Here is a 144179-nt window from a genome sequence, read left to right on the forward strand (position 1 = left end):
CCTCGGGCCTGCACTGCTTAACACCTTCATCAGCGACTTGGACGAGGGGGTGAAAAGCACCTTGTTCAAATTCGTGAATGACACTAAGATGTGGGGAGAGCTGGGTGCGCTAGAAGGGAGGGACAGGCTACAACTAGATCTGGACAGGTTACAGAGGTGGGCGGATGAGAATAGGATGGGATTCAATACTGACAAGTGCCAGGTATTGCACCTAGGGAGAAAGAACCAGCAGCATACCTATAGGCTGGGGAACTCCCTTCTTGTCAGCACAGAGGCAGAAAAGGATCTTGGAGTCATTATCGATTCCAAGATGAACATGGGCCGCCAATGTGAGGACACGGTCAATAAGGGTAACTGCACCCTGTCATGCATCCACAGATGCATCACAAGCAGGTCCAAGGAGGTGATCCTCCCCCTCTATGCAACACAGGTCAGGCCGCAGTTGGAGTACTGTGTCCAGTTCTGGGTGCCGCACTTCAGGAGGGATTCAGCATTGAGAGGGTCCAAAGGACAGCATCGAAAGGGTCCAGAGGAGGGCCACTCGCATGGCCAGGTGTCAGCAGGGCATGCCCTATGAGGAGAGGCTATGGGACCGGAACCTGTTCAGCCTCCACAAGAGAAGGCTGGGAGGGGATCTGGTGGCCATCTATAAAATTACCAAGGGGGACCACCGAGGAACGGGAGAGTCCCTGTTCCCCTGAGCACTACCAGGAGTAACTAGGAATAACAGCCACAAGTTGACTGAGAGTAGGTTCAGTCTAGACATCAGGAAGCATTACTTCACAGTCAGGGTGGCTAGGATCTGGAACTAGCTTCCAAGGGAAGTGGTGCTCACTCCTACCTTGGGGGTCTTCAAAAGGAGGCTAGATAATCACCTAGCCAGGGTCATTTGACCCCCGCATTCTTTCCTGCCCATGGCAGAGGGTCAGACTTGATGATCTGCTCAGGTACCTTCCTACCCTACCTACCAACTACCAACTATGAAAGTGTTTCACAATAGATTGCTTGAGGATGAGCTCCGTGATCTTTCCAGGTATCAGAGTCAGACTGATTGGTCAGTCTGTGATTTCATGGAACTTCCTTCTTCCCTTTCTTAATGATGTGGCTTGCAGGGCTAAAATATTGAGCACTCTACTTTAATTAATTCCTTCAGTACCTTAGGGTGCATCCAATCTGGCCCTGCTGAATTGAAAACATCTAGCCTCTTTAAGTAAACCCTAACCTGTTCTTCCACTGCTCTAAGCTGCTTCTTTCCTTCTCTATATCTGCTGCCAACTGCATCTATGATCTGGTTACTCCAGCCTTCTCTGTATAACTATACTGCCTTCTGCAATTAATATAGGCCCTATACTTTCTTTGGTCTTTCTCTTATTTCTGACATACCATATTTTTTTTGCAGATATCACATCCCCAGTTAAAACATTCACCCTATTTTAGCAAGGATCTAAGAAGAAAAAAAAAATCCTACCACGGAGTATGGGTAAGTACCAGTGGTCTGGGAACTCCAGGGTTTGGGGCCACATGCTAGGGCTGGAAGATAAGAGCTGTTCCTCAGGGCTTGGGCCTGGTGGGGCAGGGCCTGTGCACCAGGTCTGGAGGCTAGGAAGCCAGGGACCTCGAAACTGAGAGCTGTGTGAAAGGCTGGGGGCCATGCACTGGGGCTGGTGACTTGGGAGCTAGAGGCCTGGGAACTAGGGGCCATATGCTGGGGGCCACACACTGGCCATGATCCCATGTGCTGGCTTGATTCAGCCACAAAGGCACTCAGGATCCACAGCAGAGCCCAGCCCAATCTGACCATGGGAGCACTGGGGCCATACATCAGGAGCCAACTATGGTGGTGCTGGGTCCATGTGGTGGAGCCAACCCTGTGTGCTGGCTTGAGAGCCATGTACTGGGTCCGACTCATTACACAGTGTGTCACTCTGGAGCCAGCATGTGGGGTGTGGCTGCAGGCCAACCCCCCACCCCCCAGGCAGCCTGATCTGGCACTTTGTTGGGGAGGGAACCTTCCCATAGATGTGGACATTTGGCACCTGGGGTAGGGGGACAAAATAGTGACCATCACTACTTCTCCCCAGCCCCTACTACCAAATGTCCATACCCATGGGGAGTTTTTTTCCTCTCACATAATGCATACCCCAAATTTCCCAAGCTTGTTTGATAAAAATGATGAAGATTAGATGTCAGGAAACACAGTACTTGTAGAATCCCTTTTTATTGCCTTTTATGGCACTTCCCAGTTGTATCTCAAACCATGCTTTGGCCTTTGTACTTTTTTTCCCTGCATGCCCATACGATACTGTTTTACCCTTGCCTAGTAATATGAGCAAGTTTCTGTTTATTTTGGTATATCAGAATAGGTTACTCCTGCACTTTTAATACACTCCCCATAAAATACATCCATCTCTCTTGGGCTCCTTTTCCCTCAGACCTGCCCACCAGTTTCTCGAGGTTGTTAAAGTATGCTTTTTGAAATCTGGTTCCTTTATTCTGCTGCTATTCTTCCTCCTTATGACCTTGAATTCTATCATTTTATGGTCACTGTCACACAAGTTACTTCCCAACTTCACATTCTCAACCAATTCCTCCCTGTTTGTGAGCAGCAAGTTGAAAAGATCTTCCCCCATAGTTGGCCTCTCCACCACCTGTACCAAAAAGTTATTCTCAACACAAAGAAGTTGCTGAACTGCCTACACTGCTGTGTTTCCTGCCCAGCAGTTGACATGGAAATTGAAGAACCAGGTCCTTGAGAACCAGGTCCTGTGATTTGGAAACTTCCAGTTCTTTAAATAAGGCTTTGTCTACCTCTTCCTCCAACTTCGGTGGCCTGTAGCAGATGCCCGCTGAAATATCCTCCATACTGCTTTCCCCTCTGACTTTTACCAAGAGGTTTTCAACAAGCCTACCTCCCATTTCGTACTGTGCCTCAGAACACACATGCATCTTTATATGTAGGGCAACACCTCCACATCTTTTCCTCTTTATTCATGGTGAGTACTACCTGACTCTGTGTATAAACCCACTGATGGGTTGGATTGAAGACTGGCTGTGCCTGACTACAAATTGAGATGCTGCCTGTGTAGTAGCTCATTTACTACTGTACAGTAGCGTCACGTGGCATGAATCGTGATGTGATGCTACTGTGCAGCAGTAATGAACTACTGCACAGGCAGCATCACCTAAAAACCATTCAGTGATGCTACTGGGCAGTAACAACTGCAGTCAGCTTCTTGTGTAGACATAGCCAGCGGGTGCATCTATACATGCTATTAATGTCCAGCAATAAACTCTGGAGCAATTTAAGCCAGAGTCAACGGCTCCCAGGTGCAGCATCTACATGTGCACCTGGGACCATAGCAATTTGAGCTGGGGCAGAGCAGCCGTGGGCCAGCAGGGGTTACCAGTTTTTATCCCCAGGCTCCAGCCAGCAGAAGGGCTGGCAGGACCTGGGAGTCTGGCCCCCGGAGGCAGGGCTGACTGGGTGTAATTTGTGCCCAGCAGTCACCATCTACATAAGTGTTTGCTTACACTTAATGACTCTGCCATAAGATAGTACTGTCCCTGACAGTACTACCTTGCAGCAGATTTATTTAGTTTATTGCACCCTAATACCTGTGCATGTGTAGATGGTGACACTTTACTCCAGAGCTAATTAATCAACTGTAGTAAAGCGCATGTGTAGATGCACCCAATGTGAGTAAAGTGTATAGAATCCATCCCTTAATGATTATAATACACTTTAAACATACAATATTCTTTTGATTTAATTCTGGAGTTGGTTTTCCACTCAAAAGCTAGTTGTTTTATGTTAAAAATTATTTTTTTCTCCCTGATCTGACCATTTGCCTTCTAGTTCCAGTCGACATTATCAAGCATATCCTGAAAAGAAATGTTACTTTTTATGTGAGGTCATCCTAATCAGCCAACAGTAGGAGGATTAGTTGATTTTGTTAAGGGAGAAGCATTTTTGTCTGTCGCCTCTCATATTCAACAAGAAAACCAAAGCTTTTATGGTGAATAATTAAAACAAAAATCAGTTCTGCAGTTTCCCCAGAAAGATGGTATCTCCATATTAAGGTCTGGAATTATACATGCAGCGTAGTTAAGTAAGATCTCAATTGTGATCTTACTTCCTCCTTAAATCCTTCCTCCTATTGTGCTGGAAGGAGCTACACCTTTGCCATGTGCTCATGGTACAGGCATGCCAATTGGCAGACCATTCAAAGAGCCAAATGTACTGCCTTGTTAAAGAACAACACCTGAACTATCACATGGTGACCACTGTCTACAGGCAGCTGACACAAAATGTACTGCACATGTTGCAAAAATGTTAGCTGTTATAAGATGTTACTCCTATGGAAATTCAAGCAGTAGCATGAATGAATAGTAGTTGAATGAAATTCAACCCTAGCACACACAAACCTGATCATTTAGGTATTTAGGCTACTCTTGGAGGTGGTGTTTCGGTGTCAGGGTGTCCCACTAGACCAGTGATTCTCAATCAGGGTGGCAAAGCACCTCGGAGATCCTTTCAAGGATGCCATGTTAGTACTGTTAGATGTGCAAACATAAGTCTCAGAAGTTTCAAATATGAATCCATAGTGTTAAACCAATGTAATCTGTTGTAATCCCCTTGGAGGGAATGTCCATTGCTGGCACCACCTGCTGTGAGGGACAAGATACTGAGCTGGATGGACCTACAGTCTGAACATTTACTAGGAGAAATAGCAGTTCTTATGTTTTTATGTAATTATTGTCTTAAGAGTCATGCCATTACAGCAGCACAGGCAGGCCTAGTATTCTTAGCTAAGAGATGGGACCCACATATGTCTTTTGTCTCTGCTATGTCTCCTTATGCTTCTGACTCTTGCTTGGGGCTCTGCCACATGTTCAGATTAAAGCTGGATAGAAACTAATTAGTTAGAATCATAGAATCATATAAAATTATGGTTGGAAGGGACCTCAAGAGGTCATCTTGTCCAACCCCCTGCTCAAAGCAGGACCATCCCCAGCTAGATCAGTCCAACCTTGGCTTTGTTGAGCCTGGCCTTAAAAACCTCCAAAGATTCCACCACCTCTCTAGATAACCTGTTGCAGTGCTTCACCACCCTCCTAATAACAGAGTTTTTCCTTATAGCCAACCTAAACCTCCCATGCTACAACTTGAAACATTGCTCCTTGATCTGCCATTTGTCACCACTGAGGACAGCCTCACTCCATGTCCTTTAGTACCACCCTTCACGATGGTGCTACAAATTTTTTCAAGCACTAACCTCGTAGCTGGTTGGTATTCTCTATAGCTGGATAGTCACTTTTATCATGTGATAATTACTCTGCATGTTTGACTGGTCTAAATTTATTGCATGATTAACCAGTTAATTGTGTAATATGTAATATGTAGCAGGAGCCTTAGTCACAGCTAAGACAGTCAATCTATGCAACAAGCAGAAGAAGTAGGTACCTTCTTTAGGAGTGGTATACAGGCTGGTTGAAAGTTATCCTAAGGTATTCCATCTCCCTACACAGTTCTGGGAGTTTACTAGTGGTACCCAACTTGTCTGTTTTTAAGCAGACATGAAAAAATATTAATGACTGCTTTAGGTCAGCCACAAAGCCACATCCCTGCTGTGGTCTATCCAGCTGTTATTCCTAAAGCTGACTGTGAAGATGACAGACAGGATCCACTGAAAATGTACACAATGCACATCAGTGTTTGGCTCCTTCACTTGCCCTCATTTAATGGCATGGTACTTACTGTTCTATTTCATTCCACATTGCATATTTTCCTGTCTGTGTTACTTCTGGTACATAATTTCAGGCCTGGGGTTGCTTTAGCTCCTGTACCTGTTAGAACCTGTGTCTTGCACATGTACCTCAGGAAAACATACCATGCCTCTTTCAACCTTACAGATATTTCCCTCCTATCTTAAGTAACTTGCCATCTGCGCACAGCAGCTGTGATTACAGTTTACTAAGGTTGGGTTTGGTTTCCTTGACCTTGATGAACTTCCACATCATAACATGCTCTACAGCAGTCAGGAAAACATGGCTTATGTGGCTGAATTCACTCTCATTCACAATAGGGAACATGTTCAAACTTTTCACTTGCAGGGGCATGTCTGTGGGCTGGAAACAAAGGCATCACCTGCAGGGTGCAAATGACAGCTTCAAATGGATCAGATTCCAGACTGCATGGCACGCCTTCCAAACTATGAGGCAGCAAGGAGTCTTCCTAGAATTTCTATATCTCTCAGATAGCTGCTTTTCATCTTATGCTCCTTTATCCAGAAGTGCACAGTGATGATAGTTCAAGACAGCCAGGAACTTTACACACCACCCTAGTACACTTTCCGTGGGCTTCGTGCTCCCCTTATTTTAAGTTTTCGTAGCACTTTTAACTCGGAAGAATCCTAAAGCACTATACAGACATGAGGCCAATGTTTGCCCTCAAAATCCACACTTGCACAACCCCATAGGGTTTCATAGAACTGAACATTGGGGCAGAATTTGTCCCAGTAGTTTAGACTGTGATTTCCATCTGCAGTGTAACCACCCCTGTGACAGCTGTCTGTTAAATGCACTCCACTGTTTCTTTGCATTGGCTATGGTATTCAACAGGGCTTGGGTTTTTTTTTTAGCAGAAGTAAATAATTTGTCTCACGAAATGAAAGTACCCAGGCTACAATAATGAGAAAACCCATCTGAATGGGTCCATGAAAGTAGATACCCAGTGACTTACTTCAGCAGTGCAGTATATAATATTTGTAAGGGGTGCTACAAAGCTGAAATTTCCCACTAGTGGCTAATTGATGTCTTAATATAACTGTAACACATGGGCAAGGAAAAGAGAATTTCAGAATATGCAGTGACAGACTTTCCTCCTTTTCACATAAAAGTTCTTACATAGGAGAATGAACATCTTCAAGGGTGTTTCACCCCTGCCCCGAAACACATGGAATGGCTGAGAGGTAAAGCTAACTGTGTTCTTTGCAAAGTACCAAACATGAAGCACAGGCATGCTGAGCCAGCCACAGAAGCTCAGGGTTGCAAGTTCATTCATGGCCTTTCCAATCTCTGTTCAAGTGCGCTGTCAGATTTTTCAGAAGCATCTAAGTGAATAAGGGTTACAGATCCCACACAGATACTCTGAGAAGCCAATCCTAGCTATGTGCCTATATAATTCAGAATTAAAGGTTAAATGTGCTTGTCCATCTGTTTGTACAGTGCTGCCATATGCAGAGGTATTGTGCTCTTATTTAATTTGTGTCCATATGCTAAATTTGATAAGTCTCCTCTCATGGTTCTTCAGAGGCATGGCCACCTATATTAACAGAGTTGCTTCTGAGGAGTAGAAAAGAGTGTAATGTGTGTTGTACTGAGATCCCAAGAGAAGATCTGAAAGATAGAAAAACAAATGTAGATTAGAAGGAAGGAGCTGGACACCAGTCTAAACACAGTGGGTAGCCATAGCTATTGTGCATACTCCCTTCACAGCTGAACTTCAGCTACCTCTTATTCTTTATCCATTAAAGCTGGATAGAAACAATGGCAGAGCAAGTACTACTAAAAATGGCTCTGTGCGTATTGCCACTCTTTCTCAATCCACAGAGCCAGTCATCTCATCATAGAAGGCAATCAGGTTGATCACGTCATGCCTGACCGACCTGATTGCCTTTTATGATGCAATGACTGGCTGGCTGTGTATGCAAGGAGATCAGTGGATATGATATACCTTGACTTTAGCAAGGCATTTGATACCATCTCCCACAGCATTTTTGCAAGCAAGCTAAGGAAGTACAGGTTGGATGAATGGACTGCAAGTGGCTAGAAAACTTGCTGGATCATCAGGCTCAGAGTGTAGTATCCAGTGACATGTCTAGTTGGCAGTTGGTATCAAGTGGAGGGCCCCAGGGTTCAGTCTTGGGGACAGTTTTGTTCAATATCTTCAGCAATGATCTAGAAGATGGCATAGAGTACATTCTCAGCAAGCTTGTGGATGACACCAAGCTGGGGGGAGTAGTAGATATGCTGGAGGGTAGGGCTAGGATTCGGAGAGACCTAGATGAATTGGAGGATTGGACCAAAAGAAATCTCAGTAAGTTAAATAAGTACAAGTGTGAAGTCCTGTATTTAGAACAAAATAATCCCATGCACCGGGTACAGTCTGAGGGCTGACTGGCTGGGTAGCAGCTCTACGGAAAAGGACTTGGGGGTTACAGTGAACAGTAATCTGAACATAAGCCAACAGTGTGTTATTTTTGCCAAGAAGGCTAGCAGCATACTGGGCTGCATTAGCAGGAGAGTTGCCAGCAGATCAAGGGAAGTAATTATTCCCCTCTATTCAGTACTGGTGAGGACACATCTGGAGTACTGTGTCCAGTTTTGTCCCCTCCCACCCCTTTTGCCCCCCTCCACACACACATAAAAAGAAAAGGATGTTGACAAATTGGAGAGAGTCCAGTAGAGGACAGTGAAAATGGTTAGGGGGCTGGGGCACATGATTTATGAGGAGAGGCTGAGGGAACTGGGTTTATTTAGTCTGAAGAAGAGAAGACTGAAAAGGGATTTAATAGCAGCTGCCAACTACCTGAAGGGGGTTCCAAAGAGGATGGAGCTAAACTGTTCTCAGTGGTGGCAGATGACCAAACAAGGAGCAGTGGTGTTAAGTTGCAACAAGGGAAGTTTAAGTTGGATATGTAGCAGGCTCACCTTTCAGAGCTTGGGTTGAGTCCCAGGCTTGAGATCCTGCTGTTTGGATTGGTGGAGTCCATCCATTGATCAGATGGCAGCAAAAGAAATAAAGTCATGCCCCTTTCCTGAGGGGAGGGGGAGAAGAGCTCTCCTGGACCTGATTGAAGGCTGTAAACTGTCAGGTCCGGAAGACTTCAGGGGCGGACCCCTGGAGCGTATAAAAGGAGCTGCGTGCCCAGCACGAGGGACAGATGCGTCGAGGGACTCTAGAAGAGTGGAACCAAGAAAGGCAGGGGAGCTCTTCCTCAGTGGGCAATAGGCCCAAGGCTCCTGAAGCTGCCACTGGAGGAGCAGCCTTGGGAGTAGTGTGAGACCGCTGGGGCTACTGATGGTGTACAGGAATGATGCAAGGAGACCCAGCCCTGGGAGTAGTATGAGACTGCTCAGGCCCATCATGGTGTGCGGTTCAGTGCATGGAGCCCAGGCTTTGGGAGCTGCAAGTGGCGGCTCGAGCCTGCAACCCTGGAGGGCCAGCAGGCCACATGGTGTGTGGGGTGGTGCATGGGCCTGAGCCTTGGAAGCTGTGGCAGGGCAGCTCAGGCATCATTGTGAGCAACCCCAGCAGGCAGCCAGGCAGGGAGCTGCACAAGAGGCACACAAAGGAGCAGAGCCAGGGAGCAGCGGAGGCTGTTTGGGTTAGCCACCCAGTGTAAGGATGGATGGCCAGAGCCTGAAGGGCCCAGCCTGTGCTAAAAGAGCCCTCAGTGCTGAGCCAGGGCACTGGGAAATAGTAGTGCTCCAGCGTGAGGCCCAGCACCCAGGAGGCAGCAGCAGTGATGCAGCAGCTGAGAGGAGCTGAGTCCTCTGTGCCCAGAGAGGGGCCCAAGGTGGGGAGGAGCCCAGCAGTGCAGGAGAGGTCTGGAGAGGTGCTCCAGTAGAGGAGACCCCATCGAGCAGTGCCCTGACTACTGTTACCTGAGGAAACGTGAGTCATTGGGCCCTTGGCTCCCACAGGGGAAAGACATTTGGGGTGGGCAAACCCAGAGAAGGGGCTAGGTAAGCAGGCCCCCTGCCTAGTCAAGACCCTTAGGGGAGGGGCCCCTGGTGCTTCCTGGACACCCCCCAAGGGACCCCACTGGAAGGAGGTCTATCTCGTGCCATGGGTCAGGGACTATATTAAGGAATAGGTGTTATTAAGATAGTTCCTGTGTGTGCCTTATATTTTGTAATTGAAACACTGTATTGTGATGCTGTATTGTGTTGATGCTGCTGAAATTGTTTTATTATGATAGGTAAATAGTGTTATTTAGGGTTTGAACTTGGTTATCAGTTAATGTTCACTGTAAATATATGTATATGATATTTATTTTTATGATTATGTATATTATAACTCAATAAGTTGTATATAGGTAAGAACTTTGGGCTTGGGGTAACTCTTTGGAGGAAAGAGGGATCTGCTCAAAATGTTGGCATCCCTTTCACAGCACCCCCTCCTGCCTACCTATCCCATCCAATTGAGAATAGGGCACACCCTTGGATGTACCTGGGTTACAGACATTAGGAAGAATTTTCTCACTAGGAGGGTAGTAAAACACTGGAAGAGGCTACCCAGAAAGGCTATGTGTAGGCAAGAGTGTCCTAGGTACATCTTGCTTGCTCGCTTGCCCCATGTCAGAGCCTCCCTTGCTACTCACTTGCCATGCCTAGATGTTCAAAAAGTTAGAAAAGAGAAAAGGGAGGTGAGATGTTATCCACAATCAGTGGTATGACATGAGGGCAATGCTTTTCTTTGTAGGCTTCTCCTCCCTTACACCCTGCACTTTTCCACTCCCAGATGGGTCTTGGTTATGTTCTCAACAGTAGCACCCATGCTCCCCACTCTGGGCTCATCTTTTCTTTCCCCAGAAGGGAGATTATCATTGGGTACCCTTGTCTCTCCCCACACTCAGGTTGAGGCCCCTTGTTTCTTTACGTTTTAATTTTCCTTGGTTTGTTGTCCGTAACGGGCATGCTTCTCTAGGAACCTTTAAAATTACTCACCATTGGGGCACTGGCCTGTTTAACTCACTTGGCACAATCCCCTAACCCTGGAGTTTGGTAGTCACTTCAAACAGCCTAATTCTCCTCTCCTCTACAGTGAGATAAATCAACCACTGGTGTAAATGGTCCAAACTCTGCTGGCTAAATGGACACATAATAGATAGCAGTATCTACATGAGTGCATGCATAACCTACATCACCATAGTATCTGAGCTTTTCTCAGTCTTTTATGCACTTTACCTTTGTAGCAGTGCCTTAAGATAGGGAAGTGTTCACTCTGTTTTATAGATAGGGAAGCTGAGGTACAGGATACTTTCAGTGACCACCCTAAAACTATGCAGGAAGGTTGTGGCTAAGTTGAGAACTGATCTTGCATCTCCTAAATTTCAGCCTTCTGAATTTTTGACTGGACTACCATTTCTCACCAAAATGCAATGGAGGTTCCACCCATTTACACCAGGAAAGAATTTGGCCTGAATTCATGGGGAAAATATCAAAGAAACAGACAATCTATTCTACAGGTTTATTCTTTTGTTTAATAAGAGTCTTTTCAATCAACATATAGCTTTGTGATAGAGAAGAATTCAGTTCAATAAGGTTTAACTTTTTATTAATACCTTCTAGCACAGGTTTTCTATTGTGAGCATAAGGTGCAGCCCCTGGATGCTCTACAGCATTCTGAAACCCTTCATGTTGTGAAGAGCTGGACTGGTACTTCCTATTGGCCTCTGCAAATTGAATTGTGCCTGAAAATAGAGACCATACCAGCATCGAGCTTTTCTGGTGTACCTTCTTCTAGACACTAGGGGGTGCATACACAAGTAATGTGGAGACCTTAAAATGAGACATGTCAGAGCATACACATGTACAGCTCCTTGACATTGTGGCAGCCATGTTGGGTACAGACAGAAGTGCAATTCCCAGCTGTAACTCTGAACAATTTCTGCAAAGCATTGTGAGTTACAGCATTACTCCAGACCAAACAGAAGTTCACTGTTTGGTTCGGGGGGAGGGAGGGGGGGCAGGAATCTAGCTGCAGCTGAGAGCCTGCAGCCAGGTTCCCACTGGCCATGGCTCTCTGGCAGTGCTTGTAGTTCTCAGAATGGTATGGGGGAAAGGCAGTAGAGGGAGCTTGTTCTTGGGGCTCCCCAGCCCGTGCTGAAGGATGGGGTAGGTGAATTGGAGCTCCACCACCTCAGGGGCAGAGGGCTTCAATACACCTGCCCCACCCTCTGTGGGGGCTGGAAAACCTCCAGACTGAACTTCCTGTGATCCCTTTCCCTTCTCCCATTCTGAAAACAGCAACAGGCTGGGAGCTCTGTCGACACAAGTTACAAAAGATGCTACATTTTGAAATGTCTTTATCTGATACTTCATGAAATGAGGGGTCATATTTTCACCCACTTGGCCATTTTTGAAGCTGTCTGTAGCCATTCACTTTTGTTTGGTCACAGTTATAGACTGCTTTCTGTGGCCAGATTGGGCAGAAAGTATCACTTCTGTTGGCACCCCTTGTGAGCTAAGTCAACTTAACGAATGCGAGTCAAGATAATACACCTCACAGCTGTATTATCTTGCACCACATTTAAGTAGACTCTGCTCCACATATGTGTGTATGCTCTGACAGTTAAGTCAACTAACTGTCAGAAAATTAATACATGTGTATGCACTCTAGGTTATTCAGAAGCAAAGGAGTCATCAGTTTCACTTTAAAACTAGCCCATCAGTTTAATTACTAATTTAATTACCGGAATTTAATTAGCCATTCTAATTAAAATGCCTGCAGCATCTCACATATTCAGCATTCCATGTTTCGAAAGACTGTCAGCGATGCTTTAACTAAAGCTTGTTTGAGCTGTAGTTAAAGCACCCCCGTCACCATTTTGAAATGTGGGGACACTGAATACAGGAGATTCTGCAACATACTGGTACAGAACGCTCCAGCAAACTCAATAGAACAGGTCAAGGCAGACTCAGTTAAATTGGATTGTGTCACAGCATGTGTTCAAGAAAGGTGTACCAGACTGATCTGAAATTAGGATTAGGTGTCTGAGTCACGTGATCATTTGATGAGCATTATAAAAAAAGTGTTCTTACGGAAAGAGGGCTATAGAGTTGGGGGGAGGGAGTGTTATAAAGTGTCTTTTGTGGGAGAACAGGATGGTTGTGGGTGAGGGAAGCAACAGGGAGGAGGGTTATGACTACCCTGCCCCAAGAGCAGAAAGAGATTGAATGCCATTGTAACCAGGGTGGTACCCAGTAATGTATTCCCCTCTCCAAATGAAGGGAATGTTAGCAGGACAGGTGTGCTGAGGGGTGAAACTGCCTGCGGCACAGTTTCCCTCCTTTCCCTATAGAGCAAGGCCAGGACACATGTTAGGCTTAACTATGTACAAGTTTAATAAGATATAGAAGTTATAGGGTTAACATATTTACACATAAGATATAGGAGGTAAAACAGCGTATATACAGATCAATGCAAATACTATATACAGATGAGGAATCAAAAAGGGGATCAAAGCAAGAGTCTCATTAGAAGTCATGCAAATCTTATATTCTAATAGAACGCCAATTTACAAAGCGTGAGGCACAGGATTCACAAAATATGAGGTGCAGGACCCAGGGGGCAATAAAGAAGAAAAAAAAAGCTGTATTAAAACAATAGCAATGCTCTAGGAGGAGTGGTACTAGATGAGAAGGGGGGGTGTGGGGAGCCCCCAGATAGTCCAACTGATCCTTTAACCAACTAAATACTCCAACTGCTCATTATGGCGGGGGTAGACCCTCCTCCCCCGTGGGAATCCTCTTCTCAGGAATCACGACTCCTCCGAGGGCCCAGTGAGGCTGTCTTCATCTTCCAAGGTGAGGTGTCTCTTCCTTCGGCAGGGGGCTCTCAGCTGCTTTGGGGCTCTCCCAACCTCTGGCCCTCTCAGGTCCCTGTGAACCACGCCATGCACTGTTGGCCCTGCCTTGTGCCAGGGGTTGGAGACCTGAGCCGCCTTATGCAGCTCTGGGGTCTCGGTCCACTCCCAGACCCTCTGTGCACCAGCTGTGCACTTCATGCCTTATCTCATGCTGGGGTTGGGGACTCAAGCCACTACATGCAGTTCTGGGGCCTTGGTCCACTCCTGGACCCTCTGTGCACTGGCTATGCACCACTCACCCTGCCTCATGCAGGAGGTTGGAGACCCTAGCTGCCTCATGCAGCTCCCAGGGTCTCAGTCCCTTCTAGACCCTCCATTCATTGGCTGAGCATAGACACCACACCTCCTCACGGCAGGGCTCAGGAACACGGCTGCTTGCCGCTCCCATCCAATAATCTGTCTTCGGGCTCTTCTCGGGCTATTGCTCCACCCCACTGGCTAGCACTTCCAGCTCTTCTTCTGCCCTCTTCCTCGTCCCTCGAAGCAGTCACCTATGTGCTGGGCACGCTACCTTTTCCTGTTGGAAGCTCTGCCCCCAGATTGCAAAGAGACCAATCAGAGAGAGACTGGGTTAATCCCCTCTCAGGTCCAGCTCTTCACCTCACCCCTGGGTATGGGTGGGGCAAGCCTCTCCCTTGCCATCACTTGATTGGTGGGAACACCCTACCAATTGCTCAGAGCCCTTCCAAGCCAGCAAACTGGGCTGCTGCTAGCAAGCCCGCCACACCAGGAAGATGATTAGGAAGAGACCTGGTGGAGTGTATTGTTGCGTGGCCTGGCACAGTTGACCTGCATAGAGGAGACTGAGGAGGTTGGGGGGCAGAGGGGGAATGTATGAGCAGGAAGGATCTCTGTGCATGTTGGGAGGACTTGATAAGTTGGACACCAAGGGTACATTTCAGCCAGTGGAATTATTGTTCCACCAGTTGAAATGCTCTGTGAACAAGCATTCAGAACACTTCAACCAGTTAAATGGCTGACGCAGTGGAAATCTCAACCACAGTGGACAAAGTTAAAATTTCCAATCAACTGGGGTTCAAGCATTTGCATGAATACTTGTACACCACCCAAGAGAGGAAATATTATTATACTGCTTCTGGCTGTGAGTGAATTAGTGAAGAAACAAGAAGAGAGCTCGGTTGAGTTTAGTGCCGTGCTGTGAGGCAGCATACTCTGGGGCTGCACCCTGAGATTTCTCTACTGTGAGTGAACTAGTGTCATTTCACAAACATTCTCAGCTACCACCTCAGGATGACTTGTTTGGAAGTGGTTAGTGGAGGGGTGGGAAAAAATATTCCCAGGGATGAGCATGAGGGAATGCATGGCTACCTGGGCAAAGCATCCTGGTTAAAAATGGTTGCAGCTGCAAATAGCTTGATCCCATGGGTGGATCTAGAATTTTGAAAAGGGGGTGCAGCTGGTGAAGTGTATCATCACATATAAAACAATGTATATTTTCTCTAGTTAAAAATGAAGAAAAAGCTTTAATAAATATGCTAGGACTGTATTACTCCATTTAAGATGGTAGCAAAAACAAGTATAACTTCAAAAAACAATCTGCAGAGCTGTGAAATAGCTGTTTCTGGTAAAGAAGCTCCTAACAGACAACAGAATTGCAGAACAAAGGATAGCTTGATTGGTGGAACATCAAGACCATTAAAAAGAAGAGAGGGCTATTAACACCCATGAAATGAGGAGTTTAGAAGGGATAAGGCAGATTTATAATAAGCCATGAATTCAATTGACTTCCTTAGTGATGCCTGACTAGAAATTCTGCCACTGACAGGCAGTCAGTTTTAAACTTTGGGTGGACCCAGGAGTCAAAGCGGGCTGTAAGTGCACCCAGTGCACCCCTTTCTCCTTCCCCCAACCTTGGATCTGCTCCTTCTTGATCTTGTCAATACATTCAGTGCCACTAACTTGGCATGCATCTACTTTTGTATTTGATCTTGAAGCACATGTATCTAGCTTCTCTCTTCTGTTTCCTTCAGCCAGGTAAGTGAAGTTATTTTTGACAGAAGACTGGCATAGAGATGATCCATTACATTGCCAGTTTGCTGTCCTGGAGCTGTTATTAAACTCCATGCTTATCTAACTTTCTCTTAGCCACATAGCCAGACTGGGCCTGAGACTTAAAAGAATGTGTGGAGGCTTGTATTCAACCAAAGGGACTCTTGAGAGTCTGGTGACTACATATCCTCTAAAAATCTGGCTTTTGTTCCAGGGAACACTGAGACTGCTCCTCATCTATTCATCTGGAATATTTTATGGGAAGGAGGGAGTCATGCATGTAGGTTAATACTAAAACTTAGATTTGCTATGCAGCTAAATTTAAATATGCTGCATGAAGACTTGATCCTTCTCACTCCACTCCCCACCACACCACTGCTTCTCTCCCCACCTCCTCCATAGCAACGTAACATGTAGCTAGTGACTTTGTGAACTGGACATGTTCTCACAGCGCTTAACTCTCTGATGCTAACTTGCACCTTATATTAATAGAAGAATGATCTGGAATAACTTAGTTCCCTACTTCTCACCTTGGATTCCCCTTCAAAGAATAGCAGTCAAAGAGCAGGAAACGTATGTAGTGTATGCAGAAAGGGATAAGAAGCCATTCAGGAAAGAAGCAAGGATTTGCTATAACCTTTCTTTGGGCCTTGTTACACAATAATTGTAAGTGGCTCCTGGAGGTCTTAACCCCTGGATTGTCTACACATTAACTTTTGAAGTCCTTTTAAGCAGTTGTCATGTAGCTCTAAGTTATGCCACTCCAAGGCAGGATTATCTCTGATCCACACTACTCAGTTCCTGTTCCATTAAGGTGTCACCACTTTCCACAGATATGCTGCCCAAGTTGAAATCCTTCAGTATCCCAGGATCTCACACACTCCACCCATACAGAAGGGATAGAAACCTGTCCTGGTTCACCAGCCCTCTAGTGGTAACTCGCAGCTACAGCTCGTAGTCCTGCCCTTGCTCACCAGGCCTCTAGGGGAAAGTCACAGCTAAGCAGGTGGGAGACAATCAGAGAAGGTTTCTAGGCTAAGGATGTGACTGCTCTAAACTCCAAGCTAGCACTAACAGCGATGAACAGATGTGCAGCTAAAGTTGTAACAAGGCCCTTTTGTTAATTACAAATAAAATTCTGGACATGCATACTTTGTAGTTCTGTGCTCTTAAAGGTCTCTTTCCACCCCGCCCCCCTCCCAAATCTCTGGTCATGCATGTTCCTGAGCTCCAGTATTGTTCCACTAACCAAAGGTGTTCATATTTCTCATCTCTAAAATAGAAATCAGAACTAGGCCACAGCAAGGGAGTGGTGCAACAGTAGAAACAAATACAAATAAGTCCGAGACAAGTTAAGCAAGCCAATATTTAAACTTATCTACCCAGTCCATTAGGAAATGGGGAACAAATTTAATTATAAAACTTTGTCTAATTGAGATAGGTTTGCATCTATTTAAATAATTTGAATGGAAAAAAATGGAATTTGAAAAATATTATAGTATATTTTAAGGTGATTTCTATGAGTGTCTTTCTTAATGGGCACTTAAATTGATGGTCCTGAAACTCAACTGACATCTGCTAGTTCAGGGGTGGGCAAAATTCAGCCCGTGGGCCAGATTTAGCTTGCCAGGCCATTCTACCTGGTCCACAGGGCCCTAAAAATTTTAGAAAATTAATATTTATCTGCTCCTGGATGCCTGTCAAAAACAACAGGGACCAGGGGCAGTAGGACCCAGGGGAAGACAGAAGGATCCAGTAGCCAAGCCCACCTGCCTGGCCCTGCCCCACCCCCAGCCTCCTACCCCCCACACACCTGGAAGCCTCTGCCTAGCAGAACAATCTGGCCTGGGAGCTTGGGGCTTTTCCTGCCTCCCTGTGCCAGAGGGAAATTCAAGTAAGGGTCAGGGCAGGGGGAGGCAGGGGAGGGCCATGGGGATCACCCCAGTCCTTGGGGCCAGGCCAGGCCAGGCAAGTTCCTGCTGAGTCCCAGTCTCGCCATGCAGCCAGGAGCTTCATGGTGCTGGAGCAGCCAGCGGGCGGGCAGGGAAGTAGTTAAAGTGGCTGCAGGTGGGAAGCAGTGGCAGTGAGCAGGTGCACAGAGCACAGTGACAGTTGGGCAGGAGCGTGGGGCCTGTGCTAGTGTCCTGGGGCCAGAGCTGGCAGGGCAGCAGGAGTGTGGGATTGAGCTGGCAGGGGCTCTGGAGCTGGGATGGCTCCCTGCTGTCCCTGCTGGTGCAGCCCAGCCTGGATCCATAGACCCCAGCCCAGGCCCCACGCTTCTGCTGCCCTGCTCTGTGCCCTGCTGGCGCTGGCCCTGGGACACTGGAGCAGGCCCTGTGCTCCTGCCCAACTGTCACTGAGCTCCACACACCCACTCACTGCCACTGTCCCCACCCCCATAGACACTTTCACTGCTTCCCTGCTCACCCACCTGCCATTCCTGCACCACGTGGCTCCCAGCTGCATGGCCAGACCATGGGAGCACAGGGCCTGTGCCAGTACCCCGGGGAGCGGATAGTGGGCTGCGTGTGTGCATCCATGCAATGAGGGAGGGAGGGACAGAGTATGTGTGTGTGTGTGTGTACAATGAGGGAGGGAGGGACAGTGTGTGTGTGTGTGTGTTCATAAGGCAACTCCCACATGCACACCTCACCATATACATGTACCTACACACCCCTCACACTGCCATACACACAGACCCCCACACCCATACCCCCTCACAAACCTAGCCACCCTCCCCCCCACACAGCTCCCCATACTCATCACACCCTACATATCCACACACACACCCACATGCTCCCTCACCCAACACCCTTATCCACTCCCCACAGACCCCACATACCCATACACCCACAGCCCCCCACAAACCTATACCAACCTGCCACAACATACAGGAGTAAGACTTCATTTTAAGCTATTGTGCAATCACCTCTATGTACACTACACAAACACATGTAAATCAGGACAAAAATATTTTTTTAAATCAAATTAATGAATATTGTAGATGTTCAATTTTTAGAATATAATTTGGTATTTTTCTGGTTCTGAGACAGCAAAACCCCTTGCTGAAAGGAATACATCTGAGGGCAAGGTCAGGGGTTAGAGGGCGGGACTTCTAGTCACAAGATGGCAACCGGGGGGAGGGGCACCTATCAAGGGGCAGGGCTACCTATGCGGCCCTTGACAGCTTGCCAAAACTTGGTAAGTGGCCCTCCGCCCAAAATGATTTACTGCCCCTGTGCTAGTCTGAACTAGTCCATCTTCACTTCCTTTCCTTTCTCATGTCCTTGTGACAAGGTATTTAGCAAAATTCTCAGATTTTGTTGGACTCTGACATTTCATGCCAGGAGTGCTTCTACTAGGGCCTCAAAGTTGTGACCTCCAGGCTGTCAACTGTGTGCCTAAGTGCTTTCCCACCCAAGCCCCCATTCACTGACATCAGTTTATCTATGCGGATCTATGCAAGCTGAGGCTCCAACATTGGCATTTAAAAATATTAAAGAACAGCACTGGCTTTGGACTGGGTGAGAGTCCATTAGAAATAAAGAAATGCACTCTCAAGTCAAAATAGAGACACATGTCATGCTTTTCCACTCTACAAGCACATCTGTGTGTCAACTCTCAGGCTTTGCAGACAATCAAAAAGCTGATCTGTAATGTGCTCAGACCAAGTTGCTGGATCTGGAAACATGAGTAGTTTGACTCATGAATCACATTTTAGGTCTCAGGGCTTCAGGGCTCATTGGTAGCCATGAGGTGAAAAAATTGTGATGTAAATTTAAGGATCCTGACTGCACAATCTAAACAGTAGCAAAACTGAAGCAATTTCTCAACAGCATAGATTACATAGTTATGACCCAGATGAAAGCAGTATACCTGTCTACCCATGATTGTTTCTTTCAACACACCCAGCATTGTGTGCAAATGCAAACTTCTCACTGATTTCAGTTCTCGGCAAACTGTACAACTCTGGGAAATATTAAGTGTGCCTCTTCTGTAGATGCAGAGTATATAGAGTTTAACGTGTGAGTGTTGGGGGGGAATAGTCACTGATAACAGTGAAGAAGTACATGGGCTTAGTTCTAAATATACATTGTGGGTGTGTGGGCACATGTACACATGTCCATTTAATGCGCATTAGCCCGATTTAAAGTGCATTAAGGAAGTGTGTCTACACTTAATGCACCTTAAAAATACATGCACTTAATGCACCTTAAATGGTGATTTAAGGCTATTCAAAGCAGGTATCAAATTTATGCACAAATAGCTAAATTGCATTAGCGAACATGTAGCTACATACAAGAAAACCTCATTAAATACGCTGTCATTCGTTACAGAGCACATGCTGCTTTTTGGGCAGCAGTTTAAGGATAACCAACTATGAAGTTGATTAAATGCAGCCAACATTGACCATAACTATAAAGCACATAATCCATATCAGGCAAACACACTGAATCTTTTTTAAAAATCTTCTTTTCTGTGGCCCCTAATAAAAATTTTAAAAGGGCAGTTGCTCCCTGAGGAGGGAACAGGGGAACAGCCCCTGGGCCTGGAGTTACTACAATACTAGGCGAAAACTCAGAGAGGCTCTGACAAGCTCCAACACCTTCTCCTAGGATCAAAAATGCTGGTGGAAACTTTTTTTAATTAATTTATTTTTTGGTGTGCCCCCCTCCCCTTTTTTTTTAAAGGACAGTTGCTCCCTCAAGAGGAAACAGGCACTAGACATGGAGATACTGCAACCACAGGCTGGTAACCTCCCTTGGGTGCTGATAGAAACTCCTTTTAAAGTTTCATAGTTTTAAAGTTTCATAGTTGGTAGGGCTGGAAGGGACCTGAGATCATCTAGTCCGACCCCCTGCTGTGGCAGGAAAGAATACTGGGGTCAAATGACCCCAGCCAGATGTTTGTCCAGCCTCCTTTTAAAGACCCCCAGGGTAGGAGCCAGCACCACTTCTTTTGGAAGTTGGTTCCAGATCCTAGCCACCCTGACAGTGAAATAGCACCTCCTGATGTCTAGTCTGAAACTACCCTCTGCTAGCCTGTGTCCGTTGTTTCTTGTAACTCCCGGGATTGCTCGGGGGAACAGGGACTCTCCCAATGCCTGCTGGTCCCCCTTGACTAATTTGTAGACTGCCACTAGATCCCCCCTCAGCCTTCTCTTTTGGAGGCTGAACAGGTTCAGGTCTCTCAGCCTCTCCTCATAGGACCTGCCCTGCTGACCCCTGATCACGTGGGTGACCATCCTTTGGACCCTCTCCATATTGGCCACATCCCTCCTGAAGTGCGGCACCCAGAACTGGACACAGTACTCCAGCTGTGGCCTGACCAGTGTTGCGTAGAGGGGAAGGATCACCTCCTTGGACCTGCTTGAGATGCATCTGTGGATGCACGACAAGGTATGGTTGGCCTTCCTGACTGCATCCCCACACTGTCGACCCATGTTCATTGTGGCATCAATGATGACTCCAAGATCCTTTTCTGTCTCAACACTGGCAAGAAGGGAGTTCCCCAGTCTGCAGGTGTGCCGCTGGTTCTTCCTTCCTAGGTGCATTACCCTGCACTTGTCAGTGTTGAACCCCATCCTGTTCTCATCGGCCCACCCCTGTAACCTGTCTAGATCTGCTTGCAGCCTGTTCCTTCCTACTAGCGTACCCACTTCACCCCACATCTTAGTGTCATCTATGAACTTGAACAGGGTGCTTTCTACCCCCTCGCCCAAGTCACTGATGAAGATGTTGAATAGTGCAGGCCCGAGGACCGAGCCCTGGGGGACTCCACTGCCCACATCCCTCCAGGTCGAATAAGACCCGTCCACCACCACCCTCTGGGTGCAGCCCTCCAGCCACTTAGTGATCCATCTGACCGTGTAGGCATCAACACCACTGTCTCCCAGTTTCTTACTGAGAACGGGGTGAGAGACCGTGTCGAAACCCTTCCTGAAGTCCAGAAAGACTATATCCACTGCAACACCTGCATCCAAGGACTTGGCGACCTGGTCGTAGAAGGCCACCAGGTTGGTTTGACAAGACCTGCCCCTAATGAACCCATGCTGGTTGCCCCTGAGCATAACCTCCCCTGCTGGCCCTTCCTGGACATGTGCCAGGATAATTCTTTTGAAAAGCTTCCCCAGGACTGAGGTAAGACTCACAGGCCTATAGTTTCGTGGGTCCTCCTCCCTCCCTTTTTTGAAGATGGGGACCACAAATGCTCGTAGAGCTGTACCAGAGGTCCTGCAATGACACCTGCTAGTTCCTTCAGCACTCTGGGGTGGAGATCATCAGGACCTGTGGATTTAAATACATCTAGTCCCTCCAGAAGTTCCCTGACAAGGTCCTCATTAACCCTAGGCCTGGGTGTGCCACCCACAGGGCCCTCGGGGGGGGGGGGGGGCATTGGGGGAGATATCCAGGTCCCTCCTCAGAAATACAGAGGCAAAGAAATTGTTGAATATGTCAGCTTTACGTCAGGTGAGATGACCAGATTTCCTAGCGTGTCCTGCAGAGGCCCCGCGTTACTAGGCACCTCCTTTTGCCCTGCTATGTATTTGAAAAAGGACTTCTTGCTGTCCTTGATCTGGGTTGCTAGTCCCAGCTCCATTTCCGCCTTGGCCTTCCTGACCGCCCCCCCTACATTCCCAAGCTACCGAGGTATAGTCCTCTCTTGCGATGGGCCCTCCCTTCCAACGGGTGTATGCCTCCTTTTTTGTTTGGAGATGTTCCCGGATGCTTTTGGTGAGCCATGGGGGCTTTTGCGCCCTCTTGCCCCCTTTGATTCGTCTAGGGATTACTTCCCTTTGAGCTTGGAGGATCGTCTCCTTAAGGAGCGACCACTCCTCCTGGACACTCAACTCACTCCAGCTCTGGGACCTCAGTGCTTCCCCCACTAGTCTTCTTACCTCATTAAAGTCCACCCTCCTGAAGTCGAGGGCTGCTGCCTTGCTGGAGGCTTTCGCCACCTTGCACTGGATGGTGAATTCAAGCAGACGATGATAGCTATCACCCAGGTGGTTAAGCACCCACAGACCCTGTACCAGGTCATTGCCTGTGGCCAGGACCAAATCCAACAAGGCATCTCCCCTGGTGGGGCTGTGCACCTCCTGGGTTAGATGGAGGACCTGTATGTCAGTTAAGAACCTGCGTGAGTGGTCAGACCTGGCTGTCTGCTCCTCCCAGCAGATGTCTGGCAAGTTTAGGTCACCCATGACGACCACATCCTTGGACCTAACTATCTCCGTGAGCTGACGTAAGAATTCCTGGTCTCAATCTTCTCCTTGGTTGTGTGGTCTGTAGTAGACCCCCACCGTTAAGTCCCTTTCTCCCCGACCCCCTTGTACTCTAACCCAGAGCGCTTCCATTTGCTCCTCCTCTGACCCAGTGATACACATTGTGGATGTGTGTTGCTCCTTGACATAGAGCACCACACCCCCACCCTTCCTACCTGTCCTATCTTTCCTGTAGAGCCTGTAGCCTTTGATATTCACTGCCCAGTCATGTGTTGGGTCCTACCACGTTTTGGTGAGCCCTGCTATGTCTGGGTTGGTGCTGGCTGGCAGGAGGACTAGTTCCTCCTGCTTGTTCCCCTGTGGACATTAGTATAGAGGCATTTGAGGCCTCCTGAGGGTGAATGGACCGCCCCCCTAATCCCAGCGGTACTCAGGCCCACGTCACTTACCTGATTACCTGCTTCTCTTGTCATCGGTTTAGGCTGGGCTGCTCCTGCAGGTGATGCTTGGCTTGCTTGTCTGAGGCTTCCTCCACCCACGTCTTCCCCTTCCCCCAACGAGCCTAGTTTAAAGGCTGCTGGAGGAGATCCGCCAACCTAGAAGAGAAAACACGTTTACCAATTTTGTTTGTTTCATTTTTGTTTCGGCCCTTAAAAAAATGGGTGAGTGTTCTCTCCATGGGAGATTGGCATTGGCTGGGCCTTGTGATACTGCAATACCAGGCCAGCACCCTCCCGTTGGTGCCAAAATGCTACATTTGATATGCTGATGGAAGCTTTTCTTTTCTTTTTTTAACGAATTGTATTAAAACACACACTTATCACACTTATCATTTATTAAAACACACGCAACAATCACCATCCCTCCATCCAACTTTTTCTAGAATACTCCAACACCAACATCTCCTTTTTAGACATGATGATCAGTATCCAGAATGATAAAATACAGACCACGTTATATAAGAAACTCACAGACCAACAGACATATATGCACAGAACCAGCAATCACCCTAAACACACCGAAAAAGCTGTGATATAGAGCCAAGCTCTCAGATACCACCAAATCTGCACTGAAGAGAACACCCAGGATTGCCACCTCACCAATCTTAAAAAAGCTTTCACCCAACAAGGACACTCCTCCGGAGAGATGGATCGCACGTTTGAAAGAGCCACCCGGATACCATGTGAAGAACTGCTGCAGTACAGAAGAAAACCCCCCACAAATTGCACACCGCTGGTTATGACATATCATCCCTCCCTTGAACCTGTACGGAAAATCCTCAAACAATTGCAACCCATACTAGAAAGAGACCCTATTCTTAAAGAGATCTTCTCAGAGCTTACCATCCTGGACTTCAAACAAGCACCGTACTTTGCTAACCTCATCACCAGAAGCACACTTCCTCAACCCCAGAACGCACCAAAATGATCCAGACCGTGCCATGACAAGAAATTCAAAACCTGCCAACACATCTCCATCACCCCCACAATCACTACACCCCTCACCAGAGCCATCAGCATTCCCGGATCTTACAGCTGCACCTCCAGAAATATAATATATCTCATCCAGTGCACCAAATGCCCTGATGGAAAATATGTAGGAGAGACCAAATAACAACTGTGCACCAGAATGAACGCACACCAGAAATCTATCAAAGACAGAAATACCCAATTACCTGTGGGGGCACATTTCTCACGAGAAAACCACTCTCTCTCCAATCTCTCAGTCCTGATCCTCAAAGGAAACTTACAAAACACTTCCCAGAGACAAGCCTATGAACTCCACTTCATCAACCTCCTGGATACTAAAAATCATGGACTAAATATAGACATTGGATTTATGACACATTATAACCTGCCTGACATCTGACTCCCCAGGTACCGCTCCACTATTCATCCCCCTTCTCTCCCCGCCCCCCCAACCCAGCCTGTCTCTCACCCATTGACTCCTCAATCTACATTTTTACTGACTGCCTGTCTTGTATGCATACCAGCCCAGCCTCTGGCTTCTTTACTTTTCATTCCATCCAGTAAGAGCACACACCAACTGCTGAAACTTCCTTAGCCTAACGAAGGGTTTTTGAACCCAAAAGCTTGCTTAATAATTGTTTTCCAACTATTTAAGTTGGTCTAATAAAAGATATCAGATTGACCCAAAGAACCTTGTCTGCCTATGTCCTTAGACCAACACGGCTACAACCTACAACACGGCTACACCCCTGTAACACTTATCACCCTACACTTACAAAACTGCACGTATGGCACATCCTTGTTTTACCAAGACTTCATAGCACAGAAACAAGTATGTATCAGAAACATACAACTACATATATTAAACCCTTAAATAACGTACATCAAGTGCCCACAAAAAACAAACCCTTACAGAAATCTTTTTCTTCATACAGAACCCCATGAAAAACTGTTACCTCAATAACCACCTGAAATTCTCCACTCCTCTCATCAGGCCTCTTGTTGGTTTAGTGAAACAGGTGCATCCAATCCTTTTTCTTCCTTTTCATTTCTACCTCTTCTTCTCCCATCTCTTCTTGATCCTAATTGATGTAGTATTTCAGTTCATGCAGCTCCAGCTTTAGGCACTCTTTCAGTGAAAGCCAACCCCTTAAACACCCACAGGTTTCTTACTTACCATAAACTAGTTTTAACACATGCTAATAAAGTCCTTAATAATGTTCCCCCTGCCCCCTTTGGTAAGAGTCTTTATAGTACCATCTTTCATGCTAACAACAGGTTTATTTTGGTGATGCTCAAAAAGCAGAAGACCCTTTCATGCACCTCCTTTGCATATGTACACTCCCAAAACACATGTCCCACTGTTTCTTCTTCCCCAAAGCTCTCCCTTGCGCACCTTGATGAGCTTGTCAAGCCCCATTCGCAATGCACTTCTCTCACTAGCAAAGTATTTCTTACAACCATCCATGCTAGGTCAGTATGCGCACCTTTTAGTTGTTTACCTTCCACCTCTTTCCACACCTTCTTCATTTGTCCTTCTGTGAAGTTTTTCCACTGATGCCATCCTGTCTCTCTCCCTTACCCCTTTCATCAATTTCTTATGATCTTTTAGGCCCTCCAACCCTACCTTCCCTATTTCATACCTCTGTTCTACATGAATCCTTCCATCCTGATGTAATGAAGTGGTGGTTACCACACCCATGAACTTTTCTAAAAGGTCTTAAATACTCCCCATTTCCTCAAAATTGCAGCTGCTTGACATTGGGTGATAGGTGCCGCTTTCCCCTCTCCCTCCATTACTGCCTTGCATATCACACTTACGTCTTTCAAATAGATGAACAATCCCACGTCTGGCAACCCCCACCCCCATCTCTTTTGCTTTGTACAGTTCAACTGTAGCCACGCTTTTTCTTTTGGCATTTCAAAAGAACACACACATTTCCTTCTACTTTTACTATCTGCTGCCACATCAGTGGGAATGCAATTCCAGTATACAGAATAATCTGCAGTAGCACAGCCTTAAATGCTGCCACTTTTCCAGCAAAGGACAGTGTCCTTCCGAACCATAACCAAACTATTTGCTGCTACCTTTTCCCATGCTGTATTACCTTTCCCCTCGGTGTCCATTGGGATCCCTAGCACTCTGATTTCTCTCTCTCTTATTTGATCTCCAAGTCCCTCGACTTCTCCCTCCAGTTCCCCACTCCCATTATGGTGCTTTTTGATCTATTAAGTTTAGCTCCCTGTGACAGGGGTCCATCCCCGAGCCTGTCTAACGTAGGCCTGACCCTCTGTCTCTGGGGTACCCACCCACCTATCTCACCTGACATGCCTTGATGGAACAATAACTATGATGTTACTTAGGTGGGAGGCTCCCCATTTACTACCCCGACGCTAGTGGTCGGTATCCACCACTCCAAACCTCCCCTACATGGTGGCCCATGCCTTGCAGATGGTATATAAATGTTGACCTGTGCCCTAGGGCATGGGGGGACTCACTCCCTGTTGCTGCACCTCTTGGCACTGGGGTCTGCCCCCCCCCCCAGCTCTGGGTACCTTGTAGACTCCTGGAGCCTCATTAGCCACAGCAACAGTCTGGCCAGCAGCCACAGTGTTCCTGGGTAGTTCTGCTGTTCAGGAGCTCTCTTCCCTTGCCTGCTTGCCAGAGACCTCCTCCTGTCAGCCTTGGCCCTGGGGTTTATATGTGCCCAGAGGCCTATCCCCTTCCTGTTAGCTGACCGGCCTGGGTGGTTGTGTTATTAACACCTACCTTCCTGGTGTTTGGTGTTCCTGTAGACTTGGGTCTTAAAGGGGCAGCCCTGCCTCTTAGTAACAGGACTAGGGTTCTCTGTTACACTCCCATTACTTCTCCATACTCTTATATATGCTTTGGCACCCTTCCCATCAAAAGTCTATCTCTAACTACTACATTTATATCATTCATGTATAGTACACATTTTGCTTCTTCCCCTTCTAGTATTCCACTTATGACCTTGTCTTTTCTTATTCTTTGTGCTAATGGTTCCATGCCACACACAATTAGTAGTGGTGACATGGGACACTCTTCCTTGTCTCATCCCTGTATGGATTTTAAAGGCCCTGCTTAGGTGCCCGTTAACTTGGAATTGATTCTCTGCTTCTCTATAGAATAACTTTACATATACATCCAACATATACATTTCTCTGGGAACCACATATTTCTTAGTACCACAAATACGCAATCATGATCCACTTTGTCATGTGCTTTCTCTAAATCTAGGTTTGCTATAATTGGGAGCATCTACACGTTCATTAATGCACCTTAGATACCGCACATTTAGTTTAGTACTTGCTTAATAAAGTACTAACTAAATGTGCAGTTACTACAGTTACCGTGCAGTAGCACCAGCACATGATTATTTTGTGATGCTTACTGTGCATTAGCCTAATAACACTGTGCAGTAGGCTATTAGCAGTTTTTAACTGCCATGCTACTGTGCAGTGTTATTAAGCTAATGCATGGTAAGCATCTTGTGTAGACGTGCCCACTATGTTTATTTTTCTTTCTTTGAAAGTTCTTCTTTAGGTACAAAAGGCACAGGAAGAAAACAAATGGGAGTATGGGGACATTGCTCAACAACTCAGGAGAGCTGGTTACCGGCACTCAGGAGAAAGCTGAACTCCTGAATGACTACTTTACCTCAGTCTTTCACCAGACCAAGGGGAAAAAAATGCCAGGTAGAGTGCAGGATGAGCACGGTAGGAATAATCACCATCCTACTATTGCCGTAGAATTGGTATATTACCAAGTTTAAAAATTAGACATATACACATCAGTGGGACCAGATGATATTCGTCTGAGGGCGCTGAAGAAGCTGGCTAAAGTCATTGCAGAACCCCTGGAGAAACTCTTGTACAACTCGTGGTGCTCTGGAGAAGTCCTTGAGGACTGGAAGAGGCCCAGTGTTGTGCCCACCCACAAGAAGGGTAGGAGGGAGGACCCATGTAACTATAGGCCAATCAGCATAACTTCCATCCTAGGGAAAATCCTAGAAAAGTGAGACCTCATTGGTGAGACCTCAGCAGAAGTATTGTATCTAGTTCCTGGCACCACACTTTAACAAGGGCATGGACAAGCTTATGAGAGTCCAAAGAAGAGCCACCTGTATGATCAGTCTTACATGGCAAGCCATATGAGGAAAGGCTGAGGGATTTGGGACTCTTCAGCCTAAAGAAAAGAAGGCTGAGAGGGGACCTGGTAGCAGCTTACTGCTACACTAGGGGAGTACATCAAGGGCTTGGTGAGCAACTGTTCACCAGGGCACCCGAGGGGAAAACTAGGAGTAAAGGCCACAAACTCCTGAAAGACCAATTCAGGCTCAACATTGAGAAAAACTTCTTCACAGTCAGGGTGTCTAAACTGTGGAATAAGCTTCCTCCAGAGGTGGTGCAATCCCTGGTAATCTTTAAGAGGAGACTAGACAATCTCCTTGCTGAGGTCACCTGACTCCAGTTATCTTTCCTGCTTGCTGCAGGGGGCTGGACCCGATGATCTTCCAAGGTCCCTTCTGGCCTTACAGTCTATGAATCTATGAATCTATGATATGGGACACTGTATCTCTGATTGCTTTGGAGATCCTACTACCTAGTACTGTGCATACTTGTTCTTCATGTATTATCTTTTGGAGGTTTTTCCTCATCCTTAAAGTCAGTGTCTTGGTTATTAACTTATAGTCCATATTAATGAGTGTAATCAGTCACCAGTTTTTCAAGAGTTCCTTCTCCCCTTTCTTGAAGAGTAAGATCATAATGACTCTTGTAAAATGTTTCCCTCTTTCTCCTGTTTCTGCTATTTCCTTGAACACTTCCAGTCCACTCCATTCCTCTCTACCCATCTTCCTCAGTGTTTCAAACAGGAATTGGTGGGATACTCAGTTGTAAGTATTCTCCAGGTCCAGGTTTAGCATGACAATATTCTGCCCTCTCTCCTGTTGAAACTACAGCACGTCTCACAGCTGCATCAGGACTCATAGTTTCATAGTTTCATAGATGTTAGCGTCGGAAGGGACCTATTAGATCATCAAGTCCGACCCCCTGCCCTGGGCAGGAATGAGTACTGGTGTCAGATGACCCCAGCCAGGTGTCTGTCCAGTCTCCTTTTAAACACCTCCAAGGAAGAGGACAGCACCACCTCCCTTGGAAACTTATTCTGTTAAATCTAGATACCCCAACAGACACCCTGGTAAACATTGTATCCCCTATTTCTTGCTGCCCCCCCCCCCCCCGATGAGTTTGTAGGTAGCCACGAGATCACCTCTCAGCCGCCTCTTGCGGAGGCTGAAGAGGTTCAGGTCTCCCAATCAGTCCACATAGGGTTTTTTCTGTAGGCCTTTAACCAGATGAGTGGCCCTCCTCTGAACCCTCTTTAAGCCATCCACATCCCTCCCACAGTACAGCACCCAAAACTAGACACAGTATTCCAGCTGTGGCTTCACCAATGCCGCATAGAGGGGAAGTATCACCTCCCTAGACCTGTTTGTGATGCACCTACTTATGCAAGAAAGGGTGCGGTTACTTTACTTATTACCTCATCACATTGGTGACTCATGTTCATTTTGGAGTCGACTATGACTCTGAGATCCCTTTCCGCAGTTGTGCTACTTAGAGTGGTACCTCCCAGGCTGTAGGAGTGTTGATGATTCTTCCTCCCCAGGTGCAACACATGGCACTTATCCTTGTTAAACTGTATCCTATTCTGTTTGGCCCATTTCCCCAGCCTGTCCAAATCAGCCTGGATTCACTTCCTGCCATCTAGTTTGTGTACTTCCCCCCTATGGTTTGGTGTTGTCAGCAAACTTGGACAGGGTGCTTTCTACTCCCTGGTCCAAGTCACTAATGAAGATATTGAATAGTACCAGTCCCAGAACAGAGCCTTAGGGGACTCCACTACCCACATTTCTCCAGGTAGAAACCAGCCTGTCTACCACCACTCTCTGGGTGCTTCCCATAAGCCAATTTTTTACTCACCGGACTGTGTAATAATCTACATTGCAACTGTTTAGTTTATTTATAAGAATTGGGTGTGACACTCTGTTAAAGGCCTTTTTAAAATCTAAGTAAATAACATCTACCTCTATTCCTTCCTCCAAGCATTTTGTGACCTGGTCATAAAATGAAACAAGGTTAGTCAGGCAGGATCTGCCTGCTATGAACCCATGCTGATTGCCCCTTAGCATCATTTTACCCACTGGTCCCCCACAAATGTGATACTTAACAATTGTCTCAAAGATCTTGCCAAGGATAGAGATGAGACTAAGCAGCCTATAGTTACCTGGTTCCTCCTTCCTCCCTTCTTGAAAATAGGGACAACATTGGCCCTTTTCCAATCCTCTGGGACCTGTCCTGAGCACCATGAGTGCTCAAATAGTTGTGCCAGTGGCTCCGCTATGATTCCAGCTAATTCCCTAAGCACCCTAGGATGAAGATCGTCAGGATCTGTTGACTTAAATACATTCAACCCTTCCAGGTGCCCCTTTACTAGGTCAGCTCGAATAGTTGGTGGGTTGGTATCTATACTGGTCTTACCTAAGGTCCCAATGGGATGCGTATTTTTTTTTGTGTCCAGGAACACGGATGCAAAGAAATCATTTAGACTCCTTGGATGTGGCACACCAGCACCATGCATGACTGGTCCTCATGGATGATGGACTCTAGGATAGATTTGAAATACTCAGGCAAGACTTTGGTCAGCAGCTTATAATCAAAGTTTAGGAGGGTAATGGGCCTCCAGTTCTTCAGGTCTTGGGAGCTGTTCTAATTAAAATACAGCTTTAAATAAGAGAGTTCTTCAGGTCCCCCCTTGGGCCATTCTTGTAAGCAAGGGTCATGCATGGCCCTCCTGCAGTTGCTCCTGAAAGACTTCCAGCAGATCAGGGCCCACCTGGTCCCAAAAGGCCACATAGGACTCCTTGGGCAGGCCATCTGTCTGAGGAGTCTTACCATTCCTGAAGTTGAAGAGGGTCCTCTCAGCCTCCTCCAGCATCCACTCTTCCTCCAGCTTCTGCTGCTCATCTTCTGCAAGGGTCCAGGTGAGCTCTTGCAGACACTGTTGCATGGCCTCCGGCTCCTCCAGGTGTGCAGCATAGAGCTCCAAGTAGAAGGTGGCCACCACCTCCAGCATCCTCTCCTTCGACCGGTGCTCCAACCCCACTCCATCTCTCAATCTGGTCATGTTCTTTAACCTGCTGAAATAAGCAGACCACTCCTCCCCCTCCTCCATCCAAGAGGCCCAGGCCTGGAAGATCTTTTTTTCTGGCCTGTTCCATGTACCAGGCTCTGATCTGGGCCTTCGCCTCCAGGATGTCTTCCCTCATGTCCCAGCCTGCCCTTGTCTGCTTGTTCAGGTCCTGTAAGTTGTGGTTCAGGTGCTCATGCTACCTCTTTTGGAACTGGGCTTGCCACTTGCCAGCCTGTTGGAAGAAAGCCTTAGTCCTATCCTTATTGCTGGCTCACCACTCTGGTTGGCTCAGGTACAGGGCTTTGAGGGTCCTCCACTCTGTGTAGTGCTCCCTGTAGTTGCACTGGGTCGTCTTGTCCTCCAGGAGCCTCACATTCAGCTTCCACATCTCTCAGGCTGTCCCTCTACCCCTGCCTATACTGTTTGGAGACAGTGGTCCAAGAAGCAGATTGATGTGGATTGGGCTTTCCCTGCTTTCCAACCCTCACAGTGAAAGACAAAGTCTATTCATGACTTGGTGCTCCCCATGGGGTCCACTAAAGTAAAGTTTGCTCTAGGGCCTTGAGCTCCCTTACCCATATCCACCAAGCTGTGGTCACTGATGAGCTGCTTCAGCAGCCTGGAGGATCTGTCCACGCCTGTCTTTCAGGCTCTGCTCACTCTTTCCCTCATTGATGATGTAGTTGAAAACCCTGGGATCACTACTGGCTGGGTTCTCAGCTTCATCACAGCCATGTTTTCCAAGAAGATGCACCTCACTTCTTTATATTTGCCAGCATGTACACATTCATCATATTGAAAGACATCACCCCCGACCCCTTGTTTCAAAAATGTCTGGCAGTGTCCTGCCTACAACTATTTCTCTGTGCTGCATGGGACATTATGTCTTCTTTCAGGATGATTGTGACACCAGCAAATTGTCATCTGATCCACTCCACATGGCTTGGCCATGCAGCCAGCATTTGTAAAACAAAGGAAAGTTTGTTTGGCTGGGCAAGCCACACTCTTGGAGGCAGATTCTGTTTCCAGCTGCTACAAAGTTGTTTGCTAGATTGAGTCCCACTTCCTTTTTCACCAGGCTTTTTACATTTGCAGAGGCAATTTTTATCTTCATCATCTTCAGACTGTAGGGGGGGGATCTGAGTTTTGAAGTCCTTTCTTTTGTGGGGGAGGGGTGCAGGATACCACCATTTTCTTTCTCATGGAAACCTGCTTCCACTTCCCCTGTTCCATCTCTTTGGGCAGGGAGGGTTTCCCCTCTTCCCAACCCCTTCCCAAACCCCTGCGTTGTGGGCTTCTGCTGTAACTGAGGCTCCCTCTGCCTTCTTCTGTAAGATGGATACCCTTACTTCCCCCCCCCCCCCCTTCCCTTGCTCCTTCACTGGGCTGGCCAGATGCTGGATCATCTGTTGGATCTGTTTTAGGGTCTCCTGGTAGTCCTGGAATAGGGAGCGGTCTCTCCCTTCTGAGATGTCCTTCTCCTTTCCCTCCTCCTTTTCCTCTTCCTCCCCCTTGCTCTTTGGTAACATTAGGATGGGGGAGCTAGGGATTTCTGGATCCTCAGGGTGGGGGCGGTGCCACCTCCTCTTCCTTCTCCTTTCTGGATTTATTTGTGTGGGCTCCTAGACATCTCTTAAAGACATGCCCCCTCCTCTTCACACAGGTTGCAACAGCACTCTTTTTCACAGTCCTCAGCCAAATGCGTTTTCTCATTGCAGATGGCAGAGACTTTTATCATGCACTGTGCCCTCACATGTCACTCTTCCCCACATCTCTAGCAGAGCCTGGGCTGTCCCTGATAGTAGACCAGGCCCCTGTGACGGCCCAGGGAGAGTGCTGTGGGTAGGTGCTGCAGCACACCCGGGTTCTCTGGGTTGCTCCTCAAGGTGACCTTTACTTTCCAGGCTCCAGTCCATATCCCCACTCCATCTAACTCTTCCCTTGTTTTCCCCACTTTTTCACAGTGTCTTTGTAGCCAGAAGTGGATATCCTCCTCTCCTATCTCTGCAGTGTACATTTGGATCTTCACCATTTTGTCTTTCCACGTGTCTCCCCCAACAAAGACAAAAGCCTCCAGTCTGGGATCTCCCCTGGCCTACTTGAGTCAGTTCTAGAAATCCAGTCTGGCTCCCAGATTCCTGAACCCAATCTCTCAATCTGACCCACCCACCAAACTGAAGAGGTAATGCAAATTTTTCATCTCTACCTTGAGTAGAGCTTGTAGAATTTCCTCTCTCCTCATCCCATTTGGCATCTGCTTCGGGTGTATGTGGCATGTGTTTCCACTCCCATCCCTGCCCAACCCAACCTCACTTCAGTTCTTCATATCCAATACCTCTGTAAAAGAAAACAACTAGCCCCCTTCCCCCTCTCCAATATTTTCTCCCACTCCACTGCCTCTCACACAGTGGAGTACCCCCCCTTACTGCCCATCCTATGCCCCCCTCTCTCAAATGGGAGACTGTGGCTGTTTCCCAAGCCTCTTACCTTCCTTTCCCCATGAGGGGATTTTACCTATATGCGAACATCTGCTTAAGAGCAATATATTGCCAGAATCTTGTACTGTTGTATACGTGCCTCTTAAAAAGCAGCATTTGATCTACAGTTTGACAAATAATTGATTATGCAGTTAGCTGGACTGAAATTAACCTCAGTTGTGACACTGAGTGTGATGAGGCCAGATCTTGATTAATGAGCTTTACATCCATAAGGATATGATGTGGTTATTGCTTAACTGCATAATAGCCTTCTGTACACAGACGTAATTGGTTTAGATGTGTCTCCATCAGACTGCATATAGTTGCCCTGGTTGCTTATCGGCTAAGAACATAAGTAAGTAATGTCATGGCACATCTGTGAAAAGGGTAGATTAATGAAAAAATCCTGATGGAGTCTAGGAATTAGGAAACAATGGGAAATAGTACTTTCACCAAGAAGATGCAGTGAATATTTTCAAGATGCATCTGGCTAGCAAACAGTCAGCCAGGTGCCCTCTCATGTAAAAGTCAGCTGTTAAAGTGTTAACCAAAGTAGTTGACCCACTTCTTGTATAGGTGTGTAACTCTGAATAAGGGAGTGCTCCTATCAGCTGCTCATAGGAAGGAAAGTAAATACTCCCAACATGCACTGAGGCACAGGGAGTGTCTCAGGTTTCCAACACTTCCCAGCTTGTTGAGCAAAGTAATAATTAACAGCTCCCCGGACCTGCATAAACTATCCGGACATCTGTCAGGCAGAGTGTAACGCTGTCATGCTTCTCCAAGGGCTGAGTAAGAGGGCATGCGAAAGTCCTCCATTACTTCTCATTTCATTTTGATCATACAAAGGTAAGTGAATTTAAGAGTTGGAGCTGCTCTTGTGCTTTCTGCTTAAAGTATGGTATCCTTAGGTGACTCGAGTACTGTGAAATCATAGAGAACTCATGTCAAATTCCATTCAGTCACTAGGTGAAGTAGAGGAAAGGATAAGTGCAGTCTGAAATAATCTCTTTATAGGAAGACTCTAGTCTCTAAAGGTAGACCCTGGAATTCAGAACTGCGAGAAAACAAGCAGGTGGAAGAGTGGAGGAGTTTTGCATTGTTGCCTGTTTTGTGTGTATAGATGAAAGTCGTAAATCTCTGGTGTGGTCACTCTGCTTCTTATCGTTGCTTTAGTTATAATAGTAGTCATATAGGTGCTCAGAGTGACCTTATCTTTTCATAGTAGCAAGAATTTCAGGTAGCAGGTATTTGTTCCTAAGCACCTGTAATCCCTAATGAATGTTTCTTTTTTAATATTAATGGATTATTTCAGTTGTCTGTAACTGACTAGCTCACATAAACCTTTTATAACAAAATTGTATATTATATATGTATATTATATAAAAATTCCTGATATATCATTTAAAGCAGGCAAACAGAACAAGGTGTTGTAAAAGTCCTAGCCTTTTGTCCTTGCACCCATGAGAACTGATATTTATCAACCCACTCTAGCTGCCTCACATTTTTTTAAGGCAAACAAATAAATGCTAAACCTGATGTAACCAGCCAGTTAAACTGAGCTTGTCATACCTGGAACTATGGCCCTTTAGTCACTCTTTTATGTTCTTAGCTCCCTAGTTGTGCAAAGTAAAACAAAACAACATGTAACAAGAATAGGTTGTATTTTGCATAATAGCTTTCCCACTACTGGAAATAAGTAGTTTCCTTTGGAATGAACCCTGTGCTTTATGATCACAATGTTACCTCATTTAAAACATCATAAAACACTAGAAAAGCAGATGAAAAACAGTTTTATATAATTTAAAAGGTGACATTTTTCATAACATAAACAAAATGAACACCGCAAAACCAAATAGCAGAGCAGCACAGGGTTCTGTGGCGTACAGAAATTGCACATCAAAGTTCATTGATCCTGAAATATTTCATGACTGCCCATGATTCTACAAATATACCACAGACTTAAAATGTAACCAGTGCACATTATATTAATGAATGAAGTGAAGGAATGCCCCATTTTCTCTAAAGTTCACCTCCTTGATTATGGAGGACATCTCAGAAGATGCACTAGAAGGGATGAAAGCTACTATCCCAAGTTCTTTAAACTCCTGCATGGCTGAGCAGCCATGAATGTCACCTCTCCTTCTCCTGGCAGCCATCTCCATCAGTTCAGCCCTTTTTACCCCTCACTGAAGGGGTAGATCATTCTCAGACTTCCTGCCATCATGGTTGGCAGGCGAGAGTTCAGTGTTTGTGAATTAGCCCCAAAAAATCATTGAAGTGGCTTAAAAATCAGGACATGCAACGCTGCTTTGCTTTCTATCTGACTTCATACTAATGGAGCTAACTCTTTCTCTAAAAAATATTTATCAAAAGTAATTATTCATGGGGAGGGGATAGCCTGCCATTTTAACCTTTTGTGACAAGCGGCCCATCCTCCATTTTTGTGTGATGATTTTGGTTCAAAGTTCACCATTACATATATGCAAACTTGCAGGCCTCCTTAGCAAGCTGATCAGAGGTGGATGCAACTTTAGTCTCTCCCAGCCTTGAGACTGAGATGGTGTTGCTTTTACTCAGTATCACAAACCTCATCACCACAGTCTCCTGTGTTATACTTAACCCCCAGGATGTTCCTAGCTTTCTTCATATAAGCTCTCCTTTGTTCCTCCACATTTTGCTGTCCCACCCTCAGTTTCCATTCTGAAACTTGTTCTCTTACGCAGTCCTCACAGTTAATGTTCAGTTTTCAAGCCACAGGAGCCAATACAAAGCTATTTCCCCCCAAGATAGTTTGGTTGGGGTCCCACTGGAGAGAATGGGAGACTGCAGTCATCTTTCCTGCTAGAGATCAGATTGTGGGAAGCTGTAAAAAGACAATAATATAATGAGGCTTAAACAGCTTGGAGCTATGTACTGTTCTTCTGTACTATACAGTTTCCATGCTGTTGCCTCTGCCTCAGTTCTTTTATGGGCAGCAATCTGAGCAACTTGCTCCTTCCTTGACACACAGACATGAGAAAGGGAAGTAACTGGCATATAAACAAAATGAGGTGCTGGAGGATGGCTGCTTTTGTGATGGATGGTGCCCTCGATATAGTATGCAAGGGATGTTCTACTCTGAGGCAGACCTAGTGGTCAAAAGCATTTGTCCTGAAAAAGTTGAGCCAGACCAGAGGACAGCTGAACTTTTCCTAGGTAAATCCTGATAAGCTTGTGCACAGTAAGCAGTCCAGCTAGCCATGTATATAGATTTCATATACATTAGGGGCTGGACAGGATCTCATGAGATCATTGAGTCCAGCCCCAGTCCCCCCTCCCTACCCCCCTGCCCCCCTCCCCATAGTCAGGAAGTCAACTGGGGTCAAGGGACCCCAGCAAGAAATACATCCACATATTTTTTGAAAGAGTACGGAGTAGATGCTTGTGCCACCTCTGGGGGGAGTTTGTTTGAGACCCTGGACACTCACACTGTAAAGAACATTTTTCTTATATCTAACCTAAATCAGCCTTTCTGGAGTTTATGGCCGTTAGAACTTGTTAACCCTTGGGGAGCTCTGGTGAACAGCTGTTCTCCCAGGTCCTGATGCACCCCTCTTATATAATTGTAGGCTGCCACCAAGTCCCCCCTGAGCCTTCTCTTCTCCAGACTGAAGAGTCCCGAGTCCCTCAGCCTCTCCTCATATGGCCTGCCCTCCAGGCCTTGGATCATATAAGTGGCTCTCCTCTGGACTCTCTCAAGCTTCTCCACATCCCTCCTGAAGTGGGGGGCCCAATACTGGATGCAGTCCTCCAGCTGCGGACTCACCAGGGCTGAGTAAACAGAAGGATGACTTCCGTGATTTTCTTTGAAATGCACGGGTGGATGCACACCAAAGTTTGGTTTGCTTTGCCAGCCACAGCATCGCATTGGTGGCTCATTCATCTTGTGGTCAGTCAAGATTCCCAAGTCCCTTCCGGTCGTGGTGCTAACAAGTGTAGCACTGCCAAGCCTGTAAGTGTATTGAAGGTTCTTCCTACCAAGATGCAACACTTTACACTTCTCTAAGCCATCAGGTTTTGGTCGGCCCACCTTAAGAGCATGTCCAAGTCAGCCTGGATCCCCAGCCTGTCCTGCTGTGTGACCGCCCTCCCCTTGTGTGTGTGTGTGTTTTGCTATGTAAACCAGCTGACCGTGAGTAATCCCATAGACACTCCCAGCTGGAAGCAGCTGGGAGAACAAGGACCCACCTTAGCCATTTGGATGTGGGGTTTGAGCTGGTGCAGTTCCCACCCTGTATTAATGGTTGTTCGTAAAGTGGTACAGTGGATGCCAGGCATGTTTCATTTGATTGACTTGCACATGCATTTAATATGAACAGTAGAAGCAGGAATAAAAAGTAACACTTTTTAAAAAAGTAGTGGATCTTTGACCCAACTGTTATTAAAATTAAAAATTCAAAACATTGACATTTTTTTTTCTCACCTGACCAGTTTAGTAGCTGACCAGATGATGATGTGAGGAAATGTGGAACCATTTATAGAGATTTTCCTGTTGGTCTTACTTTCAGATTTTGAAAGAAAATGATTTTGACAAAACTCAGAAAATTCCCACTAGTGTACTGTGGAGATGTACTAAGGGTCTGCAGGTCAAATGACTGCAACAGAAAACCCATCACAGTGGGTAATGGAGTGGTTAGGCCACCAATGAAAAATCTTCCTCTGTTGGGAAAAATGCTCTTCTGCCTGTATTTGGTACTTCTTGAGATCAGACCCTTAGCTGTGTGAACCATTTGACAAGATGTAAAAATTAATCTGTCATAGCAGTATGATCAACAAAGTAGCACTAGCACACACTAGATTAATAATTTAGATTTAATATTTTTTCCACAGTAGTAAAAGTTAAAGTGGCAGTTTCTCTATTATTAGCCAGTCATTTTGTCATACATATATATCTCCATTGAGTTGGACACTGAGTGGGGCGAGGTGGACACACTTAGGGGAGAGAGAAGCTGCAAATAGATTTAGAGAGACTACAAAAGTGGGCAGACGAGAATAGGATGGGGTTCAATGTAGACAAATGCAGGGTGCTGCACCTTGGGAGAAGGAGTCCACAGCATACATACAGGCTGGGGAGTTCCCCTCTTGAAAACACAGAGGCGGAAAGGGATCTTGGAGTCATTATTGACTCCAAGATGAACATGAGCTGCCAATGCCAGACTGCAGCCAGCAAGGCCAGCCATACCTTGTCATGCATACAAAGGTGCATCTCAAGCCAGTCCAGAGAGATGATACTCCCCCTCTATGCGACTTTGGTCAGGCCGCAGTTGGAGTACTGTGTCCAGTACTGGGCGCCGCACTTCAAAAGGGATGTGGCCAGCCTGGAGAGGGTTCAGAGGAGGGCCACCCACTTGGTGAGAGGGCAGCAGGACAGGCCCTATGAGGAGAGACTGAGGGACCTGAACCTGTTCAGCCTCAGCAAGAGGAGGCTGAGGGGGGACCTGGTGGCTGCCTGCAAACTCACCAGGGGAGATCAACAGCAAATAGGTAGAGCCCTTTTCTCCCCAGCACCACCTGGGGTGATGAGGAACAATGGTAATAAGCTGATGGAGAACAGGTTTAGGTTAGAGATCAGAAGGCAATATTTTACAGTTAGGGTGGCCAAAATCTGGAACCAACTTCCAGGGAAGTGGTTCTCGCCCCTACCTTGGGCAAATTCAAGAGGAGGTTGGATGATCACCTGTCTGGGGTCTTGTGAACCCAGCATTCATTCCTGCCTGTGGCAGGGGGTCAGGCTAGATGATCTGTTCAGGTCCCTCCTGACCCTAGCTACTATGAAACTATGACATGAGTACATCCATAAAAATATATTTTTTTAGAAATATGCAATCTAGTATTGGGAATAAGTTGTTCTTTCCTCATGGCTAAATCTCCCCTTCTCCCTCCCCTCACCCCCTAACCTTCTTTACTGTTATCAGGCAATAGTGGGCAGCCAACTAGCAGTTTAACTGGGTCATATAAGTTCCACTGATATAAACACCTCTGTAGCTAAAACTGCTACTTTTTAAACTGGGGTAAATCAGAGTGAGACACTTCAAAATATATTCAGTAGTTCTTGTCAGATAGCCTTGAAGAACAGAGAAAAATACAATAAAAGTTGGATATTAAATTTTCAGTCACTCACCAAACTTTTCTCTGTTGTGCTGTAATTAGCATATTCCACTTCCCAGATATATTCTGCTGATTCTGACATGCCGCAACATTCACTAAATCAGACTATTTCCAGTCAGCTTTTGATCAGGACGTATATTATTAACTCTGAATTTGACATAGGAAAACATGCATATGCACACTATTTCACCCCCAATATTGTTTGCTGTAATCAGTTACATCTATTTTTATAATAAAAACATAACTTCGGGGGAAATTACTATGGTTTGCTTTCTTGTATTTGCTGACCATTAAACTATTTTCCTGTCAACCTCAAATATTAACTGTGCAGACATCTAGTTTCCTGAAGGCAACTCAAAAATTGATCTTTTATACTGTATCTGATCCTCTTGTCTATCAAACTTCTGTAAATAGCTTGGATAAAAGTACTCTATAAACTAGCTGAAATGTGTCTTTGCATGCAGAACTCATGTTCATAAAGTATATATGTACATAATGTTCATAATGTATAGTTATGTGCTGTAAGCTTTTACAATCTTTGCATCTATACAAGTATAGAAGATCTTTCTTTGAAGAATGATACCTTGTCAAAGGATTGAGATTAGATGGCATGAGAAAGACATGAAAGAGGTTTAGTATACACCCCATTCACCCCCCTAGCTCTTTGGCCAACCAGGCTTTTTCCAAATTTTCATTAAAATCCTTCTTTCCCATTTCTGCATCATTCTGAATTGCTTTGTTCAAAAAAATGATATATTGCATTCATTACTCCAGATATTAGGCCAAGTTTACCCAGACCCATCTTTTCCCTGCACACTGAGGTATCCAGCTCCATATTAGATCCTATTCTTCAATAGAAAGTAGTTCCATTAAAGTCAGTGAATTCAGTGAGATTTTGATCAGGGCAATAGAGCCATATCTTAAGGTTCTTACTCAAGGTCAGATTCTGCTGTGTAAATGTAAAATAATTCCACTGGCTTCACTGGAATGGCTCCAGACTTATACAGTGTTCATATGTCACTTGGGCAAACTCCAACTGACTTCATTGTGAGTTTACCTGAATAAGGAATGAGTAAAAGCTGAGCAAGGACTTTAGAATTTAGCCCTCAGAGATTTTAGGGCATTGTATTCTTAACTTTATTTGCCTATTCTGATCCATGTGCTATTTAGCTACTCAGCACAATATTGACAAATAGTGCTTCACTGAAAACGCCTAATCTTGATACTTTTCAGTGTACTTTCTTCATCTTACCTTTGCTTTCTAATATCTTGGAATGAATTGAGAACAGCTACAACATATTTCTCAGCAAATTCAGTGCTAGAGTCCTACGGGTCTGATTTTTGTCCCTAACCGAAGGGCAAAGATTGCAACAGACAAGGCTACAAAGTATGCTGTTACACCACTGCAATTAGTATCCTTGGTAGTTTTGTTTGTTTGTTTGTTTTGGCTTTTCAGCTTTGTATGCCACAGGAGATTGAGCTGCACCAATTAGATTTTCTATTTGTTTTATCCAGTCATACAGAAACATGCTTAAAGTTAATTTGCTGAGACCGTACCACTTCATGATCTCAGGCAGCTTCCCATCTGTTGTCCCCATCAATATTAATCTACCTTGTACCAAGAATTCAAGTCCCATGCTAATATTGAGCTGGTCTTCTAGAATAATAGTGCAGAATTATAAATAACTCCAAATCTTTTAGGCCGTTTGTAGACGGAATAAGGGGCATATGTGCACGACACTTTAAAGCAGGTTAAATGCTTTTGCACTGCTCTAATGGTGTTGGTGTTTGCACGTGTTGGCAGCATATTGCACAGTAATTCCAGCTGCTATAGCAAATTCGACAACATAACATGCCTTAAATGACTTGGGGTGCAGCAAACTAAAACTCCGAGAAGGAGTTTTAACTTGGTGCCCTACAGCCGCAGAGCAAAGCACCAGGCTCCATACAGCTCAGGGGCTCAGGGGCTATGCAGGAAGCCCATGCAGGCAGCCTGGCAGCAGCCTGGGAAGGCAGACTCCACCTCAGAAAAAAAAAAAGTAGCGAGCCAGATCTTTTTTTTTTTTTTTCCCCTGGAGCCTGCCTGCCTGCCTGAGCTGTGCGAGGGCCTGGTGCTTCCTTCTGCAGCTGCAGTGCCCTCTGGGACCACTCAAGATGGGTGCATGCAGGTGGGTGCCATCTGGTGGGGGTGCTGTTGCTGCGGAGGGAAGCACCAGCCCTGCCTGCAGCCCATGGACTGCTCCACCCACCAGCAGCTCACCCACCCCTCCCCACTGCCAGAGAGGCAGGTAAGTGCATGGGTGTGTGTACGATACAGGGCTTTACTTCACCCTAAATTGAAGTGGTGTTTTTAAAAACCGACTGCTTCAATTTAGGGCCCCCGTTTCATCTACACATGCCCTTAGATTAGTAACACTGTTATAACTTGTACTATTTGTGACTACTATTATACATGGTACATACAGTTCCTATACATATAAAGATAATGGCCTCTTATTTTAGTGCTAGCATAAAATATATAATCTACAGCCAATAAAAAAATGATAATGTAATATTTGCAAAATGACAAAATAAAAAGTCCCCAATTTTAGAAAAAACTGACTCTCGACTTACTAATAAATGTTCTGAATTTATCCCATTCTAAGGAAACTAAAGGAGCTAATACATTACATCTAATGTCTGAAAATTCTTCCTTTTGTTTAGTTCCATCTAGTCTGAGTAAATGAAGAAAGTGACCATGAAATCACAACATCCACCATCTGCTTTTGCCATCCATGAGAAGTACATTACCAGGTAACATTTTAATAAGAGTGTGCAATGCGCTACTTAACTTTTTCTAGATGTAATCAATAAAATTAGATGCTTTAAAATAAAAATTAGATGCTTTAAAATAAAAATGTTAAGTGCCTAATTTGTATGCTACCCCTATCAGACTTCTCAGTGCAGTCAATCATAGTTTCATGCCTGTTGGCCTTGAATTAACTGCATAGTTTCCCTAAATTTTAATGATAGACTTCAGGTTAAACTCCATAGTCAACTTCAGATATTTCAACTACCCTAAGTCTGTGTGTACATATTTATTTCTATATATTATTAACATGGAAAGAAAATTAAATTCACTTAAGTCCTTTCTTAGTTAAATGCTTTTCTAAGGGCACCTAAAGATTAAGTGGAGACCATCTCAAAGTAGCTCCCACAGGCCATGATATGAAGAGAGTTTCCTACATGCATGGCTCACACTGGCCCTCAGTGTTAGGCCAGAGCTGTCATACTTCATTTGCCTTCCAGAAAATATTGTAACATCAACAAAAAAGAACCAGTTGTGAATCCTTCCATCTGGAAAACACCTGTTGACTCACAGGTGCCAGTGGGTTGGATTATATTAGGAATTAAGAAGACATAATTACAAGCTTACGAAGCATGAAAAGATCTTTATTCATGAATATCAGGAATATCAAGAACTCGGACATTATGTATTTATGTTCACACATTATACTCTGACATTATGGAAATGTGGGTTTTACATGCTAAAATATGCACTAAACTTTGACTGTGGTATTTTGGAAGGACTGTACTTTCTCACTGTGAGATCTGTCTACCCCTACCTATCTAGCAGTATGATAGGGATATTTTTGCTTATGTGCTTATTCCACATCCTCTATGCATTTGAAACTTTATTTTTGGTTTTTGTCCTGGGATGACCCTAACATCACCCTCATGATTCGTTCCTGGTGTATTGGAGACACAGGAGCAATGACAAGCAGATACACTTCAACAGAAGCATGAGTCTTCAGAAGCCTGCTACTGTGATTAAAGGCAAGGAAGAATTAAAACTAAAGTCAACTTCCAGTTTCTGGGAATACTAAGAAAAGTATTCTGGGAGTTACTTCAGAAAACAGAGGTCAGATTGTTTGCCCTAGTCAGTAGGGTTCTGATCTAGAGCACATTGAAATGAATGGAAAGAATCCCAGAATTCAATGGATCAGGCTCTAGTATCTTAATTTTATACAATAAAGAGCATACTACCAAAAAAAGGATTAGCTTTAGCAGTTGTTTGGCCCTACATCCTGCTTAGAAGGGTACAGTACGATGTTCTTCTCTTCAATATCTTTCAAACTGTGTTGTACAATGTTTTGTATATGCAGAGACTGATGGAGTTAGATAACAGAGGAAAACAGAAAGTAGAATACATGCAAGGAGAAAATATATACATTGAAATGAGATTGGAAAACAGCTGAAAGATTAGTGGTGTGTATACTCGCAGAGAAGATGACACTTGTTCTACCAGCAGTATGACTATATGAGGGGACCAGCAGGAGAAGAGCAAGTTCTTATGTCTTTTGCAACCTTACTATCCATTGTTTGTCCATGCAGTTAAAGGAAAAGCATGTAAATTGTGTACATAGCCCCTGATGTACACAACTGTTTGTTCCTATCACTGTTATTCTTATTTTCCCTTCTCCCCTCTCTGCTTAGTGGCACCTACTTGTTGTAGTTTGGGTTAAATTATAAACTCTCCAAGGCAGGGATCGTCCTTTGATTTCATGTCTATACAGCACCCAGAACAATGGGTTCACATTTTGATCGGGGCTACTGGCCTCATCTACATGAGATGCTTACTGAGCAGTAGCTTGTTACTGCTTCGCAGTAGCATCACCAGATATGAACTGCGATGTGATGCTACTGCTTAGTAATAATGAGCTACTACGCAGTAAGCATCAGTAGGCAACTGTGCCAGGATGCTACTGCTCAATAATTCCAGTTACTGCACAGTAGTTTAGTAATTGGTTATGCAAGTACTAAATGACTGCGCAGTTGTTATCATGAGACTAATCATCACATTCCTAAAAATATTTCCTCCCAATTTACATGCTTTCACAAATGAGCCTGAAGTGCTTCCCCAGCTGATCCTGTTCCTGGGCTAAAGTACCACTTTTCAGAGTGAACAAATCCAGTGATGATGTGCCAGTAACTTATCCGTGCATATGTATTCTTGGATTTACACATGTCATTTATATGATTTATGCCTCCCTCTAATTATTGGTGGGGAAAAAAGGGAAGGCATCTTGAGAGACTGTTCAAAATCCAGACTTTTATGTTTTACATCAGATTTCTCTGTTCGTTGAGTACCACATTGTGTTCAAGATCCTGTAACTCCCATTAATAGTAATAACAGTTGTACCTATAAGTAGATGATCATACATTGGCCCTAAGTCTCTCTTAGATCAAGGGTAAACTGTGTGCGCTTATTGTAATATTTGACCCTGATCTGTTGTTCTGTATCAACCTGCATGTGATCTAAATGCCACTTTTCCCTGATACTGCTATGAAGACATTTTGATAAATTTCCATTTCCTCTTTATGTCAAAATCAATAAAGGAATTAAGTAAATCATCTCTCTATGACTAATGGTACATAGACTGTTTTCAACAGGCTTGTACATAGATTGTTTATGACAAGTTTATAGATGTGGTATGTTTACTTTACCCACTAGGTTTTTTTATTAATATTTATTGTGCTTAAAAGATTAGGTTCTTTGGCAGTGACTCACATGGGTTCACACTCTTTGTTTTGAATGGGCTGGATGAGACTTCCTGGACTGACATCACAGGTGCCACATCATATACCATATTTTGTTGCATACAGCACTTTATGGAATACAATCAAACTTTGTTTTTTAAAAGCAAAATGGGAAAAAAAAGATCTTTCCTTGTAGTAACTGAGTAACTGCAGCTAGGAAGCCAAGCTTGCTCATTCCTCTGCTCCCTGTGAGTTGCCTGAAAATTTCACTTTCATTTTTGCATAGTAAACAGCAGAAACTCCTCTTACTGTATTTCTCATACATAAAGTGCACTTCAGTTGCCAACACCTTTTACGGGAATTTTGTTTGCATGAAATTATGGCAATCTCATTTTAAATCTATTAAGGACCATTCTAAAAATAGTTACAGTTTTTTTTCCCCCTCTTCCTGCCCAACCATATTGCTGGCCTCCTGATGGCTTCTTGGATTTACATATGTCATTTATATCATTTATGCCTCCCTCTAATTATTGGTGAGGAAAAACGGGAAGGCATCTTGAGACAGTGTTCAAAATCCAGCCTTTTATCTTTCACATCAGATTTCTCTGTTCACTGAGTACCACATTGTGTATAGGAGCCACATTGCGTATAATGAGCCATATGTAAACTGATGGTTTATAACAGACTTTAACTCCTTGGATAATTCAAAACTTTCTTTACTTTCCAATCTGAATTAATCCATGGCCATTGTGATCTCATGCCAAAATTATTCTTTAGTTTAAAAAGCTTTTCTCCCTCTGTATTTACCTTGCTCTCCCACCCCAACACACACATATGCACACTGTGAGCATATCTACACATAGTGATTTAATGCGGATTAGCCCAATTTAAGCCGAATTAGGGGCGCGTGTCTACACACGTGTGCCTTTAATGAAACTTAAAAATGGCATTTTTAGGTTATGTGAACCTAAATTTGATATCTGCCCAAACCAAGTATCAAATTTAAGCAGGATTAGTTAACGCAGGTTAACATATATGTAGAGGCACCCCCAGGGCTCCTGGCTGGGTACCTCTCTCCCTCAGGGCTGGGCTTCTCTCTATATAGTTTGCCACCTGTAAGTGGGTTTTTTATTGTTGGTGGGTGGGGAGTGTGGTGAAGGGGCACTGTTTATTGAAGGGGGTAGTAAGAGTGGGGAGGAATGGGGTGGGGTCTGTGAGGGTAATAAGTGTTTTTGTTTCAACCACGTGCATGTCCTGAGAGTGGTGCAGGGGGTGGGCAGGTTATAGGGGGTGTGTGGGCAGCAGGGCACATGGGCTGGAGCGGGGAGTGCAGGAGGAGAGGGTCACTCAGGGCCTCCCACAGCTAGTGACCTGGCCCCTGCTGGCAGGTGCATGGTTTTCCTGGGGTCTGGGTGGTAGGGTGCCTGGTGGGGCCAGCAGGACCAGCACCATGGCCAGCAGGAGTCCAGGTCACTGGTCATCGCTGTCAGGGGCCAGGCTGAAGCAGCAAGGTACTGGGCATCACTGGCATGGGCAAGGGCAGCCCCAGCGCAGGGAGGAAGGGTAGGCAAGGAGGGAGCTGCTGTGTGCTGCTTCTGTGCTGGGCACGTGGCTTCTCAGCAGGGAAGGGGCCAGCCAGGGATCAGAAGGCAGGGGCAGAGGGTGTTTCCAAGACCACTGCCAAATGCTGGCAGCCATGTGTCCAGAGCAGGGGTGGGCAAAATGCGGCCCAGGGATTGGATGTGGCCCGCCAGGACATTCTACCCAACCCGTGGGGCCCCTAAAAAATTTAGAAAATGAATATTTATCTGCCCTGGGCTGCCTGTCATGTGGCCCTCGATGGCTCGCCAAAACTCAGTAAGTGGCCCTCTGCTAAGAATAATTGTCCACCCCTGGTCCAGAGGCTGGAGCTCCCCCTGGTGGCCACAGGGCCACATGGTAGGGCTGTAGCAACCTGGGACTAAAATTAGTCCCAAGGTCACCCCATGTAGATACCTGCCAAAACCCACTTAATCTGCATTAGTTTAATGCATATTAAATTTAAGCTGGTTTACATTCATATTCTAAATGAGGTTTCATCTGTGGCTTATACAGGTCTTTCTTTCACAGTTTGTGCTAAAGTCTTAGAAGTTATTGAGGTCAGATGAACAGGGCAGTAGTTTCTATATCACTTTTTTTTTGCATTTCTAAAATATAAAAACCACATTTGCTGTTCTCAAATCACATGGTACCACTCCCCATTTTGCAATGGGAAGATTATTAGTTCTCCCAACTTGAATGCATTAGGGTTTTGGGGTCATGGTTCTGATAATTTTTATTTCTATACCCTGATATCCATTATCTAGTTTGCCTTTGCCTGATTCTTCAGCTTCATCATCATAAATTGAAGACTGAGGGAAAATATTCATTTAATTTTGAGGCCATATCTATATTATACTTAAACTAGATAAGTGCTGTACTTCTTTCCTTGTTCTCTTTATATTTACATAGGCAAATAACCTTTTGCTGTTTTTCGTATGCTTTTCCAGGGTCTAATTCAGTTTGGATTGTAGGAAATTTCATTGTACACCAATACTTTCTGACTTCTAAAGAACTGATTTTCTTTTCTAACCTTTCCTTTTTACCATTCCTTGTAGGCTTGCTACTACTTCTTAATAGGCTTTTTGATGTGCCTGTTCACCCAGTTAGCTCTCAAGTTCTTTCCTGTAACATTTTCTTCCATCTTGGGATACAAATGGGATACACATTCTTGGTAGCTTTGGCATCTTTAATTAGAAGACATTCAAGACCTCTCTTTATTCTAGTCCCTGAGCTCTTCAACCCAGTTGACTTTACTAACCAGTTCCTTTGATGTATCAAAGGTTGCCCTTTGCAGGGCTTCTTTTATTTATTTTCCCATTATTTCAGCTGAATCAATTCATAGTCACTGGATGCAAATTTATTTTCTACAATTAGCTCATCTATAACAACTTAATTAGTTAGCAAAACCAAACCTAAAATAGTTCTAGTTTCAAGGTTAATCGCATGAGGAATCATAAAACAAACATCTGCTGAAGCCAGTACATTTCCCCTGATTCATGTACTGCTGTATTTGTTCAAAATCAACCTTGCTTGCTAGAAATATTCAATGAATCTTTTCAGTGGATAGTTTGCATTCCAAGTATACATTATAAACCTGGAAACATGTTAGTTCTCTATGGGCATGTCTATATAAGATGTTTACTGTGGCTTAGACTAATTAGCTCCACAATAAATGTTTTGTGTCTACATATTCAGTCCTATTCAGGTGGGTGGCAAATTGGCTTAGGGGTCACACCCACAGAGTGGTGTGGATGAGCTGATATCAACCTGGAAAGATGTGGGCAGTAGATCCCGCAAGGTTCAGTTCTTGGACTGGTACTATTCAATGTCTTCATCAGTGACTTGGACGAGGGCATGGAGAGCACCCTATCCAAGTTCATAGATCATACCAAATTATGGGGCAAAGTTAACATACCAGAGGGTAGGGAACAGATCCAGGCAGATCTGGACAGGTTGGAAAAATAGGCAGAACAAAATAGGATGCAGTTCAACAAAGAGAAGTGCAAAATGCTGAACCTGGGCAAAAAGAACTGCCAACACACTTACAGGCTGGTGGATGACCTTCTCAGCCACACAGCAGTGGAAAGAGATCTTAGAGTCCAAGAGGAATATAAGTCATCAATGTGATGAAGTGATCAACAGGGCTAAGTGAACTTTATCATGCATTAGCAGATGCATGACAAACGGGTCCAGGGAGGTGATGCTTACCCTCTATGTGGCACTAGTCAGGCTGCAGTTGGAGTACTACATCCACTTTTGGGCGCCGCACTTCAAGAGGGATGCGGAGAATCTTGAGAGGGTTCAGAGGAGGCCACTTGTGTGGTAAGAGACCTGCAGGCAAGGCCCTATGAGGAGAGACCGAGGGACCACTTTAGCCCTTTTCCAATCTTCTGGGACCTGACCGGAGTACCATGAGTATTTGAACAGCCGTGCCAGCGGCTCTGCTATGACACTGGTCAATTCCTTCAGCACCCTTGGATGAAGTTCATCTGGGCCCACTGATCTGAACACATCCAATCCCTCCAAGTGCCCCTTCACTAAGTCTGCACTAACAGGTGGTGGACTGGTGTCCCGCCTGTATCTATCTGTGATCCAGTTGGGAGATTTGTCTTGGTCTGTGTCTAGGAATAGAGATGCAAAGAACTCATTGAAGAGCTCAGCTTTGTCTCCCCTTTCTGTCACCAATTGCCCTAGTTTGTCCTGTTGGGGCCCTATGCTATCCTGCACCTTCCTTTTGCTCCCTATATACCTGAAGGACTTCTTGTTGTCCCTAATTTTTGTCACCAGCCTGAGTTCTAATCCTGCTTTGGCCTTCCTAACTGATTCCCTACAAGTGTGAGCCAGAGAGGTATACTCCTCCTTGTTAGCTACCCCCTGTTTTCACAGCCTACATACCTTTTTCTTTGCCCTTAGGCTTTCCTGGACTTCCCTGTTCAGCCAAGGGGGCTTCTTGGCCCCTTTGCCCCCTTTTATGTGCAATGGGATTGTCTCCTTCTTAAACAAAAGACCCTAGAAATATTAATGAAAACCTCCTACTTCTGGTCTCAACTTTGTTTTTTGTTTTTTTGACTGTGTTGTGTTATGAGTGTTTTAAGCAGGGATAAGGAAAACTCAAGTAATATCCAAGTGAATTTGAACACTTTTTTGTTCCTCTGTTCTTTTAAAATAATAGGTAACTGTAGATAACTGCAAATACCAGGACCAAAGGTACTCAGGTTGCCTTATTTCATATTTTCACAGCATGATTTCACTGCAGGGAATGACATGCTTTTTACTGAACAACTCTTCATTTTTATTCTGTGATTATCAACCAAGTGCATAGCTTGTGTCCAGGAAATGTTGGCAAGGCAGTTATCCTTATTCTTATTCTTTTGCTACAAAGAGATTTGTTCCTTCAAAGTAAATAAAATGATTTGTAATATTTTTTAAAGGCAGTGTTTTCTGGTTTGCTTCACTGCTCATAAATACAATTTGGGTGTGAAGTGCAAACTAGCCATTAAAACCGTTCTGGTGGGAATAAAGAGACTTTAGAACAACTTTATCTATCCTTTAAAATTAGTGATAGAAAAACAAAACCAAGAAGTTCAATATATCAGAGGAAAACATGAGGCCAGCGGGATGTGGGTTCTATATTAATCACTGACAAACCTACACAAAGGTGGACTGCAGTGACAAATGTATACAACTTTCTGTCTTCCTTTTTTATCATGTAATGGCTTAGGTTTGTCTTCTGATGGTATAAATTAGACTCTGTATAATTTAGACTCTGTATATCTGCTCTTTGAATGCTCAGACTAGAAGAGCTGATTGTTATTAATATATGTTTTAACCTTGGGTCCAAAGTTTAAATCCAATCATATATTTTAAGCATGAGTGAAACCCTACCAATAGATGGAGTTTGTGGTAAAATCCTAATCATTAGATTTTTTATCCTGTACGTTTCCCTTAAATAGGGCAAATGGAGAAAGATTTTCTGAGCCCTTTTCTTCATTTTCACACACACATGTGCATTCTCTGTAGATCTAAAATAAAGGTTTTCTTTCCTGTCTGTTCTACTGAACCATCCCCAATAAGAAGACACTCTGCATTTTACATTGGTCCTATTTATTCTGAACATTTGCTACCCAGAGTTTGAAAAGCCTCCCAGTCGCCTTTCAGCTTGGAAAAAAAGGGTGTTACTTTGATGTTAGAAGGAAATGGATAAACTACATCAGCTGCTTCTTTGCCGGTATTGTCAGTGACATCATAGGCAGGGTGCGGTATGGGCAACCACCCTGGGCACCAGCTTGGGGGTTGGGGGAGCAGAGCACAAACAAGCAGCTGCTGTTGATAGCCACACATTTATGATAGAGAACCAGAAGTTGCCACTTGCACTTTGCTTCAGGCACCCAGCTGTGTCCCAACACAGCTGAGTATTCTCCCTTCTCTGACCATGTCTGGGTATACTTGTTTTGGTAGTGATAGACTGATGTTGTAGCTATGGTAGTCCAGGAATTATGCGAGAGGCAAGGATGTCTTTGGCTGATGTCTGAGAATAAAAGCCTGAGAAAGAATGTCTTGAATTCAAAAACTTGTTTAACTCTATCCTAACTATGCAGTTAGTTCAATAAAAGATATCACCCAAAGCAATCCTTACCTGTTGCATATATGTCTTGTAAGATCAGACTACCTTATCTTTGGAGGCAAATACATGTCTGTGGGTCATAAGCAAGGATCCTGGTTTTCTCTGATAAAAAAACATCTCTAATTTTTGGATTTAAAAAAGTAACCCAAAATCCACATTTTTCCATGATTAAAATGAAACACCGTTCTATATACATACGCTCTATATACATTTTACATTTATAAGTATACATATGCTCTATATACAGATGAGAAAACCAGGATCCCTGGTCATAAGTTCAGAAACAGGGATGTCTTAAATTCTGAGGAATGTTACCTAGTGTATACTAACTGCAGCTTTGCTGAGAGAGATGGTTGCACACTAAATTTGGCCTGCTGGACTTTCACACTCCCCAATCCTTTTTAAACCAAAAGTGTAGAGAGATCCAAAGTGGAATTCTTGAGTCTGTTCTGGCTAATATGTTTGAGACACATTGCCTCATTTTTTAACCAGATCCAAAAAAGGGGATAATTCTGACAATCCTTATCATGATTCTTTTGCTGTCAGTGGGATTTCTCATTACTCCACATAGAGAAGATGATCAAAATAACTCTTCTATGGATGAGCAATTCTACCCATCCAATGCCGGTGCCAAACCCAGATAAAGGAAGAGGATTTGCATCAGGAAGGACATTTGACTGTAAAAACCTCTGCCAAATCATCATGATGCAGATCCAAGGATCTGCAACAGTGACTCTGTTTAGACAGGAAAAGCAAAGGGAGAAGAAGAAGTAGAAGAAAAGATTAAATCTGGTCCTGAGTATTTAATAGCAGCTATAAAATCTCAGAGCATACAAAGCACTTTATTGCCATCTTATTAAGGCAATTTTTGTATAATCCTAGGTCTTATCTGAAGTGTACTTTTCATGTTAACCATCTCAGTATGTATAATGATGATGATGATGCAGGTTAAATTCTCTCACATTCAGGTTGATGTTTTAATCTTATGGAAGTAAAAGAGATAAGACATTAGGGGTGCAAACCTTCTTTCTGGCTTCTCATATATATCCACCACCTGATGGTCTCCCATTGGATAATTACAAGCCATATACCTAGTCAAGCAGATGAGCAGGGATCCTAGTTTTCTCTGATTAAAAAAATATCCCCAAGTTCTTAATTTAAAAAAGTAACCCAAAATCCACATTTCCCCTGATTTAAATGAAACACCGCTAATATGTATATATATATATATATATATATATATATATATATATATAGTGTTGTTTCAGTTGAATCATGCAAAAATGTAGATTTTGGGTTACTTTTTTTAATCCAAAAATTGGGGATTTTTTTTTAGCAGAAAAAACCAAGATCCCTGCAGATGAGCACCAAGAACTTTGTAGATAAAATTACGTCTATACATTATTTGCCTACAACATAGTTATGTACAATGCCATATGAACATCTAACAAAAGACTTTGATTAAATGCATTGTGTAAAAGGAATAAAATGTAGGCCACAAAGGGTACATACAAATGTTCAAAGCAACCAGTTGAAGTTCAACCTTTTTGGAGTTCAGCTGATTGATTTTCAAATGGTTTAACCTATACATAAGGGCAAAGGGCTGTCTGCACACTCTGCTGGCAGCCTACAGTGCTAAAAAAACCAGGCCAGGGGGACCTAGAGCACATATCCCAGACTGCTTTTCAGGTTTTTTTGTCAGTCTAGATATAAGTGAAAGAGGCCCAGGACATAGGTCAGGACAGATTGGCTGGTGCCCTAAGGAATCCCACCCTCTCTCCCCCCAATACCTCCTTCTATCCCTTACAGGGAGGCGAGAGTGGGAACAGTTTCTAGTGCTGGTGGGTAGTTTTCCCCCACCAGTACCAGGAGGCATTGGGTATGACAGCTCCACAACCTCTGGGCTGTTGAGAGGGTCTGGGCTTTCCCATCCTCTCAGTTGTCTGGGGCAGGGCTCTCTGTCACTTAGGCTAGCACAGTAGACTGCACCTTAAGTCACAGAGTGTCTCCCAGGAGGGGAAGGGAACAAGAGCAGGGCACACTGGGATGCTGAAGGAGATCTTTGCATCCCCACTTGATTGGGGTGTTGTGCAATCATTTGGTCAAATGCTTGCACCCCACTCATTTTAGACTTCAACCTTATCCAGTGCAGTGGAGATGTCCACTGCATTGACCATTTTTTAAATGGTTGAAGTACTGTGAACTCTTGTTCTGCAATTCCACTGGTTGAAATGCAGTGTTTGTATGTACCCAAAGGGAACCTTAGTTCTCAATTTCCAGACTCTGGTATGATTCCACTTTCAAGCTTAATGTTGTAATAATATATCTTTTAAATGGAAGTGCCATCTCAGCTGTAATTATGTCATGACTGCAGTGCTAGCATATAAAATCTTTAAGGGGAGAGATTTTCAAAGGTGTAAAGGGCACTAAATACATCCAACTGCTAGTTGTGCATTAGAAACATTTTCCTGAAATGACAGCAGAAGCTATTACGTATATAGGTTTAGGAACAATATTTTAAATAGAACCTATTTCATGCTATAGTCTTCACAGTGGCTTCTTTGTTCATGAGCTAGCAAGCACACAATTTTAATGCAATCAAATTACCAAGCAAGCAGGGGCAGATCCAGGATTTTGTAAAGGAGAGTGAAGGTGCAGCCACTGGCACTCCAGCATTAGCTGTATGTATCCTCTGCTCCCAGCCTCCCCTGCACACACCAGGGTGGGTAGATTACAACAGAGGACCAACAGCCAGGGTCTTTTTTTTTAAGTCCCTCAATCAGGTATCTTTCCTCTACTTTTCCTTCCCCTCCATGCATAGCGGCATGTTCTCTCCTCTCCCATTCCCTCTCTCCCACAACTTCCACTTGCCCTCCTGTTCCCAACTGACCTGTGGAGCTGCTGCATGTGGAAAAAGGCTCAATAAGAGACAGCAGCAGCATTGAGGGCAGCAGCAGGTAGGTTCTCTTCCTTTGCACTTGCTTCTGGGCTGTCAGGGAACACCTGAGAGGACCAGACAGGAAGTAGGAACCTGCCTTTCACTGCCACTCTCCCCAGCTGAAACCAGTTCCCTGTGGAGCACAGTTGGATCAGGCAGCAGTGGCTCTGGAGGGTTCTCCCAACCCTGCTCCTGGGGCAGCCAGAGGTAATAGCAGCGGTGGGTGGAGGGGAAAGGGAAGGAGAGGGAAAGTGAGGTGCTGCTGAGCACAGAGGGGAAGAGAGGGGGGAATTCTTCCCCAGTTTGGGGACTTTAAAAAAGTCCCTGGCTGCTGTGCCCACAGTGTCATCAACTGAAAGGTACATGCCTCTATGCCAGTGTACACCCCTGGATCTACCTCTGCAAGCAAGCAACAAGGAGAGGAGGTCTTAGAATCACTGGTCCATTACTCCTGTTACTGTAAAGGTTGGTATTGTGGAGTATATTTATTTATTCTAAATCATGACCATAACATGCACTTTCCCATTAAATTAATTTAGTTGGACCAGGCAAGGATTTCTTGGGGTGATATCTTTTTTTGGACTAACTGCATAATAGAGGTGGTTGTGTCTTGGTTCTGGAAGTATTCTTTCAGTCAGTGTCTGTGGAAGAATTCTTCTAATTCTCTACATATTCATATTTAGGCTGACTTTTTATGTTGAGGACCGTAAAACTGGCTGCTCATTTAGATACCTAAATCTATATTTAGGTGCTCAACTTTGGGCATCTTTGTTTGAATATTTTGACCTTGGTATCTGGATTTTACAGTGATGAATACAGACCCTTTTTGTAATATTCTCCTCAATCTGGTCATTTTATTCAGAGACCAACTTCATTCTTTACTGAAGACATACAACTCTTTTTATTCTGATCAAGAGAATCTGCAACTTTCATATAATCAGGTAAGATGTAAATAAAAACAAGCCTCTACTTAAAAAAAATAACAATATAATTAAAGTAAGGGAACTCTTGGGGTTTTGGTGCATGCTACAGGTGAGCTAGGAAATGTGAGGTTCCAGAGTCCAGAAGTGCATTTGTGGCATGAGATGAGGGGTGCTGCAGCAATCATTCTTTACAAATAAAGTAAGCATTGAAGCTCAATTCTCAGTCTCATGCTTCTTGATGGAGGGAAGGCTCATACATATTAGAGATGCATTGAGGCATGAAAGGGGCTGTGCTATTCAAACAGCAGCCTGAATCTCCCTGTCCTCCTGCCCCCTGTTGCTAAATCTGAGGCTGGACTTCAGCAGATCTCTTTGGTGATATTGCAGCATAGTTGTATTCCTCAGTTTGAGATCTATGGGAAGCTGTATGATCTGTCTTTCTAGCACCCCAAATACAGAGAGCTCCCTTTCTTACCCAGCAAGTCTACCGTGAGGGACCCATCTTATCTAAGTCTAAAGCCTCTTATAAAGAAGTCACACTTAAGAACTTTTGCAGAGGGACAAAGGACTTTAAAAATGCTAAGGAACTGATTTTTCTAAAATGTTTGTCAGTTCCCCTTTTTTCTTTTGGTTCCTGAAGCATACTTGCCCAATTGGTTTCACCAGGCCTAGTCACTTGACTACAGCAGGTAGGGTGTTGCTTCCAGTCACCACTGTTTCCCAGCATCTTCCTACGGACCTTCATTCTGTAAACCTGTAATAACATAGCATTTGTGATTTTGTTCAGCCAGAAGGCAGCAAGCCTACTATTGAAGGAATCCTGTCTATCTTTTGGGGAGTACGACATCCCATCCGGTTGAAAATTCAAGATGAGAAGCAGATTCCACCTTTCGTAACTATGAAGTCACCAGAGCGTGAGGGTTTATTTCCTAACAAAAGGTAAAACAGTAACTTCTGTAAATAGCAAACAGGCTGACATTTCCAGGCACTCCACCTGTGTTGATAAAACAAAAATGATATTTGCAAATCGGATTCCATAAGGGTTTGGTTTGCGTTTTGCATGGTGGAAGTCTATGCAAAGTTTCACTTGGTGCTTGTTTGGCTTGGCAATAGCTTCTGAAATGAAGACAGAAGTTATTGCATTGTAATGAGTCTAGCCTTTAAATCGTGATTTAAAAGTGTTGCAAAAATCAGTGTAAACACAAAAGGCCCATATGTTCTTCTACTTGGGCCAGTCTCATGACAGCATCAGGGAAACTCAGGAAGTTTGATCTTGGTGAGGTCCCAGGGCATTTTCCTGTTATGGTGAGGGATATCATATTGGTCTTGTTCCAGAAGAAGCAACTATTTTGCCTGCTGAGGAAGCAGATTGCTAAAATAAGCTAAGGCTCCTCATCTCAACATCTCCTCCTACCTCTGAAAGGACCTTTGTTGTGGCAATTAACAGCCTGCAGAGGGAAGGCAGGCAAGCTGATTCAGAATGGGAAGTTAAACTTCTGCTTTGTCAATTACTGCTTCAGAAGTTTTCTACTAGTGTCATATTTAAATCATAAAGTAAATGTTTGTCATGATAAAAATCATGTAACCTGCCCTTTATTGCTAGCATGTTCATAGATATATAGAGCAGTTTGATCCTAAATGACCCAGCAGATATCCTTTTAATATCCTACCTGTATAAAAGGTATTGAGGCAGTCAATATTCCTCCTAAAATATTCCATTATGATTCATAAAGTTTCCCATTATCTGAGACCATTTCCATGCAAATTATTTGTTTTAGTATTTGATTGGCATTGTACTTGGTCAAAGACTGTTTATCAGAAAGTTTATTCTAATAAACTCAGGAAACATTTGTAGATAGGAAGTTTGAGCTTGTAGTTAAAACACTAATCTGGAATTTAAGAGATGTGAGTTTAGTTCTGAGCTCTAAAATTACTGTATTTACTCCCAATCAGTATGAGAAAAAAAATCCTTGTCTTGAATTTGGTTGGAGTCTGCCCCTACAGTCTGACCCCTGCTCCCCCACCCCTTCTTCCACATGCCTCCCACTCTCCACTCCAACCAGGCCTGGCCAGGGAAAAACTGCAGTAGTTCCTGGCCTTGTCAGGTCAGGATAGAGGGATTGGAGATGGAGTAGATGGTTAGAGGAGAGAAGGCATCTGTGGGGAGGCAGGAAGTGGAGGGATAGGTACAGGCAGGGGAGCAAAATGTGGGGGGAAGATTGCAGGGAGAAGCAGTTGGTAGGGGTCTGGCTGCAGGGGGGCAGACACAGGCACAAGAGACAAGGGGCAGGGAGTAGGCAGAAGGAGGCAAGCATAGGCATGGAGTGGCATATGGCAGGGGGGCACATGGCAGGGGGTGTATGGCAGAAAGCAGGCAGCAGAGGGACAGGCACAGGTATGGGGGGGGACAACAGACAGGAGGGTAAAGAGTTTGGGTCTGGCCCCTCCCTCTCCCCCCCCCCCACTGGTTTCCCCACCACGGTAGTTGTGGGGTACAAATTTAAGATGACCTTCCACTAGTTAGATTCTGTACATAGAAAATTATATCAAATTTATCATTTTCCATGTGTAGAATTTAATGATTAGGGGGTTATCTTAATTTCAAAATCATCTTGAATTTGGGTATATAAGGTACTTTATACAACAGTGACAGATGCTAACGTGATATATGCAGTTCTGAACAAGATCTCACAAGTTTTACATAATGTCTGACTGGGGGATAAATTCAGTTCACCCTCAATAAGAAAGGAATATTTAACCAGAAATGCATGCTCAATCACTGTTTCAGAGGGATGACACGCTGGGGAGAGTTTGATAATCTGTATCACATTGGCGAAGAGACACTAAATACTTCTGAACAGGAGATAAACCATGAGAAAGGTTAGTGCCTATATCTTTATATGTACAGACATCATCGATGGAAAAATTTAGTCCCCTGGGCATGTCTACACGAGCGTGTAATGAGGGACCAGTTTACTCGTGAGTAAATTATTCGCAAGTAAAGGGTCCCGTATAAGCGTCTACACGTGCAAGGAAGCAGGAGCAAATATGCTGCCAATGGCAGCAAGCTGCTTCTACTTCCTGGAGGCCTGGCATGGGCCCCTGCTGCCACCAGGGGGATCTCCAGGCTCTGGTTACAGCTGTCAGCAGTTGGCAGCCCCCTTGAAAAGGCAGCTCCACTTGCTGCTTCCTAGCCAGCCCCTTCCTGGACCAGGAGCAGCATGCCCAGTGCAGGGACAGCACTCGGTGGTGCTCTCCTTGTTGTGTGTGCCCCCATGCATCCTGGCTCCTCCATCTCCTGCCCATGGCAGTGATGACCAGTGCCACAGGCTCCTGATGACCACTGCACAGGCCCTACTGGCCCACCACACTGACTGCTGTCTGGCCCATGGCTATCTGGCCCCTCCCAGCTCCCCCACATGCAGTGACCACCTGCTAGGCTGCCGCACCCTGTCGTAGGGCCACCACTGCTGCGCAGCTGCCACCTGGACCCAGTCCATCTGGCTGGACCCCAACAGGGATGCTGACAATAGGCTTCAGGATGCCACCACTGAGGCCACTGTCACCTTCCTGGCCTTCAGTCCCTCCTCCTCTGGGCCAGCCAGGCCAGCCAGGACTGGTGGCTGCACATCACCCAGCATACCTGGGACGATGAGCAGTGACTGGAGGGATTCAGGATGACCCAGACCACCTTCCTGGACCTCCTGGGGCAGCTCTGGCCACACTTGGAGTATCAGGACACCAGCACATAGCCGCCTCTCCCTGCAGACACCCAGCTGGCCCTCACCCTGCTGAAGTTTGCCACACCCACCAACCTGCAGTACATCAGCCAACTGTTTGGCGTGGGCAAGGCCACTGCCAGGGAGGCCATCCTGGAGATGTGGGGCGCTCTCCAAGATGTGCTGGGGTATACTGTGCTCCACATGCATGACCCCCTGGCAGTGGTTGTGAGGTTCTGTGCCGTGGGATTCCCCCAGTGCATTGAGACCCTGGACGGGACCCACATCCCCATCACCTGTCCACCCCATGGAGACCAGCTCTTCTATATATAGCTGGAGGGGCCTTCACTCTGTGGTGCTGCAGTCCATCATGAACGACTGTTGGGCCTTCACGCACATGAGCGCTGGCTGGGTAGGCAGAGCCCACAATACCCACATCTTCAGAAATTCCATCCTGCCAGCCCTGGTGCAGCCCTGCCAGCCCTGGCTGCTTCATGCTGCAGGTACCAGACCTGCAGCTGGGTGCCATGTTTGGTCCTGCCTATCCTTATTGGGGACCCCACCTACCTTCTCATGCCCTGGGTTATGCAGCCCTACACCAGCCAACTGGACCCCCTCCAGGCCCTCTTTAATTGGTGCCTGGGCCAGACCTATGCCCTGGTGGAGAGCCACACACCCTCCAGCAAGGGCTAGGACACCAGGTGCAGGAGGTGCTGGCTGACCATCTCCTCCTGCACTCTCCGCTATAGCCCACTTGCACTGCCATGCATGGACTGCCCACCCCCCAGCCCCACAATCACTGCAGACACGTCAGAAGAAAATGTTTTTATTCCCTTCATATCAAACAGATCCCTACAACAAACAGAACCCCCTTCTTCCCCCCGACAGCAACAGAACCCCTCCACCACCCACCCACCAGCAGTAAAACACTTTCTTCCCTGTGCAAACTATTTCCAAAGTGCTTTGTGTACCAACCTGAGGTAGGGGCCTGTAGGGTGGTGGTGCCTTGGAGGCAGAACCCAGGGACAGGCACCCTGCACTCCAGCCTCTGGCCATTCCCCCAATGGTGTACAGACCATAGCAAGAGTGGTGGGTGGTGGGCTCACCCAGGGGTGACTGTGGCCAGTGGTCACCCAGCACGGGCGGCTCTCCCTCCAGCAGCCAGTGTCCTGGGCCAGCATCCAATCCTGGCCCCACTGCAGGCAGCTCCAGTTCTGTGCCTCATGGAGCCAGAGTGAGGCCAGGCTCCTGGCAGCACCTGCTGCTGTGGCTCCAGATCCCACTGGCCCTCACTGCCCTGAAGGCCAGTCACTTGGCTGCGCTGCTACCCAGGCCATGGCACCTGGGCTTAGGGGGTGCAGGGCTCCCAGATAACTGAGATAAGGAGCTGCCTGTGCCCCCACCCTCCCCATAGGTGTCTTCTCCGGGGAGGTACCCAGGGGCCAGACCTTCCCCCTGTGGTGCTGCTGTGCCCCAAGTATGCCCCTGCTGCACTTGCCCCAGTTTGCTGCAAAAGGAGCTGTTTGAGTAGACCAAAGGGTACCTGACCCACTATGCCCTACTGCTACTGATGGCCATGGTGCCCCAGGCAAATCTGTGTACCTGGCATGGGACACTGAGGTTTGATAGTGCAGGGGGCAAGCCCAAGCTGCCATGCAACCTCCGCTGCCACCTGGAGGCCTACCTGTGGCTTCACTACATGTCCCTGCCCCCTGCTGCTGAGGAGGACATTGCCACTGGCAGCAATGCACTGCTCAACATGTAAGAGACCCATGCCCACCTAGCTGTGGGGGCATGGGCTGCTCAGTGAAGTTTAGCACTGTCTCCTGCCTCTCTGCATGCTGTGGCGGGGAACCTAGGGCCAGAGGAGTGTGGGTAGACCAGGTAGAAAGGGGGGCAGTTCCATGGGCTGGGGTGAGGAGGGCCTTCCCCACAATGCAGGGCTTAACACGTGGCTGAGGCTGGCATGGCTGGTGGCTCCATGAGGTCTTGGCTCTTGACAATGACATGCAGCTCTGGGTGGTGTCCTCAGATGGCAGGGCACAGCCTCCAGACACTCAGCCGCCCCCTTCCTCTCCTCCCCAGCAAGGAGCTGGCACTGGTGGTGGCCAGCATTAACATGGTCAGCCACGCCGCATGGCTGGGGCTGGGACTGGGACTGCAGAGCTGTTGCAGCAGGCACTGGGCCAGGCTCCCCAAGCTGCTGGTGGAGGGTGCAGCTGGAGAACTCTGCAGGATGGACAGCTGGAGGGACCCTTCCCTGTCAACACATCACCATGGGTGCCAGGTCAGACTGGGGGCTTGCTCAGGCTGCCCATGCTGCTGTACACAACATAGTTGTGGCCTGGGTTCTGGGGTGCAAGGATGTCCACCAGTTGCCACATAAAAGGCATGGACTTGTGGGCACTCCCTGACCGAAGATTGTGGTCGGTGATCATAACTCACTGTGCCTTCAAGGCCTTGACCTTTATGCAGCACTGCTGTGCTGACCGGTTGTGTCTGAGCTGCATCTGACCTGAGAGCCCCTTGTAGATGTAGGCATTGGAGTGCCCACCCTGCTCAAACTGGTGGTGCTGCACCTCTGCCTTGCCCCACAGTGCCACGAGGTCAACAGTCTCCTCCACCAACCAGGTGAGGCCCCAGGTGGCGGGTACAGGCATGGGCACGGGCAAAGACAGCTCCATCAGAGGTCCTGCACTGGCTCTCCAGGCCTCTGTGCAACTGTCCCTGTGCTGCTGGGCCTGAGCAGCAGCCTGCAGTGCCCATTGCAGGGGCACAGAATGGGACTGATGGCCATGTGGCAAAGCAATGCCCCACAGCACCTGTTGGCTCCAGGCAGGATGCTGGGGGTGGGTTGTGGGCAGCTGGAGCTGGCCTTGGCAGCCAGAAGCTGCCTGCAACTGGACCTGGGTGCTGACAGGCATAGCAAGAAGTTGTAGCATCCTGCAGCACCCTGCTGTAGCCTGCAGGCCTGGACAGTGTGGGCCTGGCAAGCACACAGCAGTGTGGTGCCAGACAGTGGTGCCAGGGTGCAGGCAGGCTGGGGAAGCTGGCCTGCAGCCTACCCAGGAGGACACAGGGATTTAGAGTGGTCTCAGGCTGCCTACTGGTGTGCCCCAGAGCTCAAAATGCCTGCAGGCTTTTAAGGGCATGTGGCAGGGGCTGACATAGAGCCCAGCCCTGAGGCAGGAGAGACTCCCAACCCAGAGCCCTGGTGCTGGTCTCAGGCTGGCCCCCCCAAATTTGCTTCTGGGTCACATCTACATGCGTGTTACTGCTCAGTGACGAATGGTGAGTAAATTCGATACCTGCTTTTGCAAAAGCAGGTATCGAATTTACTCACCATTAGGGATTTTTACTGAGCAGTAAGCATGTGCACATGTAGACACACATGCTTACTGCACAGTAAACTACACTACTGCACAGTTAAGTGTCTCATGTAGACACGCCCTCTGTATAGGAAGATCCATTTTTCTCTTGTTCCAGCTGATATTTTAAGGTGCTAATGAAATGCAAATAATCAAAAATAATTATGATAAATTTATCCTGCATTACTTTCACCAAGAAAATGATCCCCACAGTGATGGTGGAGAGAATGCAATGCATTGCTAATACTGGGAGAATGGGTAGCCACATAATGTGCACTGAGCTGATGTTTGATTTTATTTTCCCAGATTACTTGTCTTATGAAAACAGCACTCTGAAGCCAATGAGGAAACAGGAGTTTGACTCCCCTTCCCTGCCAAGAACCATGAGTGATGCTGCACTAGTGAGAAAGAAGACAAAGCATATCACAATAGCAAGAGAAGATGTGGAAAGTCACAGGTTCTGCATTAATGGACATTTCTACAACTATGAGGTGTGAACATGATGCTACCTTCAGAGCAAAATGACTGGACCAAATGCAGCTCTTGTATGAGCTGGTGTAAATATAAGATGTTAACATTTCATATAAGCTGGTGTTAAAACAGTTAAAATCAGTCACATTACTCCAGATTTAAAGTAGTGTAACTGAGATCAGAATTTGGCTTATATTTATAGCTAAGAAATAAAACCTATGGCATAGGGTTTGCTGTAGAAGTGCTGACATACACGTCATTGTAGTAGCTTATAATTTTGTCATAGTGTCCTAATTAATTATTTTAGATTCTTTCTTCCTTGTAAGAATCCAGAAAAAATGGCTAAGTCTGTTTACAAAGCATGTCATACTCAGGGAAAGGGTACCATTTATGGTGTTTTTAAAGCATGCAGGAGTAAATTTAGAGCAGCAGACAGTTCTAAAAATAGAAGAAAACACATATTGCATGATATAGCATGTTGCATGTTGCATGTCACACCCATCATTTTCCCCTGGAACTGATATTAACACCACATTTTGTTGCTCATCTTGTCTTTTTAGACATCAGTTTTCATTCCAGCTTTTGGATCAGAAACTAAAATAAGAATAAACAGCAACATGAAAACAGGGGAAGTGATAGAACAACTGCTTCATAAATTTAAGGTAATTTTCTGTGCTTTGGAGTGGGGGAGGTGTTTGCATTCAAGCAGTACAAGAACTGCCTTCTAGAACAGATAACCAGAATATACGATTGCTGTCTGTTGCCTAACTATAGGCAAAAACAAAAATATCCCAGAGAATGTTGCCCTAAATAGTAAGTATACCAACAGGACAGTATGTGCTTTTCTTTAAAGGACAAGGGTAAATTACAAGGAAAAGTATCTGATATACTCTTTGCTCTAATTTCTAGTAAAGGAGGAACTAGAAAATGACTTTATTATAACCATATTTACAGTAAAAATATATACCATATAATCAGTTTTGCCCAGAAGAGGGAGCTAATAACTTGCTTAATGCATATGACCATTTGTCCTTCTAGTGAGAGGCCCTTGAAAGTATGGGTGGAAACAGCTTGACATTTCATTTGTACCACCATAACATTTTTTATGGTGACACAAATATTGAACAAATAGATGTTGATATGCTTTGTTAAACTACATGAAAGGAAAAATCAGTGGCACAACAAAAGGTGGTAAAAGATTTTGATGCTTTATTATAGTAGACATCTGTTACCTCTGTGGGTCTTTCCCCACTCATCCAGAACCATACCCAGGATCTGGCTGAGTGGGGAAAAGTACTTTCCTAATCAACCAGACCCACATGTCTGGCTGGGCAGTAAAAACCCCACTTTCCCCACCCACCTAGATGCAGGGCACAGGTCTGGCTGAGCAGGGAAAGCAAAAAGGTCACATTGCACCATCAAAGGCAGGACAAGAGGCAAAGTGTCTTTCACCCAGTGAAGCAGATCAGCTGTCTTCTAATGCATCAGGCATGTGGACATGTGCAAGTAAAGTGAATTAATAAACTCCAGCACAGTGTGCACCAGAATTTATTGCAGCAAAGCAGCCCCCATACTGAAGCACCCTCATGCCCTAGCCAGCCAGGTCAACATCTGCATATGCTTTGCTGTGCATGAAAAAACTCCGCAGCAGGATAGTACTTGTATTTACAAGTACAACCCTGCTGCAGAGTTTATTAGTTTCCTGCAGCCTAATAGGACCACACGTGTAGACGCCGAGACATTTACTGCGGAGCTAATTAGGTAACTCCTCAGTAAACATCTCATGTAGACATGCCCATTATGTCACAGCGGATCTGCTTCATTTGGCTACATCTATTTCAAGCCTCTGATTTGCTCACAACTAGGAGTGACTAGGAATAACAGGTGTAAACTAGTTGAGAGTGGATTTAGGTTAGATATTAGGAAGACATTTTTCACAGTAAGGGTGGCCAGGATCTGGAATGGGCTTCTAAGAGAGGTGGTGCTATCACCTAGCTTGGAGGTCTTCAAGAGGAGGCTAGATAGTCACCTGGCTGGGGTCATCTGACCTCGGTCCTCTTTCCTGCCAGGGGCAGGGGGTCGGACACAATGATCCATTGTGGTCCCTTCCGACTCTACAATCTATGAATCTATGAACTAAAGGAATTTTGCTCTACATCTAGGGGCAGGACTTAGGATCTTCCTCACTGAAAACTCATGTGCTAAACTCATGGATAAACATGGTATTTGTGTGCGAGGAGCTTTGGAATATTTTATAGAATCATAATCTGCAATGGTAGTGTACTCTAAGGTGGCTATAATAACCCTTCCTTTTGCTGGTGCTTATAATAACCCTGGCTTTGGAGATGATGCATTTGAACTTCTGTTTCAGAGTGCTTCTACATTTTATAAATAATTATCATCACTAACACCAATAGCAGGGCATATCACATCTTAAATGTGAGTGTTAAATTGAAAATGGCAAAAAACAGTTCTGGAATACTGTAAATAACCAACTTTACTAGTTACTTGGTATCTGGAAGCAGGGAGAGGAAGATGATGCCATATCAAAGAGACTTCAGAAGTGTCTCCCCTCCTATATTTAGGTTGTTAGTACGAGGATCCCAAATATCAAATTGTGATATAAACTTACAAGTTTGAGATGCATATCTAGCATTTGCTGACGGTGTCATCCTGAGGAAAAATACAGTATAAAAAATGTGTTATTCAGTATGCTGAAGATTTTTGTTTTTGACAGATTGAAAACAGTCCACATGAATTTGCCTTATACATTATCCATGCCTCAGGAGGTAAGCATGCCAGCCAGTTTGATTCACCATTGCTCCACCTCTGTTTATATACTAAATGGGCTTTTGGAGTCTTACCTCCTACATGATGGGGACAAGCCACTAGCATATCCTGGCTCCCCAGCTATGGGTTATATCAATGCCACACCATTCTTGATTCCCAGTTACGAAGGAACAATATAATTGTGAAACAGGGGAATTACCCACATTTATTCAGTGCATATTTCTCACTGGAGAATGCTATGTGTTACATCAGAAAAAGTGGGGGTGGGAAAGAGTACTTGAGGACCACACTCTGGGAAAAAATCTGTCCTAATTCACATTCTCCGCAGCTGCGTCTACACAAGTGGCAGACTGCACAATTGTTACTGCATAGTCATTTAGTACTTGCTTAACCGAGTACTAAATGACTGCACAGCAGCTGGCGTGACTGTGCAGTACCATCCCCACATGGGTTTTTTATACTAATGCAGAGTAGCAATGAGCTACTGTGCAGTATCTCACTACTACTGTGCAGTATCATTGTCATCATGCCTAGTGCCTGCCAACACTATGGTGTAGTAGCGTCTCATGTAGAAGTGCCCACTAATTCCATTTAATTCTGTAGGGCACATGGCATCATTTCAGGGTGGCTCTTTTAGAAACTAGTAGTATACTGCTCTGAAAAGATACTAATGTGAAGCAACAATTGGTAAAATTCCTTTGAAATGGTGGTTTCCTAAGTACCAAGCCTACAGCTTTATTCCTGTGAGATTTTGCTTGTATTTTAAAGGTGTTAACCCTTATTCTCATATATCCCGTTCATATTGCTTGGCCTTAAATGGCATATTCAGCAAATGCATTTGTAGCTTCCCCTGCATTCTTTCTCTCACTAATAAAGAATAATAATACACTTTAACAAGGTAAAAGTAACATTTACAAATATTAGGAGTAAGGTGGACAAAAGAGGGCTTATATTTGACTTACATGTTAAAATAACTTCAGACTAACATGGCTAATGAGCTCTTCCTATGTCAAACTATTAATGGTAACAAATTATTTTCAAAATTATACAAGGGAAATGAAGGCTGACAGTTTAAAACTAGTGGGCATGAAATTAGGGTCTAACTCCTTGTTATTTTACTTAAACTGAAACATATGTTTCTGTGTATACCAGTTTCTATATAGATTCCTGAATATAAACTTAGGAGCAGAGGTATAACAGAGCAGCTCCATGCCCTGGGAACAGCCAGTCCATGGGGCCACTGCTGCAGTGCTGGTGGCACTGCCAGGTGGCAACTGCAATAAACATGCTTAAAGACAGCAAAGCCTCTCGTCTTGATGATACTTGCACAGAACAAATAAAACACTTCGGACCAACAGCAAGGCCCTTGTTACTCTAGCTATACAATGTGTGTAATCATGTACAAAGCGCCCAAGATATGGCAACAATTATGTATTGTCACCCTTGTCAAAATGGGGAAAGATCCCTCAGATCCAAAGCACTTCAAATCTATATCCTTACTATGTCATCTTTTCAAACTCTATAACATTTAAAACCATTTGTCACAGTTGTTGAAGAATACCTACTCCTCAAGCAAGCTGGGTTCAGCCCATGCACTGGTCAAGTATTAAACATCATGCAGCACACTAGAGATGGCTTTGAAAAAGAAATTGTCACTGGTGCCATATTCATAGACACTTCAGCAGCTTCTGACACTGTAAAACACTGGAAGTTCCTTGCAAAAATATGGTGAAAGATTACTGAACACTATGAATAATACAACCTTGCTAGAAATTTGATAATTCTGCATTGAATTATGCAAGAAGTGGAGGTGATGGCAAAAACAGAGGAATGGCTTACCTGAAGGAGACATGCTTGCACCTATACTACACCAACGATCAACCAATTCACCCAGGCATAAGAAATGTTATTTAGGCAAATGGCTTGTGTAGTACCACCCAAGCTAAGAATTTCACACAGTTTGAGGCCACACTGGCCTCAGTGCTCAGTGGGTTGTCAGATTTTACATAAAAAATCAACTACATACCAATCCAAATAAAACACAGGTTAGGTTACCTTTAAACCATTCTAAGTCTGTGGAATGGTAGATGGTGTTAAAGCTAGAACAGCTTCAGGACGAAGATTTAGTGCCATCTCTGATCTACACAACTGTGAGTTACTAGTAAAGGGTTTGGCGAGCAAGGGCAAAACTATGGGGATTCAGTGTGGCAAAAGCATGAAGCCTGCGGAAGCATTTCTCCCCAGGCTCCATGCTGTCACTATGCTTGACACTAGGCAGTCTTTTTCCTCCTTTCCCCACAAGAACATGGGCGCCTGGGGTTGGAAGCCAGCCCACCACCCCCAAATTCTCCTGACTAGGGAGATCCCCCCAGATGTTGGGCAGAGGCTTAGTCCTCTGAGGGGAGGGCCATGTACCTGGCCCCTGGGCCAAGAGCCCAGATCAGTCTCCTGAGGTTTTTGGAGTCAGCAGCATGGTACATTGTTGTCTGAGGGACATACCTACTGTGGGTAGGTGGGGGTGTTGGGTTGGGGCCAGCACCATCCCCTGAGCTTGGAAAGTTGGAAAGTTTGTCAGAGGTAGAGTTGTTGGGAGCCATGCATCCTAGGATGCTGGATGACTGCAAATTGGGCACTTTGGGTGCAGAAAAAGTGAATTCTTTTGCTTGATCTGGCCACAGAAAGTAGCCTATAGCTGTGACCAAACAGAAGTGCATGGCATCAGACACCTTCAAAAACAGCTGATCTGGTGATAATCTGAAGATGTTTCAAATGTTTCAGATGATGATGTTTCAAAACAGAGTGTCTTCTGCAACTTCCATGTGAGCTGCCTCCAAGCCTATCACTGTTTTCAGAATGGGAGGGGAGAAAAGGAGTGGAGGGACTTCAGGCTGGGAGTTTTTCAGCCCCTACAAAGCTTGCTTAATTATGGCGAGGAACTACACTTCTCTCTGTACCCTTTATCTCCATGGAGCAGACTAACAATGCCCTAACTCAAGCTAGGTAGAACAGCTCAAAGATAACCCTCACCCAAAGTGATATAACTTTAAGATACTTAGGGGAGATTTGGTACAGTTTAACACCCTTTAATGCATGGACACTTCTGTTTTAAGTGCCTTTAGAATGGTTTAAAGGTAACCTGCAACACTACTCTTAGTCTCTTCCACCTTCAGAACTAAAAAACTAGTAAGCAACTCAACCTAACCTGGAATGGAATAACCTTTATCTTCTGCCTAAATACTATTTTTTGGGGAGTGACACTAGACTGCACACTTTTTTTTATAATGCACATGTCAAAAACACAAAGTCAGTTCCCAAAACAACATATTAGAGAAGCTCAGCAATCCAAATGGGGGCTAACCCAACACCATTATAAACTACTGTGCTTGCACATTGTTACTCAGCAGCTGAGTACACATGCCCAACTTGGGAAAGATCAGCACATGCCAAAAAGCTAGACACTGTGCTGAACAAAAGTTGTAGGCGCATTACTGGATGCCTTAAATAAATGAATATCAATAGTCTCCATCTACTTGCTGGAATTGCCTCACCAGACATCAGGAGAGCAGTAGCAAGCAAAATAGAATGTATCTGATAGATCAAAGACAAAAGGTGCCCACTACCTGACCACACTAGGCTCCCAGTTGACTAAAATCATTGAAACTCAGGCACTGGATGAAACACTGATAGCCACGCAAATACAAATGTGTCAGTCATGACTAGAGGTAACCCAGGAGGGAGTTAGGATGTATATCAAAGCTGTCCCATATCTCTCAGCAGGTATAGAGTTTTATTGGCCAATATGGAAAAGATCGAACCACCTTAGAACAGGGGTTGGTAGAACTGCAGGGGTTTTTTAGCAATGCAAACACTACTTGCAAATGCAGAGAAAACTTTCAGACAACAGAATACCTACTGGCCTTCCCCAAAAGGATGTCTGTTTCTGGACCCAAATTTGAACATGGTGACTGAACACAAGGAGGAGAAGGTGAAGGCACCAACTTCAGCGGTGGCTCTTTCTGTGGCTCACCCACCTCCAACTCCCCCACAAAGCAGCTCCTAGAGCTGCTGTCTCAGTCCACATACCTCCCTCTTCTCCCAATTATGCTTCTGCTTAGGCACCTAATTTTTGGTACCTGGTTCAGAAATGTTGGCCTTAGTTCCTTAGGGCCATCTACTCCTATACAGTACATTTGTATGTGGGACTTCTGTTTATGTTTATGGCAATTTGTCAGTCAATGGCTGTATATGGCCTTAGGCTGAAAAACCTAAGACAAGAAGATGCTCTTTGTCTTAGGCACTTGTACTCTTGCTGCATATTATGCCGCAAAATGATTGTGAGAGTCAATTAGTGTATTTTCATTCCCAGAAAAGAAACAGCTCAAGAACACAGAGATTCCACTGTTGGAGAGAATCTTACAGGGACCTTCAGAAAAAATTGCCCAATTTTTTCTCATGGACAGGGATGCAGAAGAAGTCAGCAGTGATGTACGTACAGTATAATTCTGCATATCTCCTTATACTCTCCCCATTTCTTGCACGTCATTAATGTGCCTTTCCTACATTCCCCCAACAGGTTGCTCAGTACATTAAGTTTAATCTATCCTTTTTGGAATCAATTCTATGCAGACTAGAAAAAGAGGAAGAACTGGAGATTCAACAGACTACGTCAAAGTAAGTAGGAGAGAAATAAGTCAGCTTGCTTAATTTACTACTTTCAAAAAAATATTACATTCATTGTCATTACTAGGTTCCCCAATCTACCTACCTACATGGAGTATGGTGTAACTAGAGTGTGGTGCTGTAGCTATCGCTGCACTCTTTTGATGGCATTATGGCATACACTCTGGAGGGCACAGCCTCTGTTCTCTGGAAGTTCTTGCTAATTCAGTCAGAATGTCTCTGGGAAGTGGTACTGGGCAGAGCCTCTCTACAGGCAGCATCCCTGACTGGGCTATTGCTGCTGTGAAAAATTCAAAAGCAGACTCCCTTAGAAGAATTAGGAAAGATGGTCCAGTGGTTCAGATATTAGCCTGGAATTCAGGAGACTCAGGTTAAATTTTATGTCCCATCACAGAGTTCCTGTCATAGATTTCATAGATTTCATAGACATTAGGGCTGGAAGGGACCTCAGAAGATCCTCGAGTCCAGCCCCCTGCCCAAAGGGCAGGAAGTCAGCTGGGGTCATAGGATCCCAGCAAGATAAGCATCCAGTTTTGTCTTGAAGGTGTTCAATGAAAGCGCTTGAACCACCTCCGGTGGCAGGCTGTTCCAGACCTTGGGGGCTCGGACAGTAAAGAAATTCTTCCTTATGTCCAGCCTGAAATGGTCTTGTAGTAGTTTGTGACCATTCAACCTCGTCATCCCTTGGGGCGCTCTGGTGAACAAATGTTCCCCCAGATACTGGTGGTCACCCCTGATAAACTTGTAGGTGGCCATCAGATCACCCCTGCGCTTTTCCAGGCTAAAGAGCCCCAGGGCTCTCAGCCTGTCATCGTAGGGTCTGCTTCCCTGACCTCTGATCATGCGTGTGGCTCTTCTCTGGACTCTCTCAAGCTTCTCCACAACCTTTTTGAATTGTGGAGCCCAAAACTGGACGCAGTACTCCAGCTGCGGCCTCACTAAGGCCAAGTACAAGGGGAGAATGACATCCCGGGATTTGCTTGAGAAGCATCTATGGATGCAAGCCAGCATTTTGGTCGCTTTACTAGCCGCAGCATCGCACTGCAGGCTCATGTTCATCTTGTGGCCAATGATGACCCCCAAGTCTCTTTCTTCCATAGTGCTAGCCAACATAGCACTGCCGAGCCTATAAGGATGCTGCGGGGTTTTCTTCCCAAGGTGGAGAACCTTGCATTTATCGGCGTTGAACACCATCAGATTCTCATCCGCCCACTCGCTGAGCCTGTCCAGGTCAGCCTGGATCGCCCGCCTGTCTTCTGGTGTGGATGCTTTGCCCCAAAGTTTGGTGTCATTGGCGAACTTGGCCAGTCTGCTTCTGACTCCAGTGTCCACATCATTAATGAAGATGTTGAACAGTATGGGTCCAAGGACAGAGCCCTGGGGGACCCCACTGGTCACAGGACACCACGATGAGTGACTTCCATCAATTACTACCCTCTGGGTCGAACCCCGGAGCCAATTTTCCAGCCAGTGGATCGTGGAGGACCCAAGGCGACAATTGGCCAGTATCTCCAAGAGGTGATCATGGGACAGCAGATTGAAGGCTTTTTTGAAGTCAAGATATATGACATCAATCTCTTCTCCCTTGTCCAGGTGATAGGTCACCTAGTCGTAGAAGGAAATGAGATTGGTCAAGCAAGACCTACCCGCAACAAACCCGTGCTGGCTATCCCTTAAGATGTTGGCGTCGGCCAGTCCATTAAGGATGGCCTCTTTAATAAACTTTTCTAAGATCTTCCCCGGGATAGAAGTCAGGCTGATGGGCCTATAGTTAGCCGGATCCACTTTCCTCCCTTTCTTGAAGATAGGCACCACATTGGCCTTCTTCCAGTCTTCGGGCACTACACCAGAGCGCCAAGAATTTTCAAAGATTCGTGCTAGAGGCTGGGCTATGATGCTCGCCAGCTCCTTGAGTACCCTGGGGTGAAGATTGTCAGGGCCGGCTGACTTGAAGGTATCCAGCTTCTCAAGATGTTCCTTCACGAAGTCAGCATTAATGGAGGGCAGGGGATCACCCTCACCCGGACTTCCCTGTCCCGTAGTGGGCATGGGCATCCCATGGGGCTGATGAAAGACCGACTGTCATTGTTGAACAAGTTACTTAGCCTCTTTAGGCTTGTCTTAGCCATCTGCAAAATACAGATAGTACTACTTCCCTTATAGGACTACATACTTGAAAAATATGTGAGGCATTTAGATACTATAGTAATCATGTAAGTACCTATTCAAGATGGAGATAAAATGCTTAAAGCTCCACTTCTGCTAATGGACATGAACTTTCCTGATGCCAACTGAGGGTATACTTGGATAGATTCTTTAGAAATGTAGTTAAATTATTAAATTTGTAGGAGATGTTAGGTAGTAGAAGTCAGTCAATTTACATCAACAGGGGTTCTGTTACCAGGAAATTGCTTTGGATTGAAAGGATCTGGATATTAAAAAAAAAAAAAAAAAAAAATCAATGAGATTTTTTTAGGAAAAATGTTGCCACTTTCAATTGGAAACTTTTTCTGGTATGAAATGTTGACCTACTCAAATATAATATTAATATTTAGTTAAAATTGTATGCATAGCTCTGTGTGCTCTGAAATAATTTCTGCTGGTCTTTGTTTCAGATACCATAAAGAGAAGACACTAATAACTCAGCACCTTCACAGTAGAACTGTAAAAAAAACAGAGACTACTGTATAACATCGTGCTGCTAATAAAACGCTTCATCTAAGCCAAAGGAGATTTGATATTCTGTCTCTAATGATTCTGGAAATATTAAGAAGACTGTGCCATTACAGAACTCTACAACATATGGGCCTGTAAAGCATTGATGGTTGCGGCTGGTTACTGTACAGCTGGGATTGAAAGAAACTGTATTGCAGTTTCAGAGCAGAAGTGGAGAGCAGCAGAAAAAAAATGTGTTGTTCTCTTCGAGCTGCAAATCTAACATGAAACTTCAGAAAAGAGAAATTTCCATGAAAAGAAGAAAGGCTTGGAAACCTATTCACTTGCAATCCACAAGCCAGGATATTGTGAATGTATATAAGCATTTCCATCATCCCACTGCGTTAAGAATGGCACAGGAAACCAGAAGTAAAGTCATACGTTGTTTTTTTACATTCTGAGTTTGGGGAAGCTCCTTAACGGATTGAAGGGTCAGGTGCACAAAGGTGCAGGCAGGCCACAAATGGAATTTACTAAAACCTTCAAGAAGGTGAGGCACCTAAATCCTATAAAAAGTAGATGGCAGTTTGGTATCTAACTCACTGATATTTGTAAATCAACCCTGTAGTGTTAAAATTTGAATACAAATTGGAAAAGTCTCTTCCACTCGGAGTTTATAGCTATATACTTATAAATAAGCAAGACAAAGCACTTTTTTTTTGGTGAAGCACTTTATCAGTTCCTGTATCATGAGCTTTCTCTATATATTACTTCATTTGTTTGATGTAAGTAAGACCAGTGCACATGTAGAGGTTGACAATTTACTGTGCATTAGATTAGTCTAATCCACAGTAAAGCATCTAATGTAGATGTACTCAGAGAGCTTGGTTCAGCAGGAGAGAATGTGTAGATGCAATGCAGTCATAACCACGGTGGGCAGTGCTGGGGGACATTGGCATCGTTCTTCCATAGCCCAGAAGATCTGAGGCCTCAGGCATGTCTCTCATGTCTCTTAACATGTGTGGGCATATCGTTGTGATATGCCACCCCCCCGCATCAGCACAGTTAGAAGCAGCATAGACATACCCCTTGTAGCTACACCATAGTTCATAGACTTTAATATGGTGTCCTCCAGCTGGATCAGTTCAAGCATTTTTCAGGCACTGAAACTACAAACTGGTAAATAAAACCAGCATAACGTACATGAACAACTCACTGCCCTCTCCTGTCCTGATGAGGTTGCTTTTATCAAGGGGCTTCTATCTCTCTAGCTGAACTGCCCTTTACTTATGCAAATACCAAAGGGCAAACACTGAGGGTTGCTTAACCATGCAATCAACTAAACTTTAATAACTGTCCTTCCTCTTCTCCGGAACATTTTTAACTTGCATGGTGGAGCAGAAATGGAGAACACCTATGCTGTCAGGCTCTACAATTTATTATCAGCAGATAGTTTTAAGGTGGAACTTCTTGTAATCCTGCCTACACAGGCTTGTGAAGATGCTGATGTTTGACTAAAATCATTCAGCAGTTAAGATGTACAGGGTACATATCAGCAACTTCAACAGTAGACAACTCTGTCCCCTAAGATAATATATGTATGCACACAGGGGTCATAGCAGTATCTGAAGGAATGTTCAGACATTACACTTGGACTGACCTAATTAGAGCTAGATCTGTCTAAGTGCTGATCTGTACAGGAGGTTAAATCAGGCAAAACATGACCAGCCCGATCTAGCTTATTTCACCTGAGGAGGTGAATTAAGTTAGATCAGGAACAGTTTAGCCCAATCTAATGAATGTCTGTACACATTTGAACTGTAGCCCCAGGACTGGAAAAGCTCAGCCACTCACCTCAGTCCCAGGGCTGCGCTTTTCCTTGTGTCCACCACCCCCACTCCCCCCCCCAGCTTGACTGAGCTAGTCCCTCCAGTCTGAGATTGACTGTCAGGGGCTACCCAATCGACCAGTTGATCAGGATCAACCAGTTGGTGACCACTGATATACAAGAGAAGCAAGGGTCCTACATTTGCTTCCATTCAAGTGAACAGAAAAACTGTCTGTCTTCAGTGGAAGCTTCTGAAAGTGCAAAACCTCACCATAAGCCTTTTGGACAGTCTTTGAACCCAAAATTTTCTCTTTTCGGAGCAATTTTGAGAAAAGGTGACTGCTGTCATCCTATTAGCTAAAGGGTTTATTTTGTTATTTTTGTAAGCTTTGTTTCTTTAATGGTTTTCAATGTATCCAGTGCATTATTTGTATGAAACAATTCTAATGCTTATGCAAAACCAGCTGTTTCTATGCTGCGGAGAGCAACATACTAACCAGCTAAATAGTTATTTTTGAATGTACAATATGAAAATATTTGCAAATTAAAATACTTGTAGTTCGGTAGCTCTGCTGCAGTGTAAAAGTTCATCAATATGAGATCATACGGAGGAAGCCTGAGAACATATTGGCCCTCAAGGTTGCACACAGCTCCCAATTCAGCAAAGCACATTATCCTTTGCTTAATTTTTAAATCATACTGTCCACATCTGCACAAGATGTTTACTGCACAGTAGCTCATTACTACTAGACAGTAGCATCACTGGGCATGAACTGTGATGTGATGGTACTACACAGTAACAACGAGCTACTGTGCAGTAAGCATCACTAGGCAGCCATACCAGGACAGTACTGCACAGTAATGCTGGTTACTGCACAGTCATTTAGTACTTGGTTATGCAAGTTGGTGCAGTCAACAACTGCACAGTCAGCGGTTATGCAAGTCAACAACTGCACAGTCAGTGTCTTGTGTAGACGCGGCCATTGAATCCACTTGCTTAACCAAATCAGGACTAAATGGGAGGCAGTGGGGGAGCTTTGCATATAAACACTTAGGAGCTGCAAAACTGGAATGTCTTGGGATAGATTCAAGGTATAATATATAACGGATCTGTTTCAAATGAAATAAGATTATTCTGCTGGATAAAAGTACAATGCAGGTCAGTCTTTGCAAAACAAATGGATTCATAGATTCACAGATGTTAGTGTCAGAAGGGACCTCAATGGATCATCGAGTCCGACCCCCTGCCAGTGGCAGAAAAAAGTGCTGGGGGGTCATGTGATCCCAAGCCAGGTACTTGTCCAGTCTCTTCTTGAAGACTCCCAAGGTAGGGGAGAGCACCACCTCTCATGGAAGGCTATTCCAAAAAGCCTGTTTCTTTCTTAGAAACAAATCAGAAACATTTGCTATCATTCTTGTTACATTAAAAATGATGCCTCAGCTAAAGCCTTCTATTTATTGAGAACCTGATCTCCCTTTGTGTTGCATTTTGTTCTAAATGTCAAGCTAACTTTCCAATTGGCGCTGCAAGAGCATACCATAATTGGCTGCATCTTTCAAGACTTATGCTTTTGCAGTTTCAAGGCTGAGGTTAGGAAAAAATCAGTCATACAGCCCCTCTGAATGACTATAAGAAGCTACACCCATGTACACTAAGCAAAGAATGCTCCAATTTCTTTTGGTTGCAATTTTAAACATAAAAATAGTCCTCAGCTACATGGTGGTTCAGCAGGACATTTTTCATTTTTCTTTGTACTTCTTTCCTGGAGTTATGCAGCCTTTTCTGAAAACATTTTAATTAGCTTTAGCATGCTGTTGCTTTTTGTTCATCTGCTTTCTTTTTTAAGTTCAATATTGAACATTTGCTGTATCTCTACTATGTCAAACCAATCAGCAGGAAAAACACATAAAGATTAACACATAAAGATTAAAACACAAATGAAAGAGCTAAGTGTTTAAAAAGGGTAAATAAGATGTAAAACATAAAGAAAAAAGATTTTACCTTGATTTAAGTGCATTCTTAATTTTCAGTCCCACCAAAGTTCATGAGATTTAAGTAAAGGTTGTGGTTTAAATATTATCCTTACTTGTATCCACTGTTTGGAATTTGTCCCCTCTGCTTTTACAATCTAAACAGACTTCAGACAGAAAGCTAGTCAGGACAGACCTGTTTTGCTATATTCAGAGTGCCAAATATGTTTGTGGACATTATAAAAATAACTAAGAAGCCTGGTTTAAAATGATAAATTCTCTGAAGCATGCCCTTGACATAACCAGCTAAGGCAATACAGCTAAGAACTGGTAATGGTGCTTCAACAAGTTTGTAGGAAATTGTTTTCAAGTAATTCTTCATGCAGTGAATCAACAGGCCAGGACAGGGAGGGAGATTTTTTTAAAGTTTTTATTCATTATTGAATGGTCGCAAAACTGAGAGATAAAAATAATAGAAGACTCTTGTTTCCTTCACTTGAGAGGACTTAGACATAGATGGCAAATAGAAAAGAAAAAACAAAATAAATGGAGCACAGATGAATTTTATCACCATCTTCTTCCACTGTGAAATATGAAGAAAAAAGTGATTGCAATCACAAGGTACTAATAGGCATCTGTATTGTTCTTTGTATGCTGTTGCAGAAGCATATGCATTAGTAAATTAACTTATAAATTAGTAATTGTCTGTATTGTAATTTGAACAATATTCTATAAAAAAAATACTAAATTAATCTATTATTATTCTATAGTGACTCAACGGAGAATTGAATTAAAAAGGATCAAAGGTCTGACCCTTATGACTATAGATTCAGTGGACTTTAGTTACACTAGCTAGGATAAAAACATAAAGGTTTTCAATCTGTATGCTTTTAAGAATAAAAAATAAGTTCCCCAGCCTTCCCCCTGGCCCCATAAAAGTTTGGCCACCTCTAGATATAGAAGTTGCACCATTTAACTTTTAAATCAGTTTTCTCTATTTTAATTAAGTTGATACAAAACTCTGTCTGGACACTGTCAGTTTGGTCTTAGGGTTCCTTATTTCAGTTTAATTTACACATTTCCCTGAATTTTTTTGAGCTAAATTAATCCCACCCTGGTTGACTTCAATTTAAGAGTACAGAAAGCTGAACTAAAATAGATTCTAAATCACACTTTCAGTTAAAATGTTCACATTCATGTGTTGACTGGGCTTAATGTTCCACAACTGATCTGATTCATTATGGGGTTCCATGCCTTTCTTTGTGTCATCTACCTTGACTTGGTCACTTTAGGGCTAGCAACTTGATGACCAGGAGAGAGTCCTAGTTGGTGTAAATTTCCATAGTTCAGCGGTGCTCAAGCTTTTGGCCCCACAGGCCAGATGAATGGTGTGGATTCGGTTCACAGGCCAGATCAAGTCCTGTGTGAGGATCAGGCTCCACATGCCGGTATTGGGCCCTGAGGCCCACCATTGCCCCCTCTCTTCCTCATGTGTGAGGATTGGGTCCTGGGGCCCAGTGCCACCACCTCTTGGCCCTTCATGCTGGGAAAGGGCCCTGGGGCCCAATGCTTCCACCACACAGCCCTACATGCTGAAATTGGGTGCCTGACCCAGTGTGCAAGGCCCAAAGCTCCCCCTGGGTCCAGAAAGTTGGCAGTAGGAAAGCAGTGCCACCACCCCTCTGCTACCAAATTTCTGGGCCTGTGGGGAACCCCAGGGGCTGGTCCATGAGCTGGGGGTTGAGTACTCCTACTATATATTGGCTTCAATATAGCTACATTGGTTTACATCAAGTATTAGGATCTGGGTTTTCCACTATGGCAATTCTTAAGCTTTTATTTACACCTTCTGTATATTCAGACTAGATATTCTTACTGCTAAAGTGATGTTACTGCTTTATGCAATTCAGGATATACGTTCCAGTGAGATTACCTGAGTAGTTTTATTCTCCCAAAATAGCCTTGCCCTGGGTTATCAGATTTGGGCCCTGGCAAAAAAGACACAAAGCATTCATTAGTAATAAAATTCAGGAAGTTATGTATATTTGGATATATTATCCTTGTCACTTCAGCAGCATTTGTTTCTCATTTTAAAAGCACACAGGAGTATATAAACATATAGTTGCAAGTCTCCCCCCATGCCCCGTCTCCTCCCCCCCCCCCAAGTTACACAGTTTCAAATTTTATGTGAATCAAAATAGAATATTGTAGTAGAATCCTAAAGGGAAAGGAAATGCCACTTTACTCTAATGTGGCCATTAAGTAAAGCTGAGGATCTCTTATAGACATTACAGTTGTTAGAGAGATATTTAATATGCAATTCAGCTCTGACAATGACCATAAAAGAGCTCTTGGCTCTACAGGTATGTTACTTTTACAGATTCGGAATGAAAAATACCTTTGTTTATTGAAAAACATAAATAAGTGTTTGGATTTTACCCCTGAGAAGACTGCAGAGCAAGTAAAACTTTGGGGAAAGAGTAGGATTCCATTCTGGCTCAGGCATTGTAAATGTGACCATCTACTAAATTTCAGGTGAGAAATATACAAATAAAGGGAAACAATCAAGAAATAGAGAGTAAAAGGGGCATAATGTAAGGGAGAAAAATGAACAGTTGTAAGCTACAAAGGGAAATGAATGTGAACTATTATGGAAAAGAATGGGAGACATGGAGGAAAATTAGGACTGGTGTAAAAAAATAAATTCAATCACTGATAATTTTATAAATAGCTGCCTTCATCTAAATGTTACAAAACTACTTCTCTACTCTATCAAGGGTTTTAGGAGAGAGAGCTTAAATTAAACCCTTCAAAAGGAATTGTTATAGAGCTAAGAGTCCAAAACCTGTCCTCTTCCCTACATAAGGGTCCTATGATCCTTCAGAACCCAGAATTGTGGGATGAGCTCTGCAGATGTAGACTCCAGAATGTGAGCAAAAAGGGTTCATGTGACATGTCACCGCATGTGTAGATGAAACGAGGGGCACGTGTGCATGACATTTTAAAGTGGGCTAAATGCTTTTGTACCGCTTTAATAGTATTGGTGTTTGCATGCATTAGTGGCGTATTGCGTATTCATTCCAGTACTGTAGCATTGCACATTTGGCAGTGTAATGTGCCTTAAATGACTTTGAGGCACCGCAAAGTAAAACACCTCCACGGAGTTTTAGTTTGCTGCCCTACAGCCATGGAGAGAAGCACCGGGCTCTGTGAGGCTCAGCCTTCCTGCAGCCCGGGAAGGTAGGCTCCACCAAAGAAAAAAAAAAAGTGGCAAGCCTGATCTATTCCTCTCCCCACCCCAGAGCCTGCCTGCCTGCATGAGCTGTGTGGGGACCCGGTCTTTCCCTCCATGGCTGCAGTGCCCCCAGGACTGCCCAAGCCAAGTGCCTGTGGGCAGGTGCCACCTGGGGGTGGGGACGGCTGCTTCGGTGGAGGGACACACCAGCCCTCCTCTCCCCCCACAGCCCAGGGACCACTCTGCCCGCCGGCAGCTCACCCTCCCATAGAGGCAGGTAAGACACCGATGTACACGACATGGGGGTTTACTTTGCCCTAAAATGAAGCGGTGTTTTTAAAAACCCACCACTTCAATTTAGGGCCTCTGTTTGATCTACACATGCCCCTAGGCAACATACATTCGTTTGGCACATTTGCACATACACATGCAGATACAAGCAATATGGTTTCTCCTCTAGAAATCAAACTGAAGCAATTATAGCAAGCTGCAAAACTTTTTAAAATGTAGATGTCTACACATCCCCTTTGTAAATTCTGTGCTTCCCTCTTGATTAAAATGAATGAGAAAAATGGTAAGATACCTCTTCTGCAAAGCATGCATTATGGTTGTCCACCTTGCAGCACTTCTCTCTAAAGGTGGTAAAAGCTGTAGTGATGGAGTCCAGCTGTTCTTTTGTAATGTGAGGCTTATACTTGATGAGGTTGATGAGCAGACTGAAACACAAACAAACCTCAGCAATACACAGCTAAAAGTAAACACATGATTTACTGAAGCATTGCTATTCCTCCGATTCTGAAAATCCTTATTTTAAAGTTTTGTTATCTCTCTTGTCATAGTTTCATTATGCCTAGTCAACTCCCCATGGAGAACTCTACAGCTGGAAGGAAATCTCTCTAGCATTCCCTAGTAGAGTAGAAGTAGTAACCTTTGGGTTTGAGTTTGATTGGCCCTGAACATGTATGCAATTCAGCAGTAATTTTTGTCATGGTGTGTTTTACTTTGGAGGCTCTGGGGAGGCAGGGGGAAGAAGGGAGGAAGGGGAATGGAAGGACCCCAAGTACCTCAAAAGGCTGCCAGTTTGTACATATGATATATGCAGTTCAAGTATCCAAATGGAGAGTGGCTGAACCAGGCCTGCATGATGCATCAGGTCACCTAACCAAAAGCATTAGAGAGTCTCTATGTGACATGGATAGCTTGTGTAGTAAGCAGAGACAGGCACTGTGCTTCCCTGGGAGGAAAGCTATTTGCAGAAGAGTCTGCTTTTTGTAACAGCAGGAGCAGCCAGCTTCTTAGCTGCTCTCTGAGGAAAGAAGATACAGCACACTAAGAACCAAGGGTGCCTATACACGAGCAGGGAGGCTGCTCTGACGCACTGTAATTCCAGTATGTCAAAGCAACTACCATGCTCCAGCAGCCTCCTACATCTTGTGTATCAGTGTCCTTGCACTTCAAAATGGCAGCAGGGGTGCTTTATCTAAAGCTTGTTCAACAAGCACAGGGATGCTGATATGTGAGATGCTCTGGGTGCTTTAATTAGAGTTGCTCCCAGAGCTACTATAAATAAAATGCCCTCCCCTGCCCACCTTCTGACCCTACCAAAGCACATGTATAACTGCCCCCAGGGCCCATTAGCTCTAAGGTAAATCATAGAGCTACTGAGGAGGAAAGAGCTATATGAGCTTTACCACAGAGGGAGGCAAGGGGCCTTTTTTACTATGGGGTGGAAGGAATGCTACATGGTTTTTAGTCTTAGGAGGACTAGGTTAAATTCCCTGGTCTGCTGCTTTTCTCTGGTGTCATTGTAATAATTTTCAAGTCATGTAAACATTTTGTGCCTCATTTCTCCATTTACAAAATGGGGATAGTAATGTTGTCCCACCCACACCTATATGTGTTGTGATAAAGGCCTCAAAGATTGACAGATACTGGGTGTATCTACATGTGTGCTTTACTGTGGAGCTGACCAGTTAGCTCTACAGTAAAGCATCACTGTCTACATGTGCACCCATATTGGGATGCATTAAATTAATGAGCTCCTTTGTAGGATAGTACTATCCAGGGCAAGTACTATCCTACAGTGGAGTAGTTACATGTACTGAAACGCACATGTAAACGGTGACTGGGGCTGACTAGGATACAAGGGTGCTACAGTGCAGGGGACTGCCTGCTGGCTAGCCCCATACTGTAGCACCCTCGTGTCCCAGCCAACTCTTCCACAACACATTGAGCTGGGGTAGAAGAGCCCCAGGCTGGCAGGCTGACCCATGAGACTCCCTGCCAGCTGGGGCCGCTCTACACCAGCTCAACATGATGTGATCCCAGGCACACATATGAACACTGCACCCAGAAGCAATAAACTCTGGAGTGAACTGCACCGGAGTTTATTGCTACATGCTAAATGTACGTGTAGATGCACCCACTAAAATGCTACAGTTATGAGGATTATACAAGTACCACAAATAGATAGCCTAACTTTTAAAGTTTGATGTCCTAATGTAAATACCTGAATCTATATCTGGATTAATACATACACATTTTTAGGAATTTTTCTGCTAATTCATGCTATTAAGATTTCAAAATGGAGTCAGAAAGCATTAGAGTGATATAGTAATGATGGTCTAAGAATTATGTAAGAGCCAAGGATTTCTGGGGGGGGGATATCTTTTATTGGACCAACTGCATGATTGGGATATAATTAAACAAGCTTTTTTAAATGCAAGACACTCTTTTTCAAGGAAAATTGCCTTACATTCAAAAGCTTGTCTAACTGTATCCTAACCATGCAGTTGGTCTTATAAAATATACTGCCCCCAAAATCTCTGCCTCTTGCAAAATATACTATCTAATTTCATACATCGCATAAGCATAAATTTAAGAAACTTCAAGCTCTCATCCTCTGAAAAAAATCTCACCTGCTGCAGCTCCCTCAAATTGGGCACCCAGAAACACAGGCACTTAAAAATATGGCCATAATGACATTTTAGGCCTTAAGGATGAAAATATCAAAAGTTCCTCAGAGACTCAGGGTGAGATCATATATTACAAGTGGACCATGTTAAGAGCACTTAAAACTTGAATGATCATACATTAAGGTTCATTAACAAGTGCTAAGTGCCTTCTAGGCATTTTAAAGTTCTGCCACTTTAAGTGAGGATAATCTTTGAGCTGTGCTACCTAGCTTGAGTTAAATTAACTTCTGGATGTTCACCTGAGATTAAACTACCACTTTGCTGTCCTCCAATATCCCACCACGCTCTCTCTCTCAGGCAGATTGGGGTGGCACAACAGTGATCCATGCTTGGAGGGGCTGACCAGGGAATGAAGGAATAAGAAGAGAGTGTATCCAGGTGAACATAGTAAGAATGAGGGTGCATACAAGTGAGGCATATCTTACTTCTGCTTCTTTTCTTGTAGTTTGTACTCTTCAGTTGTACACAAGCCTTCATCAAAGGTAAATAGACTAGGAGTCAATGGTATTGGTATGTATTTTTCATCAACAGTTGAACTAGCTAGCACATGGCACTTTTCAGTCCTGGACTGACAGCTGTGACTAGCCAGGCAACAGATGCGTGGGAATGCGGTGAGTGGGGATGGGAGGAAAAGGGGTGAAAGGGGCATGGGGCTAAGGAGAGGGAGGCATGGGTAAGGAGTAAGAGGGGGCAGGATTGGAGTGGGGAGCTGGTGTGGAGATGCCGGGATGCTACCCCTTCTGACCCCTGACCCTCAAATCATCGTCTCTACCCCTAGATTGCTCTCCTGCCACTCCAAGCACCCCTTTTTTCCCCTATAACCTCTTTACCCCTGGATCACTGCCCTGCAGCCCTGATCAGCCCAAGAACAGTGGAGGAGGATTCTTCCTCCCTGCCTATTCCTGGGGTCCCTGCAGACCATGCTGACCACACGTGGCCCTCTACCCAGAACCTCTTGAGTGTATGATGACAATATTTTATAGAAGCAGAACATTGCTGGTTGCTGTGGTTCCCCTGCTTTACCTGTGGCAGGTTAGGGTGTTCGGTCCATGTTATATCAAGGTTTGAGGGTGGTCTTATGCAGTTTAGATTATGGTTTGTATGGGATGGTTTGAATAGCGATGATCCTGCCTCAGGCAAGTTCAGGGGTAGGGCACAGACAAGGAGCTGCCAGCCAGCTGTGGGGCCTGGTGGGGGCTGGATCTAGGTGTGCACAGGGGCAGCATAGGCTGCAAGGAGCCTAAGAGAAGGCAGGGAGGGGGGAACACTCCCCGTGCCACCCCCCACCCTCTCTCTCTCAGGCAGATTGGGATGGCAGAACAGTGATCCATGCTTGGAGGGACTGACCAGGGGATGAAGGAATAAGAAGAGTGTGTATCTAGGTAAACATAGTAAGGATGAGGGTGCATACAAGTGAGGCATATCTTACTTCTGCTTCTTTTCTTGTAGTTTGTTTTCTTCAGTTGTACACAAGCCTTCATCAAAGGTAAATAGACTAGGAGTCAATGGTATTGGTATGTATTTTTCATCAACGTCCAAGCTGGCGATACAGGGCGCCCTGAGAGCATAGGAATCATCACAACAACGGCAGACATTCTGGTTTATAGGATCTGTCCCATGTCTTCTACATATTCCCCCAAGCACAAGATCCAACTTGAGAGGAAGAGAGAAATGTTTACATTCAAAACCACATTTCTTTGGACACATCATGCTTTTAACAACATCAAGGTGATTGAGAGCTTACAAATACATTTATTTTACGTTTAAAGAACTTTAAAAACAAAACAGCCCTGCAGCTTGCTGTGCCAGACAGAGTCCAAAATGGGGTCTCATTTTTAAATAGGGGCATTGTTATATATGTAGCTTTATACACTGTCATTTTTGTGCACTCTAATGACAAAGTTTACACGTAAAATCCTATTGGTATGTGCTTTGCTTGCACCAAGCGGGATTTGTGGGGATATGTCCTACTGTGTGTGTGTACGTGGAGGCTAGCTGGAGGTCCTTTTAAATCTTGCTTCATAAGTAAACCTCAAATTAATCATTCCAATGAAGCCACATGGGTGCTATCCCATATCTACCCAGAGCCTGATTCAGCTCATAGACATCAAGGAGAGTCATGCTATGAACCAGTTTATGTAACTAAGGCCCCGATTCAACAAAGCCGTAAAGGCCTTGCTTAACCTGAGCCTGACAGTTCCCTTTGCAAAAATATAGACAAGATCCTCAGCTGGTGTGAATCAGCATAAATCCATTAGCTCAAATCATGTTACACCAGTTTACTCCACCTGAGGATGTGCCTCATGCCTCCGAATCCAGTCAATCCCAAACAGTTCACTGAGGGTTCTGGGTCTTGAGCCCTGGGCACCTGGAAACTTGGAGCAATGTCGTGGCAATAGGAAGAGGATGGGTCCAAGACTAGGAAAACATATACTCACAAATCCCTCAGAACACAGCATTTGTTTGTCATCGCTGAGCTGACAGCACCTGGAAGCAACTGCCACCATTTCCTTTGTGTATTGGATCAGCTCTTTGGAGGACAGCTGAGGCATTCTCTTGGTATAGCGCAGAAGAAGCCTGAAACAACCATTTCACAGTTACTGGCACTCTTCTTGAGTCATTAATGGGCCAAACCCTGGGCCTGTGTAAACCTGCATAGCTCCAACTGAATGGAAGCCTACCTGTTTCGTTAGGGATGTGGCACAGTGTTTGTAAACCCACTTTACACTCTACGCTCCACTTCACACTCACTTTACACTGAAAGGAGAACCAGGTGCTCTGAGTCTGAGAAAGCACTCTCCCTCACAGCTCAGCTTCCTCCACTTTGTGAAGCTAAGCTTTAGTCTTGATCCTGAGTCTGTCTCATCAGCCCATTGCAACATAAATGAAAGGGATATCACAAATGCAGCATTACAGCCTTGATCCTGCAATTTATGAAATGCCGTTCGTCTGCTGTTGGAGGGACTTCATATGCTTGCTAGTTAGAGCCTGACAGGACTCCCTGACAGGTTTCAGCAGGGCACAAGATAGCTGAGAATGAACTCACTCTTCCTGAACTATATGGTGGACCTTTGCAGAAGTGGCAAGAAAAGCTGTGACTACAGAGTGAAAAATGTATATCTAGATAGTCAAGCCAGGTGTGTTAGGAAGTTCCTTCCTTTCCAAAGGCCTTCTTAAAAGGAAACATTGATTTGAGAAGGACCAAACTGAGAGCTTGGCAAATCCTATATGTATCCCCAGAGGAAAAGACCCCAGTCCAGCGCCACTTGAACAGGAACTTTAGGCATGCCACCATCAGCCCTGATTTCATTAGGAGTACTCACATGCTTGGAGTCAGCCATACTGCTGAACCAACAACCTTAAGTCCTGATAAGGAGGGACCAGTACAAAGGATAAAAATGTAGCTCTGTTTACTGGGCTTTGGTCTTTCTCGGTATCTATACACATGCTCCAGGGTGGGAGGGTCACTTTAATTAGAGAGGCTCTGAGAGCCACTCTAATTAAAACACCCACAGCATCACATGTGTTCAGTGTCCTGTGCTTCAAAATGGTGGGGACACTTGAGCTTTAGTTCAAGTGTTCCCACTGCCCCTTTGAAGTGCAAAGATGCTAAATACATGTGACAGGGAGGTTGCTAGAGAGCATTAATTAGCATGCTCCAGCAGACATTAATCTAATTAGCATGTGTCAGAGCAGATGTCGAGCATGTTTATAGGTGCCCTCTGTTTCACAGTCAGATCTTTGTTATCTTTGCCTTGCTAGAGGGCATGTTAAATGCATAGAGAAAAAAAGAGAGGAGTCTACCACAAAGGGCAAAGCAGTATACTTTGTACCATACTGTGACTTTTAAGTCAGAGCTCATAGCCTAAAATGCACCAAAGAATGCAAGTTAAACATTTCCTCTATCAGAGAACATGTGTACTGTGAACTGGAGATGGGGCAGTTTTCCACTATGTTTATTATTCCCATGCTTCCTGAGTTAGAAAAAGGGTACAATTCATGAAAGAGAGCAGAAAAACCCAAACATTAACACTGAATTTATTCAGCCAAATCTTTAATTTGTATAAATGAGTCTCTCTCTCTCAAAGTCAGTGAAATGATACTGATTTACACTACCTGGGGTCTGGCCATTGTTACTAAAATCTGGTAAAGAAATGTTTTTAAAAAGCATACTCATTTTGGAAAGCATAATCTCCCAGTTCCTTGTATTGTTCACAGTTGGTCTTTAACAGTGCTATGGACTCCTGGATGTGTTTTCTCAGCTCTTCTTCCTGAAATAAAGGGAGAATATTCAGGGGGTTATTATGTGAGGAGGTAATGCTGCTACATCACAATGTGGCTTTGGCTATCCATAATTGACATATTAATCGCATCTCTGCTGCCTACACTGAAAATTTCTTCAGCTTTCTGAAACCTCAATCCTTTGAGTGCAACCAGGGCCCATCTTCTACACCTCTAATATAATTAATTTTGCAAAAATTTCTTCTTCCTGTTTCCCAGGAGAGTATCTGCTTTGCCTCCAGTGAGCAGGAGTCCCTTGCAGCCAGAGAACTCCCCTCTGAACTGTTAGCCAGCTCTGAAGTTAGAATACACTCTCTTCCAGTCTCTCCAAATGCTAGTTGCATCCTCTGCACCACTGCCCCCTCTCCCATTTCTCATATAGGAAGTTAATTTCCCCAGTAACCCCACATTGGTAAATGCAACAAAAGAATGAAGACATACAAAAAACAAGAACTCTTGATTCCAAAATGATACTTTTTATTAGACCAACTGGGAAATTACAAGACAAGGACATTTTTCTTGCAATTTCCCAGCTGGTCTAATAAAAGGTATAATTTTGGAACCAAGAGTTCTAGTTTTTTATGTCGTCTTGTCTCAGACCAACACGGCTACCAAGTACACAAAAGAATGAAACCCCTTCATTAGCATACTGGAGGCCATCAAGTCAGATTTCAACTGATATCCTCTCTCTAAAAAGTAATGGCATCTAATCCCAGATTGGAGGGTAGAACTACTCCCAACTCACACCTCGAGCAGAATCACACTGCATTAGTTGGTGATCATCATCATCACCCATGCCTTTGACTGACCACACAGGCACGCACCCCTCTGCCATTGCACTCTTGAGGAGAGCTGGTTTTGCAGCACTTTTCCAGTAAACCGTGGTATCCTTTACCAATTCTTAAAAGCATTTGAAGGGAGAACTCGGGGTGTCTTCTGGAATATTCATAGAGAAACCTGTAATATATGAAATATGTCAGCATTAGAGATGCAGGAAGTAAAATAAAATGACAACATTCAAAGATTTACAGGTGATTAAGCCTGCAGAGACTTCAAGACATGCTATTTTGACTTCCTGAGGAACACTGAGAATTCACCAAAATTTCACCCTATGAGTCTAGCTCAGATCCTAGGGGCTGACCATCTCAGAAAGACTAATTGAAGGGTGCAGACAACAATGTGATATTTTTCTTCGCAGGAATCTTTTAATCACTATGGCAAACAATATTTTAATATGCTTTTTTCAGTGAGTGGGCTACAGGGATGGCCACAGTAAAAAATGTGTGATTTTTACTAAGGAAACAAGGGATTAACAAGTAATTCATAACTGGCCACTGACTCTACATGTATTTCCTTTCAGTATCAATAATAAAGATTAGAATATATTAGAATTGTTTGGAATGTGAAGCGACTGGGCTTGCTTATGAAAGGTGGTTGGCATTCTAAGTAGGTACATTAATCAGATAATAATTAGAGCTAAATGTATTTTATTCATTAAGAAATTATTTTTTTCAGTTTGTGTGATTAAAATATTTTGCTTTTTGAAACCTTAGAAATGTTTAGATTTTTTTACCAAAACAATTAAATGAAAACACATAAAAAAATTCTTAAAAAAAAAAAATATTCAGCAAGCTGTAAAAATGCTGTTAAAAAGCCCCATACAGTTTAGCTTTATCCTTGTACCACGTTATCACCTTTAATGCCAATTATTTTTTTTCAACAATGGACTCATTTCTTAGAGGGTGTAAAACATCACAGCTTTATGAGGTAATCAGCTTATACTGGCTGCAATAAACATAATGTTGAACTAAATAACTTCTGACTGTACACAGGTGATCTGATCCTGTTTCGGCTGAGATTGGTGAAAATTTTTGCCATCACACTTGTTGGAAGTAGGATTAAAACTGTAGGTCCTTGACTAAAGCAGATATGGACCTAATGCATTCAGATACAGAGAGGGTTTTGATTTAGGCAAGGGCTTTGAGTTCCCATTTATGGCTGAATTTTAGGCCAGGGCTTGGAACAGAAGGCACTGGACTTTTATAAGATTATCTTGAGATTTTGGCTTTGTCCTTGGCCCTGGTCTACTGGTAAAAACCTCATGGAATCAGGTGTTCTACGTTTGCTTCTATCCTACTGCTTCTTAGTCAGTGCTTTCTGAGGTTTGGGATTTTGCTTATCTCGAAAAATAGGAGGCAAAACCAGCATTTTTCTATAATATGAATTATTTCAACATTTATATTTATGTTTGTATCTTCATGAACTTTTAAATATGCCAAAAAGTATTTTTCAGAGCCAAAACTAACATTTTATTTCCCATTTACCTATGCTAGAACAGCCAGCCTTATTTTGTTTCAGTCACACAAATGGCTTACTAAAACATTCAGAAAAGCTGCCCAAGAATTTAAAAAAATGCAAATCTGTAAAACACAAAACCTGAATTATTAGACTCTTAATATGTTGCTGTATAAAATAAGCCTAGTTAACACCTATACCAGACATTATCATATAAAAGTAGGGCCGGATGGGACTTCCAGAGTCCATCTAGTCCAAAAACCTGGTAGAGGCAGGATCATCCTTATCCAAACCATCCTATACAAATCCATTGTCTAACCCACTGGTTTTCAAATACTTTGGGCTCAAGGTACCCTTCACTGGACTTGAGTCAAGACACACCTCCATATCTTTTATAAGCTGAGTGGCAGCCAGTTTTAAAAAATGAATATATATATATATTACAGTGCTGGCCTCCTTGCATTTGGGTTGGGCAATTCAGGCAGGGACAAGTTTGAGACTGCCTTTATCTACGTAGTGTATGTCAGGGATTGACCACATTTTTGGGCAGAGTGCCAAAAACACCTGCGACTTTGACTTGTAAGATGTTGGTATGCCAGGGGTGGACAGCAGGGGATCCACAAGGGACCTGATCCTTGTTGTGGCTGTGAAGCCTTGGCCTCTTCCCTTCCATCTACCCCAAAGTGCACATGCCAAGCAAAATGCATTTGCAATGTCACACTCTGGCACTCATGCAGGGGGTTGCCTACCCCTGATGTATGTGCTTATGTCCTCACATCTTCCTTATCAACTGATATCTCATGGCACCGTTCAAAGGATCAGATGGTACTCTAGAGCTCCCCGATACCCTGGTTGAGAATCACTGGTCTAATCTATTAGAACTACACAGTCAACCCCGACACAATCACAAGGCATAACACCCTAACCCCCCATGGGTAAGACAGAGGGACCACCATAGCCGTCACTGATTTCCTTCCCCCCAGCACACACAGGCTGAGCATTTGGAGAACAGCTAAGGCCTCTATATTAGAGGGCTTGGCCTGGAGTGACAGCACTTATGTGACAGAGATGGAAAAGAACAGGTTAACAGTTGCCTTACTCGGCCAAGTAGACATCTTTTTTCTCTTCAAAGTGTTTGCAGACATCTTGATCCTCTATAAACTGTCTGACTTGAGGTGACAAGCCTGTGGGTTTGTCATCATTTTCTGACATAAATATACATTTGCTTCTTTCAAGCACAGGCTTTTCACAGCAGTTTTGAATTTTACTTGAGATGGCGTCTTGGTGGGAACATGCGTATGATGTAAACTCTGCCTGTAAAAAGTGAAAAAAAAGGTTATTTTTAAAAGAATTTCCTTCTTTCTTGATTCCCAATACAGGAATCAGCTCATTGTTCTAGTTTTTGATGCAGTAGAAACTAGCTACCTCTTACTAAAATCAGGGCTCTGTCAACATACAATTAATAGCTCTTGTCTACTATTTCATTTGTATATATTAAGCTTTGTTTATGGGGGGCATTATTTTGAGGTCAAGAGTACTATCCATGTTTTAGAGAAAACTGACATGTGGAAGTGATATACTTGCTTGAAGCCACAAAGTAGGCTCATGGCAGAATTGGAGACAAGACCCAAGTCTCAAACTTAGTGCTCTACCCACTGCATCCCACTGATCTAGACGCTCTATCCAGGACACTCAAGCATATATTGACAACATTTTACAGAAGCAGGACATCAGCTGCCCTGGTTCCCCGGCTTTACCTGTGTCAGGTTAGCTAGTTAGGTCTATGTTGTGTCAGGTTTAAGAGCAGTCTTATGTAGAATTAAGATTATGGTTGTTGGGCGTGTTTTGGAGGGGGATGGTTCTGCCTCAGGACTAGATGACCTCTGGAGGTCCCTTCCAGCCCTACTTCTCTATGACTCTATGACAGCGGCAGGCAATTATTTCAGAAGAAGAGCTGCTTACTGAGTTTTGCCAAGCCATCAAGGGCCACATGACAGGCAGCCAGGAGCAAATAAATATTAATTTTCTAAATTTTTTTAGGGGCCCTGTGGGCCAGATAGAATGGCCTGGAGGGCCACATCTGGCCCACGGGCTGCATTTTGCCTGCCCCTGTTCTATGACAAAGGGTGTGTATCATGGCACCCAGTCTATGATCACACAGCTTTCTTTAAGCTGCATGATTGTAGACCAGGAGCAGCATGTGCAGATGCTCACCATAGCTATGCTGGGCCCCTGGTATAAGTAACTCAGTGCAGGTGGGATTGGAGTGGGATTGGAGTGGTGGGGGGTGAATTAACAGGTCCCTGGGAGAGGGTTAGCAGGTCTGGGAGGGATTGGCAGGATCTGGAGGGGGGTGGTTTGGTGGGTCCACAGGGGAGGTTGTCCCAGAGTTGGGGGTCAGGGAGCAAAAAATAGCCCAGTCAGGGTGCAGGGTATAAGTAGGCCCAGGACTGGGGCAAGTGACTAGGCTCTCCCAGCTTCAGGGCTGTGCTCTGAATGTGTCCAAATGTTCGTTAGATTGGGATAACCCATTCCTGATCTAAGTTAGTTCACCTACTCAGGTAAACTAAATTAGATGGGGCCTGCCATTTGTGGCCCATTTTAAACCCCCGGAACATCTGCACAGGTTAGCATTTAAATGAACCTAACTTTAGTTAGGTTGATCTAAGGGTAATATCTGCACGTACCTGAAGTAGGAGACAGTTCCTGGCCAGAAGAGTAGACAGACAGCCAAACAGTGGGGAAAATGGATGCAAAGAGCTAGCAGAAGATAGGGAACAACCACAGAGACAGACTAAAGGATTTGCCTAAGATTACATGGGACATCTGTGACATGCCCAGGAACTAAACTCAGCTCTCCCAATTCCAGAATCAATTGGCTCATCCTCAGCCACAGGATCATGTTTGTCCTATGCTTCCTGTTTATTTCACTGCAGAAAGGGTCAAATGAGAATAACCCACCAACTCCTAGATTGCATGTATCTTGATTGATTGATTGATTGATTGATTAATTAAATTCACAATTGGGAGAGCAAAAGGCAACAAAAATCAGAAGGGAGAGGAATGCCAGGCAGGAGATCTGCTTTTTTTCATCATAACATCTTCAGTTGAGTTTAATTTTTTTTACCCTGTCATGCATACAATCCAGCATGTCTCCTTGACAACATTCCTTTTGCATCTCCACAATGTCTGTTGTCATTTTCATCATGGTGTCAAAATCAGCCTTAGGAAATTTCTGGCTGAAAAGAGCAAGCGTCCTAAAAAGAACAAACAGCAGGATTTTTTTAAACTCAGAACGCAAAGCTATAATCTGCAGCAGTTCATTATCTGTGGGATTTTCCAAGGTGTTCAGCAGTACCAGTGGCCTCTTTCTACTCTGAAATTATTGATAACATTTCCATGGAAGTGAATGGTTGGATTTTCAGAGTACAGTGCCCAACTCTAGCTGAAATTAAAAGGGCTGGATCCTACTCCACCCATTAGGTGTGTAAGTAGATTTAGATGCCAAATTACAATGCTATTCCACCCTGTTTATGTCCCTGAAATACTATTAATATAAAAGGTGGCTGGGACGTCCTTCTCCTCACTGCTTTTTGTGACTTAGTTTAAGCCTAAAATGGCTATGTTACAATAGTAGATACATAATTGGGTTTTCAGGGACTGGCATCGGATAGAAAAGAATCACATTTAGGCGCCTGAGTCCATAGGCATCTAGAAGGTGAAGCAGAATCCAACCCAATGTGAGTTGGCTGCCCAGTTTTTTAGGTCCCTTTGACAATCTACGGACATTAATTCATGAATAATGTTAAGTATGACCATGCAACTAAAATAACACAGTGTTGAATCAAGCAAAAAAAGGGTACAGAACTACCTCAGAAATTATACATATGACACAATAGTGAAGTCCTATTTCATTGACTCTCACAGCAACTGTCATCAAAAGATATTGACTTGGTATAAATTAATCAGGAATTAGGCCATTATGTCAAAACTGGTTTTTCTCCTAGAAAGTTAATGACTAGATGTTAAGAAAATTAAGCCTACAGTTTCAAATACATTCATGTGCCTAATTTTCTTCACGGTTATGACTGGATGTACAGTCATGGTAGAGTTGTGTGCAGGGGTGCATGTGTTTTTGCGCAAGCAATTTTGTCCTTAAGTACGCACACAATTTGCTGAAAATCAACTTCTATCCTCTATTATACAATAGACATGCAAATTAGTATACACTTACTGTTCACAAGTATTCAAAGCAATAGTACTAATGATTCCCTGCTCTTTTGTAGGGCTGCAGTTGGTATGGTTGTTCTGCTTTTGAAGCAACAGAAATGTCATACACTTAATAATCAAAGAGGGATAGTTAGCCATGTTAGTCTGAAGTAAGTTGTTGCCTTATGAAAATATATGTCTCTGAATTAGTTAGTCCATAAGGTGCCACTCTACCCATTTAATAATCAGGTCAGAGACTCACAGAGCCTTCAATGTTCTTTCTCCAAATTTCTTCAGGATCTCACATGTGTGTTCCTGCATGGAACCATCTTCTTTTACTGGCTTTATCACAACTGGTTGCTATTACAAGGGAGAAGAAAATGATTAAAAAGAGATCAAATTAGTGAAGAAAGTAGAATTCCGAATGAGAAGATTTTAGCAGACACCTAAAAGGCTAATTAGTTGTGAAGTAGCTAACAAAATCAGAAGTAATATCAGTTGCACATATTAATCACTCCTATTGTTTTGTAAGATTCTGCCCACTTTAAAAACTCTTATTAAATTGCTCTGTGCTTTTAAACTAGGCATGGACTGTTTTGATTAACTGATATACCTAATTTTTACAGGGCTGAGTGCCTGCTGCCAAGAAACAGCTTCCCACTAACATCTTTGGCACACCAAGATTCTCAAAGGTTCTCAGCACCTAGCAGCATCATGCCCTAATCCAGTCAAAATGCAGGTATTCGCTGATGAGTAAAACAGCAACACCCATCTTAGTGCACCAATAGTCACCTACTAAAAATATAGACTAAGGAGAGTTACATAAATACACAGACCAACAGAGATGGACAGATTAGATACCTACTTGATTTAGAAAAACATGGGGGGGAAAGAGTTAAAAAGATAGAATATTGACTGAGATTTTTAAAGCAATCTTGAGAGATTTAGACACAAATGTCCCAGTTCTGTTAGTGGAAGTCATGTTTCTAACCCCCTTAGATATGGAGTGTTCAACCTCCAGTACATGGGCCAAATGCAGACCAGAGAGCCAATGCAGCTAGCCTCCAGGGTTCCCCATGGGTCCAGAAATTTGGCAGTTGGGAAGCATGGCCACCTCCCCCACTACCAAATCCCCAAGCCCAATTCCCTGTGCAGCCAGCCAGAGCCATGCTATGCAAGCTATGTCCCCATCCACAGGGCTGGGCTATGCACCCCCCTACCCCCTCCACTGCTTCTGTATCAGGGCCAAGCCATGCCCCCTTCCCTCTCTGCTGGGCTGGGTTGGGGCCTAGCTACTCCCCCTTCCTTCTCCATAGGGCTAGGTCAAGCTCCTTTCCCTTACAGACCTGTGTGGGGGCTGGTCTGCATCCCCTGCTTGCACACAACCAGTTGGTGCCTGCCATGTCAGCCTGGGCACAGGATTGGGAGCACTGACTGGATCCAGCCCACAGATGTGGATGTGGGCCGCTGAGGTGATTCCTGCCAGGTGCCAGACTAGCCAGGCTGCAGACCCTTGCCCTGCACCTTGCTGTCAGTGCAAAAATTTGGGGGTGGGGGTGCACGTGACCCCCATGTCCCCCCAGGTATGTCACCAGTGCATGTGCCTGTACTGTGCCCAGACAGTCCCCAAGCCCTGGCCCTCCAACCCCTCTCCGCACCTCCCTCTTGTCCACCCCCCTGCCCATTGACTTACCTGTATCCAGCTGTCAGAGATGCTCCCACCACCCTGCCTGGTAGTATTGCAGCCAAGTGTGCATGCGTGCACACATGCAAGCATTGCCCCCTGCCTCCAATTGCTCCTCCCAGCCCCAAGCTTCAAAAGGGAATATCCATGTTTTTCCACAGGAAATGGAAAGCCTGGATCCCTGGTAATAACATCCTTCTTTTCATAATAAACTTATTTTTTTTTCCTGATAGGTTTGTCCTCAGCCTGCGCTCAGCAATGAAGCATTTTGATTTAAGAATCTAAGGCCCTATTGAAAGAAAGCAGTTAAATCTGTGTTTCAGTCCTGATCCAAATGGAGGTCAAGGGCAATGTTCCCTCTAAAAAGTAGCAGTCCTTGAGCATGCCACTTCAGTCCATGAGCGTGCCGCTGCAGTTTGTGACCGTGCCGTTTCGGTGCAACGTGGGACACTTACTGAAGGTAAGCGCCTCACTCCTCACCTGGAGCAGGCAGTGGGGGCTGGGGGGCTTGGGGGCCGGGGGCCCGGGGCATTGGGGCCTGAGGGCTTGGGGCTGGGGCCTGGCATGGGCTCTGCCAGCTTCTTGATACTGCTGCACTCCCCCACTTTGCCTTGGGGAGCGAGGAGGCATGTGGCATCAGGGCTGTGGCAGAACGCCACCTTTGTTTCTTCCCCCAAAAAACTCCGTTCTGTGACAATTTGATTAGGATGGGCCCAACAGAGGATACACACCTTTACCCTATCTTTTCAGGTAACCTGAGCTGGGTAAATTCCTGAGGGAGGGAGCAAACCTGCTCCCTCTGCCTACGTTACTAGTATCACATACCTGGGTGAGGGGCTTCCTTCCTGGTGGGCTAGAGTCTGCCTGGCAACTAGTGATGTATTTCAAATTGGTTGGCTAACAGCCAACAGGTGCTGGCTTCCATTGGACCAGGTAAATGAGGTCACAAGGGCTATATAAGTTAAGGACTGCCCAGGAGGTGGGGGCAGCAGCCATGAGGGAGACTCAGAGAGAGAAGAGCTGGATCATCTGAAACTTGCTCTCTCTCTCTCAAAACTCATGATTAAGGAGCTGCCTGCCTCCAGAGGGAATCTCCACCTGCCTCTGGATGATACTTGTAAGTAAGTTACCTGAGATCTAACTAGATATATAGCTTGCAGTAACTCACATGCGTGATCAAAGGCTACCCAGCCAGGGGCATTTCCTCCATGGGATTTCTCTGATATTGCTCTACCCTGTACCCTATTCTAACCCTACTCCTTGTAACCAATAAAGTTCTTTGTACCTAGTGTGGGAGACTTATTGGGAATGGGTCTAGATTATGCCTTGGGGTCCCCTTGGCTTGGCTAACTAAGAGAGATCACTACTTGTGCTTCTGACAGAGGGAAGCATCCCAACTTCTTGAAGCGAATCAAATCCTCTTGAGGGCTACTAGGCCTGTGTTTCCCAGAGTGCGCAGAGCCAGAATTAAGTCCAGAGCCCTGGGTGGTGGCGGTGTTACCCCCAGGCTAGCAGGTGTGCTCCAGGAAGGGGGTCGGTCAGACATGAGGCGCCCCCAGGGAGGGCACTCGGAGCTTGGAAAGTGGTCGGGTGCAGTGAGGTGGGTGGCTCAACGCAGGAGCACCCCCTACTGGCCCGCCACAAGGGGCAGGGATGGAGGCTGGCACTGCGGCCTGGCACAGGCTCCGCCAGCTCCAGGGGACTGCTCCGCAGGCTCCGGCAGCTCCAGGGAAGTGCTCCACTCTCCAGCCTTGATGCCACGTGCCTCCTTGCTCCCCAAGATGAAGCAAGGGAGTGGAGCAGTTCCCTGGAGCCAGAGCAGTCCGCGCCAGGCTCCTGCCTCCACCTTATCTTGGGGAGGAGCTTACCTTCTGTAAGTGTCCCACACCGCAGCCCAGCTCCTATCCCAGTGGGTGTGCAGCCTAAAAAAGTTTGTGCGCAGCCAGCCTTTTACTTGTGCGCGGCCACACCACATGTGCACACCTTAAAGGGAACCTTGGTCAAGGGTGAAATATGGGGTTAGGTGACTGGTCTTCAAGGCTGCTTTAGAATTTTTCTAGCTATAGGAAGCCATTAATTCAAATCTAAAATAACCATGCATATTAAAAGACAATACCTGCTTTACAAAGCATTCTGTCAGGTTAAAATTAGGGTTGTTTTTAGCGCTACAGCAGTTGTTCATCATCTTCTCATAATTGTAAGCAGTGAAAAGGATTGTCGGGGCATAGAGGAAGTGATGCCGTCTGGAAATTTCATAGATGAAACTAAAACAAGAAAGCAGTTTGCATTAAATTCTAAGAGTGAATATCCCATAGTTTGGGACTGTTTATACCATGTTATTTGCACTTACTTGGTTCTATCACTGACAAGTATACAGTGTAACTTGTTATAAGAACAGCTATTAACAGACCAATAGTGGTTGTTTTCTTTTATTATAGCAGGGAAATGTTTATAGTGATGTTTTTCATTAGCAGTCATTGGATTGAACAGTTTTGCTATCAATTCAGTGTGTATAGTTTGCTAGTCACCATAATTCCTTGGCCTACATAAAAACCTGTAATCAAGAAGGTATCTAATCTGTCTACCTATGTGTTATACATGAGATTTCTGAGTTTTCTTCCCTTCAAATACTAGCGAGACCCAGGATTGTTTAGTTTTCAAGAAGAGATATAGTTAGTCTGTCGTAGCCGCACCTATTAAGAGGTAAATGTGAAGAAATTCTTTAAGGCCTGAGATTTTACTGAAATGAAAGGGCTGAGTTCTGCAAGAAATTGAACACTGGCACCTACCTACCAAAGTACCAAAAGCATGTGCTTACTTTTGAGCATAGTGCTATGTTCATGCTTAAATTTAAGCACATGTGGAAATGCTACTCTGGCACAGTTCAGACTGCTCAGTGCATAGCAGGCCTACATCCCAGGAGAAGTGACTACAACTAGTGATGATGGAAGAGAGATGGGATGTAATGATAGCAACTGGTTAAAACATTCAGAAATATTCAAATTTGTAATGTGGGTAAAGATATTACAGAATTTTCTACTGTCATTTTTGTACTGATTTGGAGTATGTTGTCCCCAAGCTGAGAAGCACTGTATATTAGCATCTGGTATAAATAAAAGTACTTACTAGCCTACTAGTGAATTTTGGTTATCAGCATAATCACTGCATGCTTTTTCAGGTTCTGGATTTTTAAAGGGATGAATGAATCCTTTGGTGACATTTTTATGGGACAGAAAACATTCATTTCTTTCAGAGTCATCTTTAGCACAACACTCAGTAATTCCAGTAAGGCCTTCCTCCTGGCAGATTTCAGCCAGGAGAAGGGTAGTCTGCAGAAAAAAGAGAAAAAATTAATCGTAGGCAGTGCATTGCAATTGTTTCCCTCCTGCAAATTTATTGCGTTAGTGCTCTTTCCACAGAAAGTTGACTGGTTGCAGGAAACTGAACTGGGCACTAAGCTCATGGACCAGGATTTATCAAAATCATTGCTTAATGTTTAACTCCTAAGTCCGTCCTCAAGCATCTAAAGTAGTGGGATGATTTTCACACACAAACATGAAGCTGCTGCTAAGCAAGTTCCCATAAGCATCACCTGGTGCTCACTCAAAACCAGGTGACTTGCCCCTTCCAGTCCCAATCCAGCCCTATAAAATAGGGGCAAACCTGTAACAATGTGAAAATGAAGAACAAAAAAGCATCCACAGACTGGACTGTATTAACCTTGGTCTCAACAGGGACTCTGGATTCTTATCCCATTACCCGGACTAGCTGCTTATTCAGTTGTCCCTCTGGGTGTTAACTGCCCCATTTATCTTAATTGATCAAACTCACCCCATGCCACAAGCCAGATCCAGACTGAGGGATTCCTTGTGGGCTGGATTTAGCTTAGGGCAAGGGGTGGCTGTGGTGATCAGGATGATGGTGACAATGGCTCCAGCCTGTGGCAGGGCTTGGCAGCAGCAGCTCCAGCCTGGCACACTAAGTGGCAGTAGCAATGACAACTGCAGCATAGAGCATGGGACATGGGGAATGGTACATGGGTTTGGGGTGACAGCTCCAGCACAGGTCAGTGCCAGAGGAGGTAGGGCAGAATGCCACAGTGCCAGTGGTAACAGTGGCAACATGCCAAGAACCTGAAAAGTGAGCAGCCTGTCATTCCCTCACTCACCCTTCTACTGCTAAAGGCCATGCCTGTCAGGGCCCAGGAGCCCTGAATTATGTGGCAGCCTGCGCCCCTCCCCCCAGCTTGTCAGTACCCCAACTGGAGCATTTATCCACAGATCACTTGTTTGACACCTCTGATCATAGGTAGATCCAGGATATAGAAGCAAGAACTGGTGCTGCAGGGTTGGCTGCACCCTCACTTCCAGCCTTCCCCACTAATCGCCCCAATCACCAGGGCAGGCAGACCACATTGCAAGAACAGCAGCTTTATAAGCCACAAAGGTCTCATCCAGACAAGCAGGGGCATGTGCTTGCAGCAGCACAAATACTTGTGGCACAAATTTGTGCCACTGTATATTGCCACAGCACACACCCCTGCACGTGGGCTTTGTTGAGGGACAAATTGTTCCACTTCAGGCAAACTGCTCATGTCCAGATCCTCCCAGCTTCTGGCTGGGCTCCATGTGCTGTGGGGAGGGCTAGCCGGGGCACAGGGTGCCTGAGCACAGGGCAAGTCACCCGGCAGCTCCCACACTGAAGTACACTGTGCCCCAGCCAGTTGGGGAATAGCATATGGAAATGGGGGAACAGCCAGCCCTGGGCTACCTGCTCCCGTCTCAAGGCACACCGCAACCCAGCCAACCACGGAGCGGCTGGCTGGCACACAATGTGCCTCACTGTGGGGGCTCTGCAGCACATGGATACAGAGTCCATCTCTGCATCTGTCCAGGAGTATACTACTTTTGTGTACTTTGCCACTCTTTATCGCTGCAAATTAGCCACATGGCGCACAGTTTAACATGCAAGGTGTGGGGTTTGTGGTGCTGCAAACTTCACAGCTAGGGACAGACATTCAAAAAGCCTGAACCTGAATTGGTTAAATCTTGCAGGTTACTCTAACCTGGCTAGGCTGAACCTGCTTGTAACTGGACAGACATTCTCTCTGGACTGAGGAAATTAGGCACATGCCTTCCGTGGCTCTGGCTAGAAGGCAGAGGGTACTAGAGCAGCTCTCCCTTCTCTTGCTCAATGCTGAGCTGAGGCGGGGCATGGCCAGTCCCTGGCAGGATGCTCTGTTTAGGGACGTCTGCCTGCACCATGCTAGCCTTTTCCTCGCTCACTGCTAAAGGGACGGGAGTGTTGCCAGGCCCCAGCCCTCGGCTAGGACTCTGGTGCAAGGGGGACATGCAGTGCATGCATCTGCTGATGATATGGAGCATTTAAATCTCTCTCCCTGCTTCTTTATACTGTCTGCAGGAAACTGACAGGTGAATAAGCCAGCAGGGGGCTGATAACAGTGTTTATCACCCAATCAGCAAAGCAATAGCCTCTCTCCATTACTTCAAACTCTTCTTAAACAGCTTACCAGCTGACCTGTTGATTAGCTGCAAATAGCCCTAAACTAACACTGTTCTGTCTGCCTGTCCCAGTGAAACTGGAGACACACATGTCTGCATTAGGTAGCATACCACTAGCTAGACCAATAGGGTCCATGGGGCTGGGGTCCCTGCTGTGGGAGATGGGAGGGAAGGGGGTGGGATTTCCTGCTTGAGCAATGAGCAGTGATGGGAGAGTAGGGCAGGGGGAAGCCAGGCAGACTTTGCTGTGCCTGCAGTCTCTGCGGAGCTCCAGCTAGGGAGCAGAGGGGAGGGTCCAGCCCTGCTGTGGAACAGAGAGCCTCACCTAGCCCAAGAGCATGTCAGGATGCTGGGGAAGTCTGGACCTGCAAGGGGTCTGGGACAGACCTTGCATAAACTGGTTTGAGCCAAATCAGTTAAGTCTGATACTACATTCAACCAGGTTTATCTCAAACTGGTTTCAACCATTTTCAAACTGGTTTATGTGCACTGAACATCTGTTCTGTTACAGGTTTAAACCAGTTTCTGATAATTTAAACTGGCTTATATGTAATGTCTGTCCCTAGCCCACATGCCTGCATGTATGAACACAGCCAAAGAGGGTAAGATTCCCCTCTCCCTTCCCCTCTGTGCTTAGAGGCTTGCCCCTCTCCTCCCATTACCCTCTTCTGCTTGCCACTGCTGCTGCCCCTGCTGCCCCAGGCAGTAAAGGGAGCTCCAGAGCTGCTCCAGCCAGGCTGCATTGGGGCTGGGTTCAGCCTGGGACAGTGGCAGTGGTCAGGCATGGTCCCCTCTCCCGTACATACTCTTGGTCTGGCAAAGAACACCTTGGGGCAGGGAGGGGAAACTTGCTGCTGCTGCTGCCGCTGTCTAGGGCTGAACCCAACTGGAGTGGAACAGGAACTCTCTTCTCTCTCAGGACAGCAGGGAGACCAGTAGTGGCAGGCAGAGTAAGGAGGAATGAGAAGGGACAGGGAGAGGGGATGTGCCTCTGAGCATGGGGGGAATGGTGTAATTTGTATTTTCTTTGGGAGTTAAAAAAAAAGCCCTGACTGCTGCTCCTGCCACATGGTCAGAAAGGGGTGTGTGGGTGTACCACTGCACCCACTTCTAGATCTGACCGTGTCTCTGATGTCATAAATTCCCGATTACCTCTTTTAACAGCATCCCTTCCCTCGTACATTTCCTCTTCTCCAAATATTTTTTCTGCCAGTCCCTTCCAAGCATCTGCCTAAGTAGGTTGTTGCCTACAAAAGCTTTTGTTTCTCTAAACCAATTAATCTCTATGGTGCCTCCCTGCCCTCCCTTCTACCTAGTTTTTTAAATAGGTTCCAGCAGCAGTATTCAGATTCACATCTGCATATGCAGATTCACATTCAGTTTCACAGCTCATCTCACTCCATGCTTCAGAGACATTCAGATCCAGGGATTTTATCTGGTGAATTGTAACTAATGGGAAGAGGTTACACAGTTTATATCTAGATTGGGTTGGAGATTGAATCTCTCCATCAAAAACAAATGCAGTCTTTCTTCTTGCTAGTACTGATTGGATACAAAGGCAGCTACTGAATTTAGTTACATTGCTTTTGGGTACCATTCTTTCCTGCAAGAAGGGTTTTTTTTTTAAAACACAGGCTGAGATTTTTCAGAACTGATTGATAATTGGATGTCCCCTAGTTTTTCAGTGACTATCTGAGATACGTTTAAAACGGTAGTAGGTGTTATTTAGATGCATCACTCACTGTCTAGATATCAAGCATCTGTAGCTGGACATCTAAAAAGCAAGGCTCCTCTCCATCCACTAATCGCCTCTCCCACAAAAGAGCACTTTTGAACCTGTTGGCTTCTATAAGAATCTAATTTTGCTTACCAGTGGCTCGGCACATTTTGGGTCTTTGGCATCAGCAACACACCTTTTTGCAAGATCTGTGACATCATCTACCATTTTAGCTGCTTTTTCAAAAGAGACTTTCTGCACATACTGAGCAAACATGACCATGGATCTGCAACAGGATGCATATGGTTCAGTATGTAGCTGGCTACCAAAAAAAACAAAATATGAACCCCATCCCCTGAAAAACAAACAAACAAACAACAACTTTAAGAGATGAAAATGTTGGTGGCACTGGTTAAATTGGAGGGGTATAGAGACAGGTCTAACAGAGAACCTGAGAGATGAAATAGCGGATCGTATCTCCTTACATACTCAACCAAGATGATAAAACAACTGTGGAAACAGACCTGCAGTGGTATTTTGTTATGGGATAATGACAAAGTATGGTGAAGATCTATCGAAACAGTAGAAGCAGCTGTGAGGGGATTTCATCCTCCATTAGACAGTAAAATGCTTTACTACTATCTACATTAGGAGTCTTCTGACCTTGTCTACATTATGAGTCTTCTGCCAGAAGGCAGAAACCACCACAGGAAAAGCTATTTAGTGTAGACCTGGCTTTTGAAAGGCCTGCAGACACCCTTGAGGAAAACTTGATTTACTATTCAGAGGCAGTTCTGCTCATCCTGTACCATTAAGCCAACCTCAATGAATTTGTCTTGCTGGGCCAACTGATGGCAGAGCTAACGCATTACAATATATATTTCTGATCCCCTCTGTCTCCAGCGCATAGGCAAATTAACTCTTGTAGTTCATGTTAGTAATACACCAGCTTCCAACAATACTCCTGATATCACATAAAGATGATAGTGTACTTTATCCTCACATCATCTTTATAGTACAGTAAAACCTGTGTTAACCAGCATGAGTGGGAAACACAGCATGGTGGATATATAAAAATCCCGGTTACCTGAGGCAGGGGTTTTGGCCAGATGCGGAGCAGGGGGCCAGGGCAGCTGGATGCCAAGCGGCAGCAGCACAGGGTAGTGGGTGGTGGCAGTAGCTGCCATGTATGAGCTTCCCCCCCTCATCCCGTACATCTGGCTGACCAGCCAGAAATTCCAGTCATTAGAAATGCGGGTTACTAAAATGCCAGTTAATACTGCTTGCTTGCTTGCTTTCTCTTTCATATTCAACCTAACAGTTACTGAGTACAGTTAAAACACAAGTAGCCACATGTTCAAGCAGTTTAACAGGTGTTAAATGTACCCTTAGCATTGCAAAGTTGCTCCCTTTTAGGTGAAAATTATCTCCTCAACAGAACAGTCTTCAGCAGGTGGGTCTTTTTCAGTCTTGCTACAGTAACTTTGGAAAATAAATCCATGGATTGCAGTGATGGCCAGGAAGAAACATTGGCAAGATTTCTGCACTATTGGCAGAGCAATCCACCGTAGAAAACAATGTAATGTACCTCCACAATAGCACTTTATTTGTGCTGAATTGCTACAGTAAACTCAACTTCCTTTTATCTGTTTTGATCTTGGCTTGCCTCCATACTTTTCTGTTTTCTACCAGATGGAAATATGCTTTTCTATCAAAACTCTGGGTCTCTTTTTTGTAATGCAGTTGAAAGTAGATTCTAGATAGGAGTTTATGAAATAGTGAAGACAATGAATAACTAACTCTGGCCATGTCTCAACTGAATCCTTGTTGAGTCAAGAACAACAGTTAAGAAATAAGCCCTGCCTATTCATTCCCAATCCATATGTAGTCAAGCCTAGTAAAAAGGCAGCACAGTGGGGTCCTGAGTACATGCCCTGGAGTCACTCACTCTGGTCCTTGAAGCACACCCACAGGATTCCTCCATTTCTAAGAGAATTGCCAGTGGGAGACTATTCTCTGCAGAATAAACTAAGCTTTTAAGACCCACCCCCAAGCAACCGGTGCTGTGTGAAATATACCACCAGCAGTAGCACCAAGAGGAACAGTAACTTGCTGGCAACCTTCTGACATTCACCTCTGATTTATTTCATTTTTGTAAATATCAGCTTTCATACTGTCTATATTTTTTCCAGCATCTGTCTAATACTTGTATTTTTATTTTTTAATCAGATAGAAACCCAGAATAAGGATTATTGCCAGCAACTTTTTAAGTAGATTTTTCTAGATAAGACTTACATGGCTCTAAAATTTTGTTCTCCTAGCTCAGCAAAACGTTCACGGATAATGTTTTTTTCCCCTGAAAAGAAAAGAAAACATTAGGTGACTCAAAGACTTATTATGAGTGCTTCATAAAATACATAATTCCATAAGAAAGGAAAGAAAGTGGGCAGGGCAGTGGCCTTGGACTTTGGAGATGAGATTTTTAAGCCTATTCTGTCACAGATATCCTTTGTGGCCTTAGACAAGTCCCACACTCTTTCTGTGCTTTACTTCCCAATGTGCACAATAGGAATAATGAGACTTTCCTTCCTCACAGGCGAGTTGTGGGAAGTATATTCAAGTTTGTGAGGTGTTCAGATATCAGAGTAATGAGGCTATGTGAGTTGTTCAGACAGTATCTTAAGGCTTAACAACCAAATTGAGTTAAACTATTAAACTCATCACTGTATGTGTGAATGAACTTCAACTAAAGTTAATGGAGATGCACTCTCTGAATGTAGCCTAGAATTTGGCACAGGGAAACAGAATGGACCTAAAATAACTAAAGATTATGTAAAAAAATATTCTTCTGTTCTAACAAGCCTCCCCCTATCAACATCAAAGGCTGTGGTACAACATTGTTGAAGTGAAAGAAGTGATGACCATGGGACACAGTGGGAAAGAAGTCAATTATGAAAACTAAGATGTTTGCCTGTGTATGTTGAAGGAAACCTGATTTTTAACCTAGAACTTCTTGAGCTCTTGATCAGTCTGGGAATTTTCTGACATTTTTATCAAGAACTTCTCTTTTCAGGGGCCCTGTTACTCCAATTCACCCTGCATGGTTATTTATACTTCTGCCAAGTGGGTGCAAAAAATTACCACCCCATAAAAGTTTACACTTGCTTTGAACTGGGTCTGCATCAATTGCAAAGACCCAAGGCCATAGAAAAATGAAGCCCACTGTGTCCCACTCGCAAGACATCTGAACATGTAAAAAGAAGTGATGAAGATATGTCTAGAATTGTGTCTTACACTGTCAAAGCATTTTATAAAGCCTGTGGCCTTCCAACCTGAAAGACTGATCATTGCGTCAGTATGATGAAGCTTCTAAAGTGTGCAAGAAGCAGCTCATGTATGCACTACAGGCTCAAAACTATCCTTCATATTGTCCACCTCTGAACAAAAACAGCATTGTATGGCATGGATTCTCAAAGCATTAAATAGCAACAAACCTGGGGCTGATTATTTGGTACTGAAAAATATTTTCTAGATTTCCAGTTCTAAGGATAAATAGTCCTACCAAAGCCAATGGGTTTTCAGCTTAAAAGAGTTGCAGAACTGGGGCTTAAATGGCTAAATATTTTACCCAATTTATTTTTCTAAACCAATATATAAAGTCAATATATAACAATTGATTGTACTAAGAGTGTCACTGAGTATTCTACATGAAATATAAAATCCTGCTCATTTGACTGATGCAAAGCTCCTGCTAACTTACATGAGGAAGGTGAGAGCAACTTGCCTGCAAAGGAACATCACGTGTCTCAAGAGTGACTCAGGGATGCATCTGGTAGCCATTTTGGTCTGAGACAAAAAGAACTCTTGGTTCAGAATTGATACCTTTTATTAGACCAACTAAGAAATCGCAAAAAATCTTTTTCTGCAAACTTTTAGGCACACACTCCTTTCCTCAGGCTCAGAGAAAATTAAAGATGGTAAAAAGTCCCCATAGGTAAAAAATAAACTTAATTTTTACACAGGGGAGGCTGAAGGTGGAAGTCTGTCCCTCTGGGTCCATGAGAGGGTCTTTGTGAGTTGCTCTTTGATGTGCAGATAAGGCAGAATTTCTTCCCTGGTGGTGTCAGCTGGCAGACAGGCAAGGAGGTGTAGAAATCTTTCTTGTTGCTCAGCAGTGAAGTTTAAATCCAAAATCGGCTAAAATTCAGCATTTTATTCAAATTTTATTTGAATTTTAACTGCACATCAAAGAGCAACTCACAAAGACCCTCTCATAGACCCAGAGGGACAGACTTCCACCTTCAGCTTCCTCTTGCAAAAATGAAGTTTATTTTCTACCTATGGGGACTTTTTACCATCTTTAATTTTCCCTGAGCCTGAGGAAGGGTGTGGGTGCCTGAAAGCTTGCAGAAAAAGATATTTTCTGGCGATTTCTTAGTTGGCCTAATAAAAGGTATCATCTCCAAACCAAGAGTTGTAGAGTTTTGCATTTCTTCAAGAGTGACTCAGCACCTTCAGCAAATTCTAAATCACATTCACAAACCCAGCCTCAGTGCCCAGCCCCTCTGGATTTGAAAGGTAATAGCCAATTCTTAGTCAGGAGTATGTAATGAGTCAGACCTTGCTCTAATTTGAATGTGGCCATCAGCTTCAGTGAGAATGGGATCAGGGCTACTATAGCAGTATGGCATGGTGATGGCATGTACTCCCCACAAGACCAGGCTAGAAATGACAGTGACCCTCCAAGATCCCCACACATGTACAAACATCCTGTTGTAGCCATTAGTATAATCTGAAAGTATATAGTTAGCATACAATAAATAGTCTTACCTACATCCCGATAACTTCTGGGCAGGGCTTTTGCTATTGTAAGGCTTACAACGAAAAGAAAAGAAATTAATGTTCCCCACTTCATTATGTCGGAATTTTTAGGATGGTGGTGCTGGACTGCACAGGGAAGGTAGAAAGATGCAAAAAAAAAAAGAATTTTCTTTTATACTCTTCTGAAGTTAAGTGTGGTTAATGAAAAACCCTTTTCTGATCATATATATATATATATATATATATATATATATATATATATAAGATTAGAACTTTGGGGATATTCCTGCTAATAATTAAACAGATAAAATTATTTGCTTATTATGTTTGTTAGTTGGACAACTTGTCACAAAAAGGCCTTGTAAATTCATTAGTCTTTCAGAATTTAGGCAAATAGACATTTGTAACTTGGGTTATCTCATTTCAAACAAGAGATGCAAACAAACTCCTTTTTTTCCCTTACTTATGCTCTTTATCCTACACTCATATACTGACCTTCTTCCATTCCCCCTGAAATAGATCATTCAAAGGTGAATGCTCTGCTGAAGGTACCCTGTGGAGTGAAGGACCTCAAGTTTATGCAAAGATCTATAATTTTTACCTCCTAGCTTGCTGATCAAGTTCTCTCGCACTCCTGGCTATAGGACAATAGTGAAGGAAAAGTATGGAATATTGTACGATGGAAAAGCCTCTGTCTAAAAAGCTAGAAATCTGTAGAAATATATTTCAAGAAGGAGAAAATAAAAATCTATTGTAAAAAAGGGAAAATCAATGTAAAAAACACTGAACACTGCACAGACAAATACCAGATCTGGGACAGGAAAGATGAGGTTCACACAGCTCCTGGTAGTATGGGCAGAAAATACTAGGGCAAAAGGGCCTATGGGAGCATGTCTCCCAGAGCAGAGGAGCTGGCATACAAGGTTTGAAATGCAAGATGATAAAGACACAATTCAAGCTGCTAGACTAATAGCATTACCCCAAAAGTCCTGGGTAAGAAAAAATAACTACATAGAAGAAAAAGCACATCTGCTTGAAAGCTACTGATTCCAGTACTAGACTTCTTCAAATACCCTTTCTTCATTAGACCCACAACAGATGACAAACACCATCATCAAGAGCAGACTGCATTTCACCTGCTCTGAAACCCACACTTGGGATTTAGTGCAGTTCCGCTAGGGGTCATTCCAGCCCTGGGAGACACTAGACTGCTCCACTGTGTGTAGCCCATTGTTGGTTTCTGATTGATTTCATCCTGCCCAAATGCATTCAAAGGGCCTACACTCACTAGCTACTTCTTGCAAAGAGGTGGCAAGGTAGTCTTGCTGCTTCCTTTCGCAGAACTAAATCTAGGCTGTCATTTCTTCATCATCTTAACCATTATTTTCTCTCATGTGTTTGCTCCCTTGGATTCAGAGATAGAGTATGGATAATGCTGATCCATTCTAGAGGACTCCTGCACACAGAGTTGGGGTGCTCCCTGGCCTAGAATTGACACAATGTCTCCTCAGAGACAGCCAAATGGTACTCTAGAAGTGAAGAGTAGCTGGAAAAGCAATCAGACAGGAAGCAGAGAGGATGAGAGTCATAGTGTACATTACTCGTATCTTATTAGGAAAAGATACACAGGAAGACCAGGGTAGGAACAGGGGCTGGAAAAAGTCCTGCTCACTCCTACCTTAGTTGTTTTTATTCTTCATGTTAAATAAGTACCCAGTAAGTTGGGGGAGGGGAGGCAGGATTATTTGTCCACTCCCACCTGGCAGAATTTGGCCTTCAACTCTTTGTGCTGCTTACCACAAGTGAAGCCTGTACAGGTCAGCACACAAACAGAGCACTTTGGCCTCCTGACGTCTCAGTCAGGCACATTTCTCAGGCACTGTTGCACTCAGAGCCTGGGGGAAAGAGGTTTTCTTTCAGTGTCTTCCAGCTGTAGTGTTGCACTCTTTAGATGAGGGCTAATAAAGCTGTATACCACAGAACAGTGATAGGTGCCTCCTGAACCTGTGGTAGAGAAGACCCCAAAAGTTGACAGTGGGCAAGCTGACAGTAGGCGTGTCTACACGAGATGCTACTCCACAGTCATTATTGTACATTTATTTAGTACTTCTATTAGCAAGTACTAAATAAATGCACAGTAGCCCAAGTTACTGCACAGTAGTGCTGGTGACTTTCTTTTAGGTAATGCTACTGAGCAATAGCCTAATAATGCCGGGCAGTATTGTATTAGCACTGTCTGTATTGTGATGTGCTACTGCACAATATTGCTTGGCTACTGTGCAGTGAGCGTCTTGTGTAGATGCACCCAGTGTCTTTCAAAGTGAAGGAGAAGGCTGAGATCTGAATTGACCCCAAGACTCCTTGCCTCTGGATAAAAAATGAGTCTGTTCAGAGCTCATTTCACAATGCATCACACTCCTGTCCTAGTATTGACTCTAATGCTCCATGAGCAGATACAGAACTTTAGACTACATAGGAGAATCTCTCTGGAGAAAAGTTTAATACAGTGATAATTCAGGGAATTAGGGCTCTCTTTCCTTCATAACATTAGTGAGCCAATGCTGCAGCATGCCACAGAGGGATCTTTGGTCATAAGGGGCACATCCAGATGAGCACATGTGCAGTATGTGGTGCCACAGACCCACCTGTGGCACTGCACTCACCACACATGCAGGCATTCCCTGCACTACTAATTTGCAGCTTGGGGGTTTTTTGATACCAGTCCCAAAAAATCCCACACTGGAAAAAGCAGGGTGGTACACATGGTGGCAGAATGCACTGTCTGTAACCGGAGCCTGGCCAGGTAGAGCCACATTTCAGCTGCTGGCCAGGCTCCCTGCTGCCAGATTGCCACTGCTGGAGCCCTGGGAGGCCCCCAGTATACCAGGTCCTGGCCCCAACCTCCCCTACCCCACCTGGGGCAACTTGCCATGCACCAGAGCATGCGTGCATGGGCGTTCCCTGGGGACAAGTAGCAGCAGCATATATTGCACCGTTGCTATTTGTCCCCAGGGAAATGCACTTGCACACTTGTCTGGATGTGCCCACAGTGTTTTCTTTTCTGAAAGACTCCTGGTTCTTCACTACTCTGCATCTTGTCTTGCAATTTAATCCTGTGCAAAATGCTGCCACACCAGCATTCACCACACAGTTGTGCCCATGAAAGTATCTGAAGCTCACTTTGCCTGCTTATTTATGATTACACAAGCTGCAAGGCATTAGAGAACCAGATGTGACCTGTTTTCATTAATATCTGAGAAAGGAAGTGTGTGAGAAACCATTCAGTTCACTGCTGGTTTTAAAAGACTTCAGTTAAACTCCTCCTTTCTCCCTTTATCCAGTCAGCAGCATAGAAACCTCTTTTTCCATTTCAGGCTTTTCAAATTTCATCTGAAAGGGTACCTGAATGTTCTTTTTTATTTGCAAGGGTAAAATGATATCTGCATGATCTGGAAAGAAGACATAAGTCTAGCACTAAGGGCAGGATCCAGTGGTGCTCAACCTCTGGCCCACAAGGCCATATCATCTGGTTCATGGGTCTCCCCACAGATTTGTAAATTTGGTGGTGGGAGCAGTGGCAGTGTTAATTGCCATTCCCCTACTACCAAATTTCAGGCCCTGTGGGAAGACCTGCAAGCTAAATGACATGGCCCTGAATGACATGGCCTCATGTGCTGGCCCACACTGCCATGCAGTGTGGCCAGCACACAGGCCAGATCCAGCATGAAGGGTTGGGCCATGCCTGGGATCAGGCTGGTGCCTGTGGGATCCAGCCCACAGACTAGTCCTTTGGCACTCATCCAGCCTGCAAGGCCAGACATTTGAGCACCATTGCAATAAAGGACTTAGGGTGTGTCTGCACAAGATGCTTTACTGCACAGTAATCTACTGCATAGTAAAGTGCCACCATCTACATGTGTGTAAATTTACTGCAAAGTAAATTAGTCTAGTGTGCAGTTACTTACTACCTGTAAATACAGGTAGTAAACTAACTGAGCAATAGATACTGTGCAGTAGCACATGTATAGATGCTGACTGGGAGTAAATTTGCTCCTGGTCAGCCCCAACACTAGTGGGGCAAAATACCCCAGGATGGGGAACTACCCCAGTCCTGGTGCTACTCAACTCCTGGCTCCCCACAGGAGCTAGGAAGCAATCAGTGCTGGGATTCAGGACCTCCCTGCTTCCTCACCCAACCCAGGGTTGGCCAGGAACAGGGGCAGCAACCTGAGCAGCCTGGGGCTGGCTAGGACTTTCCTTTCTGGGGCAGGTCCCAGCCAGCTCCAGGCTGTGCAAGGATTTCCCCAGCTCAGAGCTGATCAGAAACTGCCCTTCTTCTGGGACAGTTCCCAGCCAGCCATGGGCTGCTCAGGAAAATACTCACACAGCCTGGAGCTGGCTGGAAGATGCCCCAGAAGGAACATCTCTGGGCCAGGTCCTGGCTGCATGGGGAAGACCTGCTGGGCACAGGGCTTGCTCCATGTGCAGGGGGCCAAGAGAGCTCTGCAGCAGCAGCTGTCTCCTGGCCCTATGCACATCATGACCCCTCCCGATGTGCACGGGGCCAGGAGACAGTTGCCGCTACAGCCAGCAGAGCTCTCCTAGGCTGGTGCTCATGGGGACTAGACCTGTGCTTCCTGCCAGCCCCTGGGCTAGCACCCAGGGTGAGCCTGGAGCTCCCCCTGACTGGGGTAGGGAGCTAGAGCAGGGCTGGAGCAGCTCTGCACTGGGCTGTTCCCATTGGGAGCAGATTTGCTGCCAACAGGGAGCACATATAGCTGCGCTCTCCAGGAAGAATTATTTTATTGCATTAATTGCATGTGTTGATGTGTCTTTAGGCAACTAAGAGGGTGGTAATGGTGGTGCTGCTTCTCAAGATGCACATTGAGCTACTCAAGTTTATGCCAGCAGACAGTCTGCCCGTCTCCTCTTACAGATAACTTGGAAGTTCACTTGAAAGCTCCCACTGGTGCTGAGTGCAGCTGCTGCTATCCAAATGGGGTGAGCCTCTGTTACCAGGTAACAGCTGGGCTCAGGTCTTACCACTGGCTTCCTGTCCAGCTCCAGGTACAATCCAAAGATTGGGTGATGTTCTTTAAGACTATAAAGAACCTAAGAGATATTGTTTGTAAGCCCACCTTTCCCCTGTACATTGGTATACCAGAGAAGGAAATACGAGAAGCTTTTGCAGTCAATAGGTGTTTGAAAATGCTGGACTGAAGACCAGGCCTTTCTCAGTAGAAGCTCCCTGACTCTTGACACTTGCTCCCCACTTGATGGTCACCTAAGCTTACAGCTTGCAATGCTCCACAGTAGGATGTTTTCATTTCATTAGCCTTTTCTGAATTTTTGGTGCACAGTTTTCTGTAATAGTATTCCTGACAAAAGGACAGATACTTAATGCAAACCCAAACAGATAACACTGTATACCAGAGTCTGCTCACTTGAATTTCTACATTATTGTAGCACAAGAGACCTGCATTGGTTCTGCTGCAGGTAGTGTTACCAGTTTCAGTGTTCAGAAACTACAATTCAGATTCCCAAAATGATTAATTTGAATTTGGTGGGGAAGTTTCTTTGCACCCTCACTTGCCTCTTGGAGTTTTAGCCTTTGGAATTTGTTTTCTTCATGTTTTCAGGCATAGCGGGGTTCACCATGTGGGCTAGAAAATTCCAAACGTATTGCCTTAAAACAGCGAAATGTTGAGCCCCATCATGTAGCGATATGTTAAAAACAAAACAAAACACCCCCTCCCTTCCATTTCCCTCTCCTAATGCCTGGTTTGAGATTCTCCTGCCTGATCCCACTCCACTATCCTTCATTATACATCTCTCATTGCTAAGAGTTCCATCTTTCAGATCATCCACATCTGAACAATTCCCCTGATTGCTGTACTCCTTGAGAAAATGCACATTGCAAATGAATTTTAATTTGTGAGTCATTCAACAAACCAGTCCTGACATTTGTGAACATGCTTTGCATTCACCCAGTAGTCTGAGGGATTTCCACATTGCAGTGGAAGCTGTGAGGGCAGCACATGTAGCACATCCAAGGTAGTTTTAATTTAACTAGAGCAGGTAAGAATTGCAACAAAGATGTCTTTCTACATTTCACCAGCAATTCCACTACAAATCCAAAGTGCCCAAGAGAGTTATACAGTCCTGACTAGAGTCTGTACCTTCCTATTTCTGTTACAATTCTTCCCTGGGCTCACTAAATTAAAGATAGCTTAGCTATGCCTATACATGGTGTAAAGGCACCTCCCAGTTGCAGGGTTGACATAACCTTGATTAATAATCCTCAGCCTGCTTTACACATAGTTCATTCATAGCTTACTGTTTTCACTGTGTCCCTCATCATCGATGTCCTATGGTATTGTTTCTGCTGTGAACCCTTAGGCTGGCAAATAAATACTAGCAGATAAAGAGAACAATGTACATATGGCAGAGATTTTTTGGATGAATTAATACATGTTTTGGGAAAAACCTCATGACTATAAATACTCTTAAATTCAACAATACTACAAAGCTGTGAACAAAAAGTTACCTGGAACCCAGGTATTTAAACATGAAATTTAATCATGACACTGCTGCTTAAATTTTCAACCAGCTCTACTTTTGTCTCTAAATATTTCACTTTGTACCAACACCTCCTTTGAGTGGTGTAGTAAGAACGCTTCTCAATTTTAATCAGCATCAGTCTTACAGGCAGGGAGTAGTGTCTTTAGGCAATACCTTGAGTATTTCCAAAAGAAATATGAACTCTATCTTTCCTTTACAGGAAGGCATATAAAATAGGTATTGTGTGTTAGATTATTTGCCAGCCTAAAAATATGTATTTCCTATACAAATATAATCCCTTCATTGTTTGGTAATTCCCATCCCACTGCCATTATGCTGGTGCAATGTAGGGACCCTGATCATGTTGTATGTTTTGAATGGGGCACCTCAAAAGTAAGAATCACTTCTTCTGGCTGTAATTTTGATAGTCTTCTTCAACTATCATTGAAATCAAGAAGGCCATCTGCAGAGCCAGTTGTCCCTGGAATGGAGTACGGGTATCAAAATTTGGCCTGTAGTAATTATAATCACTGTTATAAAATGATGGACTTTTCAACTATTTTACAAGAGATGGAAATGAAAGGGTAAGGAGATAGGAAAAGCTACCCCTAGACCATAAGGCTAGGAACAGAAGTTACACATAAACCAGTTTAAGTGAGCGGAAACTGGCTTAACCTTGTAACAGAACATAAGTTCACTACACATAAACCAGTTTCAAAATGATTGAAACCAGTTTGAGATAAACCTGGTTGAATGTGGTATCCGACTTAACTGATAGAGCTCACACTGGTTTATGGAACTTCTGTCCCAGACCCCTTCCTGGTTTAAGTTAAACCAGAGTCCCCCAGCATCCCAGCATGCTCTGCAGCCCTGGGCAGGTCTGTGCTGTCTGCTCCAGTGGATCAGGCCTGGCCCCACCCCTCTGCTCCCTAACATTGCACCTGCAGGCAGATGCTGGCTCCCCTAAGGCAAAGGGAGCAAGGAAAAGATTTATTCCTGCCCCCCCTTATCACACTAGCATGGGCCTGCCAGGGATTTCTTTGGTCACTGCTCCAGCAGTGGGGATGTGGCCAGGCCCAGCAGTAGCCTGAAGTGAACTGACCAGGAAGGGGATTTAATTCCCCTCTCCCTGTCCCACGAGCACAGACCCGAGCAGGAGTCCACCTGGCACTCCCCCCTCACTGCTGTAGCAGCAGATGCAGAGGTGTGGCCAAGGCCAACCGGCATGGTGCCCTGAAACACAGGGGACAGGGAAGGGGTTCATTCCCCACTCTGCCCCCAGGGTACCACAATGGAGTCTGCCTGCCCCGACCACTGCCGCTGCCAATCACTCTCTGTGCAGGGTGAGCAGCAGAATAAGCCCCCTCCCTGTCCCCTTTGCCAGATGCCAAACAGAGGAGGGAAATAAACACCACCCATGCCCCAGCGCTTAAGGTGGCTGTGCTGGCCAGCCTCTGGCCATGCCCCCGCCCCTGCCACTGGAGCTGCAAGGGGGCAGGGACTGTGATGGGGGCAGCAGACCCTCTCTTGGTATCCCGGAGCATAAGCCTCTTCCCAGCAAGTGGGGAGGGGGGAGCATGCTGCCGGTGGGGCGGTCAGAGATGCCGCAGACTGCATGGGGCAAGTGGCAGCATTGGGGCTTGCAGGGGTGTCTATAGACACCCAATCCCCCTTAGTGCTGCTGCCACTTGCCCCGCGCAGTCTGCAGCAGCTCTGACCACCCCACCCTGCTCCTGCCCCCACCCACAGCATGGACCCCCACTGGGAAGAGGCTCTCATACCAGGACACCAGGAGAGGAGGTGCTGCCCCCATCATGGTCCCTGCCCCCTCACCATTCCAGAGGCAGGGGCGGGGGCGCTGCCAGACATTAGCCAGCATGGCCCTTTTAGGCGCCAGGGCATAGTCAGGCTTTATCTGTCCCCTCCCTCCACGGGGTGAAGGGGGCAGGGAGGGGGCTTATTCCATCACTTACCCCATGTGAGGAGTGATCAACGGCAGTGGCAGAAGCACAATCAGGGTTGGCAGACCCCACTGCAGTCCCCCAGGGGCAGAGGGTGCTGAGGGGGGAATACACCCCCTCCCTGACCCTCTGCCTCAGGGGGCCAAGCCAGCTGGACTTTAGGTGGACCCCTGCCCCTGCAGCAGCAAGGGGGGAGCAACAGGCAGACCCTGGCTCAGGTGTGTGCCAGTGGGACAGGGACTGGGGAAATAAACCCCCTCCCTGGCCAATTCACTTCAGGCTACTTCCAGTAAGCCACCCCCTCTCCCTCCTCCTCCCCCACCACAGCTTCCCTGCAGTGGAGGCCTGCTCTAGCATCCCCCAGCTCCTGGCCTGAGCAGCTGCAGGCATATGCCTGCATTTCTCAGTCCAGAGGGTATGTCTATTCACTTGCAAATTGGTTCAATATAGGCAGGTTAGACTACCCTGCAAAATATTGAATCACTTCAGGCTCTGGCTTTTTGAATGTCTATCCCTAGCCCAAATGTTCTCATATCTAACCTTGAGTCTAGAATGAAGTGCAAATCTTCATTGTCTTCAGTTAATTAACAGACTTGGTCAATGAAATTTTTAAAAACTTTTCTTTTTTTTTCACTTCACCATAGGAATATCGCTGAAACATTTCTGGAAACACTTTTTTTTCTTCAAAATGTTATGTATCAATTTAAACAGAATTTTAAACCATTGGCCATTACCAAGATAAAAACAAAGTGCATGAAAAGATGAACAGAAGAATGTATTTGTTGTCTTCCCTGCTGGTAATCTAGAAAGGAAATGAAAAAAGGATTATGTCATAAAGCACAGTAATGTATTCTAAAGTTGTGTGTGCCGTATGTGAGGTGACAAATCAACCATTTGGGACAGTAACTGTGCAGTTGGGTTAAGAGTCCATTTGCAATTAGGCCTGTTACAGATGGATCTGGGGAAAATCATTCTGTGGCTATATACCATGCAGACAGGCCAACTATGTTATGGATAGACTGTCGTGATCCTCCTGGTAACAGCTGAGCACCTCCCCAACATTTATTTTACCCTCCCCATGTCCCAATGTGGTTGGGTCAGGATTCTAGAGATGAACCCTGCGATTAACCCTCCCACCTCAGCAAAGAGGTGATTGCAGGGGCAGATTCAGGATTTACTAAAGAGGGATGCAACACACCACCCCTTAGACCATGAGGAATGGTCTGAAGAATGGCAAAGCACGTCTGGAGCCCCTGGGTCAGATTGGGACTGCGGGGAGCTGGGCATGGAGTGGGTACGTGAAGGTGGGAGGAACCTGCCCCCCAGTGATACCACTGTCTCTATCCCCTGCTGACCTAGGAGGGTAGGAGCCACAGCTGCTCTTTCCCTGCTGCAGCCAGGGGCTGTGGAGAACAGGTGTCGGGGGTACCAGGCTTGGCCAGGGACAGTGGCAGCAACACTCAGGCTCCACCTTCCAGGCTTTGCTCCCTGCCCACCCCATTCCCCTCCACCTCGCAGTGAGTCTGGCTCCCTGCACAGCTGTTCTCTCCAGCACAGGGCAGGAGTCACTCATGAGCTGCTGTAGGGAGATCCCCTATGCCTGCATCAGCCAGAAAGAACAGTGGTGGTAGGGAGCAGGTTCATCCTTGTAGAGCCTGCATTTAGGAGACACCTATGGGGGGAAGGGAAAAGCAGAGAGCAGATGCTGGAAAGAGGAACCTGTGTACTGCCACTACTGACCCCTTCTGAGCCTGACACCCCACAGAGCTGAAGGCTGTGGCTGAAGCAGAGCAGGAGCAGCTCTTGGACTCTTTCTGTACCCAGGTCAACCCAGGACAGGAACAAAGGAGAGGGGGAGGGGCTGTCCACCCCTCCCTTCCCCCCAGATCTGCCCCGGGTGACTGTACTTATGATCACATAAGAGTTAGAGGCAGAGTCAGGGCTTTTTCTGATAGAGTAATGTTCTTCCTTATAGCAAAAATGACAAAACTACAACCCAAAGGGAGGTAGTATCTCTCTGTCCTCTTTTTATTCACTGCCCTGCAGCCTGGGATCCTGGTCCACGATCTAGGAACATGGCCTCTATAGTTACACAAGCAGTTCACCAAAAGAAGCAGGTACATATCCAACCATGATCCCATTTCCTCTGAAGGAGGAATGCACAGTACATAAATACAGTTTTTCTTACCTGCCATACTTTAGACTCCAATTCCTAGGATAGCTCTACTTTCAACAATGAGTTTTCCGCCCTGGGAAAAAAAGATTAAAAATATTTGTGAGAGACAATCATTGGGAATAACTGATAAAGATTTTAATCAAGAAGCTTCTGTGTTCTTTAACTGCTGAGACCTTGGTGACATTGAAGGTCAGACTATATCAGTGGTTCTCAACCTTGTTAGACTAACAGCACCTCTCAGAAAATACCATCTCTTAGATTTCACTTATTTTTTGACTACAGAAAAATAATAGAGCAGTTCTGCTGCTGCAAAGAACTCATGAAGACCACAACAGGATGTTTTTAACATTATGGATTCCTAGTTGAAACCTCTTGGTTCATCTTGTACATCTTGCTTGTACACCTAATTGTGCTAACATTATGTGGCACCCTGCAGCACCTTTGAAAGGATCTCAAGGCACCCCAGGGTGCCATGGTGACCTAGTCGAGAATCCCTGGACTAGATGGTGCCTCCCTCCTCTAGAACACACGTTTCTAGAGAAACTATTTTCCAAAATAGATCAGTCAAATGAAATCCTTTCCTGGCCTGACTGATATGCTACCACAGTCATACCTGGCTAATGAGTAGCAAAGATACCAAATCCATAATAATACTAATCTTCTGACAAACTTATTGGTGCACACCCAGACAGAATTGTCTTGTGATGACTGCACCATTTGATTAAGATGCAGATATCCACATCCTCCATGTATGCTTTCTTTGAATCAGGAGTAAAGCCTGATCCATGAAAATAGATGGGGCATACCTCTTCACCAAAGCAGGTATCGTGGTCTTCTTTCTTGCAGCACTTATCTACCATTTCTTTAAAACCTGCGATGATTTTTTTCAGTTGTTCATCAGTCATAGTGGGCTTGCGTTTAATGAGGTTGACAAGCAATCTGGAATGAGAGCAAAACATAATTAACCCAGTTGACACTAATTAGTCTGACTTGTAGGTGTGTGATATTGCATTTCCCTAAGGCCTCTGATGAGCCTAGGCCTACACAGGGATTTTAGAAATGCCCAGAGCAGCATATTCTCTTGAGTTCTGCTCTTCTCAACATGGACTTGATCTAGTGAAACTGCTGGGAGTCTTTCCATTAAGTCCAATGGGGTTTGCAGTTGTCCCTGCATGTTGAGTATAAGAAATGCCGCCCCCAAACAAAGCTTACTCTAAATCAGGGGTCAGCAACCCCTGGCACATGTGCTAGAGCATGGCATGAGAGGCCATTTTGCTTGGCATGCCACAGATGGCCCAGGTTCTGGGAAGCTGCCTCCAGCCACAGATGCAGCAGGTGGTGGGGAGGCTGCAAGCCCTGCTGCAAGCAGTCTAGGCTCTGTGGCAGGCAGCAGCTGCAGGGAGCCAGGGGACTATAGATAGCTGCACCAGACTCCAGAACCCCAGCTGGGCTCCATGGCAGCAGCAGCTGCACGCACACCTTGGGGTGCATGGCTGGAAAGGGGTCAGAGGCAGCACTGACCCTGGCTCCTTGCCCACTATGCGACCCAAGGCATGTGTGTAGCCACCACCATTGCAGTGCTGGGGCTCCGGCCCCCGGTGCAGCTGTTTGCCTCCTGGCTGCCTACTATAGCTGCCTAGAGCCCAGGCCAGCTATGACAGGCAAGCCAGGAGACTGCAAACACCTGTACCAGATTGCAGTTGGGCTCCAGAGCCCCAGCTGGGCTCCGTAGCAGTGGCAGCTGCACGTGCCCCTAAGGGCAGACAGCAGGGGAGGGGCCAGGGTTCTGCTGCTCCCACCCCTTCCCAATCACATGCCCCAAGGCGTGTGTGCAGCCACTGCCACAGAGCCCAGCTGGGGCTGCAGTTCCCAGTGCAGTTGTTTGCAACCTCCCGGCTGCCTGCCACAGCCAGCCCGGGCTCTGGGCAGCTGTAGTAGGTGGTGGGCAGACTGAAAACAGCTGTACCAGGGTCTGGAGCCCTGGCACCAGCTCCATGGCAGCAGCACCTTCACACACACCTCGGGGCACACAGTGTGGGAGCAGCCAGGGCAGCACAACCCCAGCCCCTCCCCTACCACCTGCCCAGAGGCACACATGCACTCACCGCCAGCAACAAGGATTGGGCCCCTCACGACTCCCCTGCCATCTACCTCTGCCATGCCAAGTCAAGGCATGGGTCAAAGTTGGGGTGTTTTTGGTCATCTGACCAAAAACATTGCCAGCCCATGATCTAAATAATCTCCAATCATGTCTGCTTCTATGCTACCTGTGACTCCAGCTTCACTGCACTTGTTGTCTACTTCACTTGTCCTTTCACATTGGCACAAACTACAAAAGGATCAAGAAAAGCCTTCTTGAACTTCTTCTGCAAAGTTACCACGTGCTTTAAAGTAGTTGTGACCATGTCTGTCAGGAAAATAAGATGATAACATTGATGATGACCAATAAAGAGAGAGATCATCTGCCTTCCCATGTTTCTCATGCAGTTCACTAGCTCTGACTGAATACTCAAGCAATCCTACCTTAACTATCTCTGTGCTAAAGTATCTTAAAGCCTATGGAATCCTAAAACAGAGACTTCTTAACTCCATTTTCTCCCTGGAAAACGAACAAAGCCACAGGAGTTCACTGCAAAGAAAATAAACTGGAATCTTAGAAACTTCTCAGTGTTTTTGGGATGAGTCACATTTAGAGTTGATGTAAAGTGAGCTATGGATTATGCCAACTCAGGAGCTGGCCCACTAAATTCTGCAGGGATAACTGTAGTCAACACACTAATTATTTGAAATTAGCCAAAGATGTTTTAAGTTTTGCTGTTGTGATTATCTGCTAAAGCAGTGCTATGATAATTTTCTATGCACAGTGAGAATTTGTGTTTAATTTGGAACCACTTTTAATTAGGATATTCTGATTCTATGATTTTCAGAAGATTCGTAGTAAAAACAAAGATCTTACTTAAGCTGATTTTCTTGTTGTGTTGCAAGAGGATCACTGCATAAGTTCTCACCGAAGTCAAACATGTCTGGGTTGAGTGGAGGAGGCACATAGTTTTCATCCACGCCCAGTTTGGTAAAGCATGGTATCCTGTTAGCATAGGAGGCACTACAGCAGTGGGCAACTTGATCATTTACAGGTATAGTCTTCTGTGTCTCACACATTTCTTGAAACACCATGTCCAGCTGAACACAAAGGGAGAGGAATAAAACAAAGGTCACAACACTTTTGGCTTGAACATTAACAAGAGTAATAAATGTATCCATGCCCCAAATTGTACAGTCTATGATCTGTGAGCTTCCACTATTCCTGAAGCAAAGCTCCAAGGTGAGCACAAAATAAAGACGTCGTACATGCAGTTATTCTGAAATTCTTCATAATGGCATAAAGTTATAGTCTTGAGGTAACTTTGCTGGACTTTTTGAAGGGCTCTTGGTTGGACTTTTGGAAGGGTTGTTGGCTGGAGTCTTCCCAGGAGTCTTGGCTGCAGGTTTTTCTGGAGTCTTGTCTGCTTTCTTAAAGAGACAGTCCAAAGAAGTTTGGACAGATGTTCTCCAGGGAGATGAGCAACACAGCCAACTTGTTTGCTGGAGTGGTGTCGAAGGACGTCATAAAGTTGAAACAGAGTGCCAATTTATAAACGTCGTAAGTGTGAAATGTTGTAACTTGAAACGTTGTAAGTCAAGGACTGCCTGTAGATGTTGGGCACAATGAAGTGGTTCAGTTTATCACTACCTTTTGTAATGGCCACAAATTTGAGTATCTGTGGCATAACAGAAGATAGGGATATCTATCTATTTGGATTCATTTTGTATCCCCATAATTTTTTTTATGGAGGCACAAAGGTGAGGTCAGTTTCCACCCGTACAGTCTGAAGACAGCTCTGCTTATTTGGCATGGCCTTTAAACATTTCCTGCAGTCAGGCTTTGGAAAAGCATTATTTTATTAAAGCTCTTGTGATAACTAGCATTTCAGGGCTGAGTATGGAAAGTATTCATCTTGCAGAAAGGTGATATCATTTTTCACAATCTACAGTTAGCCTGCCCTTCAGCTGGAGTACATCAATGTTGGTTTCAGCTGATCAATTTTGGCTTCTTCCGACTACATATCTAGCCTTGAACATTTTCTTTTACTATTAAACTTATTCCACATTGAGATTGTTTTCCACTAGTTTCACAAATTGTATCAGTTTTCACCAAATTATGACCACATCTAGATCTATATCTAAGTCCCACATCTAGGTTTAGGACTTGCTCAGAAATTCTATAACTTTCTTATTTTGAAAATGTTAAGGCTATTGAAGTGCATTAAATAAGCACATAGGCAGACAAGGTTCCTTGGGTGAATTTGATATCTTTTATTAGACCAACCCAAATGGTTGGAGAATAGTTATTAAGCAAGCTTTCGAGTTCAAAAACCCTTCATCAGGCTAAGGAAGTTTCAGCAGTTGGTGTGTGCTCTTCCTGGATGGTCCTTAGACCAACACGGCTACAACCTACACCCCTTAAATAAGCACAGTTTTTCTTTAATGGATTACTTAGTACTTCTCAACTGAAAAAAAAAAAACCAGCCAGAGATTCAATCCAAATTAATTTGGGTTTTATTTATTTCAGAGGAACAAAAGCCAAGGTAGGATATAATTTTAGCCTGTAGTAGGACGCTGGACTTTAAGGTCCCTCCTAATCCAACTTTTCTATGAAAAATAAAACTGACATCAATGGGAATGGCTTTGGGTGCCCAGCTTCCTTGAATATGGAGGAATTGTGGATGTAGGGGCTGATTTTGAGGCTGCTATTTTTGAAAATATTGACCAAAGTTTCCAGTGCATCATACATTGTCTCCTTCAAAAATACATAGCTATTTTGTGGACAAAATGGCTATTGACAGTAGGTTCAGGCAGATTTCATAAAAAACTACTGGTGAAGTACAAAGAAAACCTGCTGAAGAGGATAGAGAGAGAAAGAAAGAAGTCTACTCACATATCCCTCACCACAAGGTATACGTCTGTTTTCAGGTTCCTGGCAGCATTTGACACCAACTAATATCATTTTCTTTGCAACTTCAAGCAATGTTTCTGTTGGTACCTGAGGCATTTTCTTGGTGTAGCGGGTAAGAACCCTGAAGTCACAAGAACCCACACTGAATGATGACTGTTGAACAAAATCTTAGCAGCAAATCACCAAGGTAGGCCAGTTTGAGAAAGTACAATTCAGTCTGTCCAAAGCAGTACTAACTTTTCTCCATTTCAGCAGGGACAGCAGCTGCAGCAAATAAATCCCACCCTCCCTATCCTCCTAATGTGGCCCATCTCTTCATACTACCTTTGAAGCTCTTTCATCCCAGCACTGGGATAATGGCTTTTTCTAAAGTGCCAGCTGGACACAGGGTATGCCAGTGGCAATGCATAGGGGATGCACGGGGGTACACATGCACCCCCCGAGAGCACTAGTGCACCCCCTGACATGCTGCGCACCCCCCTTACTGGTGCCCCCCCTGCAATTGCCGGCCATGGAGTGGGAGCACCCTGGCCACTTCCAGAAGCCGGTGAGATTAGCCACGGAGGGGATCCCCCACCCCGGTCAGTGAGATCAGCTGCGGAGGACCCCCCCCGCCCCGGTCACTGACTGGTCACTGGGGGGCATGTGCCCTCCCCCTCCCCCCAAATAAGGTGGCACCAGTCACCCATAGGTTATGCCATTGTTCTGCTTGTCCATGCCTAGGACATTTCACCTTCACCAAATTCAAACATTTATGATTTAAATGAGAAGCTACTTTTCAGAAGCTACATACACTTGTAGGAATTCAAATTCTCCTTGTTTAAGAAGGTCACAGTTTGCCTTTATAAGGTTTTCAGTCTCTTGGATGTGATTTTGGAATTCTTCTTCCTACCAGGAAATATAATGCTTGTTAGCAGCCTATTATATAAGGTGACACACCCTTAAGAGTGGCACACTCTGCTCCCTTCCAAACAAGTTTACATCCAGTGTAGCTGCTTTTTGCTTCTGTTGGTTCTAAGGCATGGTTCTGGCCTTTATAATTATAGCAACTGAGAATCCTATCATGTTCTTATGGACTAGTTGGCTAAGTATATACTATTGGTAGGCTGCAAGGACAGATATGGGAGGTCATGACTAGAATGACCTGCCCCTGAATGTTCCTGTGGGCCAGGCAGTATCCTACCTGGCACCTCAGTAGGATCTCTGCTAGACACATTACCCAGTACACAAACAGTATATATATAGCCACCTTAATGCTGTGCTGCAGGCAGGGTAATTAGCTCTAAGCCATGTGCCCTACTCCAATTTGGGAGGTCATACCTATAGAATTAGTCCAGGTAAGTCTGTACAATGCTACCTCATGCCAACATAGCACTGCACTAATTTCAGATTTCATGCAATGACTAAAGATGGCCATGGATTCAGAGGAGCTGAGAAACCATTATTGTAATGTCATTACCCTCACAGGACCCCCTATATAAGGTAGGGTAGTTTTCCTAATATACTGATGGAGAACTGAAGCAGAAGGAGCCCAAATGACATGCCCAAAATCTGTGGCAGAGCAAAGCATTGCACCCACTGTCATGGTGACTCACAAACTAATGCCACTACCATGGTATTGCCCTTCTCAGGAATGTATTCCACTATTCTTTGCAATTTGCAATGTGTCTGTTATTCAAAATAATGTCACATTGTCTGCAGAGAGAGGTAGTTAACCACATTAGCCTGAAACTAGGCAAAAGGCAGACCAGATTTCCACCTTATAGGCTAACTAAATCAGAGATGTATAGCATGAATGATGCCATAGTCTCTTCTCTATGTGAATACTCTGTTACCAAGGTATTCATAGTTCTTTTTCTCTTATTCTGTATTGTAATTTTTCTAGCTTCAATTTATTCCCTTTGGATCTTGTTAAAAGTGTATAAAGTAAAACTGTTTTTACCTTCTGAAACTCCATTTGAATGCTGTCTCACTTTAAAATATGTGCCTACTTATACTGTAGGGTCTTTGGCACAGAAATTATATATTTGTACGTTCATGATTCTAATACACTTTTGTAGCTCTGGAGACTACATTCTTAACATCCCCAAGCTAACAGTTAGTAGAAAAATAAGCTTCTCCACAGCTGGCCCTGAACTCCCAATCAGAGAAGCCATCTCAGAGTCAGCAGATAGTTCTTTCCCTGTGCTCAGTGAATTTTTGGCCTCTCTGCAGAAGTTACTGGCCCAGATATCTCTGAGGTTGCTTTAATAATGTGGGTGCATGTTTATTAGGAACCTGACTATGGCCATCATGTTATTTTATATATGCTACTCTACCTGTCCAATTATAAGAGATTTACTGGAGGTAAATCAGTTCATTATAGTTCACTATCTAAACACTCTTTTTTTTTTTCTATTGTGTGAATGAATAGTGGAACCTACCGCTTTTCCATAACATTGAGAAGAGTTTTCAGTTTTGCAACACTTTTCCAGGAGGTCTTCATATTTCTTAGCAAGCCTCAGAAGCATTGGAGTAGAGAACTCTTGGTGCCTTCTTGAATAGTCATAGAGAAACCTGTAACATTTAAAAGCTGCCAGCATTAGAAAACTGAAGAATAAAATAGATACAGCTTCTCCAATGAGCACTGTCACTAAGTGCCTGCTCTTTTGATATAAGCAAGTTAGATGGACAAGAAGATATGAAATGGGTTTTGTCTTTTTAGCAGCATCTCTTGACAATTGTAAGGAAGTATCCTTCATCTTGGGAGAAGTAACCACAACTCTAATAAAATATATTTATTTTGGGGATGCTTATGATAGCTGCTTAGACATCAAAGTGTTGCATGATTTTATCATTATCTTTGAGCATAGATTATGATGATCTGAAATGCAGAGTAGTAGATATTGTGAATATGATCTTGTTTAAGGCCTGTTCAAACTCCCTTTTCAGTTCACCTCAGTGAAAGATGGACTAGTCTCTTAAGCCAGTTTTTACACCCATATGACTCAACTGGCTTGAATAGATCCATTCCCAATTTACACAAATATAAGTGAACTCCAGGCAAAATCCTTAATCTTAAAAGTTCAATGCACTAAAACCAGAAAAGGGACTCATGTTCTGATTAACTGTGTGTAGCATACTCTCTGTATCAGTTTCTCACCAGGAGTAAAATTACATCCATTCATAGCAATCACTAGTAGAAGATCAAGCTCTCATAATTTAGGCATTTGAATGGATCTAATTATTGCCTGCCAGTTCAGCTACCTGTGTACAAACATAACAAGCTGGATGTAAGAATGTGCAACGTTTGTATTACGTACTCTCCCATGAACTTATTGTGCCCTTCCTCAACGTGTTTGCACACATCTGGATCTTGTATGTATTTCTCGGCTATTGGAGGCAAGTCTGCAGGTTTGTCATCAAATTCTGCTTCAACAACACACTGACATTTCTCCACCAGTGGCTTCTCGCAGCATTCCCTGATGGTACTAGAGAAGGCCTCTTGGTTGGAACAGATATGTTCCACAATTTGTGCCTGCAAAAGGTAGAATATAACACCAGTTAAAAGGCATTTTGGCTATTCTTTTTCTTACCCTTTCAAGGTTCAATTTAGCACTGCTCCTACCCTTTTCTAAGAAAATGTGTGACCCCCTAGAGATGTTTTTCAGGAGGCAGAAATCAGTAAAGCACAGCCTAGAGCTGATAGAGCACCGGGGTCTACTGGGACAGTGACTTTCCTGCAACTCTGAATGGCTCACCTTGCGGGAGGCTATCCCATCCCTTAGTCTTTGGAAGTTAATGGGGCGGGTGAACAGATTCAGCAATCTTCAAGTCTCCTTTACCCTGCCAACCTACGCTGTCCAATGTAGGATGTGTCAACTACCACTACATGGTCTAGTCCTGGATGCTACTGGCTTGTGGGTCTGCAAGGTACACACCAGTCCATGCAGACAGGCATTTTGCAATAAATCAGAGAGTGCACGCTCATGACTGGTACTGCACTCCTTGCCAAGGTGAACTGCCCTGTAAAGCTGAAAAGCACTTACTGCAGGAGTATTGTTAAACTGGTACTGGCAGTTCCCTTCAAAATTTGGTCTAAAAAATTATGTTTTGACTCTCCCTCATGACCCAGAAATAATACTCTGAACCTCCTCCCTCCCTATCTTTATGGCTGAATCTAAAGTGCAGCACTGTACAGAGAGGGCAGGGGCAACAGTTTTCTGCTACTGCAGTGATTCTCAATATTTTTAGGCTCAAAGCATTCCTTGTTAGGCTCAAGGCATCCCTCCATAACTTGTGTGTATTGAGCAGCATCCCATCAAAAAATAATATATTACTACTGGGTTCCTTGAACCTCCCAGTGCACTGCAGCGTCTCAAGATGCATCATCTGTTTCCCTTGGTTTGTTGTACAGATTTGAGCTTGACAAGGTCCAACAGGCAGCTTTTATTCAAAGTGACACCTTCTGTCTATGGACTACAACCAGAGCCAGTAGAAAAATGACTCATTTGAAATTATGGAAGGACTCCACTTATACTAGCTATGGCCATTTGCACACAACACTTTAAAGTAGGTTTAAAGTGGGTTAAATGCCTTTTGCATTGTTTTAATAGCACTACTGTTTGCACATTCAGTGGTGTATTGAGTGTTAATTCCAGCCGCTGTAGCACATTCAGCAGTGTAATGCACCTTAAATTACTTTGGGACGTAGCAAATGACTTTGGGGCACTGCAAAGTAAAACACCTCCAAGGAGTTTTAGCTTCCTACCCTACAGCCACAGAGGGAAGCACCAGGCTCCATGAGGCTCAGGGGCTGTACAGGCAGACCTTGCAGGCAGAACGCCAGCAGCCTGGGAAGGCAGGGTCCACAGAAGAAGAAAAAAAAAAGCGGTGAGCCTGAACTTTTTTTTTGTCCACCAGAGCCTGCCTTCCTGCCTGAGCTGTGTGGGGGCCCAGTGCTTCCTTCCACAGCTGTGGTGCCCCCTGGGTGCCTGGCTGCCCAAGCCAGGTGCCTGTGGGTGGGTGCCACCTGGGGGCAGGGCCACCACTGCTGTGCAGGGAAGCACCAGACCCCTCCCCCCCCCCACCTACAGCTCAGGGGCTGCTCTGCCCGCCAGTAACTTGCGCTCCCCTACCCACTGCTGGAGAGGCAGTTAAGGATCGGGGTCTGACAGAAGTGTATACAACACAGGGGTTTACTTTGCCCTAAATTGAAGCAGTGTTTTTAAAAAACCACCGCTTCAATTTAGGGAGAATTAAACCCCCATGTCATGTACAACCCACCTAAGGATCTAGCCCTGAACCTATAAGAGATAAGGATGTAGCCACTCAGTCCTGGAATGTGAAGATGAAGAGCTGTAAGTAAATAGGCAATAAGAGATGGCATCCATCCCAGTTCTTCAACTATGTCAATGCTTTAAAAAATAAATAAATAAAGGAACCTACCCGGTCATCCATGCACTCTACCATGTCACCATCACAACATTCCTTGTGTTCATCAGAAATATCCTTTGCTGTTTTGAAAATCTCTGCAAATGGAGCCTTTGGATATTTTTGGCTAATCAAAGCAAGAGTGCTGGGGAAACAGATAAAAATCAGAAACACCTCTGTCTGATGGAAAGCTCAGCATTGAAAACAAAAGCTGCAAATCACTGAAACTGAGGTTGCTCTAAATTATGGGGCTTTGACAATTTTTTTTTTGTACTTAGCAGCTTTAAACTGAGGTTACCAGTCTCTCTCAAAGATGCTGTAGATAAACCTCAACTTGCGAGCCTTGTTGTAGGGCTCACTGAAAGAAATCAGTCTTGTGTTTACACAGGAGGTCAGACTAAATCAGCAGAAAGACCCCATTGGACCCTAACAGCACTAAAATTGAGAGACTGTTCTGCAATGCATAATATGCTCATTGATTCCAGGTTTAGAGTCTGGGTTTGTTTAACTTTTCACAAAAGTGCTCAACTTCATATTCGTATTATAAAAAGATATTTCCTCTGCAATTTCTTAGTCGGTCTAATAAAAGTATCATCTCTGAACCAAGAGTTCTAGAGTTTTGCATTTCTTTTTGTCTCAGACCAACACAGCTACCAAATACACCCCCAACCTCATATTTTTGAGTTATCACATGTAAGATTCACATGTAAGACAAATTTGACAATATGTGTATGGAACACATCAAAGCATCCGATTCTGAGGCAAATTACATAATCTTACATAAGGCCACAGCTGCCACGAAGCGAGTTGTACTCTAAAACTGTTTGTTTTCCTCCAGATAGTTAGCTTTCCATTAACAATCCCCATCAGCAAAGAATATGCACTTTTCCCCTTTGCTGCCTACAAAAACTAAGCTGCAATTCTATTACACACTGAAGTAAATGGGTCTTGTGTTCAGATAGCACTGCAAGAACAGGCCCAATTTTGGCAAAAGAGTGGTCTGGTTTCATCTTTATGCAAAGTAAAGAAAAGCTTCTGGAATTGAAATTCTTCTGGCATTATTATGAGGGTGATCCTCAAACCCAGTAAGTGCAAGGGAGTTACACAGATACATCAGAGAAAGGTATCAGAAGTGAATATTCATGATTTTAGGACAACCAGTTTATTTTGTTGTAAAATAGTGGCAAGGACACTTACTCTGCCTGGAAACTTCTCTCTCCAAACGTCTTCAAGACTCTACAATTATATCTGTGTATCTTGTAAACTTGTCTGGTTCTGTCCTTTAGGGCAGTGACCTAGCATAGAAGAAGCAACTTGTGAGATGAAGTGGTCACACTTAATGGAAGAAACTTAGAAACTCCTAGAGCTTTTGCCTGATTAAATGGTGAGAGACCAAGCACCAACAGTTCTTATACAAACTGCTGGATTGTAAATGGCTAACTGTTGGCATATATGTCTGTGTACAAACAGTCTCTCTCACTTTCTCTCCGAGTTGCACCTTGCACTGTAACTAAGTATTCCTAATGTTTTCAATGAAACTACACAGCCCTAAACTTTGAGGGCGTCAGGTCAATCTGTCTTACACCCAATCAAGCTGAAGCCACCAGGGCCTGAGTACAAATGAAGACAACCTAGCCCATAACATTCAAAATACAGAAAGGCCTAGACAGCAATTTTTACCAGAAACCCTATGTAGAGGGACATTTTTTTGCTGGTCTACACCAAGCAAATTTGTCTCTCTAGTCCATGCACACTCAGTGCAAACAGAGCAGAACCAGGTCTCCATCCATTACCTGGTTCCTCCCACCCACTCCCTGTTCACCAGCTTGAGGCAGATGGTAATAGGATCACAGTTCCTGTTTACTCCTGCATGTCTGGACCAAATTTGTGGAGATGACTTCCAAGGATGTAAAGGAATATTTATTTCTTTTGAACATGTGCACTGACAAGGTTCCCTGCTATCTTACCTTAGATGATTACTCCAGGACCTTTCCCTTGCTACTTCTGAGCAATGCTAACAACTGGTAGACAAAACAGGCTAAAAAAGGGACATAAAACTATGGAGGGTTTTTTTTTATTTTTGTTTGGGGGGGTTGTAGAAAATATATCCCTTTTTCATGAGAAATTTCATGTGAAATTAGTAGAATGTGATATTTCTTTAACTATTTTTGCAGCCTAGTCTGTTGCAACTTGCCATTTCAATTAAGTAGTTTTCTGTGAAAGATCGGGTGCATGTTAATACAAGACTCCATTTGTAGTATAACAAACTTTCACACAAATAATAAAAATTGTCATCTACCACAAATTGTAATGTTGCACTGAAATCAAAGTACTTTCTGAAATTTTCAGAAATAATGACAGTTCTGGGCAATGAGATAGTATTGTGAAAACCCTTGCAAGATTTTTCCAAGCTATGTAAAGATTTTCCTTGTCATTTTTGTACTCCACTAACTTTATTCCCTGTGATCTGTCATTCATGTGTACAGCTCAAAAAAGAGCCTAACGAGTATGGGTACTATGCAGGAATTGTGAAAGTGATCAGGAAGGCTTTTGTTCTAATTTTGTTTTAATTCCAAGCTTCTAAGTTATCGAAAACAACTATGACAGAAAGAAACTTAAATACTCATAAAGAACCCGACAGTTTTTCTTACACCTAAATTTGTAAAACAAACGATTCTTCAGGTCAGAAGGTAAATGTTACTGTATAAGCAATATACCGCTTGGTGTTTTACATGGAAAATCTGAGTACCTTTTCATCCAAACAAGCACCAATGTCAGTTCTTGCACAACAGGTTTCAACTGCATGCTCGTAGTCAATAGACAAGGCAAGAATTGTAGGGGCATAAACAAAAGGAAATCTTCTTGCAGCCCTATAGATGTAACTGTAATTAAAGGAAAATACAAACACACATATTTCAGCAAAAAAAGGATCAAATCTATATAAGCCATTTTTGAGACAACTTCTATTTTTAGAAAACAAAACTTTCCTTGTGGCATGCCAACTAATGATACATATAGATAGTATCCAACCATGGCCTAAGTAGGATTCACTAATGACTGCCATTAGGCAAATTTCTTTCTTTTTTTTCAGCCACTCAATTCATTGTGGATTTTTTTGTTTTATTTTTTTCAGTAACAAAATGGAAGAAGGGGCAGGGGAGAGGAGGGCAGGGTGAAAGAACAGGCAGTGGGAAAGCAAAACTAGAAAAATTATTGGGTAAGGCTCCTTTTTTGCCCTAAAGTCAAAATTTCTGGAAACATTTCCAGAAATATGTGTATCTGAAGAAATGTAATTTTTCACTTGAAAAACATTTCAAATGGAAAAAAAATCCTAGAATTGAATGAACATTTTCATCAGAAGTTCAACTTTTGAAGGAGTTTGACCAGATGCTTATTCAAACATCTGCACGAGTAATAGACTAGCATGTTTGTAACATGCATGTACAACTATTTCCAAGTTAATTGGAAACAAATGTTTTAACATGTGGTCCTATGTATCAGAGGACCTTGCTGAATATCTCTATATAAAGTAAAATTCAGTGTTCTTACTGTCCCAGGAATGACTGCTTGTCCTCACGAAATTCTCTGCACACTGCCTCAGGTTCTGGTTTTTCATATGGTTTAATGAATGATGGGTTGGTTGTTCTGAATGACAGAAAGCACTGGTTTCTTTCAGGGTCAGCTTTAGCACAACAGTCAGCCATCGCCCCATATGAATCATGAAGCGTTTCTATTTGGCAGATCTCATCCAAGAAAATAGCAGGCTAAAGTGAGAGGGGTAGAATACATACGTTGCCAAGGGTCAGCATTAAGGTTGCTTATGGAAAAAGTGATGTACATCTTCATTTTAAAAACTTATCTAGGTTTCTTTAACAGAAGATACAGCTGAACATACTTTTCGACTTTTTCTTTTTTGATAAAAATTGTCAGAGATCCATGACTGAAAACAAAACTGGTTCAACTATTCAGTTCATTTCTGGATGTTTCAGGAATTCTATAACCAATGACTATTAAGGCTGTCAGTTAATCACGGTTAATGCACATGATTAATGTGTTAATTGGTTCTTGCATTAATTTTTTTAATGCGTTAATTGCACATGTGGTTTTGGAGCCTGGGGCCGGGCTCTGTTCCACTCAGCAGGGCAGAGGTGGCAACACAGAGGACCACAGAGCAGCCCAGGTGCAGGCTCTGGGCAGCTGCAGCAGAGGAGGGGAGATGCACACACAGACATAGACACAGACACAGACATGGATACACACAAGCAGCCACAGCCTGCACACTGCATGTAGATCAGGGCCATGCCAGTAAGTCTGTGGAGGGGGAGGGATGCAGAGAGAATGAAGGGGTGGCCGGGGAGAGGGAAGGGATAAGGGAGCAAATTGTGGCCCACACAGTGAGGGAGGGAGTGAGGCAGGGGCTGGGGTGAATGGGACACAGGGCCAGGTCGGATCATGGGACAGAGCTGTGGGTGACTCATTCAGGTGTGCAGGGAGGGGTGGGGATGGCTCCCTGCCACTGTGTGCACCCCTGGGGGAAGTATGTGGGCACACGCCCCTCAGATTTGTGTGTGGGGTGAGGGTGGGCTCTGCAGTCTGCTGCCTTTGACACACACACACCCACAGCCCCTCACACCTTCACAAATTCCCTCCTACATGCACCCCCCAACCATACAAAGTACCTGCATAATTTTGCATAATTCTGAGTTTTTCTGTGCATAATTTTTGAGTTTTTACTTGTGTAATTAAAATCATGATTAATTGTGACTATTTTTTTATTCGCACAACTAATCACAATCGCATTTTTTAATCATTTGACAGACTTAATGGCTATATTACTTTAGTTGATCACTTCAGTTCCTTATGATCAGGATGCACTGGCTAGCATTTTAACTTGGGTTGACATCTCTGAGATTTGGTACCAGAGCTGAAAGTTGTAACTTGGACCAGTGGACACATTTACATGAGATGTTACTGTGCAGTAGCAACAAGCTACTATGCAGTAGCTCATTACTACCACGCAGTAGGGTTGGCAGGCACTAACCATGACAGTGATGGTACTGCACAGCAGTATTCTAGTGTTATTATAGTATTATACTGTGTAGTATAATACAGTATACACAGTATACACAGTAGTATAAAAAAAGAACCATGCAAGGATGGTAATGCACAGTAATGCTGGTTACTGTGCAATCATTTAGCACTTGATTAAGCAAGTACTAAATAACTGCACGGTAACAACTGTGCAATCTGCCACCTATGTAGACAGGGCCAGTGTTTCCTTCTAGCAAGCACTATGCTTCACATGATGACATCCATTTCTAAGCTTCTAAATATCTTCAAATATCTGTCCTCCGGTGACTCAGGAGTTTATATCCCAGAGGAAGTCAGTGGGACATAAGCTACTGAGTCATGAAGGTATTTTGAAATACTCCATTCTTAGATAGGATAAGCCTGTTATTTTAGAAAATACACCCTGCCAAGTGTCTTATTGGTAATATCAAAAAAGAAAGCTTTAAACAACAGGTTACAGTATTCATTACAGTATTATTTTAACAACTCACTGCTGTATCATGCTGTTGTGTTTGCAGTGCAAATAGAGATGAAACAGAACCAGGATGTTTTGCCTACCACTGATTTTGTGCATCCCGGTGCATCCACGTTGGCAACACAGGTATGTGCAAGATCGACAACAACCTTCACCAGTTTATTTAAGGATTCATAGGAGCACTTCTGGAGGTACTGAGCAAATGTGATCAGGGCACTGAAATATAAGGCAAAGTTGTAAAGGTGACATTTTTTTAAAAAAACAGCCCCTTTCCTCACATGCAAGGTTGAATTCAGAGAATTTTCTTCAATCCATGGCAACCAAACCTGGGAAAGGACCCTTGATTAAAATTATCTGAACAAAGTTGGTGGGGGCCAAATATTCTGAGGGTCCTCAGTACAGGTGCACACAATTTTCCATGGACAATCCTAAGAATGTGAGAGCAAGACTGTGCATCCAAATGACTTTCATGTATAAACTGAGTAATCTTAAACTCATAATATCACAATCTACATCCATTCTAGTTCCTTCCCCCTCAATTAATGTGTGTATGTGTGTATTGTTTTATGTTTTAAGCCTCATCTCCATATCAATAACCTTACATGGAGTAGAAGCAGCTTCAGTTGGGTTTTAATTATCTGTGTGTTTCCTGTTACTTGTACCCAGGGCACATGTAAATGTCATAAATTATTATTGCCATTAATAAAATTAATTGATAATAGGAAGTTGCTCCCCAAAAAGGTTTCTGAGGTGGTTTTTGACTGTCTCTATTCATCTTCACCTGCCTCCACCTTCCCCCTCCCCCCTTGCCCATAAAAAAACACTGGTCTAGCTGATCTATGCCTGTAGATGCCAATGAGTTTCACTATTTGTCCTGCCCAATGAGATTCCTTCCACCCATCAGTGGTTAGCAAATCCTCTGAACTGCAAGGCGTGATATGCATGGGTGGGGGGGGTGGGGATATGTACAGGTTCAGACTCATAACAGGAACATGCTGGTGAGTGATATTTCCACTTGCCCAGTCATCAATAAAGTGGCTTTACTTGTGAATGCTTCAGGATGCTAGGAAGATGCAAATATATTTTGTCTGGCTTGGTATTTAGAAGGCTATTGCTTCAGTCGTTTTCCCTGTTTTTGTGGCTATATTTATTTTATCAATGCTTATCACATTTTCCACATCAAAACATGTACAACATCAACATTACAAATTGTAATTCATGTAGTCTCTTACACTGCTTCAAAAGTCTCTTCCTTTAAGTTGTTGAAACGGCGGGCTATCTCGCTCTTGTGTTCTGGGGAACAAAGACAAGAACAAGGTTCACACTTACATATCGCACGTGTTTGGAATCCTGCCCCTCTAGCAAAGATGTTTGGAGCCCATGGGGTTGGGATTTGCAACTCCATTTGAATTGGAGAGTTTCAATTGACTTCAAAGGGGGCAGGCTTAGTGCATGGGCACACAGGTTACTGTGAAGTAAACTGGCATGTAAACTAGTAGTGTAGTTTACTGCACAGTAAGCATGTACATCTACATATACATGCTTACTGCGCAGTAAACCTCACTAATTGTGAGTAAATTTGCTAAAATGCAAGTACCAAATTTACTTGTGATTACTAACTGCGCAATAGTGCTTACATAGACTCCTGACTGAGAGAAAATCTGCTTCCACTCAGCCAGCCCCCTAGGGGCAGGAGATTGCTCCCTGCCCCTGGGAGCTGCCTGCTGCCAGAGCAGGCTCTGCCACTGAAGCCCAGGCAGGGACTATTTCCCCCTGGCCCAGCACCAGGAAGCTCCAGGCCCCCCTGCTCCAAGATCATGATCAGGGAGTGGGGGTTGGGAGTTCTTTATCTTCCAGCTTTGCCATTGTGGTTGGGTAGTGTGGGGCTAGGGAATCTTTATCTTCCAGCCCAACCTCCATGGTGGTGAGGCTCGGGTTGGGAAATGAGGATCTCCCAGCACTGGCCCCACTCTCATGGAGTTGGCACTGGGAGCTCCCTGCTGGCAGGGACTAGGATCCTGTTCCCCTCCTAGCTCCGTGATCACAGAGCTGGGTGGGGAATGGTTACCTGCTCAGCTCCATGAGCATGGAGCTGATCCCCATCCAGCTCTGCACTCATGAAGCTGAGCAGGGAACAACCTCACTAGTCCATTCCCCACCCAGCTCCACACTCACAGAACAAAGCAGGGAACAAGCTCCCTAGCCTGTTTCCCACACAGCTCTGTGCTCATGGAGCTGAGCAAGGAACAAGCTCCCCAAACTGTTCCGCACCCAGCTCTGCAATTGCAGAGCTGATCAGGGAAGGGTCTCTCCAGCCCCCACCCTGCGCAATTGCAGAGTGGGGGCTAGGAACTGTCCTGGTCAGGGGCAGGCCCCAGCCTCTCACCCAAGAAGCGCAGGACTTGGAAAGAGCTGCAGGGGTGGGGCAGATCCCAGCCCCTGCCCTGAGCCACCAGTTGGGCAGCTAGTAACGAACCCCCGGCTGGGCAGGGAATCACCGCCCATCTGGGAGCTTGCTGCTAGCTACCCCGCTGGCAGATCGGGGCAGGGGGCTAGGACCTGCCCCTGCCCTGCAACTCTTTCCAAGTCCCCTGCCCTGATCAGGGAGCCAGGGATGGGAACTCCCTGCTGCCGGGGCAGGGGGACATTGTCCCTGCCCCAGCAGCCGGCAGCCCCGCAGGGGCAGGGAGCAATGTCCCAGCCCTGGCCAGGAGACAGCTGTGTCCTGGCCCAGTGCTCCCTGCCAGCCCCTGGGCTAGCACCCAGGGGGAGCCTAGAGCTCCCCATGGTGGTGGCAGGGGCCTATTGAAGGGCCTCAGGAAGTGAGAGGAGTTTGCTGCTCTTAGGAGCAAATCTGCCCCCACTTCCTTACACATGTAGACGCTTGCCTGGGAGCATTTAGTCTTAAGTAGTTTATTCATAAGTAAACTGCTCCCAGATCTTATGCATGTGTAGATACACCCTAGGAGGACCAGTTATGTTTCTGGAAGTGAAGAACAACCCCCACTCCCCCCCCCCGCCAACTGAAGCTAATAAAGAAAACTTGGGGAGGCAGCACACAATTATTTGAGCTGTTTGGATAATGAGTGGATATCACACTGAAAAGTTCAGCAGAAAGAAAATATTAGTATGTTTATATAATTTTAAGCATATAGTTTTCACTTTTTATTAAAAGCAGCCAAAGCCAAAATGCAGTGGATTTTTTTGCTGCAAGTAGAGGCTGTTCAGTCAAAATATAAAAAAGTTTCCAATTAAAGTTCTTAGTTTGGGAGGTTTCCATTTAAGGGGACAAAACAAAGCTTTTTAAGAAAGTAGACTTTTCCTACAAAGATTTCTCTTTATTCAAAAATCCAGTTGGCATAACGCTTGATTCAAAACCCATGTTTGTCAAAGGGTATTTTTTTCATTGATCTCAATGGACTTTGGAACAATAACCTTAAAGTTTAGTTTTGAAATTCTGCAAAGTTCAATACAAAAAATATAATCACTGAAGTAATGTTGCAAACCTTGCAAGGACACAACAAATGGTTAATGCAAATCTTTCTCACCTGCCTCTCGAGCAAATCTTTTCAGATCCCTGGATGCAGCAGAAGTGAGGAGAAAAATAAGAGAAATTAATGCTATGCACTTCATGGTTGCAGCTTATGGGGTTGTGAAGGTACCAGAAAGATTGCAGAAAAAATATTCATTTATATACTTTTCTCAGTCAACATCTGTAAACTATTAACCATACTGCAGGCATTTGTAACTTTCTATTGAATTGGAACACTATTGCAAAACTATGAATATCCTTGACACAAAAAAGGGATAAAATTATTTGCTTAATATGTTTGTGATCTGTGCCTTTCTATCGTGACAAGACCTTGTAAATTCTATGACTCAGCACCCACACAAATAAATAATTACATAAACTACTTGTCCAGTTAAAACAAGTGATTTGAGGGATTGCATTAATATGTCATTTAGCCTAACATGCAGAAACACTTCAAACACTTATTTTTTCACTAATGCTTGCTCAAAAATGATCCAATCTGGTGTTATGAGGTAACGGTCTGCCCAGCTAAAATGCTTCTATTCAGAAATTCACTCCTGACTGCAGGTATCTAATAGACTCAATTAAATTTAATTTATGGAAGATGAGAAGCAAAAGCCATTGGGACACTCCGGTTCCCTTGCACTACTACAAAAACAGAAATAAAGTAGATGTTTAAGCCTGAGCCTTGTGCGACTCCACTGCTCACATATTTCCAGGTCAATATCAACCCATCCACCACCACTCTCTGGATGTGACCCCTAAGCCAATTTGCCACCTACCTGACTGTGTAATCATCTATATCACAGCCTGTCAGTTTATTTATGAGAACAGAATGAGATACTGTATTGAAGACCTTCTTAAAGTCTAGGTAGATGACATCTACCTTGACTTCTACATCTAAGCATTTTGTGATCTGGTTAAAGAAACAAGGTTAGTCAGGCAGGATCTACCTGCAATGAATTGTGCTGATTTCGTTTCAGCATTATTTGCCCTGCTGGGCTCCCACAAATGTGATCCTTAATGATTTTTTCGAGAGTTTCTTTTCTTTCTCAAATTCTCTTCCCATTAGGGGACAGGGTCCCCGTTATATAATTAGCAGCTCTGTAGCTTGCACTCAACCACTTTGCTCAGATATGGGGTTAGAGACTGTAACAGGACCCAGAGGCTCCTGTTACTTTAAGAGGAGAAACTAAAGCAGAAAAAGCCTCAGGCAGCTGAACAGAGGTTAGCTGCAGGAGGGAAGGCAGCAAAAGGATGGGCCAGAATGAGTGGGTCATGCTAGAGGATAGGCTGGCAATTTAGGTCAACCTGGACAGGCTTGCAAGATGGGTGAATCAAAACCTGATGGCATTCAACGTGGAGAAATGCAAGGTGCTCCACCTTGGGAGAAAAAACCCACATTATACTTATAGGCTCAGCAGTGCCACACTCATTAGCACCACGACTGAAATAGATTTGGTGGTCATGATTGACCACAAGATGAACATGAGCACCAATGCAATGCCGCAGCCAGCAAAGCAAACTCTAGCTTGCATCTATGGATGCATCTCAAGCAAGACCCAAGAAGTGATTCTCCCACTTCCAGAGGGAAGATCTCTGCAGCAAGAGGGCTGTAGCAAGATCTGTGCATCAAGAGGTGACTGGCTTTGATCCTATGTCTAGAAGCAGCAGGTAAGCAGCTGAGGGATGGCAGGGGACTAGGACTGAGGATGGACACGGGTTTTGGTATGCAGCCAGTGAGCTAAGAGTTTTAGTTTTAGCCAGTGTGTTTATGTTTTTGCTTGATTCACCGGCAGTTTGGGTTGGAACTATTGAGAGGGAGGAGATCCCAGTAGTGCCCTAGCAAAGCAGAAACAAGACCAAGGAGCCCAGTGGCCTAACAGGGCAGAGGTGGGGACAAGGGGCACACAGCCCAAGAGGGTGAGCAAGGGAAGGCCTAAGCCAGGACTGGTAAGCCCAGAGCCCAACAGAAGTGAGACCATGGGCCAGGGGCCTGAAGCCCAAAATGGCAAAACCAGGGCCTGAAAGGGCAAGACTAAGGCTGGACCCCAGAAGCCAAGCACAGTCTGTCTTAGGCTAAGAGGACCAGTGAGAGTAAAGGGGTGGAGGCCAAGAAGACCAAGGTCCCAACAAGTGCGTAGAGGCCTGCAGTGGCCTGAGATTAGCTAGTGGGCAAAGTGCCCCATCTTAGGGATATCCAGTAACAGCTGCAAGGCATAGATATTGTTACAAGGGAGGTCAAGGGCCATGAATAGCCCATAAGACAACATGTGCCCTGGAAGAAGAGATGGGCCAGGGAAGCCCACCAAGCCTGAGGACAGGAGTATAACTAGTGGGGTCTGAGATGATCCATTGGCAGAAAGAAGGACTACAGCTCAGTTGAAGACTCTTGGGCAGCCTCCCTTTTCAAAAACACAAGAAAAGAGGGTGCATACCTGATAAGCCAGACCAAGGCAGGAGTTGTAGCCACCAGGGGGCATCACAGCTTCCCCTGGAGCTCAGACCTGTTGCAGGGACCCTGTTATAAGAAAGTGTCAAGGAAGAGGCAACCTAGGATCATTCTTCCAAGCTGCAGCACCTACACAGGTGGTAGGAGGAGAATGTTTGACAGGATGCAGAAAAAAATGAAACTGAGGAGACTTGAGCTCTACCACTTCAGGCACTGGTTGCCTTCTGGGCTCTGACCAGATTATGAGAAAGAGTATCAACAGAGTCAGTGATTCATAGTGATGGCCAAATTATTAATGATGCCATTAGTACAGGTAGCCACTGCCTCTGTTTTCAGTTATATTGAAGCCATCCCTAAAGAAAAAATGGCCACCACACTCTGGTACAGAAGGGTAGACATTGCACTGTTGGGAAGAGACAGTGAACTGTTAGAGCAAGGATTGCAAGGAACTGTGGAAACCCTGCCAATAGTGGGAAAGTGGGACATTGGAAGCAGAAGGAAAACTGGGGGAAGCAAGAGGATATAGACTGAGGATAGGAAGAGGGGAGCAGGTACAAAGGATGGTGATGGGGTAGCGGTTGCAGGGAAGCAGTTAGCAGCTCCCTACTTACGGCAGTAAAAGAGAAGGGGCTTCCACCTCACATCAACCAGGAGAGGCAATGGTGATGGCTCATGAGAGTTACCTGAGAAATCATGGGATTTAGCACCTGTAGGAGAAGTTTGTGTGCAGGAGATGGTACAAGACGCTGCTCTTTGCAATTCTAGGCAGGTAAGCACAGTTCTGGGCAGGAGTTCTAGCCCAGACCTAGGAGCAAAGCATCCCTGCTGTCATGTCATTTCTCTTCAACTTGAAATGGGTGGCAAAAAAGCCCCAGGGCTGCAAGGAGTCAGGAAAGAGAGTGTGTTGGGGAAGTGTCACTGGGGTCTCATGGAGAAAAGAAGTCCTGAGCTGTGGAAGAGTAGGATAATGAGTAAAAAAAAAATGCTTGATAAATTTACATAATTAGATTGTTTTTAATAATTATTTATTCATGTTTCTGTATTTTCCATCCCCTGCCTAATTATGTAATAATCAGATTGATGCAAACAAGATATATGTTTCTGATGTTTCCAATGTTGTGGAATATAATCTTTTCCACAACTAAGTAAGGTTTTAAATTTGATTCCTGCACTAATATAGAGCAGCTGTCCTTGGGACAGCATATTCCAGTTGTTAGCAAAATAGTAGGTGCTGTAAATCTTACTCATAAACATCTTGACAGGTCACATAAACCTTTACTGAACAACTATTGGAAAACTTGATACCTTGGGCGAGGATTCTGTATTTCTTGAAAGTTCATTGCTCCTTTTCTATGTGCATTTGCTCCCCTAACAGGTATTATATATTGGACTTAACAAAGACAATGAGAGTAGAGAGAGTCAAGACAGTAATAGGAAATATAGGGTGTTTTTTCATATACTCCAGGAGTGGGGGACACTTTAAGTAGAGTGACTCTGAGAGCATTTCCTGTATTAGTGTCCCCACACTTCAAAATGGCTTTAGATAAAGTACCTCCGCCACCATTTTGAACTGTGGAGATGCTGATACATAATATGCGGAGGCTGGCCAGAGCATGCTTATTACCTGATTAGTTGAATCTGCTCAATTAGTTGAGTCTGCTCTTACATGCTATAATTACAGCACATCGGAGCAGCCTCCCGGCTCATGTATAGGCACCCATTGAGAAGTTTCCTCTTAGGCACAAGCAAAGGCTAAGTGGAGGCTCCTATTGAGCAGCCAAAAAGAGAGAGGTAGGTGCATTTGTGTGCATATTATAGATAGCTTTTGAACCTGTTATCACACCAGCACTAAAGGCCATGTACCTAAGGAAAGGTTGTGTAATATTAATCTCTGGACCCAATAAGTCAGCAGATACTGGCATAGGAGATATTGTAATTATAAGTAAATTATTAAAAGGACAAATATAATGACCTGCATGGAGATTGTAGAAAAGAGGGCAGGGGAGAAAGCACCATACAAGCACATGGCTGGCATCCTTACTGTCAATTGCAGCTCCTCTGCAAAATGTTCTCTGAATAGAAAGCTTGGCATGTTTGGAGAAGCATTGAGTCCTCTTGTTTCACCACTCAGCATGTGGTGTATGTAAAAAAAAGATGGTAACCATCCTGGAAGGGAGGCTTGTCCAGAATTCTGACTGCTGTGGGCATCAGATGCATTGAATGACCTTCCTTCAAACACAGTTTAATGTGTGTTAAAGGGGTTGGGAGTTGTTTCAGAATTTTGACTGATAGAAGCTCATTGCTTTTAATTGTGGAAGTTAAAAGAGTTGCCCTGGTTTATGCAAGTAGAGGATCTGGCCCACTGTTCTTAGAGCTAACTTGGAGGTTGAGTGAAAAATTGTAGCTGGTGCTAAGTTCAGCTACTGCTATCTGAGGAAGGTGAGCCACACTGCACTGGCAACACCTGTGCTCAGCTCCCTCATTGGTTTCCTGTTCATATCCCATTACAATCCAAGGGGTGGGTGATGTTCTTTAAAACTGAAAGGGATCAGGAAAGGTAGATTGAGGCAATGAAATATGGCCGTTGTGGAAATGTGAAGGAAATAAAGCCAGGCTTTGGAACAGGAAAGTAAATATGTTGCAATTAGAGGTCTGACTGGTGTCTCTCTACCCTGTCACTCCACCTGTGCCAGGGCCATGTACATAGTTAAAAAAATCTCTTGGCTTCTGGGCCAAGCACAAGGTCAGGCAGATTAGAGGATATTAACTACAATCTAAGGGAAGACTAGAATGGGAGAATTTTGCTTCAACACCAATCTCTCAAAAGATGGGAATTTTAAAAGTATGGTGCACTAGAAAAGCTGCTTACCAAAGGGTGAGAATCAGGAATGTCTAGAGAGTCAGGAAGAACATTCATTAGGGAATGTCGCTTTTTAATGGTCTTGATATTCCACCAATCAAGCTATCCTGTGTTCTGCAATTCTGCTGTCTGTTAGCTGCTCCTAAACCTCCTATATAACAGCACTGCAAATTGATTTTAACTCATTCCAATGAAGTTATATTTGCTGATTGTTTTTTATTAAGAGCTGGGACACTGGGGCTGGGTGGGGCAGCTATGGGAGTGGGGCTGGGAGAGCACGCAGGAGATGGGGGCTTGTGGCAGAGCCCCCCACGCAGTGCGGGGCAGTGAGGGGCAGTGGGGATAGCAGCAGGGCATAATGGCTCAGACACTTTTCAGTCTGGAAACAGCTCCTCACCTTGCATCCAGGACATGCACAGCAGGGGCACACTTGGGGCACAAAGTGGCTGCAGGAAGTGGGTGCTGGACCCAGGGCATCTCCCTGGAGAGGCCTCCTGTGGGGAGTGGGGTGCAGGAAGCTCCACATCCCAGTCATCTAGGAGCCCCATGCCCCCCCAGCCCAGGCACTATGGGCTTGGTGGCAGCACAGGAAACAGGCTAGTCTGCAGGAAAATAAGGAGCAGGGAGTGGTGTTTGGAGCTGCAGCAGCAGCTGCCTCCAGAAGCCTGACCTGAC

At 44.6% G+C, this 144179-nt stretch overlaps 3 protein-coding genes and 2 long non-coding RNA genes across 6 annotated transcripts; 1 reads left to right on the forward strand and 4 right to left on the reverse strand.

Moving 5' to 3' along the window:
- Positions 1-13110: 13110 nt before the first annotated feature.
- Positions 13111-49665, reverse strand: LOC109284602 (uncharacterized). Its single transcript, XR_002092128.2, has 3 exons — positions 49515-49665; positions 23343-23489; positions 13111-14187 (listed from the first exon to the last, which is right to left on the reverse strand). It is a non-coding gene; the product is annotated as an uncharacterized LOC109284602 (long non-coding RNA).
- Positions 34730-75868, forward strand: RASSF6 (Ras association domain family member 6). 2 transcript variants are annotated; one of them, XM_059722368.1, is made up of 12 exons: positions 34730-34904; positions 37667-38049; positions 42909-42998; positions 55731-55809; positions 56579-56730; positions 58580-58671; positions 63185-63369; positions 63910-64011; positions 66087-66138; positions 70506-70624; positions 70713-70810; positions 73435-75868. In XM_059722368.1, exons 3-12 carry the CDS (start codon positions 42928-42930, stop codon positions 73508-73510), a joined length of 1026 nt encoding a protein of 341 aa, XP_059578351.1. In that variant the 5' UTR covers positions 34730-34904; positions 37667-38049; positions 42909-42927; the 3' UTR covers positions 73511-75868. The 2 variants fall into 2 exon arrangements, with proteins under 2 accessions (XP_059578351.1, XP_006265715.1); XM_006265653.3 differs by lacking the exon at positions 37667-38049 and having other exon boundaries at positions 34731-34904.
- On the reverse strand, positions 56395-77380 carry LOC132248643 (uncharacterized). Its single transcript, XR_009459956.1, has 3 exons — positions 77305-77380; positions 65982-66022; positions 56395-56545 (listed from the first exon to the last, which is right to left on the reverse strand). It is a non-coding gene; the product is annotated as an uncharacterized LOC132248643 (long non-coding RNA).
- A 338-nt stretch (positions 77381-77718) lies between these two features.
- LOC102575141 (alpha-fetoprotein) lies at positions 77719-108208 on the reverse strand. Its single transcript, XM_019493541.2, has 15 exons — positions 108022-108208; positions 105487-105547; positions 103345-103477; positions 99079-99281; positions 98069-98216; positions 94531-94628; positions 93187-93316; positions 91159-91373; positions 88589-88721; positions 87657-87754; positions 85922-86060; positions 84913-85136; positions 81092-81224; positions 79207-79261; positions 77719-77856 (listed from the first exon to the last, which is right to left on the reverse strand). Exons 1-14 carry the CDS (start codon positions 108104-108106, stop codon positions 79217-79219), a joined length of 1845 nt encoding a protein of 614 aa, XP_019349086.1. The 5' UTR covers positions 108107-108208; the 3' UTR covers positions 77719-77856; positions 79207-79216.
- Positions 108209-117135: 8927 nt separating this feature from the next.
- On the reverse strand, positions 117136-138340 carry LOC102574207 (albumin). The gene is made up of 15 exons (XM_006265652.4): positions 138209-138340; positions 135893-135953; positions 134744-134876; positions 132665-132879; positions 131865-131997; positions 130313-130410; positions 129131-129260; positions 127006-127220; positions 126127-126259; positions 124497-124591; positions 123686-123824; positions 121667-121890; positions 119517-119649; positions 118723-118783; positions 117136-117336 (listed from the first exon to the last, which is right to left on the reverse strand). Exons 1-14 carry the CDS (start codon positions 138291-138293, stop codon positions 118733-118735), a joined length of 1845 nt encoding a protein of 614 aa, XP_006265714.1. The 5' UTR covers positions 138294-138340; the 3' UTR covers positions 117136-117336; positions 118723-118732.
- Between the last annotated feature and the right edge of the window lie 5839 nt (positions 138341-144179).

The sequence above is a fragment of the Alligator mississippiensis genome, chromosome 2, assembly GCF_030867095.1.
Source record: "Alligator mississippiensis isolate rAllMis1 chromosome 2, rAllMis1, whole genome shotgun sequence".
Lineage (NCBI taxonomy): Eukaryota > Metazoa > Chordata > Crocodylia > Alligatoridae > Alligator > Alligator mississippiensis.

Bases quoted from the DNA above. Each gene is read 5' to 3' on its own strand.
- LOC102574207 (XM_006265652.4), bottom strand. From the start codon at position 138,293: ATGAAGTGCATAGCATTAATTTCTCTTATTTTTCTCCTCACTTCTGCT. The intron at 134,877-135,892 runs GTAAGAGACTAC...CTTATATTTCAG, and splicing joins GAAGAGACTTTTGAAGCAGT to TGCCCTGATCACATTTGCTC. The intron at 124,592-126,126 runs GTAGGTTCCACT...ATTTCCTGGTAG, and splicing joins CTCAATGTTATGGAAAAGCG to GAAGAAGAATTCCAAAATCA.
- LOC102575141 (XM_019493541.2), bottom strand. From the start codon at position 108,106: ATGAAGTGGGGAACATTAATTTCTTTTCTTTTCGTTGTAAGCCTTACA. The intron at 98,217-99,078 runs GTAAGTACTTTT...TTCTTGTTTTAG, and splicing joins CAAAATTCACTAGTAGGCTA to TTTCATCTATGAAATTTCCA. The intron at 87,755-88,588 runs GTGCGTGCCTGT...CCTTTATTTCAG, and splicing joins AAGAGTGCAATGGCAGAGGG to GAAGAAGAGCTGAGAAAACA.
- RASSF6 (XM_059722368.1), top strand. From the start codon at position 42,928: ATGAAGAAAGTGACCATGAAATCACAACATCCACCATCTGCTTTTGCC. The intron at 55,810-56,578 runs GTAAGATGTAAA...GATTTTGTTCAG, and splicing joins TGCAACTTTCATATAATCAG to CCAGAAGGCAGCAAGCCTAC. The intron at 66,139-70,505 runs GTAAGCATGCCA...TTTCATTCCCAG, and splicing joins CATTATCCATGCCTCAGGAG to AAAAGAAACAGCTCAAGAAC.